Source organism: Mobula hypostoma, chromosome 10 (genome assembly GCF_963921235.1).
Source record: "Mobula hypostoma chromosome 10, sMobHyp1.1, whole genome shotgun sequence".
Classification (NCBI taxonomy): Eukaryota; Metazoa; Chordata; class Chondrichthyes; order Myliobatiformes; family Myliobatidae; genus Mobula; species Mobula hypostoma.
The window spans coordinates 32698485-32842663 of NC_086106.1; the positions used below are offsets into that span (position 1 = coordinate 32698485).

At 43.3% G+C, this 144179-nt stretch overlaps 1 protein-coding gene and 1 pseudogene across 1 annotated transcript; one reads left to right on the forward strand and one right to left on the reverse strand.

The window, feature by feature from the left end:
• Positions 1 to 39684: 39684 nt before the first annotated feature.
• On the reverse strand, positions 39685 to 114297 carry LOC134352491 (probable G-protein coupled receptor 139). Its single transcript, XM_063059763.1, has 3 exons — positions 114228 to 114297; positions 109898 to 109936; positions 39685 to 40541 (listed from the first exon to the last, which is right to left on the reverse strand). The coding sequence occupies exons 1-3, from the start codon at positions 114295 to 114297 to the stop codon at positions 39685 to 39687; spliced, it is 966 nt and encodes a 321-aa protein (XP_062915833.1).
• Positions 71921 to 76318, forward strand: LOC134353264 (probable G-protein coupled receptor 139; annotated as a pseudogene).
• Positions 114298 to 144179: the final 29882 nt, after the last annotated feature.

The following is a 144179-nucleotide window of genomic DNA, read 5'->3' on the forward strand; positions in this document are numbered from 1 at the left end:
GATTGTGTTGGGTCGGGGGAAGTGGCGGACCGCGTCTACCTTGGCGGGCAGAGGGGTTGCCCCGTCTTTAGTAATCCTGTGGCCCAGGAAGTCGATGGTGTCGAGTCCGAACTGGCATTTGGCTGGGTTGATTGTAAGGCCGAGTTCACTCAGGTGGGAGTCGAGCTGGCGGAGGTGGGACAGATGCTCCTGACGACTACTGCTGGCTATGAGGATGTCGTCCAAATAGATGAATGCAAAGTGCAGTCGCGTCCCACCGCGTCCATTAGCCGCTGGAAAGTCTGTGCGGCATTCTTTAGACCAAACGGCATTCGGAGGAATTCGAAAAGTCCAAACGGCGTGATGAGTGCTGTTTTGGGGATGTCGTCCGGATGTACCGGGATTTGATGGTATCCCCGGACGAGGTCTACCTTGGAAAAAGCCTTGCGCCGTGTAGGTTTGCTGCAAAGTCTTGAATGTGCGGCACAGGGTAGCGGTCTGGCGTTGTAGCCTCGTTCAGTCTGCGGTAGTTACCGCATGGTCTCCAGCCCTCCGTTGCCTTGGGCACCATGTGCAGGGGGGAGGCCCATGGGCTGTCGGACCGTCGTATGATCCCCAATTCCTCCATCTTCTTGAACTCCTCCTTCGCCAGTCGGAGCTTGTCCGGGGGAAGCCTTCGAGCACGGGCGTGGAGGGGTGGTCCCTGGGTCGGGATGTGGTGCTGTACTCCGTGTCTGGGCATGGCTGCCGTGAACTGCGGTGTCAGTACTGATGGGAAATCCGCCAGGACCCTGGTGAATTCATCGTCGGACAGCGTGATGGAGTCCAGGTGTGGGGCTGGCAACTGTGCTTCACCCAGGGAGAACGTTTGAAAAGTCTTGGCGTGGACTAATCGCTTCCCTTGCAGGTCGACCAGCAGGCTGTGGGCTCGTAGAAAATCTGCCCCCAGCAGTGGTTGGGCCACGGCGGCCAGTGTGAAGTCCCACGTGAACCGGCTGGAGCTGAACTGTAGCCGCACCGTGCGGGTGCCGTAGGTTCGTATTGTGCTGCCATTTGCGGCCCTCAGGGTGGGTCCCGGTTCTCTGTTGCGGGTGTCGTAACTCGTTGGAGGTAAGACGCTGATCTCCGCTCCGGTGTCGACCAAAAAGCGGCGTCCCGACTGCTTGTCCCAGACGTACAGGAGGCTGTCCTGATGGCCAGCCGCCGTAGCCATCGGCGGCGGCTGGGCCTTGGCGTTTCCCGGGAATTTGCAGGGCGGTCTGCAGCGGCGGGCCCCCGTGCCCCACCGCTGGTGGTAGAAACACCATTGTTCGTTGGGCTCCTCACTCCCGTCGCCGGGTTTTGTAGGCTCTGCTGCCGGGCCCGGTCTGGTCTGTCGTTGGGCACGCAGCTTGGTGATCTGTGCGACGGATGCCCCTCTCTCCTTCCTGGCATTCCACAGCACATCTGCCCAGGCCGCCACCTTCCGGGGGTTGCTGAAATCTGTGTCGGAAAGCAGCAGGCGTATATCCTCGGGCAGTTGCTCTAGGAACGCCTGCTCAAACATGAGGCAGGGTTTGTGTCCTTCAGCCAGGGCCAGCATTTCTTTCATTAATGCCGGGACGGCGGCCAGTCTCCCAAACCATCCAGGTGCATTAAGCGGCGTGCTCGTTCGCGCCGTGAGAGTCCAAAAGTCCTTATGAGCAGGGCTTTGAATGCTGTGTATTTGCCGTTCTCCGGGGGCGACTGTATAAACGCCTCAACTTGCGCAGCTGTCTCTGGGTCGAGGGAGCTCAGCACGTAGTAGTAGCGAGTGGACTCCGAGGTTATCTGCCGAATGTGGAATTGGGCTTCTGCCTGTTCCAACCACAGACGGAGTCTCAGCTGCCAAAAGCCTGGTAGTTGTAACGAAACTGCGTGAACAGATGCGGCGTCGGTCATCTCTGACCCAAATATCGTTTGAACCGTCGGGGTCACCAAATGTAGCGGTGTGCTACACACAGCGCTAGAATAACCACACGGAGTCGGTGAGTTGGAGTTGCGATAAGAGATTTATTCAAACTTCGCGGCCTGCTTTAAAGCCTTCCCGTTCCCGCCCTCCCTGGGGCGGGACAGCTGTGGGGAATTTCCCCCTGCTGGTGAAGATGGCCTGGCGCCCTTTTTGGGGCCGACCCTCTGCCTGCGCGCGCTGTTGTGAGCCGGTTCGTAGGTGCTGGAAAGTGGGTCGCCACAGAATGATGTTAATCTCTCCCTCTCTCTTTCTCTCTCTCCTTCTCGCTCTCTGTCTTTGCCTCTCTCCCTCTCCCTTCCCATTACTATTTCTGTATTTCTGTTATGCATTTAGATTTCTGCCAGTGGAGAGAATTGACAGTTTGTAAATGCTTGTCCGAACTTCATATCGATGTTTTAAAGGCAAAGCAGAAGCATCACGGCTAAGTGACGTGGGTGCTAAACCGAATGGTGGATGAAAGGGAAAGGTAAAGAAAAAGGTTATTTGAGCAACTGGAGAGATTTATAAACTAATCCTTAGCTTCGTAGGTGTTCATCCGGTATCAGAACAGACTGTACATTGCGAAGGGCAACAGATAGAAAGTAATGGACAACAAGAGATGAAAGGAAAGACCTACAAATATGTGCTGTATATATCTAATATTACGGTGAATATTTGTAGGAGAACTCAATATGGTAAATGCTTCTCCTTACAATTTGGTCAAGGCTGCCAAACTGAATAACCCAGAATTCTTGTACGGGTTTTCATGATCCGGTAACATTTGGAGTCATAAACCACGATAGCAAACCGCGCTGTCAGACAGCAGGAGTGTTATTGCGGCCTTAATGCAATGTCATTGTTGAGGGGAAACAGTTAGCTTTCCAGTAGTTGGAGACTAGTATTGCTTTGTACTTAGATGCTGAGAGTATTATACGTCACTTGTCCAGCAAAGCACTTGAATTCTTACTGCAAACATAGAATCATCGTCGTTCTGAGGAGCTGCGAATGCATGGAATATTGGATAACTGTCAATCAACATTACCCGATAATGATAATGTGGCAACTTTGGAGAACTGACAGAAAATAAGAAGGATGGGAACTCCGTCTGCCGCCTAATGGAGTGACACTCATTTTGTGGCTCCCTTTCCCCCAGTTTAAACTCTGAATTTTTAACTTTTATTTGTCGGATCTTAAAAGGGAATAGTTATTATGTCACAATCTTTAAGAAGTGGAAAGAAACTTCGAAAGAAAAATCAGAAGATATGCCTGTTTGGGCTGAGAGTTTAGAACATGCGTTGATGGCTGTCGACAAGAAAATAGATAACAACACTTCTGAGATGAAGTCGTTTCAACAGAGCTTTTTATTTTGTAGAGAAAAGTATTATTTCCTTGAATTCTGAACTTAAAGAGTCGAAGCGTCAGATAGCGGATATTTCAGCCCGCTTGGAACAGTCTCAACGCAAGATTATCGATCCGGAAGTAAGATCTCGTCGGAATATTATTCGAATTGCTGGGCTGAAGGAAGGATCTGAGAGTGGGAATTTATTGGACTATTCTGTTAATTTGTTTCAATCTTTCTGTTTCCGGATATTTTACCTCAGCCTCCCGATATTGAAAGAGCGCATGGAATTTTCACTTCGAAATCTCAAGATCCGAATAAACCAAGGTCAGTTTTGGACTGCTTTCTTCGTTTCAAAGTTAAAGACCAAATCATGAAATATGCAAAGAAACACAGAGTTTTTAAAACTCAAGGGTTCCGAGATTCGTTTTTATGAAGATTATTCACGAGAAGTTATGGAACAGCGGTTCAAATTCGTTCCAGCTATGAAGATAGCCTATGAAAAAGGATTATTCCCATCACTTGGCTATCCAGCCCGATTAAAATTGTTTCCTAAAGATTCGACTCCACGTGGTTTTTCTGGATCCCGAAGCGGCATTGGACTATGTTAATTCTATTTTCGAGGTGGCCGAGGTTTGAATGGTATTAGGTCTGCTGAATAACTGTAATTTTCTGAATGAAAACAAGCTTTGAAGATTTCTGACATGTTGAAGATGTCCTTTGATCGATGGAACATTTAAGGAAGACGTGAACTTCTTGATCTGACTGATGAATGACTTTTCCGAAATCTGTTTGGTATACTTAGTGATTTAACACAGAGAACAGATTGTTAACCGGTTTGATTATTTATTTCTATCCTTCTTTTTTCATTAATTAAGTTATAGTTTTCATAGTTTATAAGGACTTTTTCACACACACACACACACACACACACACACACACACACACACACATAAATGAAACGGGAGTGCTTAGTAGATAGATAACTAGTCTCAGCTTTTCTTCTAAAAACAACTTTTTTATTGGGCGTGTAAGTCAAATGGATAACGGCGCCGATTTTTCTTCGTTAGAGATTACATAGACATCTTTCTCTTTGTTTAATTTTATTGCTTTGACGTCTTTGGAGATTGTGTTTGCATTCTCAAGTTTATTTTTAATGATTAAGTAAAAACATTTTTTTTCCCCTCTGCAGGGCGCTCTTATTTTAGAGCCTTTTTTTTTAAAATAGTGGGGGGGGGGAGGGAAATTGAGGAAAACTTTTAAAATCACTATTATAAAATAGGCAGCTCGCGGAGTTCTGTTTCTTTTTTCTATTACTATGGGGATGCATTCCGGGTTTTTCTTTTCCCGGATTTTTGGCTTTTGGGGTGGTGGGAGGATTGGGGTTAGCTTTGAGCTATAGAATTCATTGTAGGATCAATCTTAGTTTTTTTCAATTGTATTTTTTTCCCATTATGGCGTTCCGGAGCATGCGTGTTTTGGATATGGTTATACTCATCCCCGCCAATTTTGATTAGCCTGCGCTGGTATGCGTGTATTTATGTGTTAAAAAAATATATTTTTTAATGGTAGCTAAACAGATAAACGTTATTAGTTGGAACGTACGTGGCTGGAACTATCCTATTAAGCGAAAGAAGACTTTTAAAATTATTAACCGATTCCAACCCGATATAATTTTCACTCAAGAAACGCATATCAGAACGGGCGATCAAAATAGATTTCTTAAAATGTGGAAGGGCCTTCAATTTCGTGCCACTTGTCAAAATAAAACAAAGGGAATATCTATTTTTATTAAATTTAATATTCTATTTATTCAAGAAGACATTGTGTCAGATACTAATAGTAGATATTTAATTGTCAAAGGAACAATCTGTAATAGAAAAACTGTCCTGGTTAATCTATATGGACCTAATGTAGATGATCCTTCTTTTTTAAAAAATGTATTTGCTTTATTGCCGCGTGCGGCCTTTCCGGTGAATGATAGGAATTTGTAAGTAGGATGCCGTGCACAATTCTGATTTGATGGCGACTGACGTGAGAAACACGGAGGAACATCTGGAGAAAGTTTTGAAATGCCCGGTTCGACCTGTTACATATTATTTTTAAAATGAACCCTTTAGTGAAAGGTTTTATTGAGAAAATTTATAATCTACTGTTGCAACATTACAATTACCCTTCTCTTAAGATTAAACAAGATTGGGAAAGAGAGTTTAACATGACCTTGATAACAGAGGATTGGTTGCGAATTTTGAAGTTGGTTAACTCTTCTTCGATCTGTGCCAGTGACTCTTTAATTCAATTTGAAATTGTATATCCTTACTATTTAACAAATGAGAGAGTGTCTAAAATGTTTCCGAATGTTTATAGTCAGTGTGATAATGTAAAACCGAGACAGCTATATTGACGCAAATGTTTTTTTGTCGTGTTCTGTATTGAAACATTTTTGGAAATCTATTTTCTCTACAATATTTAAAGCTTTAAAAATTAATTTACAACCTAATAAATTGACAGTTTTGTTCGGTTTAATCCCTTAATATATTCCTGGTATTTTTATATCAGGCCAACATGTAATTGCATTTGTTACATTATTGGCCAGAAGGGTTATTTTATTGAAATGGAAAGATGCCTCTGCTCCCACTTTGATACAATGGTTCTCTCAGGTGATGTTATGTTTTCGTTTGGAGAAAATCAGAAGTCGAACTTTTGATCCTCGATTTGACTTGGAGAAAAAGTGGGGCTCATTTGCCCGCTACTATCATCTGATTTGAGTTAATTAAGATGGTTTCCTTCTGGTTCTTGTTTAAATAGATTTGAGTTGGCGGATTGATGTTTTTCTTTTATGGAAGCTTGTGTGGCTTATAGCTCCGGGGTTGTGCTCCCAATGGGTTTTATTTTCGGCTTTTTTTTTGTTAGCAGGTTCTTTTGTTTTAGTTAGTAGGGGTTCTTTTATTTTCCTTAAAATATTCTTAACTCTTTATTTTTGCGTATAATTATTGATATATTGTTTAGCCTTGTTAATCAGTTATTTGGTAATTTAATTCTTCATTGTACATATTGGCATGTTGACTTGATTACCTTAATGCATTTTTTGTTGATCTTTAATAATAATTAATAAAAACAATTTTAAAAAATGAAATGAGAAGGATGTTATGTACTGCATATACAGTCCAATATGTGCATACACAATGAAAGACACGGAAGGGGAGCAATGAGCGATAATATTGATCGAGTTAACGATAACACCCTGAGATAGATAGATAGATATATAGAGATAGATAGATAGATAGATAGAGAGAGAGAGAGAGAGAGAGAGAGAGAGAGAGAGAGAGAGAGAGAGAGAGAGAGAGAGAGACCGAGCCACTGCTGTCTAAGATAAAACTGGTTTGAATTGAGGAATTAAGGCCTCTTCACATCCAATCATGCTGCGGCAGCGTGTTTGTGTCCTTGAGCAAGGCACTTAACCACACATTGCTCTAGTGTCAGTGCGAAGAGTGGCGCCCCGCACAGACTTCCAATTTGTGCCTTGTAAGGCATGAAAATGTTCGATACAGGCCTATCATGGTCTGAGTCGACGTTCCCTCCCACATCCAATCTGACCAAGCCTTTCAACAGTAGGTTTCAATGAGATCTCCCCTCATTCTTCAGAATTTCAGCGAGTGCAGGCCTAGAGTCTTCAATTGCTTCTCATATGATAGCCCTTTCATTCCAGGGATAATTGTCGTGAGCATCTTCTGAATCCTCTCCAGTATCAGAACATCCTTTCTTAAATACAGGGCCCAGAAGTGCTTACAATACTCCACGTGAGGCCTGATCCGTGACTTATTCAGCCTCAACACTACATCCTTGCTTTTATATTCTAGTCGTCTGGAAATGAATGCGACCATTGCATTCACTTTCCTCACCAGTGATTCTACCTGCAAATTAACCTTCAGGGAATCCGGCACGGGCAGTCCCAAATCCTTTGCACCTGAGAGTTTTAAATTTTCTTCCCATTTAGAAAATAGTCTATCCGTTTATTTTTTCTACCAAAGTGCACGACTACACACTTTCCGACACTATATTTCATCAGGTACCTCTTTGCCTATTCTCTTAATCTGTCTAAATCCTTCTGCCACTTCTTTGCTTCCTCATTACTACCTGCTCATCCACCTATCTTCATATCTTCTGCAAACATCTTTATAGTGCCATCAATTTCATAATCCAAATCGTTGTGTGTCAACCTACAACATAAAAACAAGTTGTCCCAACACAGAGCCCTGTGGAACAACAGTGGTCACTAGCAGCCAACCCGAAAAGGATCCCTTTATTACCACTCTTTGCCTCATGCTAATCAGCCAATGCTCTATCCAAGCTAGCAGCTTTTCTGGAATACCCTGGGCTCTCACTTCTTTAGCATCCTCATGTATGGTACCTCGTTAAAGGCCTTCTGAAAATTCAAGTACAGAGTGTCCACCGATTCTCCTTTATTTATCCTGTTTGTTATTTCTTCAAAGAATTCCAACAGGTTTGCCAGACAATAATTTCCCTTAACGTAACCACACTGGCTTTACCCTACTTTGTTATGTATCTCCAAGTACCTCGAAACCTCATCCTTAAAAATCCGTTGAAATATCTTCCCACCTACGAAGGCCAGGCCAAATGGCCTAAAATTTTCTGTTTTCTATCTGCCTCCCTTTTTGAACAGTGGAGTGACATTTGCAATTTTCCAGTTCCCTGGAACCATGACAGAACCTAGTGATTCCTGAAATAGTATTACTAATGCCTGGTCAATTTCTTCAGCTAACTCTTTCAGAACCTTGGTGTGTAGATCATCTGATCCAGGTGACTTATCTGCCTTCAGGCATTTGAGGTTCCCAAGCATCTTTTCGCTAGTAATAGCAATTGCTCTCACTTCTGCCCTTTGATTCTCTCTAACGTCTGCATAGTGCTAGTGGTTTTCTTCGTGAAGACTGATGTAAAATATTTCTTCAGATCATCTGCCATTTCCTTGTGCTCTGTAACTTCCTCTCCAGTGTCATTTTCCAGCTGTCCGATATCCACACTAGTCTCTTTTTTACTCTTTATATATCTGAAAGAAAGACTTCTGGTATCCCGTGTAATGTTATTGGCGAGCTTACCTTCATATTTCATGCCCCACCTACCCCGCCCACCTTAGAGCGTTTTTTAAGTTGCCTTCTGTTGGTTTTTAAGCAATTCCTAATGCTACAACTTGTCACTATCTTTTTGTTCTTTTATATGCCCTCTCTTTTCCTTTTATGTTGGCTTTGACTTCCCTTGTCAGCCACGGTTGCATCATCCCGCCTTTAGAATACTTCCTCTTTGGGATGTATCCATCCTGTGCCTTCCGAATTGCTGCAAACAACTCCAGCTATACTCTTTGCCGTCGTCCCTGATAGTGTCTGCTTCCAATCAAAATTGGCCAGCTCCACCTCATGTCACTGTAATTCCCTTTACTCCACTGTAATACTGTTACATCTGCCTTTAGCTTCCCTCTCTTAAATTGCAGGGTGAATTCTATTATGTTCGGATTGCCTCCTCCTAAGACACCTTGGAGTCATTCCATAAATTCTCTCTTTTGAGATCTAGCAGCAAATAGTTTTTCCCAATCTATCTGCATATCTAAATTCCCCACAACTAACGTAACATTGCGTTTTTGACATGTCTTTTTCTATCCCCCGTTGTAATTAATCGGTCACATCCTGGCTGCTGTTCCGAGGCCTGTGAATAAGGCCCATCAGGATCTTCTTACCCTTGCAGTTTCTTAACTCTACACACAAGGATCCTACATTTTCTGATCCCACGTAAACTCTTTCTAAAGATTTTATTTCAGTTTCTTTTACCTGTAGGGCCACTCCTGCTCTGACTACCCACCCCTCCTTTCGATAGATTGTGTATCATTGAATATTAAGCTCCCAACTACAATGAACATTGCAGAAATGTCCAATAGCAATAAGGAACTAAAACAGAGAACTTTCTAACTTCTTGTCTTTGAATGGAATGTTAATACTAAGAACAAGGAAGTTAAGATTGTTTGAAGTGTAACTGACGAGAAGGTACAGCAGCTGCATGGGTTATAGTCAATTGAGCGACAATTTATCATGATGAATGTTTTTGATGGAACTTATCTTTGAGTACTTGGCGTCATATTTTGGTAGGAAGGATGACACGGTTCTTAGGTATATTGACATAACTCATTGGATATGTCAGAGCAGGTTGAGAAGGCAATTCCAAAAGCAGCGAAGATATCAAAGATTATAAAGCAAGAACTGGTGTACACACGCAAGGAAGGCTTGACGAACATTGATAAAGACATTAGTTAGGACAGAGCTATTGCCGGCTCGTGTTATATAGTGACGATCTGGGCTTAAAAGGGAGTATGGTTAAGAAGTTTGCATGTCCGAATCAAAGTCCTATTTAATGTCACTGACGTATGCGACAAAATTTATGGTTTACATGAAACCAAGAAAGAAAAGAAAGGCAGCACGATCAGCAATCCTCAGGTCACAACGCTCGGCACAAAAACCGAACAAAAACGAACAGACATAGAAACTCCAACATCCCTCCTCCTACACAAAAAAGAACCTTCAAAAACGGAACAGACTTATCAATCCCCAAATCCCCCTCCCCACACAAAACAACGAGAAAGATCGGGCGAAAAACACAAAATAAAAAAAAAAAGACTGGAAAAAGGCCTACAGTCAAAATCGACATGCAAAACGCAGAAATCTGGGCAACATTCTCCGGGCACAGCGGGAGGCCTCTCTGGTATACAGCGATCAAAAGAGGGGCAGACGACTCTCACCCTCTGTACTCGCCTCGATGCTTCAATTTCTCTCGTTACTTTAATCGGCGCGCAGTGGAAGTTTTAATCGGCGAAATGGAATCAAACATCAGCTTGCGCCCTGTTCCGCGACCTACCCCCCACACGCTGCCTCTGTCTCCCGAAATCCTCTCGGAGACTGCGGAGTGCCGAAGCACCCAAACGATCCCCAAACTTCCGCATTCGCCTCGATGTTTCAACCTCCTAGTCGCTGTTAATGCCGAACAATGGAAGCTTTATCGGTAACATGGAGTGGAACATCGGCTCGCACGCCGTGCCGCAGCCTGCCCGCCATGATGTTCGCTTACTCTGCCTCTGCCTCCCGGAATCCTCCTGGAGCCTGCAGAGAGGTGAAACACCCAAACGACCTCCAAACCGCAAGCCACATGCTTCAACAGTTCCAGAATCACCTCCAAGACGAAAAGTAAAGCTAAAGGACATAAAAGAAGTGAAATGTGCGGTTTCATGATCCGTCCAGAAAATGTTGACCCCAGAAGAAGAGTGTATAATCGTCAAGATAATCTACGCTGCTCAGGATTTAGTCATAAATCACACCTCCTAACTAAGAATATTAGAAGACTGCAACCTTCCATTTCCGATCCACCTCACCACACCTTTACCGCCACCGCAATCTCACTTGACCACTCCACTAACAATTCTCCTTGCAAACTCCGATCCACTTCCACACCGGTCATCCCGTCCAAATCCACCACTGCCCCCTCATCACGCCACAACCACTCGCCCGGTTTTAAAATTAATTTACAGTCAATAATCTGTCGCTATGAACTGAATGCAATTAACGTTCATAGCAAATCGTGCTGTTAAATCATGAACTGTTACGTTTATCTCTGCTTCGCTGCCGGTAACAGAAGTAGGAGAAGGAAAGCAGGACCTCGAAGATCAATATGGAAACTGGAGGATTGCTGATGATTCTGTCATTGGAAATACGCTGACAGGGTAGCTTTCTTCCTGTCTGGCGCCATTGTGAAAGTATATTTTGAAATCTTGAACGATTCTTTCCGCGGTATCGCGGCCAGAAGGCTAAGCTATAACCCCAGGTGAGCCGAAGAAGAATATTACACAGGTTCAATACATTGTACCTGCTCTTCTACACTGGAATTCTGGCTATGAATTATAGGAATGACAGTGTCACTTCTCACTTTTCATAAACAATGAATTGCAGAGTGTTAGTGCATTCTTCGTTCGGCAGTCACTCTCGCCATGGAATCGTCTTGATGAAACTTTTCTTCATCCCTTCTATGGCAACATATTCTACAATCTGGACTGGAGCATGTCGGACCAGGGACATGAAAAGGGAAACTGCTGGGAGTAGTAAGTCCATCAGCCAATCCCTATGGCAAGGCAAGGAGGCACCCTCCAGCAGCTCAGTTCAACAGGAAAAGGATGGCGTAGCCCGGAGAACAGGGAAATATGACGATATCAAATAGATTTCATAAACAAAACCTGTCAGACATCTACCGTACATTATGTTATCTGCCGGTACCTGTTGGGAGATATCTAATTGCTGAAGTTGTGTAATAAGCCGCTGATGACGTTCGGGTGTACTGGGACATGATCAGCAGGCCAACTATACACGAACATGAGTATTTTTAAACGACTTGTAGGATAATTGGTTGTCATATAGTCAAGAAGGGAAAGAACGTTTTATAATATTAGGAAATCAGACATAATGTCCGGCAGACTGGAAGGCGCCAGTTAGATGATAAGGATTTTATTTCGAACTTGCGTGTGGTCACGTTATGCCACCTGTCATAGCTATCAGAGAAATTTCAGATTAGCTCAAATTTACCAGGTTAGGGAGAACTGGATTGGTGATGACCCCACCCCCACCGAAATACTACGTATAACACAGGTTGTAAACATGTTGCTGAGGTGAGAACAGCGACCTTCCTAAACGCATGTATAGAAGTTTCCTTTCGCTTCTCTACAATCAGGCAAACATTATGACCATCAGGTCCGTGGTTCTTATCTTCGGATTTATTGCGTCATGTGACCGGCAACAATGAATATAGAAATGAGTCAGGTTTTATAAACAAATAAACATTTATTAAACTCTGCTCAAAATTAGTAAAAAGAAACCAGTGGCGGCTCCGGAGATGTTTTCTTGCTGGGGCTACGGAGGGGCAAAATGATTCAGTGACGGTGCTGAGGGATGCACTGTATGGTAATATGTATTTGCAAGGCCAGACGCCTGGCGTTAAAAAGTCAGTTTCAAGCATTATGTGCCGACTACAAATGCCTCTGTTGATTCACAAGCAACAGCAATTGATAGATCTAATATCTTTTGTGTTTGTGTTCCCACGATAGGGAGGCGACCATGAAGGCGAAGCAACTATACTTCAGTGATGTGAAACACAGGAGGCGAAGGTTCAGCACGGATTATGCTGTATTAGCTCGGTGTAAATCCGTTTGCGCAGTACGATACATTCACACATAATACAGGGTTTTCTTTCAATGCACAGTGACCTAAAAATAATAAATCAGTTATAGCTTTGCAATACGGAAAATTATCTCCCGCATGGAGCAGTGGACATGGTTTTAAAACGTGATCTCGCGAGTAAAGCGTTCTCGAAAAACAGCAAATGTAACAAGAGGCGGTCTAAACAATCGTAACCCCTATCTCCATGGATTGTAAACAGTACTCACATAACACATGCTGTATTTATTAAGTGCAATAAGTTCTGTCACATCAGTGAATAGTCACAAAATTTAGGCAGAACTTTTGAAGTAATAAGAAGCTGGAATACCTCTCAAAGGTGCCAGGTGGATTCAGAATTGGCTTGCCTGCAGAAGACAGAGGGTCATGGTGGAGGGAGTACATTCAGATTGGAGGATTGTGACTAGTGGTGTCCCACAAGGATCGGTTCTGGGACCTCTACTTTTCGTGATTTTTATTAACGAGCTGGATGTGGGGGTAGAAGGATGGGTTGGCAAGTTTGCAGACAACACGAAGATTGGTGGTGTTGTGGATAGTGTAGAGGATTGCCGAAGTTTGTAGAGAGACATTGACAGGATGCAGAAGTGGGCTGAGAAGTAGCAGATGGAGTTCAACCCGGAGAAGTATGAGGTGGTACACTTTGGAAGGACAAACTCCAAGGCAGAGTACAAAGTAAATGGTAGGATACTTGGTAGTGTGGAGGAGCAGAGGGATCTGGGGGTACATGTCCACAGATCCCCGAAAGTTGCCCCACAGGTCGATAGGGTAGTTAAGAAAGGTAATGGGGTGTTAGCCTTCAGAAGTCGAGGGATAGAGGTTAAGAGTCGTGATGTAATGACGCAGCTCTATAAAACTGGTTAGGCCGCACATGGAGTACTGTATCTAATTCTGGTCGCCTCACTATAGGAAGGATGTGGATTGGAAAGGGTACAGACGAGACTTACCAGGATGCTGCCTGGTTTATATAGTATGGATTATGATCAGAGATTAAGGGAGCTAGGGCTTTACTCTTTGGAGAGAAAGAGGATGAGAGGAGACATGATAGAGGTATACAAGATATTAAGAGGAATAGATAGAATGGACAGCCAGCGCCTCCTCCTCAGGGCACCACTGCTCAATACAAGAGGACATGGCTTTAAGGTAAGAGATGGGAAGTTCAAGGGGGATATCAGAGGAAGGTTTTTCACTCAGAGAGTGGTTGGTGCGTGGAATGCACTGCCTGAGTCAGATACACTAGTGAAATTTAAGAGACTACTAGACAGGTATATGGAGGAATTTAAGGTCGGGGGGGGGGGTTATATGGGAGGCAGGGTTTAAGGGTCGGCACAACATTGTGGGCCGAACGGCCTGAAGTGCTGTACTATTCTATGTTCTATGAGATGTGCGTGGAATTAAATAGCGATAGGCACGGCCGCTAAAGGCAAAGTGGTTACTTTCGATAACTAACTGGCGTTTTTCAAAACGATGCATTTGACGTATGAGGCTCGTCGTAGTTTAAAATCGTGACTCTTCTAATTTTTTGTAATTTCCCCATTGATTTGAAAATAGATTACTCCAGTGTCCTCCCAGTTCCACTTTCTATTAATGCTACAAGCAGTGACTTTCTGATAATGCCTATTCTCTGAATGCAAATTTTGTTTTATTTCCGCACGTTTCTTTTTTGCCTGTAGTTATAAAACTCTTCCATCTGAACCTTCTAGAACCTCAATCGGTTAAACATTCTTGTATCAAATGCATCAGTTGACCATATTCCAGGTCAGATAATCACAGCTTCTTCAAATCGTCATAGTTCATTTTTTCCCACTCTGTATCGATTGTGATAATATCCTTTGAAATCCCACTGATATGCTTTTACAATTGTTTCCGCAGAGATGCACATTCTATGCTTTCAGTGTACATAAGAAAAATATTGCACAATTTTGGCACAATGAACCTGATTTTCCAAACTACAATTCTTTTTTGAACCTTAGGAATGAAAACTACTCTTCCGTTTTGCCCGTAACAATGAAGTTTAGAGGTTTCGTCTATAAAAACTCTCCCCCTCGCAATCCCTCCAACCCTGGAACCCTGTCGGTAAATCTTTGCTCCAACACTCCTATGGCAACATACTCCACAACAGATTTGGATTGTCCATATCGGATAATAGAAATAAACAAAAGATGATTTATTTTTGAACTTAAGTTGGGTCACGTTATCCCTTCTGTCATAGGTATTCGATCTGTCAGCGAATTTTCAGATAACTCAAGGTCTCCAGTTCAAGGTGAACTAGATTGATGATGCCCCAACTTCTATCCCAATGTTGTGCATTTCAAACATAGTGGCCATATTACTTAAATGAGAACAATTGTCTTCTGAAAGCTTGTAAAGGTTTTACTTCTCACTGGATCCAGACAACAATCACTTCCGCTAGTTCAGGTCCGTACGTTGGTACATTTCCGTAGAAGTGATTAACATCTGTACTGGCTCGTACTACTTCTTGTAGAGAACTAATTCCATTATCTCGACTTCCTACCTCTCCGTGGCATTTACGCAGATGCTGAGACCTTGCAAGTGGGTGATTTCCACACGATTTGCTTCTTCCTTAACAGGGATTTCTTTACGTCCTGGTGGTCTGTAAGAAAAGAGATAAACTTGATTCCTCTTTGGTATATGCTGAAATGAGATGAAAGTTTGTCAGGCAAAATTTTGTTAGCTTGAAGGGGGATTGTTTTGAGAAAGTACAAGAGAACTAGTGCACTGCAATGCTTTGAAAAAGTTAAGGGAATACAAGTCTACAGACATAGCTGTGGATAATGGTGAAAAACATTTGTCTGAGGAAGGTGAGATCATTGCGCAAGTACAGGTAACAAATACATGAGAATGCTTGGGAAAGCACTAATATAAGGGGTTTTGAATGGTACAGAAAGGGGGTAATTCCTGAGAGAAAAAGAAAGGAGAATCCTCTCAGGACTGGTGTCAGTGCGTGAGTTGAAAAGGGGTCAGGTATATCGAGAAGCTCAGAGTATGTTGAAAGAGAGCAGAAAAATGTCTGCATGAATGTTTCTCAGCATTCTGCAGATCAGCTCGTTAAACGGTGATGGGTATTAGATTTTTCCTGTGTCATTTAACACCTTAGATGCTGTATGCGACGCCCTTTTCGATTTTGTCTCCCTGCTACCCTGCAACCCATCCCAATGACTGTAATTTTGCACTATCATCTGTCCGTCCTTCCTGACAGTCTCACTACACATTGCTTCTGCTTGTATATCAACTGTCCCATCCTCTGCCCTATCACTTAATTTCCCATCCCCCTGAAAATTGGTTTAAAATCTCACCAACAGTTCTAGCAACCCTCCCGCAAAGTTATTTACTTATTCACTTGATTCAGTTGTAATCCGTCCCTTTAACACAAGTCATACCTTCCCCTGAAGAGAATCCAATGATCCAGAAATCTTTAACCGCGCCCTCCTGCGCCAAAGCCGCGTATTCATCTAACAACTCACCCGGTTACCCTCACTAACGCGTGACACACGGAGTAATCCAGAGATAACTATCCCGGAGGTCCTGCTTTTCAGCTTTCTGCCTAACTCCCTTAAGCTCTCTGCTCAGGAGAACTACTCCCTTTTCTAACCATTTCATTGGTGACGATATGTACTAACACATTCTAAAGGTTTGCCTCCTCCGTTAGAACGGCGTGGACCCGATCCGAGATGTCCCTGACACTGACACCTGGGAGGCCACAAACCATCCGGTGACTCGTGTCCGCAGAATCTCGTGTCGTATCCTCTAACTATGGAACCTCCTATCATTACCAGTAGATACGGCACCGCCCCCGCCCCCCCGCGACAGCATCACTATTGAAAGACAATTGAAGTATTTGTTATTGATGGGAACGGATACTGTAGTAGATTGTACCGCCTGCCTATTTCCTTGCTCTCTCCTGGAAGTCACCCAGCTACCCGCCCCCTGAAACTTAGGGGTGACTATCTCCCAGCCGCTTCCTAGTTTCCCGCATGAGCCGAAGGACATCAAACCTCCGGTCTTTAACACTTCCTCTGAGGAGCTGCAGCTCAGTGCACCTGTTGCAGATGTGGTTATCCGGGAAGCTGGAGGGAATTCCTGCATCTCACACAAGGAAAGCAGCACAGCCCGTAGCTCCATCCTCTCTGTTTTAACTATGTACCAACAGACAAGTAACTTATCAGATAGGTATCTCGACCAAGCCTGTTCTCGCTGAAGCCTGAAGAGCCAAAGCGTCACCACTCCAATACTGGTCCACTCACACAATAGCCACTCCGCTTGCCCCTGCATACTTTTATTTTCGCTTTCTAATGAATGGCTATTTGATGCCATATCTACTGGCCGCCGGGAAATGCCAAGAGCCCGCAAACTCTCTTTTTTTAAATCTTACAGACGGATCTGTGAGTTGCCTCTTCTCTCGGGACCGAGCCGTTTCAGGAGACAGTATATGGCCGATAGGCCGGCAAACACTCCTTTTGAAACCTCACTCACGGACTTGAAAGTTTTCTCTTCCGTCGGTCCGTTCAATCGGGCCGCCGGAAAAAGAAGATTATGTATTGTGTTCGGTCAGACATGTATGATATCTCAATATCTTTTTATCTGTTAGTGTGTATTCCAGTGTCAGCAATGACGCCTCATGTTTCAAATATACGTCAAACAGGAGGATGATTTGTACATTGGGACATTTACTTATACTGAGTTACGACCCATCATATGAAGGGGCAAGTTGTATATTTCGGGGGCACGAAGTCGTTTTACTGCAATTCCCATTGAATTCCGGCGCACGTGATGTGTTTCTGACGCTGATAATTCAGAGCCACCTGATCAATTATGATGGGGGGGGGCGGGGGCGAGAGATGAACTAGTTTGTGCAGAACAGGGAATAACTGGCGGAGTGAGTTGAATCTCTGTAGATTTCTAACATCGTTAAAAGAGCAAATCTTTGAAGACTGGAATCAAAGAACATCAGGTCGACTACCATAGGATAGAGCGTCGTTTCTCATACAAAATGCACGGCCGAATAAGTGGTCCCGTTTATGCTATTTACTACCCTGTTCTCGCAGCTATAGGAGTTCCAGGTGAGTCGGTGGACTGATCCATTCGTTACAAAATTGAATTACTTTGGTCGTTGATGATATATTGCTAAGTTTATGTTTTATTGACGATTTGTTATGAGTTTATTTTCCAGGACACTCACTATAAGTAAAGATATTTTCAGGGATTTACACACCAAGCGCACAGCTGCAAAGTTTGTGAACTTTCTTTTCCCAACAGTGGAGCTGATCTTAAGATTAAGCGTTCGATTAAAATGTGTACACAGCGGTGTATCAGCGCTCCTGGATATTATTTTCATTGCGTGCAAGGAAGTGTTGATCATTTACTATCGCCCATTCATGAGCCAATACTATCATGGTCAGCCCACTCGAAATACGGCAAAGGTCACGAAATTGTCAACAAATTAACAACAGGTTTCCCACTCAATTTGGCATTGATTCCTCAAGAGAAAAAATTAATTAGGAAAAAACAGAAAAACAACACAACAGGGAACCGCTTGCCCGTGCAAAACGTAGTATTATTTCAGTGATTCCATAACTTGACATTCTTTGTGGGCATCTAGTAGAACTGCTGCCTCGTATTTCCGGATTTATTGCCGATTTCAAGTGCTATACGCATGGAGTCTGCACGCTTGCTCTCTGACTGGGTGCCCGAAGGGTGCTACGATTTCCACACACGTTAGTCCTGACGAAGGGTCTCGGCCTGAAACGTCGACTGCGCCTCTTCCTATAGATGCTGCCTGGCCTGCTGCGTTCACCAGCAACTTTGATGTATGTCACATTCCAAAGATGTGGGGTTTGCCAACGTAATTCAGCATTGTAAATTGCCTCTAGTGAAGCTGGGTATGTGCGTTGATGCGAATGTGCGGAATGTGGTTTATTGGGACAACCAGTAGATTCTGCTATGTCTCTGTGTGACGGTATCGAGCCAATGGGCCATGCAGCTGCATTCTAGTTCGCAGGAAATGTGGCTAATATTTCTTTATTGAACCAGTCACAATATTCTAATACTGTCTTTGTGAAACACTTATTACAATTATTCTGAATCATCCGACAATTGACAACCAAATATCGCAACTTCTGAGACATGTGTGACAGGAGAGCTCTTTAATATGTGTCAGAGAAATATGTGTCCGATTAGACTGAAAGAAAGATACAGACGCCGGTATTTGGTTTAATTACTTTATTATGTGACCGCGGAGAGCCCACAAAGAATCTTTGCTAAAACAAGCATAAGTATGTCCTTTTGCGCCTTAAAATATATGCAGTTCAGCAGTTGTCAAGTGTCAAGAGTTCCTGCTTAGACCTTATCGACAAGGTTCAGGAAACTTCCATACCTTCCATAAAATTAGATCGGATCCCCACATACACAAGCAGTTCCCCATTAATTCGAAGAAACGAGGCCGTTAGTCATGAAGTCTTGAAGGCCTATGGTTCCGCCCCCCCCCCCATTGATTATAAAAACCAAGTGATCAGTTATATAGCCTTGAGGTCTGTGTGTTCCTCCTTACACACGATATCCGTGCTTATCCGTCCTTCATTAACAAGACTTACTACATCTGTGTGTTATCAATTCTTCATTTCTAACAGGACTTATTCCAAGTTAGTATGAGTAGACAGACAGACCACATTTGCTCTTTACCCTGCTATCCTCGTGGTTTTTGTTAACCCTTAATTCTCAGGATTAATTTCTTTCCACAATATGCAAACGTCACCGCGGGTTATTTGAAATATGGATTTTGTTTTTAGAAACTCGAATAATATTCCCGTTTTATAATTTTGCGTACCTTCTCCGCAGTTAATGTATTGGCGATTGTGGTCCTGTGCCGAGGAAAGTGCGGTCTCTCCAGATGCATCACGCGGTACCTGGTACTGATGGCGGTGGCGGACCTGCTGGTCGTTATCTCCGCTGTCATATTTAATCGGATTGTTGGCATTTATTTTCCATTTAGTTTTATGTCCTTGACTCCGGCTTGTACTCTGAGCACGGTGATAATTTATGCAGTGACCGAGAGTTCGGTCTGGTTAACGGTCACTTTCACCTTTGACCGATTCGTGGCCATTTGTTGCCCGAAGCTGAAAACGAACTATTGCACAGAGAGAACGGCGGCCGTGGTTGTCGGGACAATCGGCGTGTTGAGCTGTTTGAAGAGTGTTCCCTGGTACTTTATCTATGAACCGCTGTATACAATTAACAGTGTACGGTGGTTCTGTAACATAGTATTCAGCTACTACACATCAGTAGCATGGACAATATATGATTGGTTTGCGCGCATTTTAAATCCGGTGCTCCCGTTTGTCTTTATTTTCCTGCTGAATGGTCTGACCGTCAGACACATTCTAGTTGCCAATAAGGCCCGCGGGAGGCTTCGGGCGAGCTCCAGTGGCAAGAATGAAAGCGACCCAGAGACTGAGAGCCGGAGGAAGTCAATTATTTTACTCTTTGCTATCTCCGGCAGTTTTATCCTCTTGTGGATGACGTATGTAGTGAATTTTCTTTATTTGGAAATTTCAAATGAACCATATTTCAGTGGTTCCAATTTTAACGACCCAAGGTTCATTCGCCAAGAAAGTGGAAACATGCTTCAGCTGCTGAGCTGCTGCACCAACACCTGCATTTATGTGGCGACCCAAAGGAAGTTCAGAGAGGAATTAAAGACTGCGGCAAAGTACATTGGCAATCAAATTGCAGCATTGGTAAAATAAAGTGCCAACACATTTCGCAACACACATAGAAGTTGCTGGTGAACGCAGCAGGCCAGGCAGCATCTCTAGGAAGAGGTGCAGTCGACGTTTCAGGCCGAGACCCTTCGTCAGGACTAACTGAAGGAAGAGTGAGTAAGAGATTTGAAAGTTGGAGGGGGAGGGGGAGATCCAAAATGATAGGAGAAGACAGGAGGGGGAGGGATGGAGCCGAGAGCTGGACAGGTGATTGGCAAAAAGGATACGAGAGGATCATGGGACAGGAGGTCCGGGAAGAAAGACAAGGGGGGGGGGACCCAGAGGATGGGCAAGGGGTATATTCAGAGGGACAGAGGGAGAAAAAGGAAAGTGAGAGAAAGAATGTGTGTATAAAAATAAGTAACAGATGGGGTACGAGGGGCAGGTGGGGCATTAGCGGAAGTTAGAGAAGTCGATGTTCATGCCATCAGGTTGGAGGTTACCCAGACGGAATATAAGGAATATGGGGGATGGAAGTATAGAGGGACTGGACATCCATGGCGAAAATAAAGCGGTGGGGGCCAGGGAACTTAAAATCATCGAAAAGTTTCAGCGCGTGAGAAATGTCACGAACTTAGGTAGGAAGGGGTTGAACAAGGGGGGATAAAACCGTGTCGAGGTATGCAGAAATGAGTTCGGTGGGGCAGGAGCAAGCTGAGACAATGGGTCTACCTGGACAGGCAGGTTTGTGGATCTTGGGTAGGAGGTAGAAACGGGAAGCGCGGGGTGTGGGAACTATGAGGTTGGTAGCAGTGGATGGGAGATCCCCTGTGCGGATATAGTTGGTGATGGTGTGGGAGACAATGGCCTAGTGCTCCTTGGTGGGATCATGATCATGATCGAGGGGTAAATAAGAGGAGGTATCCGCGAGTTGTCGCTGTGCCTCGGCAAGGTAGATGCCAGCGCGCCAGACTACAACAGCATCCCCTTTATCGGCGGGTTTTGCAGTAAGGTTAGGATTAGTGAGGACGGAGTGGAGAGCAGAGCGTTCGGAAGGAATGAGGTTGGAATGGGAACAAGGTGCGGTGAAGTCGAGACGATTGATGTCCCGTCGGCAGTTAACAATAAAGGGATCCAGAGCCAGCGGAAGACCAGAGCGGGGTGTCATGAAGAGGAGGAGGGTTGAAGACGGGAGAAGGGGTCATCGGTTGGGGAGGGAGAGTCCTTGCCGAAGAAGTAGGCTCTAAGACTGTGTTGGCGGAAGAAGAGTTCCGCATCACGGCGAACTTCAACTGTGCTCTCAAACACATCTTTCCTATTTCACGCACATCTGCTCTCCCTCCATCCTCTCGCCACCCCACTAGGAATAGGGTTCCCCTTGCCCTCACCTACGACTCCAACAGCCTCCGGGGCCAACATATAATTCTCCGTAACTGCCGCCATCTCCAGCGGGATCCCACCACTAAGCACATCTCTCCCTCCCCCGTCTCTCTGCTTTCCGCAGGGATCGCATCTACGCAACTCCCTTCTCCATTCGTCCCGCCCATCCCTCTCCACCGATCTCCCTCCCAGCACTTATTCTTGCAAGCGGAACAACTGCTACACATGCCCTTACACTTCCTCCTTCACTATCATTCAGGGCCCCAGACAGTCCTTCCATGTGAGGCGATACTTCACCTGTGAGTCGGTTGGGGTGATATACTGCGTCCCGTGCTCCCGATGTGGCCTTCTATATATTGGCGAGACCCGACGCAGACTGGGAGACCGCTTTGCTGAACACCTACGCTCTGTCCGCCAGAGAAAGCAGGATCTCCCAGTGGCCACACATTTTAATTCCACGTCCCATTTCCATTCTGACATGTCTGTCCACGGCCTCCTCTACTGTAAGGATGAAGCTACACTCAGGTTGGAGGAAGAACACCTTATATTTCGTCTGGGTAGCCTCCAACCTGATAGCATGAACATTGACTTCTCTAACTTCCGCTAATGACCCACCGCCCCCTCGTACCCATCCGTTATTTATTTCTTTATACACACACATTCTTTTTCTCTCTTTCCTTTTTCTACTGTCCCTCTCACTATACCCCTTGCTCATCCTCTGGGCTTCCCCTCCCCCTTTTCTTCTCCCTAGGCCTCCTGTCCCATGATCCTCTCATATTCCTTTTGCCAATCTCCTGTCCAACTCTTGGCTCCATCCCTCCCCCTCCTGTCTTCTCCTATCATTTCGGATCTCCCCCTCCCCCTCCTACTTTCAAATCTCTTACTAGCTCTTCTTTCAGTTAGTCCTGACGAAGGGTCTCGGCCCGAAACCACGACTGTACCTCTTCCTAGAGTCGCTGCCTGGCCTGCTGCGTTCACCAGCAACTTTCATGTGTGTTGATCCTAAATGGGAACATCTTTTCTCTGGCAAGTCCGCATCAGACTTTTGAAGTGTTCAAACATCAATTGCACAGAGTACAGAAAAGATTTAGCCCTGTTAGAGGGAAGGAAGGGGATATAAAGATAAGAGAATCTTCAAAGTCCAGAGAGGTGATGAATTTGTTCAACAAAAAAAGGTAAGGTATGTAAAGATTCAGAAGTTAAGATCAAACGAAGCACCCGAGGGGTATTAAAACGACAGGAAAGAACTAAGAAACGGAATTAAGAAGCCAGTAGGTGCCACGAATCCTCCTTGTTAAGTAAGATTAAATGATTCCCTGCTGACGATGCAAACATTGTTGGTAGAATCTCAGGTGGTGATGAGAGGGCATACAGGAGTGAGATATGCCAACTAGTGAAGTGGTGCCACAGCAACAACCTGGCACTCAACATCAGTAAGACAAAAGAGCTGATTGTCGACTTCAGGAAGGGTAAGACGAAGGAACACATACCAATCCTCATAGGGGGATCAGAAGTGGAGAGAGTGAGCAGTTTCAGATTCCTGGGTGTCAAGATCTCTGAGGATCTAACCTGGTCCCAACATATTGATGTAGTCATTAAGAAGGCAAGAGAGTGGCTATACTTCGTTAGGAGTTTGAAGAGATTCGGCATGTCAACAAATACACTCAAAAACTTCTATAGTGGTACCGCGGAGAGCATCCTGACAGAATACACCACTCTCTGTTATGGTGTGGGGCTGGGGTTCTATTGCACAGGACCGAAAGAGGCTGCAGAGGGTTGCAAATCTAGTCAGCTCCATCTTGGAGCCTACAAAGAACCCAGGACATCTTCAGGAAACGGTGCCTCAGAAAGGCAGCGTCCATTATTTTATTAAAGACCCAGGGCATGCCCTTTTCTCACTGTTACCATCTGGTCTGAGGTACAGAAGCCTGAAGGCACACACTCAGCGATTCATGACGAGAACAAGGATAAGTAGGGAGCGGGTGGGACCACTGAGCTCTAAAGGAGGCATCATTTGCTCAGATGTGAGTGAGATAATTATTGAAGTCTTTGCTCCAGTATTTACCAATGAAAAGGACACGGAGGACCAGGAGATGAGTACTGATCCTATAAATGCGATAGGGCGGTTGGAGGTCAAGGGGGAGGAAGTGTTGGGCCTCCTAAGGACTGTTAAGACGGATAAGTCCCCAGGCCCCAGGTTACTGAAAGTGGCAAGAGATGAAATTGCCGGGCTCTTGACCAGTACCTAAAAGCCCAAGAATCAGACTCGATCTCTGGGGAAAAGTTATGATAGCTCCCTAAATCTGCCTACACCGGAATGCTTTCACGGGAGTCCCAAGTCATGCTACGGGCTTATAGCCCACTATTCTTTGGTGTTCAAACAAATCCGCACAAGTTTCCTACCGGATGAAATACAGTGGCTTTCATTATTTCCCTCCAGTCCGTTAAAGCCCTGAAATAGGCAACAGCTCCATTACTGACCCATTTATCGGCACCTTAAAAAGTGTGTTTAGTCACCCCATCGGTGGGCAGTAGGCGGCTGCGAGACTTCTTGGCATAAGACAGGGGCCAAAGAGCGTGGGGGACTATTCAATAGAGTTCAGAACTTTGACTCTAAAGGGTGGATGGAACGGCGAAGCTCTGGTGGCCATATTCTACAAGGGGCTCAAGGACAATCTTAAAGATGAACTGACAGCTCGCAATCCTGTACGGACATCAACGGGCTAATTGATTTAGACATTCACCTAGGCATAGGTCTGTCAGAAGGACGGCGTAAGCGGCGCCAGCAGTTACCCTGCTTCTATCCTACCTATCTTCGCCCTCCATCAACCTTACTATTTCTTCCCACAAAACCTTTACCGATCTACCCGCGACAGAAGTTTTAAAGAGAGACGTTATTTGTACTGTGGGGGACTGGAGCATTTTCAGTGCATTTGCTCCAAGAGGTCGGTAAACTCCAGGGGGCCGTCCAGTGAGGGGAAATCTGTGACAGTCCGTGGGATTTCTCCTGTAATAGCTTCCTCGTGGAAACATATCCCCACTTGCTTGATGTAGAATCAACAGGGGTTTCCCATTCGCCCAGTTTTTGACTCGGAGTCAGCAGGTAACTTGAGATTTAGGGGTGACACGATAAATGGGATCCCTATTTCTCAGCTGAATTATCCTTGTTCCGTCATTGCCCTGGGTGGTAGGCCTGGAGCCGATAAGATCTGTTATTTTTCTGGTCTGTTAGGCTCTCAGATAGGGAATGCTAAGAGACATTAATGTTCCACTCAATTTATTCTGTAGAGATCCCTCTTATTCTTGGGTATCCATGGTTACTTCAGCATGCCCCTGTGATTGACTAGTCCGGGAGAGGTAGCACTAGTTGGTCCTCTAACTGGGAGAATGTGCGTTTTTAATCGGTTTCCCAGAATTGCGAGTATGTGTCCTGAGCGCCCGAGGGCAAAATTAAAATCCCTAAATCTGTGGCCGAGAGTTTTGCATTAGAAATTATTAATGCGTTTTGCGGAGTCCCTCCTGAATTCTCAGATATCCCAGGAGTTTTATTTTAGCAAGAAAAAGGCTACCTCGTTGCCACCCCATCGTCATTAATGTTGCTCCACTGAGTCACTGCTGGGTCAGCCTTTAACGACCTTAAGAATCGTCTTGCCACTGAGCCCATTTAACCCTGATCTGCACACTTGTTGTTGAAGAAGACGCTTCCGACACCGGAGTATGGGCAGTCGTGTCCCAGCGTCCCACCAGCGATAAAATGTCGTATCCCTGCACTGTACTTTCTTCTCGAAACGGCTGTCATCAGCCGAATCCAATAATGATAGAGGTAACCGGAAGTTGCTGGCTGTTAAACTGACCATAGTAGAGCGGCGTCACTGGTTGGACGGGTTGGAGCATCCGGTTCTAGTTTGGACGGATCATAAGAATTTAGCTTATATCCAGAATACCAGAAGAGTTTATACACGACAAGGTTTTTGTTCTTCAACCGTTTGAATTTTGTCAATACTTCTCGGTCGGGCTCCAACCCTAAGCCTGACGCTCTATCTAGGCAATTAGATCTTTCAGATTCGATAGATAGGCCGGAGTCGATTCTTTTGGATAATAAACGTTTTGGCTCCTGTCTCTTGGGATATTAATTCCCCAGTCAGACAGCACTCGAGGGGAGTAATCTACTTTCCAGTAAGTTCCCCCCGTCGCTTTTTTTATGCTACCCGAACAGGCCGAAGGTCCTCATGTGGGGGCATGCAAACAGCAAGTAAACAGCAGGCTCAGGGATTTCACATGCCCGAGAATTCCCAAAAAGACGTTATTGGTGGCCTGGTATTAATAGGACTGTCCCCTAATTTGTCCAAGCTTGCGAGGTTTGCGTCCGTTTCAAGGATTCCAGTTGTTTTAATCAAGGTCTCTTCCGTCCTATCCCCATCGCTCTATCCCGCCCTTGCTCTCGCTGGATTTTATCACTGGTTTTCCTCCTTCACACTCCTTTCCTGTTATTTTAGTCGTGGGTGATTGATGTTCCAAAGAAAAAATATTTCCCCTCACTGCGTTGCCCAAATCCCCTAAAAAGAGGGAATTGCAATTGCAGCAGGTGTTTAGGATACATCGATTTCATTCTTATATTGTCTCTGATTGGGGCTCACATTTAGGTCCATGTTTTAGCATTTTAGAGCTACTTCTAGCCTTTCTTCCGGTTTTCACACCCACAAGGGAACGGTCAGGTCGAGAGGACTAAACAAAATTTGGAAGGCGCTCTCCGTTATCTTGTTTCTGGTAATCAATCCTCTTGGAGTGACCATTTAATTTGGACAGAGATAGCTCATTGCACTGTTATAAGAATCACCCCTTATAATACTAATCGGGGAGGCACAGACAGAATGTGTAATTACCGATAAGTACCTTTATTGTCTCAAATGAAGAACGTGTGAACTTACACAAACAAATACTTGCGTGCACAGCTACTGTTTTCCTGAACTTTCATGAATAGTCAAAGAACAGAAAATATAATACCAGTTAAAAATAAGTTTCTGCTGCTGACCACCTGTTTCTCGTACTCCCGTTTCGAAACACCATGTATCCGTGGGGCGCCTCATATCCACGACATCTGGTCTTCTATAGAGTTACCAGAGCGGTAACTTTTCACAATTGAAGTGTCTGCTTCTTACAAATTCTCACATTGCATTCCAGTGTCATTGGCTGTATGTTATGGGACGGACCTTTAACACCTTTTTAATAGCTCTCCTCCATTTATTGCCCTATTAGCAAGTGGCAATGGATAATTTATGCTTCTTCGTTCTCATTCAACAACCAGTTTGCGTGACGCTGAACAGATTCAGACCCCAACAATCAAAGTCAAAGATGTATGTTATATCCACCCAAAGAGCACCTCATAAATAACCTCTTATTATTAGTTCAGCAGCTTATTTCAGGCATCATTTTGTAGACTTTAAAAAACTGATCCAGCTAAGCGATTCACTCACAAAATGGACTACCCAGTCTTTTCATAAAATGACAGCCTCCATCTCCTACCTCATGCCAAGAACAAAGACAATCGAAGTGCCACTGGAGTCGGTGCAGGGACGCAACTGTTCATGATAAACAATAACGATTTGGAAGAGAACATTAACGTTTTGGAAGCAGTGGAGGTTCACCTGGTTGGTTCTGAGATGAGGTGCTCTTAAATTCTTTCTTCTGCCTCTCTCTCTTGAAGGGTGGAGTGAAATTTGCAACTTTCCATTCCCCTAAACCTTTTCAGAATTCATTGATTCTTGAAAGATCGTTATTAACTTCTCCACAATCTCTTCAGCTGCCACTTGCAGAACACTGGGATGTATAGAACCAAGTCGAGGTGACCGATCTACCTTCAGTTCTTTCAGTTTCCCAAGAACCTCCTCCCCAGTATTGGCAACTTCACGCATTTCGCACTTCTGCCCCCTGACACATTCGAACTTCCGACATCCTGCCAGTGTCTTCCACGGTGAAGACTGATGGAACACACTTATTCAGTTCGTCCATTTCCTTGTCCCCGTAACGACCTCTTCTGCATTATTTTGTCGCCATCCGATATCTGCCCTGACCTCTCTTTTACACTTTATAAATCTGAATAAACTGTTGGTATCCTACTTAACATGATTGATTCCTTTACCTTCTTGTTTCATCTTTTCTTCTTCATGACTTTTTAAGTGGTCTTCTGCTGTTTTTGATTTTTTAAAATTTTCCCAGTCCTGTAACGTCTCGAATTGATGCTTTATTATTTGCCTTCTCTGGCTTTTATGTTGGTTTTGACTTCTCTTGTCAGCCCGCTTTTAGAATACTTCTTCTTTGGACTGTATATATCCTGCACTTTCCGAATGGTTGGTATAAATATCAGCCATTGCTACTCTGCCCTTATTCCTGCTAGTGTTCCTCTCCAATCAATTGTGGCCTGGCCCTCTCTCATGCCCCTGTAATTCCCTTTATTCCACTGTAATTCCGATGCATCTGACTTCAGCTTCTCCATCTCAAATCGCAGGGTGAATTCTATCATATATGATCACTGCTTCCCAGGAGTTTCTTTACCTTAAGCTCCCTAATCGATTCCGGTACGTTGCACTGCACACAATCCCGAATAGCTGATCAATTCCAGTGGGCTCAACCACGAACGTCTCTAGAAAGCAACCTCCTAGGCATTCTATAAATTCTCTCTGTTGGGATCCAGCACAAACCGAATTTTCCCAATCAACCTGCATCTGTCTAATTGTCCTTCCTTTACAAAGTTGCACCCTTGGACGTTAAGCTACCAGGTATAATATTATTTTAGCCACGATTCAGTGATACCCACAACTTCAGACGTGCCAATCTGTAACTGTGACACAAGTTCATCACCCTCATACCGTATATTACGTGCATTCAAATATAACACCCTCATTCCGTATATTGCGTGCATTCAAATATAACACTTTCAGTCCTGTGTTCACCGTTTTCGATTTTCTGCGCCTTTTGCAACACATTCTGTTGGCTGTGATTTTGCCCTTTCATCACCCTCTCCTTTCTCGCAGCCTCACTGCAGACTGCCTGTATCTGTAAAACAACAAATCCATTCTCAGTCCTATCACTCTGGTTCACAACACCCCGCCAAATTAGTTTGAATCCTCCCGCAAACAAGAGAAGACCTGCAGATGCTTCAAATCCAAACAACACGCACTGAATATTGAAGGAATTTCAGCAGAATCGATGGAGACGATTCCAGTTGCCGTTTCGGGCCGAGACTCTTCATCGGGATAGTGATGAAAGGTCGCGGCCCGAAATGTTCATTGTACTCTTTTACCTGCTGAATTCCTCTAGCATTGTGCGGGTGCCTTGCTTGAATCCTCCTGAACAGCTCTGTCAAACATGTACGCAAGGATATTGGTCCCCCCTCGGGTTCAGGTGTAAACCGTTCCTCTTGTACAGGTCTTGCCTACCCCAGAAGAGATCTAAATGAACCATAAATCTGATATCCTGCCTCTGGCACCAGTTCCTCAAACACGCATTTACCTGCCAAATCATCTCAGACTTGCCCTCCCTGACGCACGGTACAGACAGAAAACCCTACTCCCTCACAGGTCCCGTTTTGCAGCTTTCTATGTGGCTCACTCAAATCTCTCTTCAGAACCTCCTCATCTTTCCTATATATGTCATTGATTCCAATATGTACCAGTATTCTGGCTGCTCAGCGCTTCCCTTCAGAATGCCGTGGACCCGATTCGAGACATCCCTAACACCTGGAAGGAGACGTACCGTCCGGGTGTCTCTATGGCGCCCAGAGAATCTCGTCTATGTTCTTCTGACTATGGTATCTCCTATCATCACGGCAGTCCTTTTTACCATTGCTCTCTACTAAGCCACAGCGGCATTTCCCTCTCTGAAAGTACTGTCTTATCTCTGAGATCTTTTTAGATCGCCTTTCAGTTTCAGTTTTCAGGAACAGCCCTTTAATGTCCCCTTTCCCTTTTCCCCATGGTCCACTCTCCTCTGCTATCTAATTCCATATTCTCCACCCCTTTACGTTTCCAATCGACCATCTCCAAGCGTCTTACTTCACACCCCTCCCACCTACCTGAAGTTACCAATCACTTTCTAGCTGGTACTCCCTCCCCTCCCCGCCCTTTCCTGCTTTCCTGTTCCGGCATTCTCCCCTTTATTTCCAGTCCTGATAACCAGTCTCGACCCAACGCCATTTGTCAATTCATTTCCATAGCTGCTGCCTGACCTTCTGCTTTCCTCCAGCATATTCTGTGTGTTGCTGCAGATTTCCTTTATCTGCAGGGCGGGAGACCGCTTCACCGAGCACTTTCTGCCAGAAAAAGCCGGATCTTCCACTGGCCACCTGTTTTAATTCCAATTCCCACTCCCATTTCGACACGACAGTGCACAGCCACTTCTACTGTCGCTATGAGGTGACACTCAGTTTGGAGGAGCAACATCTTATATTCCGTCTGAATAGTCCTCAGGCTGATGGTGTGAACATCGATTTCTCGAACTTCCGGTAATGCCAATGCCCCTCCCCCACTCTTTCACCATTCCCCATTCTCATTTCCCTCTCTCACCTTATCATCTCCTTCTAGTGCGCCTCCATCTTTTCTTTCTTCCATGACCCTCTGTCCTCTCCTGTTAGGTTTCCCCTTCTCCAGCGCTGTACCTGCCTCACCAATCAACTTCCCAGCTCTTTACGTCATTCCCACCTGCCGGTTTCAGCTAAAACCTGGTGGTTAATCCTCCCCCCCCCCCCCCCCCCCCAGTTTCTTACTCTGACTCTTCTTCTTTTTCCCGTCCTGATGAAGCGTCTCGGACAGAAACGTCGACTGTCTCCTTTTTCATGGATGCTGCCTGGCCTCCCGAGTTCCTCCGGCATTTTAGGTGTGTGCTTGGAGTTCCAGCATCTGCAGATTTTCTCCTGATTCTGCAGAATCTCTGTATTTATGGTTCTCAGCTCCTCTGCGAAGTCTCTTCGAGTTATGCCGACCCTGGAGAAGTTTAAATCTTCTCTTCGACGGGAATTCGGAGAGTCGATCTTTCACTGCTTTCCTTCTGTAATTTCTGCTGCCTCCGATTTTTCGATCATGTTTCTACCTCCCACCGAAGGTCCAAAAACCTGATTGTCCAGGTAGGCGCATTGTTTCCGCACCTCCTGCCTGACTGAATTCATGTCCACATTTCTCGAATCCAATTTATCCACCTTGATTCAGTCCCAGTGCACCTACATCAGTGACATTTCACATGCTCTTCATCTCCTCAAAAACCTTCAACTCCTTGGCCCTGATTCTTCACTTTCACCTTGCGCACTTACAAAAAGGCCTAAAGTCTCTCCGCACTGTTCTCAACAACAGACCCGAATATCTCCGCCAATGTCACTCACCCCTCGTCTCGCGAAACTTTTCCTCACCCTGAACAATTTCGTTTTCGGTTCTTCCCACTTTCTCCAAGCTCAAGGTGTAGCCATTGGCTCTCACATGGGCCCCAGATGTGCCGGCCTTTCCGTTGGCTACGTGGATGACTCCCCTGGTAATGCTCCCTATTTCTGCGCTGCAATGAGGCATGTATTGGTGATGCTTGATGCCCTTCCTCCACCATCAACCGCATCTCCTCCAATCCCAGGAAATCCGCATTCACCACATTTTACATCTGCCTTAACAAGGATCGAGTTAATCTTGTCCTCACCTATCACCCCATGAGCCTCTGCATGCAGCACATCATTCTTCACAACTTCTGCCACCTTCGACAGGACCCTGCATCAAACACATTTCCTCGCCACCCCATTTCCGCAGGCATTTCACCCTTCGTAATTTCCCTGTCTATGTGTCCCTACCCACTAATCTCCCTCCTGGCACTTATCGCGGCAAGTGGACGAAATGCTGCACCTGCCTACACATCTCCTCTCTCACCTCCATTCAGGGACCCAAACAGTCCTTCCAGTTGAGGTAACATTTCACATGTGAATCGGTTGTGGCTGTTTCCTCTATCCGGTGCTCCTCATTGGTGAGACCGACGTAGGCTGGGGGCATCTTCGTCGAGCACCTTCGATTACCCAGTGGCTGACAACTTCTAGTCCAATCCCTATGCCCATTCTAACATGTTGGTCCATGAGTCTACCCTCAGGTGGAAGAGCTGCACCTTATATTCCGTCTAGTTCAGGGGACCCCAACCCTCTTTGCACTGCGGACCGGTTTAATATTGACAATATTCTTGCGGACCTGCCGACCCGGGGCGGGGGTTGGGGGGGGAGTGTGGGTGGGTAGTGTTACCAACGGACAGGAGTAGCAGTCAAATACGTTGTTTACCCATAGTTAGACTACAACGATCATGAAGCCTTGCGCGGGCACCAGTACGCATGCGTGTACCCCCCGGTTATTTTTCTGCAAAGCGTTTTTGGCCATTCTATTCGGGGGGAGGGGTTAATCACGACCGGAATATATGTGATAAGTGGCTAATACACTCAATTTCGTTTCTAAAATGATTTATCTAACGAATTTAATATTAAACACACAGCGCATATTTTCCTCGCATGAATATAGCGGTAAGTCAATTATCAGGGGAGGACAGGGGAGCTTGAAGTAAGTATTGAACGAACTTCCAGTAGAAGTGGTAAAGGCAAGTTCAATATTATCATTTAAAGAAAAACTGGATACGTATATGGACAGGAAAGGAATGGAGGGTTATGGGCTGAGTGCAGGTCGGTGGGACTAGGTGAGAGTAGAGTTCGGCAGGAACTAGAAGGTCAGAGATCGCCTGTTTCCGTGCTGTAATTGTTATGTGGTTATATAAGTAAGTCAGTAGCATCATAACATTTTAAATAACGTTTGGATATTAAACACACAGCACATATTTTCCCCATATGAACATATAAAATCATTTCAACACACCAATATCGCTGAATCAGTGGGAGCCCTGGGCTTGTTTTCCTGCAACAAGACGGTCCTATCGAGGGGTGATGGGAGACAGCGATACTCGAAAGGGGTTCCTTATGTCCAGTCTGTTCCACAGTTTAGTTTTCGTTGCATTCATTGCAGAAAACTCGACTTTCCAGAAAAATGTTGGAAATGAAAGCAGCGTTTTCAGTGCTTTCGTGTCTATCTCAGGATATTTAGCCTTGACTTTGATCCAGAATTCCCTCAGAGATGTTATATCAAACATACCTTTCAGCCCGCCGTCATTTGCAAGCTAGAGGAGTTGATCTCCTTCCCGCGCTGACATGGATGACACGTGCGTAATGACCTCGCGTAAGTTCAAGCTCAACAGTGGGCGTGATAGGGAATGAGGAAAGGTGCAGCTGACTCCTATTGCCAAGTCACATCGTTACCTTGCGCATGCTTTGCGGCCCGGTACCGGTCCGCGGCCTGGTGGTTGGGGACCGCTGGTCTAGATAGCTCCAACCCGATGGCATCAACACCAGTTTCTGCAACTCCGGTAAGAATTTTTTTCGCCTTCCCTCTGCCCTCTTCTTCATGTTCCCACTCTGTCGCACCGTCTCCTAATTTTTCTCCAAATCCCCTTTTGCTTCACTTTTCTTATGGTCTATTCTCCTCTCTTATTGGATTCCTTCTTCTTCAGCCCGTTAATTTTTCCACCGAGCAACTCCCAGCTTCTTAATTCACCACCCCGCCGTCCACCACCCACATTAGCTTTACGTATCAGCAGCTAGCTTGTACACCTACACCTTCTTATTCTGCCATCTTACCCCTTCGTCTACAGTTCTGAAAAAGCGTCTCATACAGAAACGTCGACGATTTATCCATTTTCATAGATGTTATCAGACCTGCTGATTTCCATTAACATCACGATGTCCCTCCTTCTCTCTTTCTCTCCCTCTCCCTCTGTCGTGTTCTTAGTAATTTATTAACCAAGCAACAGTGCAAACTTTGAAATTGTCAACATAGCTCCAGCCTTATTTAAACGCAAACAACAGGAATTCTGCAGATGCTGGAAATTCAAGCAACACACATCAAAGTTGCTGGTGAACGCAGCAGGCCAGGCAGCATCTGTAGGAAGAGGTGCAGTCGACGTTTTAGGCCGAGACCCTTCGTCCTGAAACTTTGATGTGTGTTGCTCCAGCCTTATTTTCCGGGTTCTCCCGGAAGAAGTTTTCTACCTTCGTTAGCCAATGTTAAGGCCCGATAAACTGGAAGAAGGCTAACGCTGAGCCTTTATGTATGAACGACGGCATGGGTAACCTGAGAAACTGCAAGTCGTTTAACCTTACATCGGTGGTGTCATAGTTATTGGAAATGAATCCGAGAAGCAGAATTAATTTGCATTTCGAAAGGCAAAAAATGATTATGGACAGACAATATTTTTGATTTTTGCGTGTGGGAAATCACGTCTCACGTTTTTGATTTAGTATTTTTTTAAGTGGAGGATTGTAGAGGTTGACTATATGGACTTCAGCAAAATCTTTGATAAGTTCCTGCATGGTAGGCCTGTCAAGATAAACATATGAGATCCCGGGCGAGTTGGCCAATTGGGTGCAAAGGTGACTTTGTAATTGGAGTCAGAAGCTTTTATAGATATGTAAAAAGGAAAAGACTGGTAAAGACAAATGTAGATCCCTTACAGACAGAAACAAGTGAATTGATTATGGGGAGCAAGGACATGGCAGACCAATTGAATAATTACTTTGGTTCTGTCTTCACTAAGGAGGACATAAATAATCTTCCAGAAATAGTAGGGGACAGAGGGTCCAGTGAGATGGAGGAACTGAGCGAAATACATGTTAGTAGGGAAGTGGTGTTAGGTAAATTGAAGGGATTAAAGGCAGATAAATATCCAGGGCCAGATGGTCTGCATCCCAGAGTGCTTAAGGAAGTAGCCCAAGAAATAGTGGATGCATTAGTGATAATTTTTCAAAAATCGTTAGATTCTGGACTAGTTCCTGAGGATTGGAGGGCTAATGTAACCCCACTTTTTAAAAAAGGAGGGAGAGAGAAACCGGGGAATTATAGACCGGTTAGCCTAACGTCGGTGGTGGGGAAACTGTTGGAGTCAGTTATCAAAGATGTGATAACAGCACATTTGGAAAGCGGTGAAATCATCGGACAAAGTCAGCATGGATTAATGAAAGGAAAATCATGTCTGACGAATCTCATAGATTTTTTTGAGGATGCAACTAGTAGAGTGGATAGGGGAGAACCAGTGGATGTGGTATATTTGGATTTTCAAAAGGCTTTTGACAAGGTCCCACACAGGAGATTAGTGTGCAAACTTAAAGCACACGGTATTGTGGGTAAGGTATTGATGTGGATAGAGAATTGGTTAGCAGACAGGAAGCAAAGAGTGGGAATAAACGGGACCTTTTCAGAATGGCAGGCAGTGACTAGTGGGGTACCGCACGGCTCAGTGCTGGGACCCCAGTTGTTTACAATATATATTAATGACTTGGATGAGGGAATTAAATGCAGCATCTCCAAGTTTGCGGATGACACGAAGCTGGGCGGCAGTGTTAGCTGTGAGGAGGATGCTAAGAGGATGCAGGGTGACTTAGATAGGTTGGGTGAGTGGTCAAATTCATGGCAGATGCAATTTAATGTGGATAAATGTGAAGTTATCCACTTTGGTGGCAAAAATAGGGAAACAGATTATTATCTGAATGGTGGCCGATTAGGAAAAGGGGAGGTGCAACGAGTCCTGGGTGTCATTATACACCAGTCATTGAAAGTGGGCATGCAGGTACAGCAGGCGGTGAAAAAGGCAAATGGTATGCTGGCATTTATAACGAGAGGATTCGAGTACAGGAGCAGGGAGGTACTACTGCAGTTGTACAAGGCCTTGGTGAGACCACACCTGGAGTATTGTGTGCAGTTTTGGTCCCCTAATCTGTGGAAAGACATCCTTTCCATAGAGGGAGTACAAAGAAGGTTCACCAGATTGATTCCTGGGATGGCAGGACTTTCATATGAAGAAAGACTGCATGAACTAGGCTTGTACTCGTTGGAATTTAGAAGATTGAGGGGGGATCTGATTGAAACGTATAAAATCCTAAAGGGATTGGACAGGCTAGATGCGGGAAGATTGTTCCCGATGTTGGGGAAGTCCAGAACGAGGGGTCACAGTTTGAGGATAAAGGGGAAGCCTTTTAGGACTGAGATTAGGAAAAACTTCTTCACACAGAGAGTGGTGAATCTGTGGAATTCTCTGCCACAGGAAACAGTTGAGGTCAGTTCATTGGCTATATTTAAGAGGGAGTTAGATATGGCCCTTGTGGCTACGGGGATCAGGGGGTATGGAGGGAAGGCTGGTGCAGGGTTCTGAGTTGGATGATCAGCCATGATCATAATAAATGGCGGTGCAGGCTTGAAGGGCCGAATGGCCTACTCCTGCACCTATTTTCTATGTTTCTATGTTAAGTTGTTAGGGTAAGTTTGCTTTTCAGATTGGAGACCTGTGCCCTGTGGTGCGCCATAGGTCGGTGTTGGGTCCTCCCCCGTTTACAAGTACATTGATGATTTGGACGAGTTCGTAAGTAGCATGGTTAGTCAGTTTGCCGATAATACCAAAATTTATGATACAGTGGAAAATGAAGAAGGATATGCGAGGTTACAGTAAGGCATAGGTAATGGGTAAGGGAATAGCGGAATGGAATTTAACACAGACAAGGGTGAAGTGTCGCATGTGGGGAATTAAATCACGGCAGAGCACTGGGAAGTGTTCAATACGGATAAGTTGAGACTTGCACTAAGGTATTGATAAAATTATATTTAGAAGTTACCTCCACGGCCAGCTTTTTCTTTCTCACCCTACCTCTGATATTCCCTTGTTGTTTATCTTCCTCTACTACATTTTCTGCAACTGAAGACTAACATGATTTCTCCCTTTCGATTTCTGATGGTGGATCTTAGATCTGAAGCGTTATCTGCTCAAGAAGAAAAAATCTGATAAGAGAGGAGAGTGCATCATGGGAGATAGGGAAGACGGACGGGCACCAGAGGGAGGTGATGGACAGGTGAGTTGCAGAGGAGGGTTACGAGAGTAACCTTAATGGGGAATGGAAAAAGAAGAGAGAAGAGTTTGGGGAGATATTATCGGAAGTTGGAGAAATCCATGTTTAACCCATCAGTTTGGAATCTACCTGTGATGTTGCTCCTCCAGTCTGAGAGTGTTAAGTCATTGGCAGACACGCCGGAATAGGGATGGACAGTGGAAATAAGATGTCTGGCTAGCTGTCTGTTTAGGACAGAGCGAAGGTGCTCCACAAAGCGATCTGCCAAATTGCGTCAGGTGTTACCACTGTAGATGAGGCGGCATCGGGAGCACCGGATACGGTAGACTCCAGAAGTCTCGAAGGCGAATTGTCGCCTCACCTGGTAGGACTGTTTGGGGCCGAATAGTGCTGAAGGAGGATGTGAAAATGCAGATGCAGTACTCGTGCCGCTTGGACCCATAGGTGCCGCGAGAGAGATGAATAGCGAAGTACGAGTGGACAAAGGGGTCACGGTAAGTCATCCCTGCGAAAGGTCGGGGGGCGGTGTATGAAAAGATGTGTTTAGTGGTAAGGGTCCCTTTAAAGATGGGGGACGTTGCGTAGGGTGATGTGCTGCATGCCGAGGCTCGTGGAATGAGGAACTTTATCGTTGTTATTACGGCAGGAAGATAGCGAGAGGGCTGGTGTCCGGGAAATTGAGGAGACGCGGGTGAGAGCTGTAAAACATAGAGAGAGAGAGAAACCCGGTTGTCTCAACAAAGAGGTCATCTCCGATGTTCATCGTGCAAACAGATCCGGTGGAGACGGAGGAACTGAGTAAAGCAGATGGTATTTTTACAAGGGCATGCCCTTTTCTCATTGTTACCATCAGGTAGGAGGTACAGAAGCCTGAAGGCACACACTCAGCGATTCAGGAACAGCTTCTTCCCCTCTGCCATCCGATTCCTAAATGGACATTGAATCTTTGGACACTACCTCACTTTTTTAAAAATATACAGACTGTCTGTTTTTGCACTTTTTAAAAAATCTATTCAATATACGTATACAGTAATTGATTTACTTATTTATTAGTATTATTTATTTTGTTTTATCTATTATTATTATTATTATTATTATTATTATTTTTCCCTGCTAGATTATGTATTGCATTAAACTGCTGTTACTCAGTTAACAAGTTTCACGTCACATGCCGGTGATTATAAACCTGATTCTGATTCTCATTCTGAAGTGGTAGCTTGGGAAGAGATAGAGTTAAGATAATGTAAGAGGCCGTAATTTTAGAAAAGAAATCGGTGGACTATCTGTCTCCGGAGAAGGAGACGGAGAGATCTGGAAAGGGGAGAGATGTGTCAGAAATGGGCCAAGTGATTTTAAGGATAGGAAGGAATTTGATCGCAAAGATTATGTTGGCGAGCTCAGCATGGTGCATGAAGGGACTGAACCTACGGGTATAAAGTAGAGTACAGGTGTGTGCATATGAGTTCAGTGGAGCAGGAATAAGCAGAAACAATGGCTCCGCCCGGAGAGTAAGGTTGTAGAATTTGGGGAGGACATTGAAGATCATAGCACGGGGCAGGGGAAGGATAGAATGAGGCTTGTGGCTGTGGATGGGAGATGTTCAGAGTCAATGAGGTTGGTGATGATGCTGGTCTGCTACTCCAGACTGCGGTCATTTAGAAGGTATGGAGGAAAAGACTATGAGTTGAAGGGTTTGATAGACAAAGTGTTGATATTGACTTTTAGAGTATGGAGCCCAGGTTGCAGCTTAGTTTGTTTAGATACGATCTTGGCTTTTAGCAGGGACGATTCTTAGAATAAATACATGCTGTTGCTTATCTTGTAAGAAGTAGACTCAAGGATATCAGACAAATTACTTGTTAATACAAAGTTGTAAACAGGACTGAAATTTTATTTTATTTTTTGGCTTTCAAAATGGATAAGGTCACATTTACCCAAATTGTTCTCCATCTGTCAACTCACTTGCTGTCTCATTGAATGCAGCCTGTCCCTCTGCTGTACCTTCTGGTTATCCAATCAACTTACTCCCCCAAGTAAAGTTATTTTCATATTCTGTAGGTCAGTGAAAACGGGCATTGATCCCTCTAGTTTCATACCGGTCACTACTGTTCAATCCTTCGACGAGCCTTTTATCTGACAGGCTTTTCATGCCTCTCTGTACTCCCAGCTCCATGTGCACGTATCATATATAGCATCCCATGATGACTAACTTCACTCAATTCTCTTCAGAGTACAAATACCCAACCCGACCGATTCTCCTTACTTTATCCTTTTGTAACATCCTCAAGGAGACGTGATTAATGCTAAAGGATTCGCTACCGGCTGCTCATCTCACAGATTACACAAAACAATTTGCCTGGCTGTCTTCTGTGATGTACAAAGATATGCTAAGCATCACAGCAGAAAGAAGCAATTCGATCAACACTTGGCTAGCATGAATTTGAGAACATCGTTGCAACAGCTTGACAACCCCTGTGAAGGATCCTACTGTCTTGGAGAGGAATAGAAAACGATAACGATGATTACCAAATGGACAGTTTGCGAAACGGATGCTTTGGTAATTGTATAAAAGACTCCTGAATCAGAAAAACTCTGGAATGAGAAGGGAATGGCTTCTCTAGGGAGCTTATGGGTTGTCCTGTGGAAGTAGGATGTCCCATAAGCATTATTGAATATAAGAGCTCATTTTAAATCTCAGTTCGATACTGTAACTAATAAAACAAATAATAATAGATGACTAGATTCTACCCGTGTTTTATACCTGTGATTGAAAAGGGGATATCAGACAGTTCATGCTTTTATTTTAATTGACGAGCACAACAGTCATCACCAGCTAATTGCGAGGTAACATCACCGACAAAAGAGGTCAACGCTCGATTAGTTTAGATATGTGTCCTAACAAAAATTATTAATGTTGTTACAATAATAAAGGGACATTTAATGTTACCCTTACGAATAAGCAGTGACAGAAAATATCAGGAATACGAAACTATTAATTGAATACAGCTCTCGTTATCTTCATGGGATTCGATAGATTCAACTGATCTTCAAATTTAGTCTACCACGGGTAAACCGCCACTTCATATTTTATGAAATATTCTAAATGGATATTTGAGCGCTTTCTTGAACTCTTCTCTGAATTTTCTCTGTATCGCTGCATAAATAAATGTGTTAGTACAGGAACTCAGAAGTTGAAGCATATTCCCTGCTTCCTGGAGAATAAACTTGGGGTCGTTGAAACTTTTGAAATTGTAATTATTTGTAATGCGAACGTATAAGAATTGTACAACATACGTCATCCACAAGAGGGTGAAACTTCCTGAAATTGTGAAGAGAAAAATGATAGATTTCCTTCGACTTTGCATTTCCGGGTCATTCTGCTTTTCTCCGTTACTCTGAGCCATAAGCCTCCTACGAGCTCTGCTGGCCGCCAGAATATGTCTGACGGTCAGTACATTGAGCAGGAAAATCAACACGAACGGGAGACACGGGGTCGAAATTCTGTCGAACCAGTCTATTGCTGCCCACATGGGAGAAGTGTAACGGATATCTTTCAGTGTGCAATACCACGGCACGTTGTTGATTATGTAGATTGGTTCGTGTATAAAATACCAAGGGATATTGGTTAAACATGCCGCCACACACACTGTGCCTATAACCGCAGTAGCTGTTTTCTCGGTGCAATACTTTGTTTTCAGTTTTTGACAGGAAATAGCTACAAATCGGTCAAAGGTGAAAGTGACCGTTAACCAGACAGAACTGACTCTGGCTGCAAATGTCAAGGCAATCGTGAAACTACAGACAGGCGTGATGGACAGGAAGGTACCGGGAAAATAAATCCCGCTGATCCGGTTAATTATTACAGCGGTGATAATGACCAGGAGATCCATCACTGACATGGACAGCAGGTAGCGAGACACACACCTGGAAAGACCGCCTTTGTCTTGCGACAGGATCACGATTGCCACCAAATTCGCTGCAGAACAGAGCGGGGGAGGGTGCAGTAGACATGGAATGAGAAAAAATGGAGTTACAGGTTACACTTCCGCGTAAATACCGCGTGTAAACTTGAAAGTGTGAGGAGAGATACGCACATCCGAACTGGAGTTGAGACTTGCAGTTACTCAGTGTGATGAAACATATTCCAATATCATTAGCAGTTCAGAGAGTGGCAGTTTAGGCACTTGTTATATCTGCTTTATCTGTCATGATTAAGTTGTCATAATATTAATATAAAACAGTAGTTCTGAAGTGGATGTTATTTTATAAATTAACCATGTAATTATCGAAGCTTACGCATTCATTGTCTTGGAGTGATGTTCCCGTTGATAACACGTCAACATGTCAAATATTTAACTTGCTGTTCAATTTGGAGAAACATGAATTCAAAGAACATAGTATTTCCATTCAGTTGCATAATCTTCTCCAAAGTCTTTGTCAGTATTGGACACATGCCCTGAAATTCATTAGCAAAATTTATTACACCATTAGTTCAATGACCTTGAACAAGATTCGCTGGTTAACGGAGTTCGATCAGATGGACTAAGAATAAGGAAGTAAGATTGATATTATTCTATTTACTATTGTCTGGAGAGCTGCTGTTAAAAATATTCCAAATAAACCTGTTTTCTTGAATCCGGCGCTCCATTCACCTGACAAGTCCTAGTTCTTATCCAATTTTTTTTGCATCAATAACATCCTTAAACAACAGAAGTCTGTCAAGCAAGGCTTCGAAATACTGAATTAACTCAAATGAACGATTTTTTTGAATGAGAATCCAAGCTCTAAGAATAAATTCCCCATATCCATCCAACAAAACGCTTGTTCGAGTTTTCTGTATGTACCCCTTGTTCTCGAGTCTCGCGTCTGAGGAGATTTCTTCTGCCCATTAATTTAAGGCATCCGTTAGTCTTGCGAGACCATGAATCTGCGCCTGGAAAGTCTTCACTTCTTCCCATTACACCCTTTAATAAATCTGAACATGCCAATATGTTTATCACTCGATTATTGAAACTCAAGAAGATGCAAGTCAAATTTGTATAGTTCTTCCTCATCATTTACTCTTTGGAACCTTAGCAAATTTCCTCCGTCTAAATGCAGTAGCAGTACTGATTACCGAACAAATAATTCCAGATGAGATCGAACCAAAACATTCTACGGATGTAACATATCGGTACGTTTTGCCATAGAAAACCCGGCAGGCAAGACGATCTACAATAACGAGTATCATACTGCAGTACTTTACCTGGAACAGCGATAGCGGCAAGTGCAGTATAATAGATGGCATAGGGTAAACCTGTGGGCGGGGCGTGCATCTTCTCTGAGCGAGAGGAAGCCTTTCTCAATCATCCACACGCAGACTTCACCTTTCATTGTCTGTGGGATCCCTTATTATACCTGTTGCCGATCTGGTAGATAGAGACAAAGCAATTAGAATTGGCGTTAGTTTCGGTCACTGAACAAACAAGGCAGATAACATCATCATTGATGCAGGTGATGTTTTTGCAGCAAACTCAATATTTATTGCATAAGCACAGATTACAAAATTGTGCATCAGCAGTCTCTGTCGTTTGGAAATGTCATATCATTATTAACAATTACCACTTCTATACCCCATCTACTTTGTTAGCTAAAGACTACTTTAAACATACTGTCTATGCGTCAGTGTAGATCAACTCAGGTGCTTGAATGGCAATCGGATGTGGATTAAGCAAATGTATGCTATTCAGATCTAAATTCAGATCATCGTGTCCTGAAGACTATCTAAATATTGATCCCTGTATCATGAGTGCTGCCTCGATTCAACACACCCCAAAACAAGCACAGATTTTGACTGACTTTGCTGGTTAACTAAAGAAGAATTGAAGTCCTACAAATTCATCGTTGTTGATATTTGGTTGCGGGCAGGGAACAATGCTCGAGGATTCAGTCCGTCATAAACCGGTCACCGTGTCATCTCACTGCCAAAGAAAAGCTGCTATAACATACCACTTACTTCCATCTAACAGTCAATAAGACCACAGGTTGTTACAGACTAATTTGGGGCAGTATTATGGGAGCAAACTAACGGCAGATTAAGTTTGTACCTACAACTTTAGTGTGACCCTGCTGATAACCGTGTCATGATCTGAAGTGCACATGTGCGGATCTATGGTTACAGAAAAAATCCGAGAAACGTCAGTTGACCAACGACTTCATGTGGCTGCTTACGTCAAAATAACATCTATAGGAATGACAAATGTGTATTTGTTCTGGAGACTATCTTCCGTCAGTCCTTTCCGTCGCATCCTTTGGCGTAGTTGCATTGAAGAAGGTATTATAGGCATAACATTGAGGTGGTCAATTCCGGACAACTTGCAGCTTTGTAATGCGGAGAAACAGGCTCATCATACAATAAGAGTGACAGTTAAACCCGGTTCAATTGTCATCGTGCTCCTGAATCAAGAGGGTCGAATGAGCGAAAATGTGTTTGAACAGGGGAATCAACGACTTTGAACCACTCAATCCTTCAATGTCTTTTCTCATTTATCCAGGTCTGACGCTTTGCTAAATTAGCCCTTTTACTTACCTAATTTGGACGTCGCCACTTTCATTATAGGAGAGAGGCCATTGACAAACATCCGCTGGACGCCTTTAACTCACATCGCTTAGCACGCATGATTTCTACCTGCCCTGCTTCATGTCAGAACTAAATTCCATTCTCTCCATTCTTCCAACTCATTCATATTTACTCCGACGATGAGGCTTTACAAAACGGTGCCTCTAAGAAGATGAAGTTTAATTGTCATTTAGCTATAAACATGAATATAACCAAAGGGAACGGCATTTTTCGGGGCCAAAGTACAAAACACAGTAACAATAATCACGCAGCACATAGCACATATTGCACATGTAGTTATGGTAACAGAAAAACATAGTCAAAACGAAATAATACAGCCCAAGTCCATGATTGGCATTGCACGTAGGGTTTTGGTGCTCTAGCCACGCTTCTGCCAGAACACGCATGCGGCAGTTCCCCATCATCCGCTGTTGCAGACACGGACGAAAGCAATTTCGCTTGTGCTCCACCAAGCGAGCACTGGAGACCAGCAGCGACGGGAGGGGTCAGCCTCAACGAAGCACGGATTGGTGCGTTCTCAGAGGCCTCTGCTCTCTCCCACAGCACCTCGGCGGCGTCTGCTAACCTAGGCCGCGGCAACAGACGACGCTGCGGCTTGAGGGCCTTGCTCGCAATAGAACTCCTCCGCTGTCTGTCTCGGCATCGAACCAGTGAACCGGAGTTGTAGTATTCTACACTTCCAATGTCTATCACAGTCTTGCGATCACCAGAAAAAAAAACTTTATCAGACAATCATTTACGCCGTTCATTGGATCGCGCACCGCCTCCGCACAACAACAGGATGCAACATTTCCAGCCGACAGCACAGTGCGAAGCAAGTCCGGGTCCATTGCTATCCAGCTACTCACTAGTCTTCTTCTTCTTCTGGCTATCCACCCCATAGGATGATGATGGTTCCTTTCAGTCAGTTAGGTCAGTTAGTGGAGTTTAGACCCCACTCCTCAGAAAGGAACAGCGTGTGCGTGAATGGATTTTAGGTGAGTAGGGGTTTTCAGATGGTCAGGTCGCTCATCTGAGTGCTACTGGTACCATGTAACCCAGTACTACCTGTCGCATGGTCGGGTGGTCGGCGACTAAACCGGCTCCCCCACCAGACTTGCCCGGTGAGAAGGGTGGCTAGACCCCCTGCAGGACAGAAAAACAAGACCTGTCAAAGGGCGGGTGAACCCTCTCGTAGGGTCAACAGCCATCTAGCAAACACCTGCCGTGAAGCGCAGAAAGGGCATCCCTTGCATCGAAGCATAGTCTGGCCATTCACTGTAACAGGACTTCCCCAGCCGTTTTGGACCCCACCATGCCGCTGGTTCCTGAAGGGGATGTCGAGAGGGCTGGGTCTGGACCTGTGCAACCCCCTACTCACTAGTGGGGTAAAGCTGTAGTACTTGATGTTGGGAATAACCAGCTATGTCTTGCAATCGTAAAAGAAAGACCTAAAGGACGAATAATTACACCTTTGATTGGAGCCAGAGAGGCCGCTGCGACTGCGTGCCACAATGTTACCGGATCTGTTAATCCCAATCTTTCTTTCTTCCTTCCTTCCTTCCTTCCTTCCTTCCTTCCTTCCTTCCTTCCTTCCTTCCTTTCTTTCTTTCTTTCTTTCTTTCTTTCTTTCTTCCTTTCTTTCCTTCCTTCCTTCTTTATTATTTATCTCTTTGTCAGCTTAGAGATACAGCGCGGCAACGGCACTTTCGGCCATTTGAGCCACGATACTCAGCAACCCAGCAATTTTTACCCCCACCCTTTTCATAGGATGATTTACAAAAGACCAATTCACCTACTGACCAGTATGTTTTTGGCCTACGGGAGAAACTCAGAGCACCCAGAAGAAACTTTCGCGCACGCGGGAAGGAACGTACACATTTGCTTCGAGAGGAGGGTTGAACTGAGCTCCGAACTCCGATGCCCTGAGCTAAAATAATGTCGCGCTAACTGCTACGATACGGATTCGTTCTTCCCAATTTTATCGGATTAGTTACTAAACAGACTGCCCCCGAATTCCTTAATTGGGATTCACTTTCAGCTCTTTCTACTGCAAGAATATCTGTTCTCAATAACTCTTCCTCTGTGTCAGGTCTCAAGTCACAGCATTAGTTTTGCCACTCATCCCACCTTTCAACATTTCGAAGTATTATTTCTCTCTTCGCGACTCTCCTGTTCATTCGTTTGTCTCCAACAGTCGAAAACTTCATTCGACACTTACCGTGTCTGTCGCCTTTCATAGCTATGTACAACTTAAATTTGAGGAACAACGCCTCATCTTCCACCTTGGCAAGCTGCTGGAGCTTGGGGGTTGCAGAACCCAATGCTGAATTGTAGAAATTTCAAGTAACGCCAATCATTTCACAGTTCAACAATTGTACATTATCCACTGCGACATTGGCTTATTTTTCCCTCTATCAGTTGATTCTGCTTTTCGCAACTTTCATGTCTTTTTGTCTGAACTGCAGCCCTGGAGACATAGAGTAACACAGCATGGAAACAGGCCAAAGAGCCACTCAGACCATGCCTACCTAAATGCTCAGCTAAGCTCGCTGCAATCCAGGTCCATCGCTATCCAGCAACTCACTAGTGGGCTAAAACCGTAATACATGACGTTCGGAACATCCAGCAACGTCTTGCAAATGTAAAAGAAAGACGTAAAGGACGAACAATTACACCTTTGATTGGACCCGGAGAGGCTGATGCGACTGTGTGCCGCAATCTGACCTGATTTGTTAATCCCAATCTTTCTTTCATTCATAGTTTAACCGATTGCACGGTATCCACTGTGGTACTGGCTCAATTTTTCTCTATCCGTTGATCTTGATATTCTCAACTTTTCATGTCTATTTGTCTGAACTGCAGCCCTGGAGACATAGAGTAACACAGCATGGAAACAGGCCAAAGAGCCACTTCGACCCTGTCTACCTTAACGCTCAGCTAAGCTCGCTGCATTCTCACTCTCCAGCTATCCCTTTCTTAAACATTTTACTAGCGCGTTCTAACTAAATTAACGTTTTTCTGATATGCCTACATTCTGTACAGCGCCAAGGCAAGTTTTCGAAGATGCTCTGCTCACAGTTAAGCAAGGTGAATCTGGTGCAAACAGGCAAATCGTCGCCTAGTTATATTTTCCACCAATTTAACAACGTCTATTATTTAACATCACATCGAAGGAGAGCATCGTGAGAGCATTGAAATACAAGAGTGCATTCTCACTTTGCATACAGTTACTAATTTCAAATATCTATCGAATTCCGAATTATTTGGTAAATAACCTGATTGCAACAAATATTTCAACATGTCGTAGGTGCGATTAAACAGCGTGTTTAACTCTCTCATTTGTCTCTCCATTGTTCCCCATCCATCTATCTATACGTCTATCAGAATCTCTCTCGTCGATATAAGCACAATACATAAAATATATTCAATTTGTTCGTCAAGGCGTCAGACGACTGTCATCCGAAATATACGGTTCAGACAACCCCACTCAGAGCGCTCCCGCAAGAAAGGAACATCCATTGTCGAGGACTCCTACTATCCATACCATGCTGTTTTCCACTATTACGATCGGACAGGGGGTCCAGGAAACTTACGTTCCACACCACCATGTTCAGGAACAGTTATTGGAGTGTAACTATCAGATTACTGAACCAGCGTTTATAACTTCACTGACCTCTCCACTGAACTGACAGAACTTTCAAGACCTCTGCAGCTCATATTTTCTGTACTGTCGATTTACCTTCATATTATAAACACTATTTGTCTCGTTTTGCACATTGATGGTTTGTCAGTCTTTGTTTAGATACAGTTCTTATTTCAAAAATTGAGTTGTATTTCCTTATTTTTCAGTAAATATTTGCAAAAAAATGGATGTCAAAGTAGCAAATCGTGACATGTACCTATTTAGAAAGTACATTTACTTTGACTTTGACTCCCACTCTTTCTCTGAAAACTAACGTGTTTTCTCTCTTTCTCAGTTCTGATGAGGGACCCTCGACCTGAAATGCCAACAGAGAATTACAAAGCCAGCGCACTGGCCCCTGTGATGACGCTAGTATTGTTGGAACCCTTTTCAGCCATTTGCAAATATTTAGAATTATTAAAGGCTTTTAGAAAAGTTGAATGATAGTAAGATATTAACAGTTCAAATGAAATGGTAAATCCCTTAATCGGAAACACGCTTATGAAATTAATTCAAATGAACTAAATCACTGAGTTTCATTTACCTTTGATGTGCACGTCAATCAAGGAAATGGAATCAAATTACAAATGTAAAAGTTAGAAAAAGAGAGAGGGAAAGAGAGAGAGATATACAGGGGGGGGGGGAGAGAGAAGAAAGAGAATGAATTGGCGGGGGCTTTGGAGAAAGTAGGAAGGATTTGGGGGCGGGGTTGCTCGTACTTAACGTTTCTTCGACTTCATAAAATGCTGCTTATCATGAATTAACCCACAGATAGACAAGAGGCTAAAATGAAGCAAGGGCCGCTGCTCTTACAAGCGTTAATGGAAATAATAGAGACATGGAAGGACGAGAGTGAGACGTAGATTCCCTAACTGGAGGACCACATAAGCAGAGAAATCCAGGAATAGTTGATGAAATGCTATGGACCTGAATTAAGATTCAGCAGCAGAATTTGGGAAGACGGAGGTCGTTCAAATCAGAAAGGGGCGGGGCAGTGAGTTTGAAGTGGTCAGGTCTAGAAATCGGATCCTAATAAATAATAATATGAGGAGGATTGGGGCGATATTGCTGATGTAACAATGACAGATCTTACTGTAGGCTCAGATACCTTGTCCTTAGCCCTGCATGGTCAAATATAACACTGAAGCTCGATATTAGGCCAAGGAAGAGAATGCGACCTGTGGTTGTGATAATGACTCAGTCACTAGCGTGTGGCGATGCATTTCAAGCCATGCTATTGTTCGTATGTAATCATCAACTCAATGGGATGGGTTCAGAAATGTAGACAAACAAATAAGGATAGGCTGAAATTCAGAGATACATAAAAATAGAAAAACAGACATCTAAAGAGGGACCTACATGCAAAGCAAGTTTGAAAACTTTTTAGTGAAATTATGCATGTTGACTGAGACTCAACCCGCGTCCTGAAGCATACAGGGTATGGAAATGGGCTCTTCGTCCCATCTCGCTGACCGACGCTGTTGCCTCATCTCAACTTTCCTTGATTTATAGATGAAGCAAGTCTGAAGCTCATTTTGAAGTTCGTACGTGTTGGATGGAAGAACAATATGCGAACTGAAATGGAGACATACATACAGAGAAAGGCAATCGGAGATACGCACTGAATATATTTATTCTTCTAACATAAGTGCATAGACGATACAACATCCAGTTACACTTTCACAATGACGACAAACAGGTGAACATCAAAATCAGCCCGACTGACCGCTTCTCCGCCCATCCCTGATTTGTTTCGTTATTCACGTAATATGAAGCACGTAACTGAAAACAAAATCAAACATGTAAAGCAACACACACACAATGCTGGTGAACGCAGCAGGCCAGACAGCATCCATAGGAACAAGCACAGTCGACGTTTTGGGCCGAGACCCTTCGTCAGGACTAACTGAAAGAAGAGATAGTAAGAGATTTGAAAGTGGGAGGGGAAGGGGGAGATCTGAAATGATGGGAGAAGACAGGAGGGGGAGGGATGGAGCTAAGAGCTGGAAAGTTGACTGTCTAAAGGGACGGGAGGTCTAGGGAGAAAGAAAGGGGAGGGGAGTGCCAGAGGAAGATGGAGAGCAGGCAAGGAGTAACTGTGAGAGGGACAGAGAGAGAAAAAAGAGAGAGAGAGAAACAAGGGAAACAATAATAATGATAATAATCATCATCATCATCATCACCATTATTATCATCATCATCATCATCATCATCATCATCATAAATAGATAGATACATAGTCACTCAGTCAGTGGGTGCCGCCCCAAATCCGGGGTTGGCGGCTATGCACCTCCATCTTTTTCGATCTTGCGACAGCACCGAGTACAGCCTCTCCTGCAGCTCTTTCTCGCTGGCCACCTTAGCACCGCCCTCCGCCGCCCCCGCCGAACTCGAGCCCAAGACCGTGTCGGCCTCCAGCCGCGGACGCTTCTTCGAGCTCGGCCCTTCCTTAGGCGGAGGCCTTGGGCAGGTCCAGGCACAAGGCGCAGCGCCCAAGTTCATCATGTCTCTGCTAACTAGCTGCATAGCATACGATTTGCAAATACGTGGTGAACCTTTAATCTCTTCTACGGAAGATGGCCTTTGGCTCACAAGAAGCTCATCCGCCCTTTGTTAGGTCTTGTTTGCTTCTAGTCCTGCTGGGTATCCTCAAACCCTCCTCACCAGACGAAGTCCGGTGGGGGAGCAGGCCAAGTCGCCGACCACTCGACCAGGGTCCCCGGCCGAGCGCCGGGCTCCAGCCCACCACCGAATCTCTCCGAGCGACCGGCGACCGACAGAAAACCATGGTCGAGCGGCCGGCGACCAAACCGGAAGATAGATAGATAAATAAATAAATAAATAATGGATGGGGTAAGAACGGGAGGAGGGGCATTAACGGAAGTTAGAGAAGTCAATGTTCATGCCATCAGATTGGAGGCTACCCAGACAGAATATAAGGTGTTGTTCCTCCAACCTGAGTGTGGCTTCATCTTTGCAGTAGAGGAGGCAGTGGATAGACATGTCAGAATGGGAATGGGATGTGGAATTAAAATGTGTGGCCACTGGGAGATCCTGCTTTCTCTGGCGGACAGAGCGCAGGTGTTCAGCAAAGCGGTCTCCCAGTCTGCGTCGGGTCTCACCAATATATAGAAGGCCGCACTATTTTCGAGCCTCTCAGTTTGGATCTTCAGAGGATCCCAGGTACTCACATTTAATTGACTCTGCCTCCCGTTGTTTCTCCCGTCGAGCTCTGAGGGCAACACTCTCCGCCATAAGCGGCAGCAAGCAACAATCCCCCTCCCCGCTACCGGCAAAAATAGAGCGCACCCGCTACCAGCACTCAAACGTGAGCAAAGCAATAACAAAGACAGAGACTAGCAGTTACCCCAAAGACTACATTGTTCACCAGATAATTCGACATGCTGCAGGATCTCTCTCTCATACTAAGGGAGAAAGAGGTGACTCCATTTTCCAACGAGCGAGGAGACATAACAAACAACTCGCTGGTTTACGATGTTAAAAGTCCATTACGTCGCTTTTTTCGAGCTCTGTGCCTGAAGATCGCAAAGATGCCGGGTCCCCAGGCACACAGCAGATGTTCCGACACCCCCAACGACGCACGGGTCTTCTGTGGCGACAGCGGCGCTTGATCCGCCCGTCTCTAGTTCCTCGAGATCCCAGGCTTCTGAATACGTACCGAAATTTTAGGCGTGCCGAATAGCGGCCGATTGTGGAACCCCGAGAGCGGGTCCCATTCCCGCAAAGAACCGTAGTCAAGGTGTAACTACAGGTCAGAATCTTCAAAGGAACCTTGAAAGGGAAAAAAAACAGGTATTGAAGGTGGAAATAGAACTGTTTTCGAAGATGCAAACAAAGGAGTCGCCGTTGGGCGCCATAACTACTTAGCCCCACCCCTTCTCCAATTCTCACAAGGCATGCTCCCCATCCAGGCAACATCGTGGTAAATCTCCTCTGCCCCATTTCTATGATTTCCATATCCTTCCCGTAATGAGGCGACAAGAACCGACCGCAGTACCCCATGTGGAGTCCGACCAGGGGCTGTATAGTTGTAACATTAGCTCTCGGCTCCTAAACTCAATCCCACGGCTGATAAAGGCCAATGCACTGCATGACTTCTTAACCACAGAGTCAACCTGCGTAGCAGCTTTGAGTGCCCTATATACACCCGCCTCATGATCCCTGTGATCCTCCACACTGCCAAGAGTCTTACCATTAATACTATATTCTGTCATCATATTTGACCTACCACAATGAACCATCTCACACTTATATGGGTTGAACTCCATCTGCCACTTTTCAGCCCAGTTTTGCATCCTATCGATGTCCCACTGTAACCTCTGACAGCCATCCACACTGTCCACAACACCCCCAACCTTTGTGTATCAGCATCCCTCCACTTTCTCATCCAAGTCATTTATAAAAATCACGAAGGGTAAGGATCCCAGAACAGATCCCTGAGGCACACCACTGGTCACCGACCTCCGTGCAGAATATGACCTGTCTACAACCACGCTTTACCTTCTGTGGGCAAGTCAATTCTGGATCCAAAAAGCAATGTCCCGATGGATCCCATGCCTCCTTACTTTCTCAATAAGCCTTGCATGGGGTACCTTATAAAGTGCCTTGCTGAAATCCATATACACCACATCTACTGCTCTCCCCTCATCATTGTGTTTTGTCACATCCTCAAAAAAGTCAATCAGGCTCGTAAGGCACGACCTACCCTTGACAAAGCCATGCTGACTATACCTAATCGTATTATGCCACTCCAAATATTCATAAATTTTGCCTCTCAAGATCATTTCCATGAAATTACCAACCACTGAAGAAGACTCACTGGTCTACAATTTCCTGGGGTATCTCTACTCCTTTTCTCAAATAAAGGAACGAAATCTGCAACTCTCCAATCTCCCGGAACTTCTCCTGTCCCCAGTGATAATGCAAAGATCATCGCCAGAGGCTCAGCAATCTCCTCCCTCGCCTCCCACAGTAGCCTGGGGTACATCTCATCCGGTCCTGGATACCTATCCAACTTGATTCTTTCCAAAAGTTCCAGCACATTCTCTTTCTTGATGTCTATACGCTCCAGCTTTTCAATCCGCTGTAAGTCATCCCTACATTCGCTAAGATCCTTTCCCGCAGTGAATACTGAAGTAAAGTATTCATTAAGTATCTCTGCTATCTCCTCCGGTTCCATACACATTTTTCCACTGTCGTACTTGATTGGTCCTATTCTCTGACGTCTTATCCTCTTGGTCTTCACATACTTGTAAAATGCTTCACGGCTTTCCTTAATCCTGTTCGCCAAAGCCTTCTCACAGCCCCTTCTGACTCTCCTGATTTCATTCTTAAATCAGGAGATGGAGGATATTCTTACCGTCGCTGCCACGTTGTACAGGCAGAAATCCAATGTTTACAGCCCTGGAGGTCCTAATTTTCAGCTTTCTACCTAATTCCTTAAATTTTCACTCCAGTTCCTCCTTCGTGTTCCTACTTATGCCATTCTGTCAATATGTACCAAAACGTCTGCCTCCTTTCTTTCCCCGTTTCGATCTCCGTGGACCCATTCCGACATGTTTCTAACCCTGGTACCTGTGAGGCAGCACCCCATGCGGATGTCTCTATCATATCCAAGGAATTTGAAGTGTATTCCTCTAACTATGGAATCCCCCATCACTACTGCAGTCCTCACTTCCCCCTTCCCGTCCGAGCCACTGGCTGTCCGTTTCCATTCCCTCTCCTGACAGTCACCCAGTTACCTGCCTCCTGCAACTTAGCGGTGACGACCTCCCTATAGCTCCTATCTATCACCTCCTCATTTTCCTGTATGAGTCACTGAGCTGCAGCTCCATTTCCTTGATACGTTCTCTGAGGAGCTGCAGCTCGGTGTATCTGGTGCAGTTGTGGTCAACCCGGAGGCTGGATGTCTCCCAGAATTCCTACATCCCACACACAGAAACAAAACGATTCCTAGAACCATCCTCGCTGCTCTAACTATGTACTGGCAGACGCAGAATAAAGAATGAAATAGAAGAAACTTGCCAGATATCTACCTCGTCGAAACTTGTTCTTGCCGAAGCCTGATGAGCCAAAGTCTCCCCACTCTAACACTGGTCGAGACGCACATTGGCTGCTCCGCATGTCCCCAGTTACGTCTACTTGCTCTTGCTAAGGAATCGCTATTTGACTGGGCCGCCGGAAAGTGGCGAAAGCCGGCGCACACCCCATTTTGAATATGACCCACAGATCCGCGAGTTGCTTCCTCTCTCGCTCCTGATTCGATTGGATTACCGGAGAAAAAGTGTTTGTGTTGTGTTTGGTCAGACATGTGCGTTGTCTGAATACCTTTCCATCTGTACTGTCAAATTGGAGGCTCATTTGTGTTTTGGAAGATTAATTAGTGCTCAGTGATGACCAATCCTATAGAGGGGTAGTCCTGAAGAAGGGTCGCGGTCTGAAATATCCTGCTTATTCATTTCCATAGATACTGGCTGACTTACTTAGTTACTCCAGCATTCTGTGTGTGTTTCTTTGGATTTCTAACATCTGAAGATTTTCTCTTGTTTACAAATTGCATATTTCGCGGACATGGTGTCCTGTGAGTGCAATTTCCATTGGATTCAGGCTGATAGAACGTGTTTCTGACGCTGTTGATTTGTGAAAAACCTGCTAAATCGTGATGTAAGAGGCAGGTCCTGAACTTGTTTGTGCAGGAAACGGAATAATTAGCGGAGTCAGTCGAATGTCTGAGGATTTCCAACATCTTTCAACGAGCGGCTTCTTGAAAGTTGGAAGCAGAGACTACCCGATCGGCTACCGTTGGATAGATCGTTGCTTCTCATGCAAAATGCACGGCCGTTTATGCTATTTACTACCCTGTGCTCACAGCTGTTGGAGTTTCAGGTGAGCCAGTTCACTAATCCATTCATTATCCAAATCTATTTGGAAAATTGAGTTACTATGGTCGGTGATGATTAACGAAGTGCCTCCCGCGGATTTCTACTGATGGTTTGTTGACGACTTGTCACGAATTTATTTTCGATGACACTCACTATTAATCGATCATTAAAATGTTTTAGACATCTACACACCATACCTATGAATGCAAGATTCATGAACATTTGCCAACAGTGAAACTGCTCAGCACACCTTAAGATTACGCGATGGTATAAAACGCATGATAGATGCCGCAGTATATCACTGCTCCTGGCCACCTGCTTGAAAATATGCAAGGGTAATAACTTTGCCAACAAATTAACAGTTTCCAGCTCAATATGACATTAAGTCCTCAAAGGGTCAAAGCAAAACAGACAAAAGGCGTTTCTCGCGCATTCCAGAGACATGGATTTTGACAACGTAATTCAGACTTGTAAATTGCCTTTAGCAGAACCTGGAGATGGGTGTTGATGTAACTGTGGGGAATATGGTTTACTGGGACATTTAATGGATTCCAGGATGTCTCTGCTGGTACCGATGCAATGGACAATACAGCTTCCTTAAGTTCGTTCGAAATATGGCGAATATTTCTCATACGAACCAGTCACAATATTCGAACACTGTCTTTGTAAAATATGTATTACTAATATTATGGAGCATTTGACAATTGACAACAAAATATCACAATTAATGAGACATGTGGGACAAAGGATTTTATTGATACAAAGTTATCCGCGCAAGTTATTTCAAATATCGAATCTGTTTTTAGAAAATCCGATTCTATTCCTGTTTTACAAGTTAGTGTATCTTTTCTGCAGTTAATTTGTTGGCGATTGGCTGTGATCCTATGCCGAGAAAGGCGCGGTCTCTCCCGATGCATTGTGCCCATGGCGGCGACGGATCTGTTGATCTTTATCTCCGCTGTCCTATTCAATCGGATTATTGCCTTTATTTTCCAATTAGGTTAATGTCCTGGACTCCGCTTGTGCTCTGAACAGGGTGATATTTTATGCAGCGACCGAGAGTTCGGTCTGGTTAACGGTCGCTTTCACCTTTGACCAATTCGTGGCCATTTGTTGCCCGAAGCTGAAAACGAACTATTGCACCGAGAGAATGGCGGCCGTGGTTGTCGGGACAATCGGTGTGTTGAGCTGTTTGAAGAGTGTTGCCTGGCACTTTATCTAAGAACCGCTATTTACAATTAACAACGTGCCGTGGTTTTGTAACATAGTATCAAGCTTCTACATATTAGTGGCATGGGCAATATATGAATGGTTTGCACATATTTAAAAATCAGGGCTCCCGTTTGTTTTTATTTTCCTGCTCAATGCTCTGACCATCAGACACATTCTAGTGGCTAATAAGTCTGGCGGGAGACTTCGGGCTAATTCCAAGGGAAAGTTTGTCAGCGACCCAGAGATTTAGAGCCGAAAGAAGTCTATTATTTTACTCTTTACTATCTCCGGTAGTTTTATCCTCTTGTGGATGACGTATGTAGTGAATTTTCTTTATGTACATATTTCAGTGGTTCCAATTTGAATGACCCAAAGTTCATTCGCTAAGGAAGTGGAAACATGCTTCAGCTGTTGAGCTGCTGAACCAACACCTGGATTTATGTGGCGACCCAAAGGAAGTTCAGAGAGGAATTAAAGACTATAGCAAAATACATTTGGTATTAATTTGTAGCATTGGAAAACTAAAGTGTAAAAGTCTGGTCATGCTGTAGATATCTGATTTTAGCAATTCTGTAAGAGCAGTCTTATTGCTTTTAACTTGTTTGGATTTAAGCTAAAGATAAGGGGCTGTGTTATTCAACTTGTGAATGTTATGTCAGCCAGTCTGGATGGTGGAAATAGGAGGGAGGTTATAGAGAATGTTAGCCGAGAGGTTTAGTTGACGGACATTGCTATGGGTCGATGTCTTTACCGCGTGAGCTGGGAGAAGACTTGACGCAAGATGGCTGAGGATGGTGTTCCTGTTGCATAAGGTGCTTTGTGCAGATTAATGGTTTCACAGAGGAAAGACCAATACGCCCGTGGGGGGAGCCCGTTTGTTCGAGATGGATTTCGAGCGACATTCGGAAGGTGGCGTGTGGTTTCACGTGGTCCATGGGTTCAGTGCGTGAGTTAAAGACAACTTCATGATGAGCTCCAACTTATGTGCGCATTTTGACTGGGTTAATTGTAACTGAACCTTTTTACTTTCTTCTCTCTTTCTAACTGTTCGATAAAACTGCGATTTGTATGTTATGTTCTTTATAATTGAATGTAGAGCACGATTTCTTATTCTTGCTGACTGGGGTGCGGGTGGTCGAAACATCCCGGCTCTCCCGCTCTGGTAGGACCCAAGTCATATCGACCCCAGACGTACGGAGTTCGAGGACCGTGGTTTTCTGGCCACTGAGTCCACTGACTTGTTGGCCAGGGCCTAACGAGCCATCGTTCCAGAGACGCCCGGTACAAAGAGTGTTCAAAAACGTCTGTGCAGTGCGGCTTCCTTGGGTTATATATCTTTGCCTGTATCTTTTGTTATCTGAAACTGCCGCTTCACAAATCCTCATTTCAATGTACCATCCACTCTCCGCACTTGCAATTAATGCGGCCTGAGCAATCAACTTGTCATAACCTTTTGTACAAGCAGCCCTATAGAATCAAGAGACAACCGTGAGGAAACGGGCCCTTTGACCCACTGTCTTCTAAATTCCAGCAGCTGATGTCTGACCAGGTGTCCTATCAGATACCAGTTGAGGCACGAATTAAAGCGTTTAAAAACCACGATGCTTACTGAATTAACATTGAAATGGCCGTTATCGCTGTATTCTGCAATGGGAAAATTGTATTTATCAAGGCTGTACTGTTTCATAGCCGAGGTACTATATTTCTATTAAGTACTTTTACCCATCAGAATTTCTTCAAAGAATTCCAACAGATTTGTCAAACAAGATTTTCCCTAAAAGAAACCATGATGACTTTTTGCTATGTGCTTCCACCCCGAAAACCCATCCTTAAAAATCTAGTCCGACATCTTCCCAACTACGGAGGTCAGGCTAAATGGCCTATAATTTCCTTTTTCTGCCTTTCTCCCTCCTTGAAGATGGAGTGACATTTGCAATTCTCCAGGACTCTGGAACCATGACAAAATCTAATGATTCTTGAAAGGTCATTACCAATGCTTCCTCAATTTCTTCAGCTACCTCTTTCAGAACCCTGCTGTGTCCAGGTGACTTATCAGCGTTCAGATATTCCAGCTTCCAAAGCACCTTTTCGCTAGTACTGTAATAGCAATTGCTCTGACGTCTACCCCTTGATTCTCCCTAACGTCCGGCATAGTGCTAGTGTTTTTCTTAGTGAAGACTGATGTAAAATACTTCAGATCCTCTGCCATTTCCTTGTCCTCTGTTACTAACTCTCCAAGGTCATTTTCCAGCGTCCCGATATCTACTTTTGTCTCTCTTTTCCTCTTTATTATCTGAAAGAAAAACTTTTGGTATCCACTTTGATATTATTGGCTTCATATTTCATGTCCCCCAACCCCACCCATCTTAGGGCATTTTTTAAGTTGGCTTCTGTTGGTTTTTAAAAAATTCCTAATGCTACAACTTTTCACTGTCTTTTTGCTTTATTATATGCCCTCTCTTTTCCTTTTATGTGGGTTTTGACTTCCCTTGTCAGCCACGGTTGCGTCATCCTGCCTTTAGAATACTTCATCTTTGGGATGTATCCATCCTGTGCCTTCCTAATTGCTCCAAACAACTCCAGCTATACTGCTCTGCTGTTGTCCCTGATAGAGTCTCCTTCCAATCAACATTGGCCAGCTCCACATCATGCCGCTGTAACTCCCTTTACTCCACTGTAATACTGTTACATGTGCCTTTAGCTTCTCCATCTTAAATTGCAGGGTGAATTCTATTCAGTTATGATCGCTGCCTCCTCAGCCACCTCGGAGTCATTTCACAAATCCTCTCTTTTGAGATCTAGCAACAACTTGATTTTTCCAATCTATCTACATATTTAAATTCCCCACGACTAACGTAATATTGCGTTTTTGACATGCTTTTTCATCCCCCGCTGTAATTTATGGATTACATCCTGGCTACTGTTCCGAGGCCTGTAAATAATGCCCATCAGAATCTTCTTACCCCTGAAGTTTCTTAACTCTACACACAAGGATTCTACATTTTCTGATCCTATGTCAACTCTTTCTAAAGATTTTACGTCAGTTCTTTTTTTTTTTACCTGCAGAGCCACTTCTACTCTTCGACATACCCGTCCTTTCGATAGTTTGTGTATTATTGAATATTTATAGCTCCCGACCTCAAGCTTCTTTCAGACATAACCTGGTGATACCCACAACGTCATACCCGTCAATCTCAAACTGCACTGCAAGATCCTCTTTCGTATATTGTGTGCAATCAAATATAACACCTTCCGTCCTACATTTGTCCTTTTTAAAAATTGTGTCTCCCTTTTACACTGCAACCCATTCAGCTGACTGCACTTTTACCCAATCAGCTGCCTGCCCTTCATAACATTTGAACATCGTTGGACATCGATGGATGCCGAGGAAATAAATCGAGTAATTTTTAAAGAAAATTGCAGACATGTCCAATAGCAATTTGGAAATAAAACAGAGATCTTTCTAACTTCTTAATTTTGAATAGAATATTAATATTAAGAACAAGAAAGGGAAGATTGCATGAAGTGTAAATCATGAGGAGATACAACAGCTGCATGGTTTATATTCAATTGAGCAACAATTCATCTTGATGAATATTTTTGACAGAATTTATATGTGCGTACTTGGTGCATATTTTGGTAGGAAGGATGACACGGTTCTTAGGTGTATTGGCATAACTCATTGGATATGTAAGAGCAGGTTGAGAAGGCAATTATAAAAGCGGCGAAGATATCAAACATTAAAAGGCAGGGACTGATGTACACGAGCAAGGAAGGCTTGACGAACAAAGATAAAAAAAATTAGCTAGGACAGAACTATTGCCAGATCGTGTAATATAGTGATGATTTGGGCTTCAAAGCGAGTGTGGTTAAGAAGTTTGCATGTCCTAATCAAAATCATATTTAATATCACTAACATATGTGACAAAAGTTTTTGCTTAGGCATGAAACCAAGAAAGAAAAAAAAGGCAACACGATCATCACCCTCAGGCCCCACATCCTCGCACGAAGAAAACGACCGAAAACGGAACAGACTCATAAACTCAACATCCCTCCTCCTATACAGAAAAGCGAACAAACGGACCAGGCGCGTCATCCCATATCCCTCCTCTCGCAAAACAAAAACGAAATTAGAACAGGCATATCAGAGCCCCAAATCCCTCCTCTGGTACAAAAGCATACGAGCCAAAACGGAACACGCATATCAGCATCCTAAATGCCTCCTTCCCGCACAGAAAAGATACGGACGAAAACGGAGCAGGCACATCAACCCCCAAATTACTCCTTCCGCAGAAAACAAAAACGAAAAATCGGAACAAGCAAGATTACCACATCCCTCCTACATTAAAAAAAACAAACAAAATCGGAACAGGTACATCACGCCCCAAATCCCCCTTCCGCACAGAAAAAAATTGAACGAAAACGGAACAGGCACATCAACCCCCAAATCCCTCCTCCAGCACAAAAATACGAACAAAACGCCTCCGCAGATACTCTGACATCTTTTTACGTTTCTGAAACCTTTTCTTCGCTGTTTGTTCAAAATTTCCCTCACAAATCATAAACGCATTAATCCTAAATACTCGGAATCCTCGACGACTGGAGAATCCCTCATTACTGACGTCACCAGACTTTAATAAATATCAGTTTTCCGCAATAGAAGCTAAATGCAGGAATAGGATTGAAGAGAAGAGGAAAACTTCAAATGGTCTTAGCCTCTGCCATTCTAATCAAGAAAGTCCCTCTTCTGGTGAAATATGATGTAACGTGTTTATAGTTAATTCATAGTAGTACGATATACTCAGCGGTCAGTCAGCATCCGTGGAGAGGAAAACAACTTCTTTATTTGAGGTCGATGATATTTCACCGAAATCTCTTCCAAACTGACTGACGATCTCCCTACTGCAAGGAATGCCCACCAAATCAAAGGAATTTCTCTGCTTCTAGATTACTTTTGACTCTGATCGGGTGCTGAGCAGAGTGTCATAAAACATGGAACAAAGAATAGTAACTGGCACTTCAGCCCACGATATCTGTGCCAAACGAAACAAAGCCCATTTGCCAGCACGTGCTCCATACCCTAGCGATCCCGCTCTGTTGACAGTCAGAACCGTTTAATATCCCTTGCATATGTTGTGAAATATGTTGTTTTGCGGCTGCAGTAGACTGCAGGAAAGAAAAATTACTTTAAGTTACGAAATAAGAAAATCGTGCAGAACGCGAAAAACGTAGTGTTCGTGGGTTCATGGACTGCTTCGAAATCTGATGGCAGAGGGGAAGAAGTTGCTCTTAATCCGTTGAGTCTGCGTCCACAGGCCCCTGTACCTCCTCCGGATTATAGTAACGAAAGGAGAGCATGTCCCCGATAGCGAGGCGTTTCAATAATGGGGGCTACCTTCTTGAGGTACAGCCTTTTGAAGATGTCCTCGTTTGCAGGGAGGGTTGCGCCCGGATGGAATTAGCTTATTCTACAGCCCGCCGCAGCCAATTGCGATGTTGTGCATTGGAAGCGCTATGCCAGGTTGCAATGTAACCAGTCAGAATGCTCTCCTTCGAGCATCGAAATTTGCAAGCGCCTGCAGTGGCATACCAAAATCTCAAACTCGTAATGAGGTATAACCTCTGGCGTGCTTTCTTTACAATTGTCTTGATAGGTAGCACCTGGATAGGTACTGTGAGATGTTGATTTTCAGGGACTTGAAGCTGCCAGCCTTTCCAAACCTGATTCCTCAATGAGTCCTGATTTAGCCTTCCTGAGATTCACAGTCAATGAAGTTCACTTGGGCTTGCTGGCCTGTATATGATTGTCTTCGTGCCAATGAAACATTGCTTTCGTATCTGCTTCCACTTCCTCCCTGGCAGAGACTTCCAGGAACCTACCACACTGAACAAACTGTAGTTGCCTGGTAAATTTCCTTTCAACTTTTCCTTTCTCGCCTTAAACCTGTGCTTTCTGATATTTGGCCTTTCAATCCTGGGGGAAAAAATGACAATTCTCGTCTTTCCATACTCCTTCTAATTTTATAGACTTCGATCAGCTCTCACCTCAGCCTCTGACGCTCGAGGGAGACCAACCCAAACTTAACCCACCTAACCTGATAGCGAATCCTATCTAACTTAGACAAGATCACCATGAACCTCTTCTGCACTCGGTCCAAATTGTTCACATATGCAATGCGGCAGTCACAACTGGCCACAATACTCCAAATGCGGCCCAACCATCGTTTCCTACAAGTACAATATGGCTTTCCTACGCTTATACTCAATTCCCCCACAGACGAAGTCAAACGTGCCTTTTACCATCTTGCCATGTTACCCATTTGTGTTTTCGCTATCAGAGAGCTATGAACTCGCATCCCAAGGTCTATTTGTTTCTTATTCCTCTGCGATTTATTGTAAAAATTTGTGTACTCCGAAAATGCAGGACCTTGAACTTGTGGGAATTAAACACCAACTGTCATTTTTCCGCCTGTATTTCCAGCTGGTCATCGTTCTGTTGTATCCATTAGCATTCTTCCCCATTATCAAGAATTCCCCCAAATGTTCTACCCTTTGCAAGATTACCAACTCACCTACCAACATTTTCGTCGAAATCATTTATGTACCGTACCTCACAAAGAGCAGAAGTCTCAGCCCTGATCACAGAGGAACACAACTGGAGGAGCCCTTTAGTCAGAATAACGTCCCTTCATCACTGCCCCCTGTGTTGTTCCTACGAAGCCAGTTTCAATCTAATCTACTAAGTACATCCTTGGCGCCATAATTTGGTTCAACCGACTAAGAGGGATGCTTCTCGTACAATATTCAAAGTAAATTTATTATCAAAGTTTTCTCACAAGCATCATCAGTAATTCCAAGAAACACAGAAGAATCAATAACTGCACCCAGCAGGATGGAAACAAATGCACAAGATACTATAACGAAAACTATTCTCATTGTTATTATTGTTATTACAATAACCCCAACTACGGGCATAGCCAAACACACTAATTTCTAAATTCCTAGAAAATTTCGGGCTATTCTAGTGCTGTTTGGTAATGTGGATTTCTGAACGTTTATATAGATAATACCGTGTAGCTCGAACTACCTGATGCTGTTGGGTAGTTTCCAGGGATGATACCAGTTGTAGATCTTACTGTCGGGACAATGTATACATCGTTCATGTTCCAAAGTTTCTCAATTTCCTCTTTTAATTCAGCATATTTCTAGTGTTTTTCATTTATAGATTTCTGTTATTCTTTGTGTATTTTGAATAGCTGTATGTATTAAGTATTTTTTTCTTGCTTGTTTATCCCGTATTAATATATCCGGATGTTTATTATGGATTATCCTAATGAATTTATTTATTTTGTAGGACTCTGACTCTAAAATTGCATCAGGCTTGGATTTATAGTAAGGTACTGTTTCTTTTATGAGTTTGTATTAACGTCTAGGAGTCGGAGCCCCAGGTGAGTAAGGACAATATCGTACCAGAAGGTAGACGTCAGGGTAAGTATTGAAAGGCAAAGTCGAAATATCAAGTATGATGCGTCGGATAGTTTGAAGTTTGTATATTTGAAAGCTAGAAATATTATGGATAAAGGTGACGAACTTAGAGCATGGACCAGTACATGGAATTATTCTGTTATAACTATTACTGAAACTTGGCTGAGAGAAGGGCAGGAATGGATGGACAATATACAGGTTTTCTAAGTTTTATAAAAAGGTAGAGGAGGAGGTAAAAGTGGGGAGGGTGGGAGGAATTAGCACAAATAATCAGAGACACAGTCACAGCTACAATCAGAGGAGGCATAATAGAGGGGTCAGACACCGAGTTCATTTGGGTAAAACTTAGGAATAGGAAGGGTGTAATCACACCAGTGGGATTGTACTACAGACGCTCAAATAACCACCAGGACATTGATGATCTTAAGGGAGAGGAGGTGTTGGAGTTGTTAAAATACATTAGGACAGGTAAGTCCCCGGGGCCTGACGGAATATTCCCCAGGCTGCTCCACGAGGTGAGAGAAGAGATTGCTGAGCCTCTGGCTAGGATCTTTATGTCCTCGTTGTCCGCGGGAATGTTACCGGAGGACTGGAGGGAGGCGAATGTTGTTCCCTTGTTCAAAAAAGGTAGTAGGGATAGTCCGAGTAATTATCGACCAGTGAGCCTTACGTCTGTGGTGGGAAAGCTGTTGGAAAAAGATTCTTAGAGATAGGATCTATAGGCATTTAGAGAATCATGGTCTGATCAGGGACAGTCAGCATGGCTTTATGAAGGGCAGATCGTGTCTAACAAGCCTGAGAGAGTTCGTTGAGGAGGTGACCAGGCATATAGATGAGGGTAGTAGTGCAGTGGATGTGATCTATATGGATTTTAGTAAGGCATTTGACAAGGTTCCACACGGTAGGCTTATTCAGAAAGTTAGAAGGCATGGGATCCAGGGAAGTTTGGCCAGGTAGATTCAGAATTGGCTTGCCTGCAGAAGGCAGAGGGTGGTGGTGGAGGGAGTACATTCAGATTGGAGGATTGTGACTAGTGGTGTCCCACAAGGATCTGTTCTGGGACCTCTACTTTTCGTGATTTTTATTAACGACCTGGATGTGGGCTAGAAGGGTGGGTTGGCAAGTTTGCAGACGACACAAAGGTTGGTGGTGTTGTAGATAGTGTAGAGGATTGTCAAAGATTGCAGAGAGACATTTATAGGATGCAGGAGTGGGCTGAGAAGTGGCAGATGGATTTCAACCCGGAGAAGTGCGAGGTGGTACACTTTGGAAGGACAAACTCCAAGGCAGAGTACAAAGTAAATGGCAGGATACTTGGTAGTGTGGAGGAGCAGAGGGATCTGGGGGTACATGTCCACATATCCCTGAAAGTTGCCTCACAGGTGGATAGGGTAGTTAAGAAAGCTGATGGGGTGTTAGCTTTCATAAGTCGAGGGATAGAGTTTAAGAGTCGCGATGTAATGATGCAGCTCTATAAAACTCTGATTAGGCCTCACTTGGAGTATTGTGTCCAGTTCTGGTCACCTCACTATAGGAAGGATGTGGAAGCATTGGAAAGGGTACAGAGGAAATTTACCAGGATGCAGCCTGGTTTAGAAAGTATGCATTATGATCAGAGATTAAGGGAGCTAGGGCTTTACTCTTTGGAGAGAAGGAGGATGAGAGGAGACATGATAGAGGTGTACAAGATAAGAAGAGGAATAGATAGAGTGGATAGCCAGCGCCTCTTCCCCGGGGCACCACTGTTCAATACAAGAGGACATGGCTTTAAGGTAAGGGGTGGGAAGATCAAGGGGGATATTAGAGGAAGGTTTTTTGCTCAGAGAGTGGTTGGTGCGTGGAATGCACTACCTGAGTCAGTAGTGGAGGCAGATACACTAGTGAAGTTTAAGAGACTACTAGACAGGTATATGGAGGAATCTAAGGTGGGGGCTTATATGGGAGGCAGGGTTTGAGGGTCGGCACAACATTGTGGGCCGAAGGGCCTGTACTGTGCTGTAGTGTTCTATGTTCTATGTTCTATGAACAGATTAGGAAATGTGTGAAAATAATAGGGTTGTTCTCATTGGGGATTTAAAGTTCCCTAATATAAACAAGGGACTTTTTAGTGCAAGGGTTTAGATGGGGCAGAATTTGTTAAGTGTAACCAGGAAGATTTCTTAAATCAATATGTGGACAGCGCAACGAGAGGAAGTGCCTTACTAGACCTGGTGTTGTGTTAAGAGCCTGCCCAGCTAACTGATCGCTCAGTGGACGAACAGTTAGGGAACCGTGACCACAACTCCTCAACTTTCAGTATACCTATAGATAAGGATGGGTATGGTCCTTGTTGGATAATTTAAAATTGGAGTAGCACATTGGGTGCTTGTTGGTTTTGTAAAATGTGTTCTTTTGGGTATCTTGGTTTGTGGCTGCCTGTAAGGAGAAGACTCTCAAGGTTGTATAATATAGACATACTTTGATAATAAATGTACTTTGAACTTAGAACTTCGTTGTCCAGTGTTCTTGATAATCAGGGATGAACACAAATATAACGCAGACTACTTGTATTAAGTTGGAATTTGGAGAAACAAGAAATTAGCTTACATTAAATATAGTACGTTCAATTGGACAACAGTGCTGATGCTTTGCAATCGTTCAACTAAGCTAAAATTGATTCGTTGAATCCTTTTTTTTTACATTATGAGGATACGCAGTCCTCTTTTATTGTCATTTAGTAATCGATGCATGAAGAGATGATATAACTTTTCCCTCCAGGATGATATCACAGAAACACAAGACAAACCAAGACTAAAAAAAACTGATAAAACCACATAATTATGACATATAGTTACAACAATGGAAGCAATACCGTAATTTAATAGAAGAACAGGCCATGGGCACGGTAAAAAGTCTCAAAGTCTCTCGAAAGTCCCATCATCTCACGCAGACGGTTGAAGGAAGAAAACTCTCCCTGCCATGAACCTCCAGCGCCGCAAACTTGCCAATGCAGCACCCTGGACCCGACCACGGTCCGACTCCGAGTCCGTCCGAAAACTTCGAGCCTCCGACCAGCTCTCCGACACCGAGCACCGAGCACCATCTCTGCCGAACGCTTCGACCCCGGCCCCAGCAACAGGCAATATGCAAACCGAGGATTTGGGGCTTTCCCCTCCGGAGATTCTCGATCGCACAGTAACAGCGGCAGCGAAGCAGGCATTTCAGAAGTTTCTCCAGCTGTTCCTTTGTGCTTCTCACGGCTGTCTCCGTCAAATCAGGATTGTGCACGGCATCCTAGTTCCGTTTGTACTCAGTGTCCGAGGCTTCTCGCTTAAGTGTCCAACAATAATCAGACAGCATTGATAGATTCTAGTTGCCCTGACACCATTTCTCCATGACCGCCATGCCCTGGTGAAATCTTTCACCATGCTCGCATTAACAGTGCTAAAGTTTGCAGGGAAGAAGTCTAAATGGGAATGTAGAAAATGAATCTTTAGTAACACGTGCGCTTCCCGGTTTTGTATGCTTGAACGAGCTGTCAATTAACTGCACGTAGGTTGGTTCTCTGTAGTTACCAGTAATATTTACAACAATTTCCCTGCGTGCTTTCCATGCGACTTTCTCCAGTCCCACTGGAAGTTCGTAGAATAGCCTGTGATTGATGACCTCTTTGATTTGTGGATCAAAAACTGCCTTCCCTATTTAGGCATCAGTTATTCTGGGAAACATCTGTCTCAAATATCGAAATCCTCCACGGAAACCTTTGTGCTTGGTGCAGTAGATTCCATTCCGCAGTTTTGAATTCAATAATTCTGCTTTTGCCTTTGACAAACCCAGATCTCTTACCTGGTCATTTAACTCATATTGATTTATCATATGAGGCTCACTCGACATAAAGAGTTCAAAATGCGCATCAGAATCGGTGTCGTTTTCCATTCCTGGCTCGTGGATCGTCGCATCTCCCTCTGCCTGCTCTAGCCTTCAGGCCTCCAGTACAGGAAGATTATCATCATGAAGTGCAGGTCTCATTCTGAAGGGAGATTGGATTTCTTGCCTTTAGTGAAGAAACCAGACACGCTGGTCAGACAAAACACTCGCCACATCATCGAGACAACGAACGGCATTGACTTTCGAGTAACTCTGAGCCAAGCTCTAAGGTCGACAGCTCATGTTGCACAGCAAGAATGAGGAGCTTCGGCTTTGACTTCGTCGCCAATGATACGCCCAGAGTAGAGCTCCGAGGCTTTCTTAATGAGATTAGTCACGCTCCGTCTTTGACACTTAAGCAGAAACACGCCACAAATATAACAGAAAGTATCGCGGCTGTTGCAACATTGGCGAGACATTTTGTTATCATAAATATTCCTGAAAATACAATTACTTTATTATAATGAGTCCGCAACATGTGCTATGCAAATAGAACATGAGTATCAATATGATCTTAAACGGATATACATATCTACACAATACATAGAACGGCTTGTGCCTGATATCTTTCTAGCCTTTCTAAAACCCGTCCTACCATGCAGCATCCACACTGCCTAAGCATAGCCAGGCGTGTCTGGACAAGATAGAAAACTTCTCAGCTCACATTGTAACCAACATTTTAATTGAATTAAGAATTGAAATAACAACTATAGGCGATTTCAATACAATAGTGCGTGATAGGGAAATTGCATGAATATTTTCTTGACCAGCAGCCCAAAATCCATAACAGACTCCCAAAAGTATTCAGGGAGCACCATCTCGGTTTAAAATGGTGCTACTTAGAACGAACGACAATTTTCTGGCGGTTGTCAATGCAGGAAATACAACTGTTCGTCACTTCTTCGGAAATGTACCAACTAACCGACCTTTGAGGATTTGTCGCCTGAAGGGGAATCAAATATTCTGTTTCTTTCCAGCCCACCATGACAGACCGAAATCCCTGGTAAACTAAGAAAAAAGAACAACTTCTGGGAAGCATCACCAAAAACAGGTAGGAAGTAGGGGTAATTGAATTAATTCCCTCCAGGAAGCAGTAGGAGCTAGTACTGAAAAGAAGAGAAAATCTGAAGAGGTTGGACATCCAAGCAACACATACAAAATGCTGGAAGAAATCAGCAGGCCAGGCAGCATCTACGGAAAAGAGTATAGTCGAGGTTTCGGGCCGAGACCCTTCATCAGGACTAGAGAAAAAGAAAAGATGAGGAGTAAGAGTAAGAAAATGAGGTTTGGGGAGGAAGAACCAAAAGATGAAAGGTGAAATCGTGTGAGGTGGAGGAATGAAGTTAAAAACCGGGAAGTTGATTGGTGAAAGAAATTCAAAGCTGGAGAAGGGGGATTCTGATAGGAGGGGACAGAAGGCCGTAAGATAAAGAAAAGAGGGAGGAGCACTAGAGGGAGGAGATAAGGTGAGCGACGCAAATGGGAATGGAGAATAGTGAAAGAGGGGTGGGCGTGCATTACCGCAAGTTCGAGAAATCAACGTTCATGCCAGACGGAATATAAGATGTTGATTCTCCAACCTGAGTGTGGCCTCTTCGCGACAGAGGAGGAGTTCTGGCGAACGGAGCATAGATGCTCACCTACTCTCCGTCCACTAGAACAAGCGGGATTTCCCAGTGGCCACCCATTTTAATTCCACTTCCCATTCCCATTCCGACATCTCAGTCCACAGCCTCCTCTACTGTCCCGATAGACCATTCGCAGGTTTGAAGGGCAACACTTTATATTCTATCTGTGTAGCCTGTATCCTGATGGCAAGAACATCGATTTCCCGAACTTCTGGCAATGCCATCCTCCTGTTCTTCAGCTTTCCCTATTCCCAGTTCCCTCCCGCACCTTGTCACCTCTGTCTGGAGCCCCCCCCCCCCCATTTTCTTTGTTCAGCGGCATTCTGCCTTCTTCTATCAGATTTCGCCTTCTCCAGCCTCGTATCTATTTCATCACTCAACTTCCTTGCTCTTTATTTCACCCCTCTCACCACTCCGGCTTTACATCACATTGTGACTTTTCGCCCCACCCCCATTTTTTTTTACTCTGATTCATCCTTTTTTTCCTCCAGTACTGATACAGGGTCACGGCCTAAAACATCGACTATACTCTTTTCCGTAGATGCTGCCTGACCTGGTGAGTTCTTTCAGCATTTTGTGTATGTAACCAGTACTGATGTTCGTCACTTCTTCGGAAATGTACAAACTTACCGACCTGAACGAGAGGATTTGTCGCCATAACCCTTGTCCGAATCCAGAGCGGAATAAAACCAATACATGCTTTCAGGAAAACAATTATTCTCACTTAAATAACATGGCAACAGCCCTTGTTATACTTAACACTGGGATGGGGAAGGGCGTTATCAATCTAATTCTTCGTAACCGGGCGACTAGGAGCTTATCTGAAAATACTCCAATGAGGTGAATGCCTGTGGCAGATAGGCTAGCGTGATCCAACAAATTCCTCATCTTCTGTCTGGGTACCTTTAAGCGTTCGAGACGTTATACTTAATTCCGTAATTTTGGATTACATTCTTCCTTTACTGGATGATATCGTAATTAATTCCTCTGCCATTCGTATTTCAAAATAATCATCTCTAGGTATAGCTGTCCTGTTGAATATGTCCCTGTGCAACAGAACGTCATCAGCAACATATTACACAACCATCGTCAGCAGGTATTCACTTCATTAATGAAATTCATGTCGTTTCGTACGCAATCTCTGTTGCCCTACTGATCAGGGCTGATGAAGGGTGCTTCATATAACATTTTAACTCTTCCTTTCCATAGATGTTACTTTTCCCTTTACTTTGTTTACGTCCATTATCCTACATGTACAAAGCAAACCTGATGTGGAATATAATGCTATAGGAGCGTTAGAGCAAAAACTTTTTAACTGCGTTACATGGTTGAGGAGTTGCCAGGTGAAAAGAGCTTTAATATATTGAAGCTCTATACTTTATTATTTAGGGAAAACATTGGAGTCGTTTTCATTCCCAAGATTCATAAACAGAATTGTAGTTTAGACAAGTAGCTACATTGTGCTTAAATTGTGCAATGTCCTTCTTAAGCACACTGAAGGCAAAGAATGCGTTTCTGGCGGAAACAGTTCAAAGCAGGATTTCAAAAGATCACAATGGACAGAGAGGAAGAATTTGAGCTATGACGAGCTGAAGAGGCTGTAATTATCTGACATGAAGCATAGCCGACTCATACATTATATGCAAGAATATTTAACGGGGTTAGTTGCTAGAAGGTTCAGGTGGAAGAATTTTCTAGCTACCGGCAAAACAGAAATGTATGGAAAAAGAACAACCTCCGTTTTCACAGAATAATCATTGTCTATAACTCACTGCTTGTAACATTAATAGAAAGTGGAATTAGGTGGTCAATGACGAAAAGTATTTTCAAAAGTATGGGGAAATCACAGGAAAGTAGAATGGCGTGATTCCAAACTATGATGAGCTTCATGCGTCAAGTACGAGTTGAGAAACGCCAGTTACTTATCTACGGATAAGTAAGCACTTTACATCTGGCGAACAAACCTATTTAACCCTAAAATTCTGGATCCTTAACAATCACAAACAAGAGAAAATCTGCAGATGCTGGAAATCCAAGCAACGCACAAAAAATACTGTAGAAACTCAACAAGCCAGGCCGTGTCTATGGAAAAGAGAACCGTCAACGTTTCGGGCAGCGACACTTCAACAGGTCTGGAGAGAAAAGAAGATAAGAGGTAGAGTTAAAAGGAGGAAGCGGGGAGGGAGAAACACAAGGTGAGATGTGAAACAGGAGTGTGACGGTGAAGTAAGTAGATTGGTGAAAAAGATACAGGGCTGGAGAACGGAGAGTCTGATATGAGAGTACAGAAGGTCGGGGAAGAAAGAAAAGGGGAAGAAGTACCAGAGGGAAGGGGTAGGCAGACAAGGAGATAAGGTGAGAGAGAGAAAAGCGAATATGGATTGGTAAATACACTGGAAGTTCGGGAAATCGATGTCCATGCCATCAAGTTGGAGGCAACGAAGACGGAATATAACGTGTCATTCCTCCATGTTGGTTCCTCATAACATATCAGCATTGGAATGGGAAGTGGGATTAAAATGGGTGGCCGCTGGGAGATTCGCTTTTTCTAGCAGACGGAGCGTAGGTACTTAGCAAAGTGGTCTCCCATTTACGTTGTGTCTCACCGATATGCAGGAGGCCACTCCAGGAGCACCGTACACAGTATATGGCCCCAGCAGACTCACAGATGAAATGTCGCCTCACCTGGAAGGTTTGGGGCCCAGAGTGATTGTCACGGAGGAGGTATAGGGGTAGTTGTAGGACTTGTTCCTTTTTCAAGGGTAAGTGCCAGAGGGAGATCAGTGGGGAGGGACGAATGGAAAAGGGAGTCACGTAGGGAGCGATACCTGCGGGTAGCAGCAAGTGGGGGTAGGGAAGGTGGGGTTGCTGGTGGGATATCCTTGGAGATGGCGGATGTTGCAGAGCATTATGTGCTGGACGTGGTGGCTGGTGGGGTGGCATGTGGGTTCAAGAGGAACTCTATCCTTAGTAGGGTGGTGGGAGAATGGGGTGAGAACAGCAGTGCGTGATGTGGCAGAGATGCGGTTTAGGGCAGCGTTGATGCTGGAGGAAGGGAAGCCTTTTTCCTTGAAAAAGCAGGACATCTCCTTCTTTTGGAATGAAAGGAAAGCCTCATCCTGAGAGCAGATGCGGCGGAGAGGGAGGAATTGGGAGAAGGGATGGCCTTTTGAAGGAGAAATTGAGAAGGTTTAGGGTTAGGACTTCTCAATATCTTTCTCATCTCTGAGGATGATCCCGATCATGTGTTACATTTACGTGCCCGTGACGCTTTGCAGCTTTGAGAGGTATTCAGCTTTTTTATTACCTCAAAAGTTGTGCCATTCACTGATGTGACAGATGTACACCATGGATTGTGTGAATGCTGTTTACGATGCATGGAGATAACATGGACTAGGATTATTTAGACTGTTTCTTGTAGCACTTGCTGTTCTCAGATTTCGCTATAACAGCATTAGTACATTTTAAAACATTGTGCACTGCTTCTGTGGCGGGGATATTCTTACGATTTGCAAAGATGTAACTTTTTTTGTGAATTCCCTGCGCATTGAAGAAATATTTTGTATTATGTCTGAACAGTTCGTACTACTCGGATGGGATTTACAATGTGATAATACAGGACATTCATATTAAACCATCCGACTCTGTTAATTAACGCCTCCTGCATTCCAAATCACTGAAGTGTATTTGTTTAATTTTCCGAGTCACCTCCCTATTGTAGGACAGACAATGAGCTAAGGGAACAAATGCCAAATCTCTTTTTTCAAATATCGAATGGCCGTTGACAGTAATTGTCTCTCTGTGGATTACCGCAGCATATAAATGAAAGACTGATTGATCTGTGGAGAAGAATCTTCGTGGCAGACTATCTCCGGGCGAAACTAACTCTTATCATGAAAAATGCATGACAGAATAAGTGGCCAAGTTTACGCCATTTACTACCCAATTCTTGCAGCCTTCGGGGTTCCGGGTAAGCATTTCTACTAAACCAATTAGTGCATAAATCGTTGTTTATTATACGACTGCTTTCACTGGCAATTAACAGTGTGGCACATCCGTCTCCTTGTGTTTGTTACCTCTCTAACCAACTTATCGATCGTTCAATTGCAGACTTTTCCAGTAATACTTAAGATAAGCGTTTTAGTAACTTCCTAAAACGTCCATCGGTTTGACTAGAATCCTGCTGAAGACGGTCTGGAACCAAGATACAGTTGCACAGATTTTGACCTAATGCGTTGCTGCAAAATGTAAACTGGAGACTATAAAAATCAAGCTGATTTTCCCACTTGAACCAGATAAAGTTTGTTCATAGTCTGACCTTGGGAGCAACTCAATAGAATATACGTGCATGAAGGTTATAGAGGAGATGATCTTTTGATCTGTTATGAAGGTGTTCTCTGCGCTGTGACTGAAGAGATACAAGATGCCAATAGATTTTACAGATACTACATCAATTTAATTAGAGCTGGGGGAGGGATTTCTAATTCTCGACGGCTATCGGTTTTCGTGATGCTTCAATAACATTCTTGAAGCGTTGCTTCTCTATTCTGATAACCAGTAGATGGGCTTTGGCCTGTCCGATATAATGGATGCGAACAATGTGACATGTTCAACAGATTGGAAAGCCGCTCGCTTTGCTTATTTGTTTGTTTATTTATTTATTTATCTATCGATTAATTAATTAATTAATCAAAGATGCGATGTGAAATTGGCCCTTCCGACCCTTCGAACAGGGCCGTCCAGCAAGTCCCGACAACCCCGATTTAATTCTACACTGATCACGAGACAATTTACAATGTCCAATTAACCTACCCAGTGCGTCTTTGGACTGTACGAGAAAACCGGAGCACCCGGAGAAAACACACGCATTCCACGGCGAGGACGTACAGAGACTCCTTACTTAGGACTCCGGGGTTGAACTCTCAGCTCCGACGTCCCGAGATGTAATAGCGACCTTCTAACTCAGGTGTGGTCAAACTTTTACTTTCCATGCGTCAATTATTTTCACTCACGAGTTCAGATGCGCCATACAGCCCTTGTACCCCCATTCAATTCTTGCAAAAATATGTTAATATAGAGGTCGTGCTTGAAAAAATCGCATCTGAACTCGTGCGTGAAAAAAAAATGACGCATGGAATGTAAAAGATTGTACACCCCTGTTCTAACTTCTTTGCTACCATGGAGCGCTTGTCGCGAGTGAACAAGCTGACTGTGGACAGATTCAATATTGAATTTTGAAGATTTTTTAAATGACATTTCTGATTATTATAACCGAAATGCATAGTGTGCTGCAGCGACAAGTTAGTGTTTTACGGATATTTGCGGTAAGGCCCTTAAACGCTTTAAAAACATCAAAGGCAACAGAGACAGCGTTTAACCTCGGAGTGTGCACACACAAGAGTCACCTGTAATCTGCATCTTCCAATCTCAGGTTAGAGTGACTTTGCTTCTGTCAGCTGGAAGAGTTCCCAGCTGTCTTGTATTTCAACAGCACTCTTACGCTGTAATTGTTGTGTTGAGGCTCAATACTCGTAGCGACACATTGTGAAGAGTATGTTAACATTTCCACTGTTGGGAAAACTGTAGATTTGATTGATAGCGGTTTTAACATGCGAGCTAAGTGTCCTTTCCACACTTCTAATAAACAGCGACATTCTACTGACAGTTTAACACATCAAGCAGGAGTCATAAGCGGCAGAACAGGAGCGACTGTGTTTCCGTATTCACCGACTTTATGTACCTCCCTAACACTTCTACTTGATGTAGGATTTTGTAAATGAATAAAAGCGAATATCCCGCGAGCTTTCTGATTCATTACCCTCATGACGCCAAAGAACAACAAGTACCATGTTCTGCATACAAGTCTTTCGTCCCTCTTGTTACTTGTGGCACGCTTTGCTTCCCCTTTCGCTGTTAGCACTAAGTACAATTCACCTATTAAAATTGCGCCTGGTGATTTACTCTGCCTTCCGATCTCACAGTCTGTCGTATTAGAGTCACAGAGCCATAGAACACTACAATCCTGAATTCACCAAATGGATTCAACAATATCTTAAGTTGAATGAACCTCCCGTTTTCAGAGTTTCGACATAAGGAGTACAAGTTGTGACGGGGTCCTGAATTACCCCTATGAACTGTGCTTTTGAAGAGAGAGAGAGAGAGAGAGAGAGAGAGAGAGAGAGAGAGAGAGAGAGAGAGAGAGAGAGAGAGAGAGAGGGGTATTTAACACCGACATGTTGTTTTGAAAAGAGAGAGAAAGTCGAAGACTAACTTTTGGACTGTCACTTTAAGGCACGAGAAACTTTTCGAGATCTGCTGAGTTGGAGAGAGTGAACCAAGCAGCTCGTAAGTCGCTATGGTGACCGAAGGCGGCATTATTTGATGGACAATCGATGTTATAGTTTCTCTGGAGTATGTTTATGCTTTCTCCAAGGACACGTGCCTTCTTGTACATTTCGTACACAGACAAAGGAAGGAGGAGTTACTTGAGAGACAGTTGGTACCCAGTACAGTGAGATAAATAGGAGGTCAGATGATAGGCCTCAGGCACATGTTTTTGGACACTGAATGAACTTTGTTGTGCCCACAGAAAAAGCGGTTTTTGGAGGATCGATCAGCAGATCAATCAGTGGCTCTTGCAGTGAGAAAAGGGATTGACCGGTGGGGAGTTGTTCATGTGCCCAACCTTTGCCTGGGTTGATCGCTCCACCACAGAAAACCGGTCCCCTTTGTTGAAGTCACAGTCGGTGACTTTTAAAGGATTTCGGAGGACAACGAGAAGATCGACGGGGTCAGCTCAACTGAAGACTCAAATCTCTCCCTCTCTCTCTCTCTCTCCATCACTACTCAACTCAACACCACGAACTGAACTGAACTTTACTCATCATCGTAAGACTGTATCTAGTTACCCCTAGACTTGAAGAAGCTTGATTTTCATATATTTCCACACTTACTTATATATAATCATTGCTAACCTGTTTGCTTTATCTGCATTTATATTACTGTATTGCGTAGTTACTAATAAATATTATGAGTTAATAGCAATACCGTACTCCAAAGTGTTTTCCATCTCTGCTGGTACTTTAACCCATCACGGGGTACGTGACAAAGTAAATAAAGATAAGTCATGAGGTACCATTGAATTTTAAAGCTGATATTCACATGGACAACCTCCACTCCATACATGCTCTTACATTTTAGAGTTAACACCTAAATATAGCATGAACTCGTGTCAGGAAACGACAGCGGAAATCACCTTTTATCTTTTGACACCATATTTTAATAATTATCCTCTAATTTGCAAAATGTATCATAGATTAAGTTTGCACTTGTTTAATTTTTTTGAATTTTCCTATCAGGTTTATTAACTTCAAATATGTCCCTCTTTCAGTTAATTTAGTGGCGATTGTGATCCTGTCCCAAGGAAGATGCGGTCTCTCCAGATGTATCACGCGGTACTTGGTGTCTATGGCGGTGGCGGATCTGCTGGTTGTTATCTCCGCTGTCATATTCAATCGGATTGTTAGCATTTATTTTCCATTTAGTTTTATGTCCTTGACTCCGGCTTGTACTCTGAGCACGGTGATAATTTATGCAGTGACCGAGAGTTCGGTCTGGTTGACAGTCGCTTTTACTTTTGATCGATTTGTAGCCATTTGATGCCAGAAGTTGAAAACAAAATATTGCACCGAGAGAACGGCGGCATTTGTCATTGGGGTACTCTGTGTGTTGAGCTGTTTGAAAAGCGTCCCATGGTACTTCATCTACGAACCGCTGTACATAATTGACAGTAAGCCCTGGTTTTGTACCAGAAAATTAATCTATAACACATCACACGTGTGGACAGTGTATGATTGGGGTGCACGAATTTTAAACCCCGGGCTGCCGTTTGTCTTAATTATACTCTGCAATGTGCTAACAGTGAGGCACATACTTGTGGCTAGCAGAGCCCGCAGAAACTTCAGGTCCCGAAATAATGGAGATAAAAAGAGCGATCCACAGATGGAGAGTCGGAGAAAGTCTACCATTTTACTCTTCCTGATCTCCGGCAGTTTCATCCTTCTGTGGATGACCTATGTTGTAGATTTCCTCTATATCGAAATTTCAGGTGAACCATATTTCAGTGGTTCCAATTTCAATGACCCCAGGTTCATTCGCCAGGAAAGTGGAAACATGCTTCGGCTGCTGAGCTCTTGCACTAACACCTGTATTTATGTGCTGACGCAGAATAAATTCAGAGAGGAGTTGAAGGCTGCAGTACTATATCTTTGGAATCGAATTGCTTCGTTAATAAAATGAAGACGTATCAAATTTCAGCTACAGTTAATAGTTCGTTTTAAGCTTGTTAACTTTCCATCTGGTATTCTATAATAGATTGGTCTTTGGCGATAGATGGACGGAATTAATTGGCACTTTTCAACCCTGTAATTCCCTTTTCACTGATGTCAAAATATGTCTATTGGATATATATATATACATACATATACACATTTATTTATGCAAATTTATTTATTTGCAGACACAGCACGGAACCGGCCCTTCTAGCGCAACAAACTGCATCGCCTGGTCACGCAGCTGCTGAACCCCAGCCAAATTAGTTGGACTATGCCCTATTAATGAACCCATGCTGACGATATAGTTTTTTAATCCTGCATCACCAAGTAGAAGTTAATCCCCTAATCTTTCCAATAATTCCCCTATCACTGATGATTGACTTGCATGCAGTAATTATCTGTATCTTGTATTTCCCCCATTGTCTTTCGTTTATGAAATATAGGCCAGAGTGGATTTGGAAATTTCTGTCAAATTCCCAGGAATCTCTACCCACTCCTTCCTTTGTAGCCTAGAATTCACCTCATCAGGCCTCTGAGAGTTCGGCCAGAGGATGGAGAAGCATAACTTGACTATTTGTCACACTGAATCTGCTCCACCATTCTATAAAGGCTGATTTATTATGCCACTCAGTCTCGTTCTTCTGCGTTCTTCATGTAATCGTTGGCATAATAATAATGAAAAGCCTGCCATCCTTCGCTTTAACTATACCCAATGATTCAGCCTCCGTAAGCACCCGTGATAATGAATTCCACAGATTCACCACTCTCTGGCTAAAGAAATTCCTTCTCATCTCAGTTCTAAAAGCACGTCCTTATATTTTGAAGCTGTGCCTTCTGATGCTAGACTCCTGCAGTACAGGAAACGCCCTCTCCACGTCTGCTCTATCAGGGCCTTTCAGTATTCGATAGATTTCAGTGGGATTTCCCTTCATTCTTCTAAACTCCAGCGAAGAACATAATATTTATAATTTCAAAACCATTAAGCCAAATAAGGATATCCTCCCGCTCAGTCACAGTGAGGTTATTTTTATCCCCCAGTTCTTTGATTTTTTTTTCTCGATTTATTCCTCCTCAGCATTTAATCGGTCCTTTTGGTTCTTTTTTCACCTCACTTACTATTGTAAGCTCCATGATCAGGTTAGCAATGTGTCTCGCGTCCTCTTGGCAGAGGTATTTCAACGGAGTAGTCTTCGGCCTCGACTTTTCCTCAATCGCATTTAACATGGAAAACCTTACAAGTCTAATCACCAGAGGATTCACAAAAACAAGACCAGTGCTTTTCTGGGGCTTCGCTCTAACCTTGAATTTTGCACCATTTCACATTTGTTTTGGGTCTGACATTTCCTTCTATATCTGACACACGAAGTTTAATCAAGTTTGCAATCATGTAATTTCTACTGTTCTGTGATTTCCCCATTGTCTTTGAAATAATTTTCTCCGGTGCCCACCCAATTCCACTTTCCAGAATGCCAGAAGTAGTGAGTTCCTGATAATGGTTATTCTCTGAGGAGGAATTTGTCTCCCCCCCCCCTCACATTTCAGTCTTATCTGTAATCATAAAACTCTGCCTCGCGAACCTTGTAGCATCACACCCTGTCAAACATTGTTGCCTCAAATATATCAATCGGTAATATTCCATGTCATATAATTATAGCTTCTTCGGTTGGTCAAGTTTAAATTCTTCCTCTCTGGAGCCATTCTGAAAGTATATTTAGAAATTGACGCATTTTTTTCCCGAAGTATTGCGCCAGAAAGTTATGTTATAACCCAGGTGAGCGGAAGACGGATAGTACACGGGTTCAGCACAATGTACCTGCTTTTCTACATTCTAATTATGTTTATGAATTATGAAAATGACAGTGTCTCTTCTCATTTTTCGAAGCAATGATATTCAGAGTCTGAGTGTATTCTCTATTCAGGAGTCATTATTGCCACGGAACCGTAGTAAATCTTTGCTGCATCTCTTCTATGGCAACATATTGTACCATCTGGACTGGAGTATGTCGGATCAGGGGCATAAAAATGGAAACTGATGGGGATTGTAAATACATCAGCCAATACCTATGGAAAGGAAAAGGGGTAAAATTGCGCGAGGCACCCTTCATCAGCTCAGTTCAACACACAAAAGAATGACGTAGCCTGGATAACAGGGAAATATGATGAAACGATATAGATTTAATGAATAAAACTTGTTAGACACCACTGTACATTATGGTATCTGGCAATAAGTGTTGGAAGATGGCATAATATATTGAGGTTGTGTAATATGTCGTTGATGACGTTCTGGCGTACTGGGACGTGATCAGCAGGCCAACTATGCACGGAGACGGGTGTTGCGAAACAAGTTGTAGAATAATTAGTTGTCATATAGTCAAGGAGGGAAAGAAAGTTTTCTAATGTTGGGGTTCAGACTTAATGTACAGAAGACTTGAAGTAGCCAATGAGATGATAAGTATTTTCTTCGAGCTTGCGCTGGGTCATGTTATGCCATCTACCATGGCTATCAGAGAAATTTCAGATTAGCTCAAGATGACTAGGTTAGGAAGAGTTAAGTTGGTGATATCCCCACCACCAACACCACCGAAGTACTACGCATAACAAACGCTGTGACCATATTACTGAGATGAGAACAGCGGTCTTCCTCAACATGTGTTTCGAGGTTTCCTGCAGTTCAGGTCCGTGGGTCGTCATCTTCGGATTAAATGCGACGGAGTTTTAGGAAGTAGTTTCATGGAGTTATTTCTTTCCAGTGTTGATGTTGGTCACTTCTTTGGAAATGTACCAATGTAAGGACCTGAACTAGAGAAATTGTTGCTATGATCGTTGTTTGACTCCAGAGTGAAATAAAACTTATACTTGCTTTTTGGAAGACAATTGTTCTCACTTAAGTAACATAGCCAAAATTTTTGCCACGCACAACACTGGTATATGGGTGTGGGCATCATTCATACAGTTCTTCGTAACTTGGCAACCTTGAGCTTATCTGAAATTTCACTGATAGAGTGAATACCTTTGACAGATGGGATGCCCCTCATCTTCTGATTGGACACGTTTAAGCGTATTGGACGTTAAAGTTCAAAATTCAAAGTAAACTGTATTATCAGATGACATAAATGTCACTACATACAACCCTGGGATTCTTTTTCTGTGAGCTTACTTAGCAAATCTATAGAACAGTAACTGTAAATTGTAAACATCATGATCTGTAAACCGTAAACAAACTTTGCAAACGCAGATAGTAATAAATAGCAACAAGTTACGAGCATGAAATAACAACTTAACAGAGTCCTTCAATGAATGTACCTATCCCCTTTTGTTCAAGAGCCTGATGATTGAGGGGTAGTAGCTGTTCTTGAACCTGCTGGTGCGAGTCCTGAGGCACCTCTACCTTCTACCTGATGGCAGCAGGGAGAAAAGAGCATGGAGTGGGTGGTGAGGACCTTTGATAATGGATGCTACTTTTCTACAGCAACGTTTCATGTAGATGCAGATAGTCTGGACGGTCTTCCCCTTGATGTGCTCAATGGGGAGAGTTTTACCTGTGATGTACTGGGGCGAAATCATTACCTTTTATAGGACTTTTTGCTCAAAGATACCGGTGTTTCCATAACAGGCTGTAAGGCAGCAGTCAGCACACTATCCACCACATATCTGTCAAAGATTGCCAAGGTTTTCAATGACATGCGGAATCTCCGCATACTGCTGAGGAAGTAGAGGCGCTGTCGTGCTTTATTCGCAATAATATTTATCTGATGGGTCCAGGACAGGTCCTCTGAGACACCCAGAAATATAAAGTTTCTCTCTTTCTCCACTTCTGATCCTCCGATGATTATAGGCTCATGGACCTCTGGTTTCCCTCGCCTGAAGTCTACAATCAATTCCTTGGTCTTATTGACACTGAGTGAGAAGTTGTTGTTATTTCACCACTCAGTCAAGCTTTAAATCTGTCTCCTGCATGCTGCTTCATCACCCCTTTGATACAACTCACAACAGTGGTGTCGTCATTAGCCTCTTATATGGTGTTCGAGCTGTACTTAGCCACTCAGTCCTAGGTGTAAAGCAAATAGAGCAGGGGGCAAAGTACACATCTCTGCAGTGTAGCTGTGCTGATGGAGATTGTGGAAAAGATGTTTTACCAACCCGAAGTGACTGGGGAGTGAGGAAATCCAGGATCCAATTGCACAAGAGGGTATTGAGGCCTAGATTATTTTTTTAAGGATGATGATGTTAAATGCCGAGTTATAATCAACATAGAGCATCCTGTTATATGCCTCTTTGCTGTCTAGATGTTCCAAGGTTGTGCGAAGCGCCAACGAGATAGCATTTGCTGTAGGTCTGTTGCTTCAAAAGGCAAATTGGAACAGATCCAAGTCGCCACTGAGACAGGAGTATTCTTCAAGATCTTCCTCTTTAACACTTCATCAGTATGGATGGAAGAGCCGCGAGGCGATACCCACTTAAACAGGTTGCCACGCTCTTCCTGGCCATCGGTACGACTGAAGCCTGCTTGAAGCAGGTGGATACCACACACTGCCGGAGCGAGAGGTTGCACATATCCGTGAATACATCAGCCAGTTGGGCGGCACAGGTCTGCAATACTCGGCCAGTTACTGCGTCCGGACCGGAAACGTCCCTTGCATTCACCGTCTTGAGGACAATTCACACGTCATCTTCATACACTGAGACCAAAAGATCGTCAGGATATATGGGGGGTGGAGGGGTGGGGGGTTGTGTGTGCTATAGTTCTTCCCTGTTCTGATGATCAAAGCGAACACAGAGGGCATTGAGCTCATCTGGAAGCGAAGCTCTACTGTCCCCTTTGTTGCAAGGTTTATCTTTGTAGGATGTTAAAGCATTCAAACCCTCCCACAGTTTTCGAGCATCCCTCCTTGATTCCAGTATAGTATGGAATCTGCATTTCCCCGAGAGACGTCTTTCCGGAGATCATACCTGCACTTCTTATAGCGTTCTTGTCCTCCAGACTTGAAAAACTCTAATCTGGTTTTCAGCAGGTTCTGGGTTTCAATGTTCATCCAGGGCTTCTGATTGGGGAAAACTCTGAACGATTTCAGATGAGTTCTTGAACGTGGCCCAGTACAGTGACTCAAGGCAATCTTGTACAGTTCCCGCGACCACCCTCTGTCACAATAGGGCGTTGGGAACAGACCCAAATGCAAGACACAGACATTGAAGTACAAGGAACAGGACTGGACTAGAGCTGGGACGTGACAGGATTCAGACCAGGAGCAGGGACAAGAACGCAGATTGGGCTAGGGAAAGCGGGACCAGGGCTAGAAACCATGGACTAGGAGACAAGGCTTCGACTCCGAGCCCGAGACTGGACAAGGACCCAGAACCTGGGTCTTGCCTCGGGATCGGACCCCAGAACCAGGGAAGGACATGACATGGCTTCAGGACAGGACGTGGCTGGGGTCTGGAGACCTGAGCTTGGAGACAGGCTGGGGTCTTTGCTCTTGAGGCTTGAGGTTGGGGTCTTGGGTCTTCAGCTTGGCTGCAGGCCGGGGCCTTGGATCGTGAGCTTGGAGGCTGGGGATTTCAGGCTTGTGTACTTGGAGCTTGGCTTGGGATCCTCGAGGTTTGGGTTCCTGGAGCTTGGCTGCGGGATCGTCGAGGCTTGGGTTCTTGGAGCTTGGCTGCGGGATCTTCGTCTTGAAATGCGGAGGCTGATAACTCGGAGGCTGGAGCTGAGAGACCGACTGGGAACTGAACATCAACATAGAGCCGGGACTTGTCCTTCGAAAAGCCGGGACTCATCGTTAACACGACACCAATATGAGACAGGACAGTACATAGACATAGAACCGGGACTTTTACTTAGACAAGCCTGGAGTCAACCTCTCCACACTAAGGTGGGACAGGTCCACCTGTTGGATAACGGCATAACGGCCGGACGTACCCAACAGAGGCAAAGACAAGACATGTCCCCCCAGCAGGACAACGGCAAAACGGCCCGACTTACCCCACGGAGGCGAGGACAAGAAGAGAAAAACACCAAAGAACGACAGACAGTTCCATCTCTGCTTCGGGGCTGCTCCGAGTCGCAGTTACAGTCAACAACCTCCGCTGGCTATGGAAACAGCCGGATCCCTACCTAGCTCGGAGTGGCTGGCAGCCACTCAGCTGGCCCGGGAAACAGCCGAATCCACACCGCAAAGACTACTCCAACGAGTGGCAACAAGGCTCCATGAAGCGGTGGTCCTCCAACCAGGCCTAGAGATCATAAATAGTTTCACTAGCGTTCCATCAGCAGGTTGCTCCAAGGGGGACTGACAAGACAAACCAGCAGCCCACACTCAATCCCAAGGCTACTTATATTCCAAGCCCAAAGATGGGAATAAGGTGCCTATGATTACCTCAACCAAACGATTGACAGCTGGAAGACCCGGAGTCCTGAGTCTACGGACCGGACTGTGACCCGGAATGCGGACTTCACGGACCGGACCATAACACCCTTTGGTTGTCTTGATCTCTGGAGCCTTGCTCTTTAGTCTCCGTCTGTATGCAGGTAGCAAGAGTGCAGCCAAACGATTCCACTTGCCAAATTGCAGTCTCGGGAAAGAACGATACGCATTCTTTATCGTACTGCACTGCCGCAGTCGTCTGGTGTGTTGGGACCTCTGGTGCAACAGTTTACGACCCAGTGACAATTGTATGGGATTTTCTTCAAACAGTACCGGTTAAAGTCACCGACTATAAATTGAAATGAATCGGTGTGGGCCTTTTCTTGTTCAGAGTCAGCATTGTGCAGTTTCACGAGTACTTGCCACTGGTGTTATGTAAACTGCGGTCTGGATCACGAACGAGAACGCCTAAGGCAAATATAATGGTCTGGGTTTAATCGTCAGTTGTTCTAGGTCAGGTGAACAAGAAGTTGACATAATCCCAACGTCCGTGCATCATTGAGAATTGACTAAAAAGCACAGCCCGCCGCTTTTCTGCTCACCGGCATTCGGGTTATAGCTAACGCTCCAGGCTTAGACTTTAGAATACGTTCTTTCTTTTCTGTACTCTATAAGAGCAAATTCCTCTGCCATTTGTCTGTCAAAATAATCTTCTATGTGTATAGTTGTTCTGCTGAACATATCAGCGACCTATTACACAGCTGCCGTACATTATGCCACCTGCCCAACTGTCCGCAGGTACTCACTTCACTATGGGAACTCACAATCTCTGCTGACCAGGCGAAGTCATTCTTGTCCTGTTGATCAGGGCTGACGAAGGGTGCATCATATAAATTTGAAATCTCTCTTTCCATGCATGCTACTTTCTCCTTTATTTGGTTTACTTGGATTATCCGACATGTACAAGACAAACCTGACGTAGAATATAATCCATAGAGCGTTGGAGCGAAGATTCACCAACAGGATTCCATGGCTGGAGGAGTTGCCAGATGGGGAGAGTTTTAGCAGAAAAAAGTTCTATTCCTCATTGCTCAGAAGAAAAAATGAAGTGCACTTTAATTCTTAAGATTCGTAAACATAATTGTAGTTTAGAAAAGCAGGTACGTTGTGTTGAATTTGAGCAATATACTTCTTAGGCACGCTGAAGGGATAGAATGCGCTTTTTGCCCCAAAAAAACTTCAAAAACATTTGAGCAAGACTTCAAAATATATTATCATAGAGGATGAATTTGAATTATGACGAACTGAAGAAACTGTAATTATCTTTCTTTTTCAATCTTTTTATTAATTTCGAAGTATAGAAACAAAACATAGCAATAATACAAATAGTAGGAGAAATATTGTTACACTTAGGAAAAGTAATTGTAAAATCAAATAGTGTAAATTAACAAAGCTCCCAATCATGTAGAACTGACAACGGATAATACAAATAAAAAAGAACTGAAAAAAAAATCATGAAAAAGAAAAAAAAAACCAAAAAAAAACAAACCCCATCCCCAAAGAAAAACAGAATTAATCAACTAAGCTAAAGACTTGGGCAAAATTAACAACTTAAAAATGGAAAAGAAGAAAACCTTAGTGTCGACGACTCCAATCCCCTCCAACAACAGTACAGAGAGATAAATAAAAGTTTAGAAATGATCAAATTACATCAAGTGAAAATGCTGAATGAATGGCCTCCAAGTGTTTTCAAATTTAATGGAAGGGTCATAAACTGCACTTCTAATTTTCTTCAAATTCAAACACACCATAGTTTGTGAAAACCAATGAAATACCTTAGGAGGGTTAATCTCTTTCCAATTCAACAAAATGGACCTTCTAGCCATTAAAGTAAGAAATGCAATCATCTTTCGTGATGAAGAGGTTAAATTATTTAAGTCTATCATTGGTAGTCCAAAGATAGCAGTAATTGGATGAGGTTGTAAGTCTATGTTTAGGACCGTTGAAATAATATCAAAAATATCTTTCCAATATTTCTCCAGCAGGGGACATGACCAAAACATGTGGGTTAAAGAAGCTATCTCGAAATGACACCTGTCACATATTGGGTTAATATAAGAGTAATAACGAGATAGTTTATCTTTGGACATGTGAGCCCTGTGCACTGCTTTAAACTGGATCAACCTATGCTTAGCACACACAGAGGATGAATTCACCAACTGAAGAATTTTTTCCCATTTTTCAGTCGGTATAGTAATCTCAAGTTCTCTTTCCCAGTCAGCTTTAATTTTATTAGAAGCATCAGGACATAAATTCATAATTATATTATATATAATTGCTACTACACTTTTCTGAAAGAGATTTAAATCTAAAATTTTTTCCAAAATATCCATTGGATATGGGTGTGGAAAATTAGGGGAAACAGTAATTAGAAAGTTTCTAATCTGTAAATATCTAAAAAAGTGAGATCTGGGTAAATTATATTTATTAGAGAGTTGATCAAAAGACATAAAACAATTATCCAAAAATAAATCGCGAAAAGATATTATACCTTTGGTTTTCCAATCAAAGTAAGCTTGATCCATAGTGGAAGGTTGAAAAAGAAAATTTGATATAATGGGACTTGCTAGAATAAATTGATTAAACCCAAAAAATCTTCGGAATTGAAACCATATACGTAAAGTATATTAATATTATTATATATATTAAATATATTAAAGTATATAAAGTATATAAAGTATATTGGGTTATTCATTTGTTTATATAATTTAAAAGAGGAAGTGAAGTTCCTAAAACTGAACCCAAGGAAAACCCTTGTAATGAATTAGATTCAAGATTTACCCAATGAGGGTTTAAAGATACGTCCAAATCTCGTAACAAAAAAATTTAAATATCGAATATTAATTGCCCAGTAATAAAATCTAAAATTCGGGAGGGCGAGCCCCCCCTCCATCCTTTTTAGATTTCTGTAGATACATTTTACCTAACCTAGGATTTTTATTCTGCCAAATATATGAGGAAATGTTTGAATCTACGTTATCAAAAGAAGATTTTGGGATGAAAATTAGAACCGATTGGAATATATACAAAAATTTGGGCAAAATGATCATCTTAATAGCATTAATCTGACCAGTCAAAGAGAAAGAGATTGGCGACCATTTGGTAAATAAAAGTTTAATCTGATCAATTAAAGGTAAAAAAAAATTAGCTTTAAATAAATCTTTATATTTTTTCGTAATTGTTATCCCTAAATATATAAATGAATCAGTAATCAATTTAAATGGTAAACGTCCATAAGTAGGTACATGCTTATTTAAAGGGAATAATTCACTCTTATTAAGATTCAATTTGTAACCAGAGAAGTTACTAAATTGAGCTAACAGATCTAAGATAGCAGGAATTGACCTCCGGGTTAGAGATGTATAACAACAAATCATCTGCATATAATGATAATTTATGTATTTCGTTTCCACGGGTAATACCAAAAATATTTGACGAGTCACGAATAGCAATTGCTAAAGGTTCAAGAGCAATATTGAATAGTAAAGGACTAAGAGGGCAACCTTGCCTAGTGCCACGAAAAAGACGAAAAAAAGATCTATAATTATTTGTACAAACCGAGGCTACCGGGAGTAATATAACAATTTAATCCAAGATATAAATGTCAAATTAAAATTAAATTTCTAAAGAACATTAAATAAATAAGGCCATTCAACTCTATCAAAGGCTTTCTCAGCATCTAATGAGATAATACATTCCGGGGTAGTAAGTGAGGGGGTATAAACAATATTCATTAACCTCCTAATATTAAAGGATGAATAGCGATTTTGAATAAATCCGGTTTGATCCATAGAAATAATTTGAGGTAACACCTACCCCAATATAGTTGCTAGAATTTTTGAAAAAAATTTAGAGTCTACATTCAGAAGAGATATCGGTCTGTATGATGCACAATCGGTAGGATCTTTATTCTTTTTAAGAATTAAGGAAATAGAGGCTTCGTAAAACGATTGTGATAATTTACCTAAACTGATTGCTTCCTTGAATATTCTAGACAACTTAGAAGAAAGAATGGAGGAATTTTTTTTTAAAAATTCCACTGTAAACCCATCCGGACCGGGTGCTTTACCGGAATTCAATGATGAGATTGCAGTTATTATTTCTTCCTCTGAAATGGAAGTTTCTAATGATAGGGACTCTTCGGTTGATGATTTCGGAAAACTCAATTTACCTAAAAAATCATGCATGAAATTAGAATCATGAGGAAAATCAGGGTGATATAAAGAGGTATAAAATTCTTGAAAGGTTTGGTTTAACTCAATATGATCAACTGTGAAAGTATCATCCTGTTTGCGAATCTTAGTAATTTGACGTTTAACCGAATCAAATTTCAATTGGTTGGCCAGTAATTTACCCGATTTATCGCTATGAATATAAAAATCACTTCTAGTTCTCATTAATTGATTTTTGATCAAGGATGTTAATAATAAGCTAGGTTCCAATTGGAGTTCAACTCTGTGTTTGTATAGCTCCTTACTGGGAGAAATAGCATATTTTTTATCGACTTCTTTAATTTTATCAACCAACAAAAGTATTTCATTGTTAACACGTCTTTTCAAACCGGCCGAATAGGATATAATCTGACCACGGATATAAGCTTTAAAGGCATCCCAAACAGTTCCACTGGAAACTTCTTCCGTAGTATTAGTTGAAAAGAAGAAATCAATCTGTTCCTTTATAAATTTGACAAAGTCCTGATCTTGAAGCAAAATAGGGTTAAATCGCCATTGTCTGCTAGTACAAGAGGTGTCCATTAACTTGATGGAAAGTTTCATTGGAGCATGATCTGAAATAGCAATAATGTCATAATTACAATCAACTACATATGGAATCAAACGAGAGTCAATCAAGAAATAACCAATTCGAGAAAAAGAACGATGAACATGTGAAAAAAAGGAGAATTCCTTATCATAGAAATCTCCAAATTTCTGAAATCCCAGAATCCAACATAAAAGAGTTAATAATAGTAGCCGACTTATTCAGTAAATCCGGACTAGCTATGGATCTGTCCAACATGGGATTCAAACATAAATTAAAATCACCGCCCATTATCAACATATACTCGTTTAAGTTAGGAAAAAAGTGAATAAGTGTTTAAAAAATTCAGGATAATCCACATTCGGAGCGTAAACATTAACCATTAACGTCTATAACTAATTATACGTATTGACTAAGTTTTTTTTATTTCATATATTTTAGTAATTTTTACTATGTAGACTAATTACTATACTGTTTTTTTTACATATATTAGTCTCTGGGAGGTCACCTATTTAACATATATTTTTGGAGTTGCCCCCTGCAGAAATGGGGTTAGATCAAGGAGATCATAGGTTAAAAAAAAGGATAACGGGAATGGAGCGAAGCCAAAGAGACGACCTCACTCCATGAGCGCTCCCTGCAGAATCGAAACTGTAATTATTTGACCTCGAATATGGCAGACTCTACCTTTGATGCAAGAATGTTTGACTGGGTAGAAGGGTTGTATAACTGCAGGCAAAATAGTAATGCATGAAGGGAAAGAAAACAAAATTCGCTGACAGAAAATACTCATTATCAGGAGTTCACTGCTCGTGGTATTAATAAAAGGTGGAATTGCGTGGGCGCTGGAGAAAATTTTCAGGGATATGGGAAAGTCAGAAGAACGTAGAAATTGCGCGATTGGAACTATGATGAGTTTAGTTTAGATTAGATTACGAGGACACTCAGTCCTCGCTTATTGCCATTTAGAAATGCATGCATTAAAAGTGATACAATGTTCCTCCAGAATGATATTACAAAAATAAAACAGGACAAACCAAGACCAAACTGACAAAACCACATATTTATAACATATAGTTACAACAGTGCAAAGCAATACCATAATTTGATAAACAGCAGACCATGGGCATGGTAAAAAAAAAAGTCTCAAAGTGCCGATCGACTCATCATCTCACGCAGGCAGCAGAAGGGAGAAACTCTCCCTGCCATGAACCTCCAAGTGCCGACAACTTGCCGATGCATTGGAAGCACCCGACCGCAGCTGGCTCTGAGTCTGTCCAAAAACTTCGAGCCTCTGACCAGCCCCTCCGATACAGCCTTTCCGAGCGCCATCCTCTGCCGAGTGCTTCGACCGCGTCCCGGCCGCCAAGCAACCAGCAAAGCCGAGGGCTCGGGGCTTCTCCTCCGGAGATTCGGGAGCACACAGTAGCAGCAGCAGCGAAGCAGGCATTTCAGCAGTTTCTCCAGATGTTCCTCCGTGCTGTCACGTCCGTCTCCATCAAATCAGGATTGTGCACGGCACCCTACTTGACAAATAACAGACATCACCAACGGAGTGGCCGCTGCGAGCTGCGTCGCGCCGCCATCTTCTCCTCCTGTATTGCGTCATCTGAATCACCGCAGTTGAAAAACGCCAGTTTGTTATTTATCACACATTTTTCGCCAAGGACAAAGTTATTATAGATCACCATATCGATGGATCCCAAGTCATAAACGGCGATAAAAAAATGATGAAATTTGAAACGCCTTCACCTTACTAACTTCGCAATTCGGGTTCAAAGGTATAATGCCGCATTTTTGAATTACTCTATGGGTCACCACATGAGTATATATACTAGTCTAAGACCACTGCAGCTGAAGCATGTTTTCACTTACATGACGAATGAAACTTGGCTGACTGAACTTGGAACCACTGAAATCTGGTTCTCGATGAAATTCTCAATACGGGAAATTTACACAATATGTCACCCACGGAAGGATGAAACTGCCCGAGATGTGGAAGAGTAAAATGATAGACTTTCTTCGACTCTCCATATCCACATGGCCCTGGCTGCTTCCCGTTCCCAGGATCTGAGTTTTCCCGGGCTCTACTAGCCACTTGAATGCGCCTGACTTTTACTGCAGTAAAGAGTAAAATTTGGATGAACTGGAGCCCTGGGGTTGAAATCCATGCCAACGATTCATACAAGTTCCAGGCGAATAAGGTACTGTATTCTTTTGTCTGAAACTATTCTGATTGTCAATTATGTTGTTTTGTGTAACCACTTGACGACATTTACGTAAATTTGTTGAAATTAGTCCAATAGTTCAATAGGCAGATAGAGAAATAAACAACATCTGTTTGAGACTTTGGTCATTCAGTTCTTTTTCTAATATTTCAAATACATGCAAATTGACGGAATTGATAAAAAAATCGAAATTTATATCTCGCCATTAAAATGACAATTCGTTTTATTCTGTTGGACAGGTTAGATTGCTTGCATATCATGCATCGAATAGACCGAAATCCAACTGTTATCAAAACCGAAGAAACACTTTAAGAATACCATCACGAGAACTTCTAGCGCACTGAATAATAGAAACAAAATGATGTAAAATCCGATGGAACTGTTGGATCCCTTTATCTCTATCAACGAAGCACAGCAAAATACCTCATAAACGGCCAGTAGACTATGAACCTCCAGTACATTCTGCTCACCCCTGATCTCCAGCAAACACAATTTGTCTACTGAATAGGCCTGTAGTTAGGAACATTTAAATACCTTATCTGATTCGAACCGGCAAGTTATGACTTAGAACACTGTGCTGGCCGCGGAAAATCTATGATAATGAATGTACAACTGAATTTACACATTTCGAAATTGCAACCCAATTAAACTGAATACATCAATATTCTAGAGAGGTATCTCTAATTCTTCAGTGGCAATTACTGATTTTGCACCATCATACAAGGTCAATACAATGAAACTTTATCTTGGTTTCAAACCGTTCACCAGCTGGATTCAGTGTTGGATTCAGATTTTAGGAGGTTAATAAAATTTTTATTTTGAATATTACTGGCAAATTCCGAAAATGATGGAAATTAAACTTGCCTAGATGGGTAACAAACACAGTAATACAGCAAACAATGATATATGCACTCGGTGGTCTAGTACAACTAGTGAACCGGTACACCGACGGCTACAAGAATGCGGTAGTAAATGGCATAAACACCGTCACTTATTCTAGCATACATTTTTCACATGAACCGCTAGTTTCTTCCAAAGATAGTCCGCCACGAAGTCTCTCGGCCAAAGTCCCATCAGCTTTTCTTTTATATAATGTGGCAATTCGTTTCAAGGATTATTCGATTTCTGGAATAAAGAAAATTGGCAAACAGGAGAATATCCGCATATGCGGAAATCCAAGCAACAGACACAAAATTCTGAAGGAACTCAGCACACCAAGCTACAAGGTACGAAGTACAAAGTACAAAGTAAAAATGTATTATCACAGTACATGCATGTCACCACATAGAACCCTGAGGTTCTTTTTTCTGCGGGCATAATTCGTAAATCTACAAAAATGTAACTGCAATCTGTAAACATCAGGAACGGTCAACTGTAAACAAACAGTGCAAATACAGATATAAACAAATAGCAATAAATAATGAGCATGAAATAACAATATAACAGAGTTCTTAAATGAGTGTAGCTATCTCCTTTCGTTCAAGAGCCTGATGGTTGAGGGATAGTAACTGGTCCTGAACGTGTACCTGTTATCTGACGGCAGCAGCGAGAAAAGAGAATAGCTCGAGTGGGGTGATCTTTGATGAAGGTTTCCCCCTTGAAGTACTGGTCGGAATCCATTGGCTTTTATAGGAATTTACGCTCACAGGCATTGGTGTTCCAGGCAGCATCCATGGACAGGAATAAGCAGCTGACGTTTCGGGCCGAGACCCTTCATCAGCACTGGCTAAAATGATTAGAAATCAGAGTAAGGAAGTAGGAGGAGGGGAGGAAAAGGTACAACGTAGTCGGTGATAGGTGAAACCGGGAGGGGAGGGGGAGGTGGGTGAAGTGGAGTTGTTCGGTGAAAAGGATAAAGGGCTGGAGAAGGGTGTATCTGTTAGGCGAGGGTAGACGAACATGGAATAATGGGAAGGGGAGGAGCACAAGAAGGAGGCGAGGGGCAGGTAAGGTGAGAGAGGCAAACGGGAATAGGAAATGGTGAATGTGGGGGGTAATTACTAAAAGTTTGAGAAATCGATATTCATGCCACCAGGTTGGAGGCTACTTGGACGGAATATAAGGTGTTGTTCCTTCACACTGAGTGTGGGGTTATCGCGACAGTAGAGAAGGCCATTGTTTGACATATCGGAATAGGAATGGGAAGAAGAATGCAAAACAACCACCGTTCAGTGATATGGAATTCAGGCGGCGATTAGAGCAGAGTGGGCCATTTCGGATTGCTGTGTTATCGCACTGTAAATCGCATTTGCACATTGCGCATAAAGCAGATCATTCATTCATTGCACAGTAAATTTTACAAAATTTTATTTGCATCTTTACAATGCGAAAGACTACCCTCACCGTGCAGGCAGTGCACAGGATTTAGAAATGCACTCACACTCTTAAAGCGTATTTACCGAACGGCTAAAGCAACAAGAGGCTGTCTAAGTAACCGTGCTCCATTTTATCTCCATGTATTGTCAACTGTCCTCGCACAATACAAGGTATTCGGACAGCAGTCAGAATGTTCTGTCACATCAATCAATGGTCGCAAAATTCAGACACAACTTTTGAAGTAATAAGAGGACTGAACACCCTTAAAGATGCGTTGAGATGTCCGACAAAGACATACAAAGCGGATGCTGTAGATTATCGGGAACATCCTCGAGGATGAGGAACCCTGAATAATAGGGTAAATAGCAATATGTTTGGCTGCCAAGGCGAAGTGGTAAATTGCACTGATGAGCAGGACGCCCAAATGGCAGGAGCGTCGAAATCGTTACAGATGCTCCATTGTCTCTTGATCAATTCTCTTCCTACAGGCCTCTCCATAAAATATGTATTTCGTCCAATATATTTGGTAATTTGAAAGGACCATGCCTTCCATCATCCCAAGCCGATGTAAGACGATAAGACCATAAGACATTGGAGCAGAATTAAACCATTCGCCCATCGATTCTGCTACACCATTTAATCATGGCTGATCTATTTCCTTCTCTGTCCCATTCTCCTGCATTCTCCATGTAGCCTTTCACGTCATGACTTATCAAGAATCTATCAATCTCCTCTCTAAATGCACTAGGTGACCTGGCCTCCACTGCCGCCTGTGGCAATGATTTCCACAGCCCCACCACTCTCTGGCGAAAGAAAATCCTCTTCATATCCATTCTAAATGGGTTTTCATCTAGTCTGAGGCTCTGTCCGCTGGTTTTAGACTCCTCCTCCATTGGAAACATTGTCAGCACATCCACTCAATTTAGGCCTTTCAACATTCTATAGGCTTCAATGAAATCACCTCCCTCCCCCGCTCATTCTTCGAAATCCCAGCGAATGCAGTCCTCGAACCATTAAGAACGCTCCTTATAAGATAATCTTGGAATGACTTTCGTGAACCTCCTTTGAGCGCTCTCTCATGTCAGCAGATCCTTTTTTAAAATAAGGGGTCCAAAGCGTCTCACAATTCTCTAAGTGAGGTCTCACAAAATCCTTAGCAATACATAGTTGATTTTATATTCTAGTTCTCTCAAAATGAACGTTAACGTTGAATTTACCTTCCTCAACGCCGACTCTACCTGCATGTTAACCTTTAGGGTATCTTGCACGAGGTCTTCCAAGTCCTGTTTCTCCACAGATTTTAGAATTTTCTTCCCGTTTAGAAACGCTTTTATTCCTCTAACAAAGTGCATGACCATACACTTCCTGACACTTTGTTCCATCTTCCACCTCTTTGCCCATTCTCCTGAGTAGCTAAGCCACACGTGAAGACTAGGTGCTGTATTTAGTTGTCAGAGGCTACTGGATCTCACTCCACTGGGAACATGACACACTGGAACATCTGACAATAATGCTAGTGCCTTCTACAGTGGGTACCGATGAAAAATACTTACCCAGTTCGTCTTTCATTTCCTTTCTCCCCATTACTACCTTTGAAGCGTCATACTCCAGCGATCCAATATCTACTCTCGCCTCTCTTTTACTCTTTATATATCTGGAAAAAACGTTTTGTATCCTGTTACGTACCCCGTGACGGGTTAAAGAACCAGCAGAGATGGTAAACACTTTGGAGTCCGGTACTGCTATTAACTAATGATATTTATTCGTAACTACGCAATACAATAATGCAAATGTAGATAAATCAAACAGGTTAGCAATGATTATATATATAAATAAATCAGTAAGTGTGGAAATATATGTGAAAAACCAAGCTTCTTCAAGTCTAGGGGTAAAAAGATACAGTCTTACGATGATGAGTAAAGGTCAGTTCAGTTCGTGGTATTGAGTTGAGTAATAATGGAGAGAGGGAGAGGGAGAAATTTGAGTCTTCAGTTGAGCTGGCCACGTCGATCTTCTCGTTGCCCTCCGAAATCCTTTAAAAGTCACCGACCGTGACTTCAACAAAGGGGACCGGTTTTCTGTGGTGGAGCTATCAACCCAGGCAAGGGTGGATATATGGACAGCTCCCCACCGGTAAATCCCTTTTCTCACTGCAACAGCCACTGATCGATCTGCTTGATCGATCCTCCAAAAGCCCACTTTTTCTGCGGGCACAACGAAGCTCATTCAGTGTCCAAAACATGTGCCTGAGGTCTATATCATCTGACCTCCTATTTATCTCACCATACTGAGTACCAACTGTCATTCAAATAACTCCTCCTTCCTTTGCCTGTGTAAGAAATGTACAAGCAGGCAAATGTCCTTGGAAGTATAAACACGCTGCCGAAAATCATAAAATCGATTGTCCATCAAATAACGCCGCCCTCGGTCACCACAGCGACTTACGAGCTCCGAACTCAGCAGAAATCTAAAAGATCCTCCTCGTGCCTTAAAGTGACAATCCAAAAGTTAGTCTTCGTCTCTCTCTCTCTTTCTTCCTTTCTCTCTCTCTTTTCAAAACAACATGTCGGTTTTAAATAACTCCCTCTCTCTTTTCAAAAGCACAGTTCATAGGGGTAATTCAGGACGCTGTCACAGTCCTCTTTGATATTATTGACTAGCTTACCCTCATCTTTCACCACGTTTTCTCTCCCTGTTGATTTTTAGTTGCCTTCTGATTGGTTTTAAAAGCTTCCCAATTCTCTCACTTCTTAATATTTTTCCTAATATGCCCTCTTTTTGCTTTCATGTTGGCTTTGAATTGCCTTGTCAGCCCCGGTTGTGTCATCCTGCTTATGGAATTCCTCTTCTTCTACTCTGCGTTTCCGAATTGCTCCCAGAAACACCGACATTGCTGCGCTGCCATCGTCTCTGCTAGTATCCCCCTTCAATTAACTTTGGGCACTTCTTCTGTCATGCCTCTCTAATATCTTTTACTCCAGTATAATACTGACATATCTGACTTTATCTTCTCCCTCTGAAACTGCAGGGTAAATTCTATCATATTTTCAGCACTGCCCCGCAAGGGTTCCTTTACTTTCTCCCTAATCTAATCCGGTTCAATGCACAACAAAGAATCCTGAATAGCTGATCCCCTAGTGGGCTCAATTGCAAGCTGCGCTAAGATTCCATCTCGTTGGCATTCTACAAATTTTGTCTCCTGGGATACAAATTCAGCACCAATCTAATCTACCTGGATCTACCTAGATATTGAAATAACCAATTATTATCTTACCTTTGCCCTTTTGACACGTATTTTCTATCTCCCGTTGTAATTTGTAGACCTTATCCTGGATACCATCCAAAGGCCTGCATATAACTCCAATCAGTATCTTTTTGTACTTGTAGTTCCTTAACTCTCCTTACATTGATTCTATATCTTCTGATCCTATGTTACCTCTTTCTGAGGATTTAATTTCATTTATACTATCAGTGCCACGTTATCCGCCTGCCCACCTGCCCGTCTTTTCCAAAGCTATGTTTATCTTTGTGTGTTAAGCTCCCAACTATAATTTTCTTTCAGCCACGACTCACTGATACCCATAACCTCACACCTTCAAATATCTAACTGCACTACAAGGTCATGTACATTATTTCCTATACTGCGTGCCTTCAAGTATAACACTTTCATTCCTGTATTCATCCTCGTTATGCTGCAACTCATTTCACTGACTGCAACTTTGACTATTATCTGCCAGTCCTTCCTGAGAGTCTCTCTTTACACTGTCTTTGCTGGTATACCAAATGCCCCATTCTCAGCCCTATCACGCAGTTTCCCACCCCCCTGAAAAATTAGTTTAGACTTTCCTCAACAACTCTGACAAACCAGCCCGCAGGGATATTGGTTCCACTCGAGTTCAGGTGTGACTCATCCCTTTTGTACAAGTTATACATTCCCCAGAAGAGGTCCCAATGGTCCAGAACTCTAAAACCTTACCCCCTACACCAGTTCCTCGGCCATACATTCGTCTGCCAAATCATTCTATTTTTATCCTCGCTGGCGCATGACACAGGCACCTGTCCAGAGATTATTACCCTGGAGGTCCTGTTTTTCAGTTTTCTACCTAGCTTCCTAAATTCGGTCTTCAAGACCTCCTCTCTTTTCCTACCGATGTTATTGCTGATAATATGTACGGAGACTTCTGATTGCAAACCCTCCTCCCCGTAGAATGCTGGGGACTCGGTCCGATCCAGATAGCTCCTATCGATCAGTATCCCGTATGAGCCGAAGTTCATCAAGCTGCAGCTCCAGTTCCTTAACTAGTTCTATGAAGAGCTGCAGCTCGGCGAACCTGGCGCAGATCCTAGAAGCTGGAGGTCTCCAAGAATTCCCACATCTCAAACAAAGAATACAAACTCCTGGAGCCATTATCACCTCTCTAACTATGTGCTAACAGAGAAAGAATGAAGAAGAAGAAAAAACTTAGCAGATACTTACCTCGCCTGATGAGCCAAAACCTCTCCCCTCCAACAATGGCCGCTCTGCTTGTCCATGCCTTCATTTTATTTGCGCTTGCCAATGAATCGTTATTTGATTCGGCCGCGGGGAATCGCCAGAAGCCCGCAAACGCACTTGTTTTAAATTTCACTCAGGGACCGGTGTGCAGCCTCCTCTCTCATTCCCGATTCGAATGGACCGCCAGAAGATCATACAAAATCGATGCCCTAATAATTGCCCTTGGTTCAGAGTTGTTCATTTGTTCACAACTCAGATCTTGTTCATTTTATCTACATATCAGTACAAGACTACCGAATTGCCCATTTCTACGTCAAGATTGTTAACTGAGGTATACTCCTCCTTTCTGTCTTTGATTAATCTCTTCTCTTGCAAACGATCGTTCTTTCCAAAAAGTAATTTTATTTATGAGTGATTTGGGCTATTCCAGTGTTTTGACTTTACCGACAGAAAAAGATACCTTGGCACAATGAATTGATTACACGAACATTATTATTTTTTAAAGTTTTTGTTAACTCTGATTTCGGGTGGTTCTGCCGCTCTGACGATTGATGGCGTTCACAGTGTACCGACATGATTTTGCTTCCAGAGGAACAGCGTGGTGAGCACTTTTAGCACTGCCATCACAAACAAACACATATGTCGCAGGTGTTTTCTTGATCCCGTATGTATCTCTCCCACGAATCTGGGAATTGTTCCAGCAGGAAGTAGCCCTCACTTCCGACAGTCTAGGAGTACCTATAATTCCATCAGCTCCTCATGCTAAATAGCATATTTCTTTCAAAAATCAATTGTATTTCTTCGTAAGAGACATTCGTGGAAACATGCGATGTTCGCGAGAAGCACAATAGTTCTTACGGAAATGAACATTGCCCAAACCAACCTACCTTCGGGATTCATTCGCATTTCTGGGGTGATGATATTAGAACATATAGCTCACCCATGATACCTAACACATAATATCTCTTGATGAAGACACTCTGTCTAGGAGTTTCTTGCCGAGAGATTCTATATACCACTCTTTTTTTCTCCTGTAAATTACATAATCATGCAAATTCACCAGCTATGTTTACTCTCTAAATGCAGGACCTTCCTTCAAAATTCTATTGACGAATTACCTCTGGAAAGACTATAGACCATTAGACCATAAGACACAGGAGTATGATTAAACCATTCGCTCCATCGAGTCCGATCCGCCATTCCATCATGGCTGATTTATTGTCCTTCGCTAACCCATTCTCCTTCCTTTCCCCCATAACCTTTGAGGCTCTTACGAAACAACAACCTTTCAAACTCCGCCTTAAATATTCCCAATGAATTGGTCTCCACAACCATCCGTGGCAACGAATTTCACAGATTCACTACCCTCTGGCTAAAGAAAATCATTCTCATCGATGTTCTAAAGCGATGTGTTTAACTCTAAGATAGCGTCCTCTGGTTCTAGACTTCCCTACGAGAGGAAAAAGTCCTCTCCACATCAGCTCTATCTACGCCTTTCAATATTCGATAGATTTCAATGAGATCCGTCCTCGTGTTTCTAAACTCCAGGGAATAGAGGGCCAGGGCCATCAAACATTTCTCAGAGCTTAAAAATTTCCTTTGCGGGATCATTATGCTGAACTTCCTCTGAACCATCTCCAATGCCAGCTCATACATTCTTAGATAAGGAGCCCGAAACGTGCTCACAATACTCCATAACGATTGTCTGATAATCCAAACCACATTATAAGGGCTACTTCTGCTGGAAGGAAGCCTTCAAGAACAGTGTCCACTGTGCCATGTAAATAGCCAGATCCAGGGAATGATGCATACAGGAATACTGGCAGTGGGTCTCCGTCGGTAAATTCACAACACCGAGATAGCTTAAATCACTCAAAATTATAACTGTTGTGTCGGAAAGCACGAACGACTTGTACGAGAAGGGACGAATACAAGGCAAAGCAGAAAGGAATAGAATTAAGTTAATAGTGTTGACAGAGATATGGATAATGTGACCAGTGTAGGGATTGCTGTGGTCCAGTGTACTCAATACTTTGAAACAGTAGATCAGATAAAGAAATTTTGTGCCATGATCTCGATGCAGGAGAATCTCAACTGAACCATCTCACCTTGTTGATCCAATCGTCTATTGAATTCCACATCACTGAACTGTGGTTGGTTCGCCTTCATGGTCACATGCCTATTATAGGAACACAATATGATCACCGGGAGTAAATGCCAAATCGTTTTGTTCAAGAAATCGAATCAGCATTGAAACTAATTGCCTCTCCGTGGATTACCACAACATATAAATGAAAGGCTGATTGGTCTCTGGCGGAGAAACTCCGTGGCAAACAATTTTCAGGGGAAGCTAGCGCTTCCTTTGAAAAAGTGCACGGCAGGATAAGTGGCCTGGTATACGCCATATACTACGCAATTCTTGCGGTTTTCGGCGTGCCAGGTAAGCCGTTCTACTGCATCAGCAAATGCATAAATCGTTGTTTACTGTATTACTTCTTTTATTGGCAATTAACAGTGCAGCATATCTCTCTCCTTGTGTTTGTTGCCTCTTTAAGTTAACAATCGTTCATTTTCAGAATTTGTCAGTAATATTCAAGATAAGAGTTTAAACGTCTACAGATTTGACTAGAATCTTTCTTGCGGTTGTCTGAAACCAAGATACAGTTAAACAGAGTTTTATTAAATGTGTTGGTGCAAAATGAGCAATAACAAAGACAGAGTCCTCTAAGAGTGCATAATGCACTACGGCATATTATTCCCGCTTGAACTAGCTGAAGTGTGTTAATAGTCCGAACTAGAAAACGATTCAATAGGCAATACGTGCTTGGGTGAACGGGTTCTAGGGGAGATGATTTTTCGGTGTATTATGAGCGTTCTCTCTGCGTCCCGATGGAAGCAATACGAGATATCCGTAGATTTTGCAGCCACCACATCAGTTTGGTTGGACCTGGGCAAGAGATTCCTATTACTCGGCGGACTATGGGATTTCGGGATGTTTTAAAATCATTCTTGAAGCGTTGTTTCTCTATTCTACTAACCATTAGGCGTGATGTGCTTAGGTCTGTCTGATATATGAGTACAAACAATGTGATACGACCAAAAGATTGTAATGAGCATCTACCCCTCGCTATCTTTATGTATTTATCATGCATTCCACGGAGAGGACGCACAGCGACTCCTTACAGTGGACGCCGGGATTGAACACCAAATTTCGACGCCCCGAGCTGTAATAGAGTCTCGTTAAACACTACGTCACCGTGGCGCCTTTGTCGCGAGAGAGTCAAGCTGACAGGGGTCCGTTTATATAACGAATATTGAAGATTTATAACCGTCGGGAAGATTTGGAAGGTTTATACGATATCCATCTATTGGTTATCTTATCACGGTGTGTTGCAGTGACCATTTGGTATAGGTTGTCTATTTTATGAATGTTTGCGCTAAGGCCTTTAAGTTATTTAGAAATATCAAAGTCAACGGAGGCACCATTTAATTTTGAAGTTAGTATACACAATAAGCGTCATCTGTAATCTGCATCTTCTGGGCGCAGGTTGTAGTGACTTTGCTTCTGGGTCGCCCTATTTTTAACAACACGATAACATTGTACTAGTTGTGTACTGGCTCAATATTCCGGGCAAACATTGTGAAGAACGGGCCATCATTCCACTATTGGGAAACCTGCAGATTTGATTGACAGCGGTTTTACAAACAAATTAAATGTTCTTTCCAGTGTCTTTTAAAAAAAAAACGAAATTTTACCGACGCTTTAACATATCAAGCATGCGTCATAAGTGGCTGAATCACTGGAGTTATTGTGTTCCGTATTTGTCGACTTTACGTACTTCCATAACACTTAACCGTGATGTAAGATTTTGCAAATGACTAAAACTCAAATCTCCTGCGAGATTTCTGATACATCAACCTTATTTTTCCAAACAGAATTTAGTACCACGATCTTTCTTTTGCATGCATCGAAGTCGTTCAGTCCCCGTGTTATTTGTGGCACGCCAAGCATTCCTGCCCTTTTAGTCGTTCGCAGAATGTACAGTTCACCTATTAACACTGAGCCAGCAGATTTACTCTGCCTTCCAGTGGCACAGCCTGTAGAGTCATAGGGCACTACAATGGTGAATCCATTACATGAATTCTACAATACGTCTTGTGCACCTCCCGCTTTCTGAGTTTGGTGATGAGGAGTACGAGTGAAGCATGCAGTTAAAATTTGAAGCTGATATTCACATGACCAGCCTCCTTTCCACACACACTCCTACAATTTAGAGTTAACACCTAAATATGTCATGAACTCTTGTGAGGAAACGACGCTGGGAAGCTACCATTTATTTTTTGACACTCTATCTATAAATGTTTATCCTGGAAGATTACAAAATGCTTCACGGAATGAGGTCATACTGAATATGTATGTTTCTGGAATTTCATTACAAGCATATTAACTTCAAAATATCCCGCCCCCGCCCCCAGTTAATTTGTTGGCGATTGTGATACTGTCCCGAGGAAGATGCGGTCTCTCCAGATGTATCACGCGGTACTTGGTGTCCATGGCGGTGACGGATCTGTTGGTTGTTATCTCCACTGTCATATTCAATCGGATTACTGCCCTTTATTCTCAATTTAGTTTTATGTCCTTGACTCCGTCTTGTACTTTGAAAACGGTGATAATCTATGCAGTCATCGAGAGTTCGGTCTGGTTGACAGTCGCTTTTACCTTTGATCGATTCGTGGCCATTTGTTGCCAGAAGTTGAAAACAAAATATTGCACCGAGAGAACGGCGGCATTTGTCATTGGGACAATCTGTGTGTTGAGCTGTTTGAAAAGCGTCCCATGGTACTTCATCTACGAGCCGCTGTACATAATTGACAATAAGCCCTGGTTTTGTACCAGAAAATTAATCTACAGCACATTACTGGCGTGGACATTGTATGATTGGTTTGCACGGATTTTCAACCCAGGGCTGCCGTTTGTCTTAATTATACTCTGCAATGTGATAACGGTGAGGCACATTCTTGTGGCTAGCAGAGCCCGCAGGAACATCAGGTCCCAGATTAATAGAGATAAAAACAGCGATCCAGAGATGGAGAGTCGGAGAAAGTCTATCATTTTACTCTTCCTGATCTCCGGCAGTTTTATCCTTTTGCGGATGACCTATGTTGTAGATTTCCTCAGCATCGAAATTTCACATGAACCATATTTCAGTGGTTCCAATTTCAGTGACCCCAGGTTCATTCGCCAGGAAGTTGGAAATATGCTTCAGCTGCTGAGCTCTTGCACTAACACCCGTATTTATGTGGTGACTCAGAATAAATTTAGAGAGGAGTTGAAAAATGCAGCACTATATTTCTGGGATCGAATTGCTACGTTAGGAAGATGAAGGTGCAGCAAGCTGCGGGTACAGTTACTCGCTAGTTACTCGCTAGTTACTCGCTAGTTTAAAACCTGTCATCGTTCGACCTGCTGTTCTGTAATAAATTGGTCTCTGCCGATAAATGGACGATAAATAATTGGCGCTCTTCAACTCGCATGATTATCTTTTCACTGATGTTAGAAATATGTCCATTGAACATTTGAATCATGAAGCTCACCCTAGTCTACAATCATATCTTTTCTACTGTTTTGCGATTTCCCAATTGGCTTTTAATTACTTGACTCCGGTGTCCACCCAATTCCACTTTCCAATAACGCCAGAAGTATAAGGTTCCTGATTATAGTTACTCTCCGAGGGCGAATTTTGTTTTAACCATACATTTCAGTTTTGGCTGTCGTTATAAAACTCTTACACCTGAGTTTTGTAGCATTAAACCCAGTCAACTGTTGTTGCATTAACCGAATCAGTCGGTCATATTCCAGGCCAGTTATCTACAGCTTTTTCAGTTAGTCATAGTTAAAATCCTTCCTCTCTGGTGCTATTGTAATAATGCATTTTGAAATCCTACCTATATGGTTTCTGTATTGTCGTGGGCAGTAAGTTATGCTATACCCCAGGTAAGCCTAAGAAGTATATTACAAAGGTTCAGGACAATGTACCCGCTTTGCTACAGTCTAATGCGGTGCATGAAATATTGTAATAACAGTGTGACTTCCGATATTTCGAAGTAATGAAGTGCAGAGTCTTAGACCATTTACCATTCGGCAATCACTCCTCCCATGGAGCCGTCTTGGCGAATCTTTCCTGCATCACATCTCTGGCAGTAGATTCCTCGGCAATCTTGTTTCGTGCATGTTAGACAAGGGACATAAAAATGGAAACTGCTCGGAACGCAAGTACATCAGACTATAACTATGGAAAAGGAAAAAGATGAAATATCTCATGAACCACCTTTTATCAGCTCTGATCAACAGGAAAACAATGACGTAGTCCCGGCAACAGGGAAATGCGCACGAAACGAAATAAGAGTTCATGAATAAAACATATGACACAACCACCGTATATTATGCTATCTGTCAATACCTGTTGGGAGATGGCATAATTTACGACGCTTGTGTAAAATGTCACTGATGATGTCGTTGTGTTGGCATGATTATCAGACCAATAGTACTTTTAAACGAATTGTAGAAGATTTATTTCTTCGATAGTCAAGAAAAGAAAGAACGTACGCTAATTTTAGGGAATTAGACATAACGTCCGAAAGACTGTCCTGAGGATGGACAATCAGAAGACGAATTGGATCACGTTGTCCCGCCTACCATATGTATACATTCTGTCAGAGAGGATTCAGATTAGTTCAGATTCGCCAGGTTGCCAAGAATTAGACTGATGATGCCCCCAACCCACCCGGAGTGTTGAGCATGACAACTATTGTGGCCATTATACTAAAGTGAAAAAACAACGGTCTTCCTGAAAGCGTGTTGTTGTGTCTCTGCACAACTACATACCGATTAAATAAAAACACGTACGCCGGGGGTGGCTTTAACTGGGGTATTCACACTGCAACAAGAGAGAACAATGCGTATGGCGTAGACAACAACGCAAACTCAAACAAAATTTATATCCGTAATGTTAAGTGGGGGGGGGGGGGGTCATTGCTCTAAAAGAAATAGATCCATACATTACACTTCATCGGCCTTCAGATTAATGCAAAATAAAACTGTACATGTACAAAACATTCAATTTCCCTTCATAACCCACAGTCCAAATAAACATGCTTTCACAATGACAGTCCATAAGTGACATCACAGTTCCAAAGATTCGGACTTTGAGTAGTGCTCTGTTTCTTTCATAATGGTGCCTCTGGACCTGTGGAGTGGCATCAGGTTTGGCAGGAGCCTTGTCTGAGACAACGTTCTCGGTTTCCAGCGTCACGGTGCTGACGGTGACATCATCACAGGCTGCCTCCTGCCAGAGGCCTCATTTGAGTGCTTTGACTAAGCATGCCACATACAAGCCTGTCCCTCAGTCCATCTCTAAAGGCACACACTGGGAAAGTTTGCGCAGTTCAGCAATGTATTCAGAAAAGCTTTCATCTTTTGACTGGTTCCTTCAGTCAAATCTAAATCTCTCAGCTATTGCTAGAGGTTCAGAACTCAAGTGATTTTGTAAAATTGTAACAATTTCATCGAACGTCTTCCTTGCGGGCTTGTCAGCGGTTACTAGGGCTTTCCTTTGCTCCTTCACGTTGTTCGTGTTGCAATACAGTTCAACCTTCTCGATATACGACTCCCAGGCTCTGCAGCGTGTTGTGTCCTTGAGCAAGCTGCATCGGCCCTTGCCCTTCCCTTGGAAAATATCGGTGGCATGGAGATGGGAGACTTGCAGCATGGGCAACTGCCGGTCTTCCATTCCTGGGAGGTTATCAACGCGGGGTCTAGGATAGTATATAAAAAGACACGGCATTTAACTTCCCGAATTCAATGCATGCCCTTAGCATGCCATCCTTCTTGGGGCCGAGAACCATATGAATGCTCTGACTATTTGAAAGCTTCATGGCTCCCAGCTCCAGAATGGTCCGAATCTCCTCCTTCAGGGCTCTTCAGGTCGCTCTGGCACTCTGTAATAGTGTTGGCGTACTGAACCCTGGTCAGCCTACAGCCTACAGAGAAGAAGTCATCACCCTGACACAGTCGTGTCAAGAAAAGAACCTCTCCCTGTATGTGGCAAAACAAAAGAGCTGGTTGTGGACTGCAGGAGGGCCGGAGGCAGGCTAACCCCTATTGACACCAATGCATCTGGGCTTGAGAGGGTGAATAACTTCAGTTTACTCGGTATTCACATCACCGAGGCCCTCATCTGGTCTGTAGATACCGGCTGTGCGATGAAAAATAAAGCACAACAGGACTTTATCACCTCAGGCGGTTGAAGAAGTTCGGCATGAGTCCCCAGATCCTAAGGACTTTCTACAGGGGCACAATTGAGAGAATCCTGATTGGTTGTATCACTGCCTGGTATGGGAACGGTACCTCCCTTCATCGCAGGTCTCTTCAGACAGTTGTACGGACAGCCCAACCGCATCTGTGGATGTGAACTTCCCACTACACAGGACGTTTACAGTGTCGCGTGCGTTAAAAGGACCCAAAGGATCATTGGGGACCCAATTCAGATATGTCCATACATGGCCTCCTCTACCGCCATGATGAAGCTAAACTCAGGTTGGAGGAGCAACACCTCATATACCGTCTAGGTAGTCTCCAGCCCCTTGGTATGAACATAGAATTCTCCAACTTCCAGTAATTCCCTCCCCCTCCTTTCCCCTACCCCTATGTCACTCTGCCCCCTCCCCCAGCTGCCTATCACCTCCCTCATGGTTCCGCCTCATTCTACTACCCATTGTGTTTTCCCCTATTCTTCCTTCACCCTTCCTGCCAATCACCTCCCTGCCTCCCCTCCCCCACCCCTTTATCTTTCCCCTTACTAGCTTTTCACCTGGAACCTACCAGCCTTCTCCTTCCCACCCTCCCCCTACCTTTTTTTATAGGGCCTCTGCCCCTTCCCCCTACAGTCCTGATGAAGGGTTCCGGCCCGAAACGTCGACCGATCTTTTCCACGGATGCTGCCCGACCTGTTGAGTTCCTCCAGCGTGTTGTGAGTATTGGGGACCTAAGGCACCCCCAACCAGAATTTGTTCCAGCTGCTACCATCCGGGAAACAGTACCACAACATGAAAGCCAGAAGTAACAAGCTCCGGGCCACCTTGTTCCAGTGATTAATTCAGACTGATTAATTCACGCTGACACAATTGTATTTTTAAGCTATATTGACTGTTCCTGGTAGCTTTATATCGCAAGATGCTAGAAGTAAAGTAGAAATAAAAAGAGGAACCGAAATTGTCAAAACCAACTTTCGAAAAATGAAACTAATTTTTACCAATAGACACATTTCTATGACAACAAGACTTAGGCTACTGAAATGTTACATCTGGTCAATCTTGTTATATGCTTCCGAAACATGGACTATAACACCAGAACTCCAAAGAAACTTAGAAGCAACAGAAATGCAGATTCTTAGAAGAATGCCGAAAATATCATATAGAGATAGGGTAACTAATGAGACAGTACTCCAAAGTGCCCATACAAAAAGATGTTTAATGAGTACATTACATGAGAGGAAACTTGAATTCCTGTGCTATGTCATCAGAAATAGAGAAATAGAATGCCTTACGTTACATGGCTGTATGCCCGGGAAACGCAGAAGAGGAAGGCAAAGAAGAAAATATATGGACACTGTGAAAGAACTAACAGGTATAAGTGTGCGAGATATTGACGCTGCATGGGATCGTTCTATGTGGAAAGCCATGATCGCCCAAGTGTGCAACGCACAAGACACCTGAAGAAGAAGAAGAAGACTGACTGTTCTGTTGTATATCTTACTGTATATACTATTTATTACAAATTACTATAATTTGCCAATTACACATCAGACAGAGACGTAACTCCTCACGTATGTGAAAAATGTAAGAAATAAAGTCAATTCAATTCAATTCATATCATTTCAATTCAATTCAGGTCTGATCCTGATGGAATCTTTGAGGACATTTGTCAGTCTTGGTCTCTGGTGAAACAGCTGTTAAAAGTCAGATAACTCCATTTGCAGCTCAGTTAGGTGCTAGCCAGCGATATTGCAGAGGTCAACCTTCCCAAGCCTCTTAATATCATTATTAATAGGAACTTCATCTGTACAAGTCTCAACAGAAGGAGGAGAGCGGGCGTATTTCTCAAGGTTCTATTGCGGGCATGACCTTCTAGGCCCTTTGGGTCCTCCCGTGCACAAACTAGCTTCCAAGTCAGGAAAAGGTTGTAACTCAGCCATTGCTTAGTTTTTAACACGAGTCACGACAAACTAAGAAACAGCACTCTCTACCCCTGGATTAACAAATGGATGTCATCGGCTATTTCCTTTCTTCAGTAACTTTGTAACACAGGCAAATCTACACCCCCCCCCCACCCCCAGAATCATGACAGCTGGTAGTCTCTCCAGCACCATGAAATTCATCAAATACTTATGGCTATCCAGCTCAGTGGTGAGTTCTGCCATAAAACCATATGACATAAGAGAAGAATTAGGCAATTTGGCCCATCGAGCCTGTTCCACTATTTCATCGTGGCTGCTCTTACCTTCTCTCCATATTCCTTTATGTCCTAATCAAGAATCTGGTATTCTCGGCATTAAATATACGTAAAGTCTTTGCCAGCGCAGCAGCCAGTGGCAACAAATTCCACGCATTCATTACTTCCTGGCTGAAGAAATTCCTCCTCATCTCCGTTGTAAAGGGTGCCCCTCTATTCTGAGGCTGTGTCCTCTGGTCCTAGACTCTCCACCATAGGAAACATCCTCTCCACTCTATCGAGATCTTTCATCATGTGATACTTTACAATTCCAGTGAATACAGGTTCAAAGCCATTGAACGCTCTTCATATGGTAATCTATTCAATGCTGGAATCAAGTTCATGAAATTGCTTTGAAGCTTTTCCAGTGTCCGCACATCCTTTCTAAGAAAAAGGGCCCAACACTGCTCACAATACTCCAAGTGAGGCCTCACCAGTGCTTTATAAAGCCTCAACATTACATCTTAGCTTTTATATCCTAGTCCTCTTGAATTGAGTGTTATCACTACATTTGCCTTCGTCACTACCGATTCAACCTGCAAATTAACCTTCAGGAAATCCTCCACAAATAATTCCAATTCTTTCGAGGGAGAAGGAGGAGAAGATGGCGGCGCGACGCAGAGCGCGCGGCTGTTCCGAATCATAAATATCGTATCTGTGAAGTAGGATGCCGTGCGCAATCCTGATTTGATACAGACGGACGTAAAGAAGCACGGAGGAACATCTGGAGAAACTTCTGAACTGGCTGCTTCGCTGTCGTGGCTACTGTGCGATCGAGAATCACCAGAGGTAAAGGCCCCAAATCCTCGGCCTTGCCTATTGCCTGTTGCCGGGGCCGGGGTCGAAGCGCTCGGCAGAGATGGTGCTCGGTGTCGGAGAGCTGGTCGGAGGCTCGGAGTTTTCGGACGGACTCGGATTCGGACTGTGGTCAGATGCTTCCGGGATGCTGCATCGGCAAGTTTGCGGCGCTGGAGGTTCACCGTCTCCGTGAGATAATGGGACTTCCGAGAGACCTTGAGATTTTACCGTGCCTATGGTCTGTTCTTATTAAATTACGATATTGCTTGCACTGTTGAAACTATATGTTACAATTATGTGGTTTTTGTCAGTTTTTCAGTCTTGGTTTGTCATGTGTTTTCTGCGATATCATTCTGGAAAAACATTGTATCATTTCTTAATGCATGCATTACTAAATGACAATAAAAGAGGACTGCGTGTCCTCATAATCTAATCTAATCTAAAGTCCCTTTGCGCCTCATATATTTGACTTTTCTTTCCATTTATAACATTGTCAACTCTTCTATTTCTTCTGTCAAAGTGCATGACCATGCACTTCCTGACACTATATTCCATCTAACACTTCCTTGATCGTTCTTTTTCTATATTCTCTATTCTTCCTCAGAACTATCTGTCCCTCCACCTATCTTTGTATTGTCCGCATGCGTTAGAACAATGCCAGCAGCAATTCCGTCGTACAAGTTATTGACATATAACAAACAAAGAAGCGGTCAGAACACAGTCCGCTGTTGAACACCACTAGTCACAGGTAACCAATTAAAAAAAGGTTCCTTTTATTCTCACACTTTGCACTTTGCCTACTGCCAATCAGCCACTGCTTTATCCATGCTAGTATCTTTCCTGTAATACCATGGTCTCTGAACTTGATAAGCACCCTCATGTGTGGCACCTTGTCAAATGCCTTCGGAAATTAGAAGTACACAATATCATGCGATTGTCCTTTGTCTATCCTGCTTGCTTTTCATCAAAGAATTACAACAGATTTGTCATTTAAGATTTTCCTTTGAGGAAACCATGCTGACTGCGGCCTATTTTATTATGTGTCTCCAAGTACCCCGAAACCATATACTTAACAATCGAATTCTACATCTTCCCAACCACTGAGGTCAAACTAACTGGCTTATAATTATCTGTCTTCTGCCTCTTTCCCTTGTTGAATAGTGGAGTAATGTTTGCTATTTTCCAGTCTCCCGTAAACATTTAAGAATCTAATGACGCAATCTAATGATTAATCTAATGATTAATGACACAATCTCATCAGCTTCTCCATCAGAACCCTGGCTTATACACCGTCTGGTCCAGGTGACATATCTACTTTAAGATATTTAAGTTTCCCAAGATCCTTCTTCTTAGTAATGGCAACTTCAGACACTTCTAACCCATTGACACTCTCGAACTTACAGCATACTGCTAGTGTCTTCCATAGTGAAGCTTCTTATTGTGCTGCCGGAACTAGTTGGAAAAGGATTCCTGCTTCATTTACTCAAAAGCCCTTCGCTTATACTCTTCAAAGATGACAAATTCAACGACAAGTTGGTTTTCAATTTGGAAGCAGGCATGCAAGTTAACGTCATCGGTATCCTGCATCTTATTTACTTAAACTGGAGTACCTTTATTTCCATCTGTGTGTGGCTTCCCTATTAATCTCTCTTTTATGAGAACTCCAGCCTTGTGTTTAACGTGTTGAGTCTCAATATAGCGGAGAGAAGAGCGCGTTTCACAGAATTAGTTTATTAGATTGACGTTGGCTTTAATAGTGATCGGAATTTTCTTTCCAGTGTTCGTAGTAAAGAAGGATATTCTCTCGGACATCTAACATATAAGTCAGTTATATCACAATGGCTAAAACATTAGAATAATTTTCCTTACAGTACATATTTTCTTAATTTTAAGTACTTCTATAACATTATCTGTTAGTGTAAGTTTCTGCAAATGAACACGTTTTCTCTGACTTCATTTGATACTTTCGAGAGGCTGCACTTTCCTTGCAATAGGATCACAATCGTAACAAAGTTAGCTGTAAGAGAGGTGGAGAAACCGGATGATAATTGGTAGCCAGTCTTCTGACAAGTTTATCAGTAAAAGGGCGGATATGAAACTCACATATTTGACAGCTGATTCGGCGATTAAAATAGATCGATTATCTACTTTTGCATTAAAATAATTATTCCAAACGCACATAAAATATCGAATGTAACATATGATACAAACGTTGGTTCCAAACATAGGAAGACTTTCGTGTTTCAGGAGACTGAATTCATCGTTTAAAAATCAAACCGACCAACAATTTTAAACAACATACATCAAAGTTGCTGGTGAACGCAGCAGGCCAAGCAGCATCTATAGGAAGAGGTGCAGTCGACGTTTCAGGCCGAGACCCTTCGTCAGGACTAACTGAAGGAAGAGTGAGTCAGGGATTTGAAAGTTGGAGGGGGAGGGGGAGATGCAAAATGATAGGAGAAGACAGGAGGGGGAGGGATGGAGCCAAGAGCTGGACAGGTGATAGGCAAAAGGGGATACGAGAGGATCATGGGACAGGAGGTCCGGGAAGAAAGACGGGGGGGGCGGTGACCCAGAGGATGGGCAAGAGGTATATTCAGAGGGACAGAGGGAGAAAAAGGAGAGTGAGAGAAAGAATGTGTGCATAAAAATGAGTAACAGATGGGGTACGAGGGGGAGGTGGGGCCTTAGCGGAAGTTAGAGAAGTCGATGTTCATGCCATCAGGTTGGAGGCTACCCAGACGGAATATAAGGTGTTGTTCCTCCAACCTGAGTGTGGCTTCATCTCCACAGTAGAGGAGGCCGTGGACAGACATGTCAGAATGGGAATGGGATGTGGAATTAAAATGTGTGGCAACAATTTTAAACACGTGAGAGTTCTAATAAGTTACAGCGTAGTACGTGAAATATACAAAGCTGTACAGAGCAGTAATTTTATTAAAAAGTCAAACAGAACTATGAAGGGACTGGAATCAGATTATAGAGAGCGAGAAATCATGAAGACTCAAAAAATAACTTCAGTAACTGTCGTTCAAACATTGACTCTTCTTCAAGAATAGAAACATGTCAAGGCGAAATCCAGTGCTCATTTCGACTTTGACCAATAGCATCAGTGAGGTGTTGCAACAGAAGATGATATCTGATTGTTCATTTCTTATTTTTTTTTCATTGTTTTGGTGGAATTTTGGTTTTGGCACAAGAATGCATTACATTTCACAACCCATTTTATCGTTTGGAAAGGTCGACATATCGATTGTCAGGTCTGAATTCGCTTCTATCAACGAATGGAGGGTAGAAACTGTGACTTGTCTTGACAATAATTCGTTTCGAAAATTCAACGAAGAGCTTATTTGCTATGTAACGAATAATAGAATTATACTTAATATAAATAGATGTAAATAACAAGGCAGGAGGCACCTTTACAGGGAAGCTCATAATAAATACTCCATCCACACGAGTGCTGTTAGTTTAACAGCGCCAATCACGGCGTTGTAGTGAATTATTACATTAAATTATTATTTAAATGAAACCAGTATCAGCTAATTCGTTGATAATAAGCAGCCGATACTGAAAGAGCAAGTTAAAGTTTAGGTTTATTGTACATTTATCACAAGCACCATATTAAATACTATTTCCACAATAACATTAACAGATAAAGAGTATTATATATGAACCCCCCTCCCCCTGTTACTGGGCGTCTCCGGAAATCCGGCTCGTTAGCCTCTCGTTAAGAGCCACTAGGTTCCGCGGCGATAAACTCACCTTTTTCAGGCTTCATACGATTCTCGGGTGTCTACCAATTTAGTCCCGCCCACCCAAACTCCGGTTTGCGTGAATGCTGTGTGATTTACTGCCCCGGCCATCGCCCGACGTCAAGAAATAACAGATCGTATACTGCATACAGTTAATAAGGAGCATATTTAAGCATGTTAACTTAAGATAACAATTATTAAAAGGAAACAGAAAAAAACGAAAAGGACCCATTATACTTAAACAGTCACATGTGCACGGTGGAGCTCAAATCTTACCTTGTCTGTGACTCGCACGCTGAACTCGTAGTCTGCGTGAAAGCACTTCATGTCGCTCGAAATGCATCTTGAACGTACAGGCTCTCCCACGGGAGTATTGCTCCTTCCTCCTGGAAGCCATTCATCTGCACAAAGCAACTTGTGCAACAGGGACGCCATCCTCCACGATCTTCACTCCTGTCTTAGTAGTAGTAGTAGTAGTCATACTTTATTGATCCCGGGGGGAATTGGTTTTCGTGACAGTTGCACCACAAATAATAAATAAATAATAAATAGTAATAGAACCATAATAGTTAAATAGTAATATTATATTATGCCAGTAAATTATGAAATAAGTCCAGGACCAGCCTATTGGTTCAAGGTGTCTGACCCTCTAAGGGAGGAGTTGTAAAGTTTGATGGCCACAGGCAGGAATCACTTCCTATGACGCTCTGTGTTGCATCTCGGTGGAATGAGTCTCTGGCTGAATGTACTCCTGTGCCCACCCAGTACATTATGTAGTGCATGGGAGACATTGACCAAGATGGCATGCAACTTGGACAGCATCCTCTTTTCAGACACCACCGTCAGAGAGTCCAGTTCCATCCCCACAACATCACTGGCCTTACGAATGAGTTTGTTGATTCTGTTGGTGTCTGTAACCCTCAGCCTGCTGCCCCAGCACACAACAGCAAACATAATAGCACTGGCCACCACAGACTCGTAGAACATCTCAGCATCGTCCGGCAGATGTTAAAGGACCTCAGTCTCCTCAGGAAATAGAGACGGCTCTGACCCTTCTTGTAGACAGCCTCAGTGTTATTTGACCAGTCCAGTTTATTGTCAATTTGTATCCCCAGGTATTTATAATCCTCCACCGCGTCCACACTGACCCCCTGGATGGAAACAGGGGTCACCGGTACCTTAGCTCTCTTCAGGTCTACCACCAGCTCCTTAGTCTTTTTCACATTAAGCTGCAGATAATTCTGCTCACACCATGTGACAAAGTTTCCTACCGTAGCCCTGTACTCAGCCTCATCTCCCTTGCTGATGCATCCAACTATGGCAGAGTCATCAGAAAACTTCTGAAGATGACAAGACTCTGTGCAGTAGTTGAAGTCCGAGGTGTAAATGGTGAAGAGAAAGGGAGACAAGACAGTCCCCTGTGGAGCCCCAGTGCTGCTGATCACTCTGTGAGACACACAGTGTTGCAAGCACACATACTGTGGTCTGCCAGTCAGGTATTCAAGAATCCATGATACCAGAGAAGCATCCACCTGCATCGCTGTCAGCTTCTCCCCCAGCAGAGCAGGGCGGATGGTGTTGAATGCAATGGAGAAGTCAAAAAACTTCTTCTCCCAGCTCCCGGCAACAACGACCTCTCCCCCGACGTTCTATAGAAAATTCTCCCACTTCAACCATTCTAATTGGCTGACACCACATTCCGAAGGTGAACAACAAAGCCCCTTCTCTCAGCTGACCACCAAACAAGCTACAAGCAGAACAGACTGGTCTTACAAAACTGTAAATGAAATGCCTACAGCATAGAATTAAAAACAAATTAACCAGGGAGTTACATATGGACGTGCGAGTTGACATAAAGCGCAGTTACTACATATAGTTAAATGTACAACAGACTTATTACTACTGGCGCTGTCAGAAGTAATGTATACTGGGTGGTAACAGGGTATTTAGAATTCTCACGGCTGGGTGCGAGAAGCTGTTACCCAACTTTGTAGTAGTGTGGTACCTTCTGCCTGACGGTAGGAGGTCTAAGAGATTACGGGACGGATTGTGCAGGTCAGACAGATAGAAAACGGAAGCTGATACAGAAAATAATGACAGGTGATCATTTTAACGATCAGTTACATAAGTCGATGCCGTGACAGAATTATTGCCATTATCCAGTTTGAAGTAGAGCATTTTTGCATTGCCGTGTAGATCTACAATCGGAACAAATAGAGCGTAAACCGAGATGAAGTCAAGCCGAACGGGAAAAGGGTCAATAGAATGTTAGCACTGATTTCAGAGCAATACAAGGCATTCATGATCATGACCCGTGAAAGAATAAGACAATGCTGTAAAATAAATTATTTTTGTAATAATCCAATGAGAATAATTATAGGAAGAGATTCCCTTTGTCAAGAGACGTTATTACGTTCGTATTTCATTAAGAAAAGACAACGAATAATCAGTGGATAATCAGAGCCCCCACACGGAGACTGAATAGTTATAATCAACGGGACATTTAGCTATGACATGGTCAAAAATTAAATAATATCTTATTCATATAAACTTTACAGACAACCCCGAAAGCGGCGAGAACAGAATAATAAATCGCAAAGACTGGTCCATTTCCAGGCGCATGCATTTCCCGTGACGATGTGGAGGTAAGCCGTAGTCACTGAAAACAAAGTATTTGACGCGTCTATTTATATCTGATGTCAACTACCAGAGAGACCATTCGGTTGAATCGTCACAATTGTTCATTACAATTTTCTGAGCAAATTAAAGCAGTCGTGTTCAGGCGTATGCTAATCAATCCAGCCGAAAACATTAAAATTTAAGACCAATTGATAAAGCTAAATAAACCAATTGATTCAGCTAAAAACAGAATCCTTGTATCTGATGAGATAAAGGTAAGCTGGAAATAGATTAGAAAGACTGTGGATTAGTACCGGACACGCAGTAAAGTAAAATTGAATGTGAAGTGGTAATATGACATGAAATTGACTGAAACGCAGTGCGAAGCGATAGGAAAGATTGATTTTAGGTTATTGGGAATTTCACCCTTGTGACCGATAGATCCGTTCAAATATATTGAATGACCCGATTCATTAACCAATCTACACGTTTAGGATTTGTAACATGTATCATAAACTGCGATCATAAACCTCTTGTATTGAGCAGTGGTGCCCTGGGGAAGAGGCGCTGGCTGTCCTCTTAATATATTGTATACCTCTATCATGTCTCCTGTCATCCTGCTTCTCTCCAAAGAGTAAAGCCCTAACTCTCTTAATCTCTGATCAAAATCCATACTCTCTAAACCAGGCCCCATCCTGTTAAGCCTCCTCTGTAACCTTTCCAATGCTTCCACATCCTTCCTAAAGTGAGGCGACCAGAACTGGACACAGTACTCTAAGTGTGACCTAACCCGAGTTTTATAGAGCTGCATCATTACCTCGCGACTCTTAAACTCTTAAACTCTATCCCTCGACTTATGAAAGCTAACACCCCATAAGCTTTCTTAACTACCCTATCTACCTGTGAGGCAACTTTCAGGGATCTGTGGACATGTGGACATCTGTGTACATCGGAAGTTTATTATCAAAGTACATATACGTCACAGTTTCAATGATGGGGCGAATGAATTTGAGTGAGGTTATCCCCAATATCCGTGCTGGGTTCGAGCTGGTGATCTCTTTGGAAACTCACCCGGCAGAAGCATGGCAAACCACTGCTGCAACTTGCCTGGTACGCGGTTCCCCACTATGTCAGAGAGGTGTGGAGGGAGATCGTCCACGAACCGGAGAAACTCCGGATGCGACGTACCTTTCCTTTCCATCCCCACTAGTTCAATAGTCTGATGGCTGAAGGCTCATAATTGTCCCTAATCCCGCGTTGTGAGTTCTGAGGGTCCAGTATCTTTTTGGTGATGGCAGCAGCGAGAGGAAAGCATGGTTTGTATGGCGGGGGTTCTTGATGATGGATGATGCGGCAGCCCTCCGTGCAGATATGCTCAACGACGGGGAGGGCTTTACCCGTGGTGGGCTGAGCTGTATCGACTACATTTTGTAGGAATTCATTTCAAGAGCTTTGGTGTTTTTATACCAGGCCCTGATGCAGCCAGTCAAGATAAACTCTATTACTTATCTACAGACGTTTGTCAAAGGTTTGATATCCTGTCGGACATTCGCAACCTGCTGAGGAAATAGAGACGCTGCAGTGTTTTCTTCATGATCGCACTCGCGTGCTGGTCTCAGGACAGATCCTCTGGAATTATAAAACTAAAGAATTTAAAGTTGCTCATCCCCTCCACCCATGATCCCCCGGTGAGGACTGAGCACGGGCCTCCGGTTTCCTCCTCCTAAGGTTCCTTCGTCTTGCTGCCATTGAGTGAGACGTTGATGTTGTAGCACTACTCAGCCAGATATCCACTTTCCCTCCCTTGTGCTGATTCATCACCACCTTTGATCGGCCAACAATAGTGGTGTCGTCTACAAGCTTATACATGGCATTGGAGCTGTGAGAAATATAAAGCGGGTAAAGCAGGGCGATAGGAATACAGACTTGTGGTGCACCTGTACTGATGGAGAAAATGGGGGTGATGTTGTTGTCAAATTGACCTGGGGTCTGCAAGTGAGGAAATCCAGTATCCAATTGCACAAGCCAAGGTCTTGAATTGTCTTGATTAATTTTGAGCGGATGATGGTATTGGATAACGAGCTGCTGACGATGAAGAGAGTCTTGATGTATGCATTTTTGTTGTACAGACTTTTAAGGATTGAGTGATGAGCCAATGAAACAACATTTCAAAGGTTCAAAAGTTCGAAGGTTCAAAGGTCAAATTTAATGTCAGGTAGATGTACACAGTATACATCCTGAAATGCTTTTTCTTCGCAAACAGTTAAACGTGAGAACGCCAAAGTACCCCCTCCCTCCACCAGCAGAAAAAGCGCGCATGTGTTCCATCACCAAGCCCAAGCGTGTGCTAAACAATAGCAAAGGCATAGCCCAGAGTTACCCTAAAAGCTTCGCATTTCACCGGAAATTCGACAAACCTCCCTGACCTGGGAAAGGGCAGTTTCCCCCATTTTCACAGCGAGCGGGAGACATAACAACAACACGCTGGTTTACGATGTTAAAAGTCCGTTCCCTCGCTTTTTTCAAGCTCTGTGTTGAAAGATCGCAAAGACCTCAGGTCTTCTGGCCCACAGCGAAAGACTTTCCGGGCTCCCCGACGACACACGAGTCTCCTGCCGTGACACCGACTCTCGATCCGCCCTTCTCCAGAGCCCTGAGATCTTAGGCTTCCGAAAACGATCGTGATTCCCAGGCCAAACCCTTGGCATGTGGAATAACGGCCAGTCGTGGAAACCCGAGAACGGGTCCATTCCTGCAAAGAACCAGGTCAGGGTCTGCAAGGGAAAACTACAATATTAAAGGTAGAAATAGAGCTGTTTCCGAAGATGCAAGCGGAAGGAGTCTCCGCTAGGCGCCATCGTCCCTCCTAAGCTCCTAAGCATTTGCTGTGGATCTGCTGTGTCAGTGGGTAAAATGGAGCGGATTGCGGTCGCTTCTCAGACATGAGTTGATGTTTGTCATCACCAACCTTTCAAAGCACTCATCACAGTGGATCTCAATTCTACTGGACGATAGTCATTCAGGCAGGTTACAACGTTCTTCTTAGCCATCGGTATAACTGAAGCATGCTTGAAGCAGGTTGATACCTCAGACTGCCGAAGCGAAAGGTGAAAGATATCACTGAACGTACCAGACTGTTGATCAGCACTGGTCTTTGGTATTCGACTAGGTACCCCAGCTGGGCTAAATGTCTTCCGTTGGGTCTTCCGCTAAATTCTGGTCTTACGTCGTCCTAGAGAGTGAAATCACATGGTTGATGGGGCTGTGGGAGGTCGTGAAGTTTCCTCCATGTGTTGACGGGCAAAAGGAGCAGAGAAGACATTAAGCTCATCTGGGAGCGAAGCCTTGCTGCCACCTACGTCGCTTGGATACAGGTTTTAATAGAGCTCAAACCATGCCACAGCTTCTGGGATTCACGTTTGGTCCGGAATTATCACTTCTCCCTTGAGATGGCTTTTCGGAGATCGTACCCGCACCTCTTATATCTCACATGGTTGCCAGACTTCAATGCCGCTGATCTGGCCCTCTGTAGTTTGATTTTCTCATGGTTTATCCCGGGCTTCTAGTTGTGGAAGACACGGAATGATTTTTAGGGACACACACTCCTACCGGTTGCATTACTTTAAGCCCCCTAATCAAATCCGGTTCATGACACAACACCCAATCCAGAATAGCTGATGCCCTATCAGGCTCAACCATAAGCTGCTATAAAAAGCTATCTTGTAGGCATTCTACAAATGTTCTCTCTTAGGATCTAGCACCAACCTCAGTTTCCCAACCTACCTGTATATTGACACCCCACCCCCGCTTGACTATCGTAGCACTGACCTTTGGACATGACATTTCTATTCTCTTTGACATTTATATCCCACATCCTGACCACTGTTTGGAGCTCTGTATATAACACCTATCAGAGCCTTTTTACCCTTGCAGTTTCTTCACTCTACCCACAAGTATTCTACATCTTCCGATGCCGCCTATTTCTCAGGATTAGATTGTCGGATTGACCGTCGATGTTGTGTCATAGCTGTCCTACGCAAGCCAGAACAGTACCATACAGGGAGCGAACTGTTGCCCATGCAGTCCGCCCCACTCTCCACGCAGCTGATGAATTCAACGGAACGACAGAGAGGTTTGGCACCAGCGGCATCACAGGAATTGCCGGTCAACGATGAAGGTCAGAATCAGAATCAGATTGAATATCACTGGCATATGTCATGTTTGTTTTGATTTCAGGCAGCAGGATATTTCAATGCATAATAATAATAACTGTAAATTATAACACGAATATATATAAAATAAATTAACTGAGTAGTTCAAAAATCAAGGGAAAAATAGTGGGGTAGTGTTTATGGATCTACTCTCCATTCAGAAATCGAATGTCAGGGTGAAAAAAGTTGTTCCTGAAACCTTGGGCGCGTGTCTTCAGGCTCTTATACCTGCTCCTATATGGTAGCAATGAGAAAAGGGTATGTCCTGGGTGAGGGGGAGGGGGGTCCTTAATGATGGATGCCGCATTTTTGAGGTATCGCCTTTTGGAGCTGTCCACGATGCTGGGGGCGATAGTGCCCCTGATGGAGGTGGCTGCGTTTACAACTTTCTGCAGCATTTTCCGATTCTGCAGTGGTCCCTTCATACCACACCCTGATGCAATCGGTTAGAAAGCTCTCCACGGTACATATGTAGAAAATTCCGAGTGTCTTTGGTGACATACGAAGCTCCACAAACACTTAATGAAATATAGCCGTGGTCGTGGCTTCTTTTTAATTGCATCAATATATTGAACACAGAAAAGGTCTTCAGAGATTTTGACACCCAGTAACTTGATACTGCTCACCCTTTCTTCGATTGATCCTCGATGAGCATTGGAGTGTGTCCCTCCACTTCCCTTTCCTGAAGTCTTACTGACGGTGAGTGCGAGGTTGTTTTTTCCGACACCACTCAACCAAGTGATGAGTTTTCCTTCTGCTAAATGAAAACTTCCAACCACGTCGGACGAGCTCCATCTGCCCGCAGTGACTGGTGTTAAGGCGCCAGGAACCCGCCTTTGTCCCTTCTCCTGTCAGTAGAAACACAGACAAGAGACAGGATAAGGAACAAAAATAATAAGGGCTGCCAATAAACAAGAAATAAATATCACCACTGCCAAATTTGTCAAATCAAAAGCGTTCACTCGCCCTTTTTTCTAATATACAATGGTTCAGATTAATCATCTGGCCATCCCATACATTCCATTGTATACATTCCAGGCATAATTTACTTATTACTATTTAATTATTTATGGTTTTATATTGCTATATTTATACTCTATTCTTGGTTGGTGCAACTGTAACGAAACCCAATTTCCCTCGGGATCAATAAAGTATGTCTGTCTGTCTGTCTACCTATCTATCGATCTACCTAATTATCTATCTATCTATCTATCTATCATGATATCGCCTCTTTCTTTTATTTTTCCATCCTTCATAGCTTCCAGGCCAGGTTTAATTAACCTTTCACGCAAAACTGACAATTCGCGTCATCTGATTGATTAAGTTCGACTGGAACAGGTATAACTACGACTCCAAAGTCAAATAGACCTGATGCAACATACAGATTGTACTTCGAAGCTCGTCAATAGCCTACTGCAATCTACCGTTATGCGCTTTGCAGATCACAATACTGCCAGGCCACGTTATTGACAAATTAAGCAGCTGGAACATATACACCCATCTATTGTCATTAATAACAGAATAAACGAGCAACGGCCCAAACAAGTCATTCTTCATCGCCTTCATTTAAGATGTCCTAAAACGGTTTGATGACATCTTTGACTATTTCACCTGGATGAAAACATGTTGTTCTGGAGTCATATGGTTTTATAGTCTCATATCTACCACCAAAGAAACATCTGATTGTCTCCGAATGCCCATCGCATTGATTATTCAAAATCCACGTGGCCAAATCCTCATCTGTGACACAACCTAAATGAATTGTCACCCGTTTCACTTATTGTTTTCTTCAGCTTTTCATCTGCGATCTTCTCTTTTCAACGTAAGAAACTAATGAATATCGAGGGGGAGGTAAATATCCCTCCACTGATTCACAAGACAGTGGAAGACAACACACAAGCACAGAAAATAATTAGTGACAGTAGCTACATCGATTCACCTTTATTAGAAAAGGACTGCAGTAGAAAGAGAAGGAAGCCTTGTTGAGATTGTGGGGAGGGTCTTCTTGGCTCCCAGGTTTTGTAATATTTGAAACTTTACTTTCCTTTCCAAATGAGCGTGCATTGGATTCGGAAGAATACGCAAAGCATGGTGATTGAGAAAACAGCGTTGGCCCAAAGAAATGTTGTCTCGCCTCCGTAGGCGAGAATATAAGATAACACATGATTCGCTGTGGTATCTAATGGCGAAACATACACGAGGGACAGAATGGCCTTATATGGTTCCAATTCACATGTTCCTGCAGTGCAACGAGTATGACACTGTGTTTTAGTATTTATATTTGGATTATTTAACGATACAAATCGTAACCAATTCAATTACTGTCCACCCACATTCACATCCAGTGTTAATATTCGATTTTCAAACACATCAGCATAACAGTGTCCAAAATTGAACTGTCGCGGGCGTTGTTTTTGTGGAAACTGGAAAATCTGCTCCGTATCATGGTTAATATTTTCTGCACCTTGAATGTGACTTAGCTGCCAGGTCTAAGTGCTTCAGCCTCTTCCACTCATAGGCAGTTTCCACTCCTTCCTCCCATGGGATTGTAAACTCAATGAGGAGGACTGTCCTGGCGGCCATAGACTACAATACTCTGTCTGGGCAGAGAGATGTGGTGATAATTTCCGTGGGGAACTGTAGCTGGCTGCAGTGATCTGCCCTCGTGTTCCACTCCTTGCCTGTGGATAGAAGTCCTGAAAGAGCTCTTGGGCGGCTGCGTTCGGTGCTCCTCCCAGCCTTAACAAATAGGATGACTTGTCGCCCTGCTGGGGAAAGGCTGCTTCCGGCCTGCAGGTCTCCAAGGTCACTGCAGCTTCTTCAAGACCTGGTCATGCCGCCATCTGTAGTGCCTTTTGGACAGCACAGTCTTGCATCCTACCAGGATGTGTTGGAGGTTAGCACTGGTGGTATCACACAGGGGGCAGCTATCCTCATTGCCTAACCACTAGTGAAGATATCGAGGGTTGGGCAAGGTTGTCCTGAGGAGAAAGCTGAGTCTGGCTTTTGCGACCTTCCACAGATCAGACCAGCGGAATGACCTGTTGACTGTGCCCTCCCATATAGTCCATCTTCCCTGGTGGCCCTCATAGAGTTAGTCTTCCCTCTTCATTCTGTGTCCTGATGCAAGGTCTCGACCTGAAAATTCGACTTTTCCTTCCACAGATGCTGCTCGACTCCTGTGCTCGACCAGCAGATTATTTGCTGTTTAAAGTAAATTACATCTCCAATCGCCAGTGCACGAAAGAGTTGAGCCAATTATAGATCTAGCCTGGCATAATTTGTCTACACGGAATCATCGTCGAGTGTTGAAAAATTCTTGTGTCCCGCAAGATCCGGGCTAATTCCAACAAGGTCTTCATATATTGTAGGGCGCTTTAATAGACCGCCTATAACGTAAGGATGAACCCACTTCTTGCCCTCTTTTGTCTACAGGCACTGCACTTACTTTCCCCGTAACTTTAACGCTATAGTCTGCATTTTTTCTATTTTTGTTGTTTTACCAAAATGTACTTATGTATTTGATGATCCTCCTGGATGTCTTGCAAACAAAAGCTTTTCACCATATCTCGGTATTTGTAGCATTCAGGATGTATATAGTATACATTTCTCCGGTATTAAATGTACCTTTGAAACCTTTGAATAAACTAATTACCAATTATTAAACGGTACTTAAGGTGACGGTGAAGACTTCTCATACACGGCTAACATGTCTGGTAGAGATATAAAATGAGATGCATGAGGATAGAATGACGGAACAGGGATGCTGTAACTGGAGAAAAACACACAGAAGTCAGAAATCGAAAACAAAAGAGAAAACGCTCGAAACACTCAGCAGGGCAGTCAGCGGGGGAAGCAGAATATCGTACCTGAGAAGCTTTCATTAGAAAATGAAAGTGTGATGCAAACTGGAAAGGCAAAGTCTTTAAGTGAAAGACGAAGTTGCAAGAAACGCGATATTGATGTTAAGGATGCTATCAGACCGAGCTATTAAAGCGCAAACAGATTTGTTTGTTTGTTTTATCGACGTTACAAAAGCATTTGATAAAGTGAAGCACAATAATTTATTTGAAATATTACAGGAAACTCTGGATCTTCTAGGTTCGAAAGACCTCCGCTTAATCAGAAATCTGTACGGTGAACAAACTGCCGTTGTAAGAATAGATGGGGAAGTGAGTCAGTATACGAAAATCAAGAAAGGCGTCAGACAAGGGTGTGTTTTCTCCCCTGATTTGTTTAATGTGTACAGTGAAACAATATTACAGAAAATAAGAGACATCTTGGGAATCAAAGCTGGCGATGAAAACATCAATAACTTCAGATATGTGGATGACATTGTGTTAATTGTAAGTACGGAGGAAGAACTACAAAACTTAATTGATATAATTGTTGAAGAAAGTGAAAAAATGGGTTTATCTATCAATTGCAAAAAGACAGAATGTATGGTGATATCCAAAAAGAAGGACAATCCTATCTGCAGGCTGAGAATAAATGGGGAAGACATAAAACAAGTACAAAACTTTTGCTACTTAGGAAGCTGGGTGAGATCAGATGGCAGGTGCGACATGGACATCAAAAGAAGAATCAGGATGGTAAAATACACCTTTACGAGAATGAAGAGTATACTGACCCACACTAAGCTAGGCATGATAACCCGCCTCAGAGTACTGAAATGTTACGTTTATCCTGTTATGTTATGTGGTTCAGAATGTTGGACAATATCTAGTAACTTGAGGAAAGAAATTGAAGCAGAGATGTGGTTTTTGAGGAGGATGCAAAGAATATCATGGATGAAACGAATATCTAACGAGGGTGTCATGAACAGAGCAAGCACAATAAGGGAAATAATGTATGAGATCATGAAAAGGCAACGTAACTTCATTGGACATGTGAGTAGGAAAGAGGAGTTAGAATGCACGGTAATTACGGGAAAGATCTGAAGGGAAGAAAGCAAGAGGAAGACAAAGACAAACGATGATGGAGACAGCAGCTAGAGAACTGGAAATGAATTCCAATGAATTGATCCACTTGACCCGAAACAGGAACGTGTGGGCCATGGCAGTCAAAGCTCAAAATGGGCATGGTACCTGATGATGATGAGTAGTAAACTTTCGCGGGGCCCAACAAAAAGAAGAAAATTTGGACTGAAAATGGCTTCATGATAGAAAGTAAGAGCAAATAATCAACCAGTTTTAGAGCGGGAGGACTGTTTGCAATGAGGTTCTGCAAATTGTAGGACTAGATCTCCTTATATTCATGATATATAAGTGTGGAGGCCATGAAAAACAAAGTTGCAAATGCTAATAAACTTAGCATTGTGTTCGGTAGTGAGGAAGAAACTTCCACATTGACGGGAGCTATCTGTGGACTACTTTATTGGTACAGAAATGGCAAGTGGAATTTAATCCAACGATTTGTGAATTACCACAGCTAGCGAAAGCAACAGGAAAAGGGAATCTATGAAAATAAAATAAATGCAGTGAAACTCAGAAGTACAGAGAACAGAGGACTATTGCTGTGGACGTTCACATTTAACTTGAAGGTAACGGGAAGAAATGCTATACCTGTCCATTCACTACTACTTAGAGCAGCAAACAGTCCTTCCAGTTGAGGCAACAGTTCACCTGCAAGTCTGCCGGGGTTATTTATTGTACCTGATATTCTTGGTGCGAGACCCGACATTGATTGGGGGACTGCTTTGTCGAGCACTTCCTTTCTGTTCGTAGCAGGCATGAGTTCCCGGCCAACCATTTAAACTCCACTCCCCTTTGTGATATGTCGGTCTATGGCATTCCTCTCCTATCACAATGAGGCCACTCTCAGATTGGAGCAGCAACGCTTCATATTCCGTTGCATAACCTCCAACTTGACCGCATGAACAGCGATTTCTCCAAATTCTGATTTTTTTTTCTCTCCCCCTTCTCTTTTTATCCGTTTCCTCATTTTGGCTCCCCTCTTATCCCTTGTCTTCTCCTCACATGTCTACCACGTCCCCCCGTGCCTCACCATCCACCATTTCTCCAATGCTCGGTCTCCTCTCCGATCAGATTCCTTCTTCTTCAGACCTTTATCTTTTCCAGCTATCGCCTCCCAGTTTCCCACTTTATAACCCCTCCCCCGCCCATCCACTTAACCTCTCATTTGGTTTCACTTGTCATCTGCCATCTTGTATTCCTTCCTCTATTTCACCGACTTTCAAATTCTGTTTTCTTCCCCTTCCTTTCCATTCCTGACGAAGGGTCTCGGCCCGAAACATTTACCTTGAAGGTAACTTATTCTTCTCCATAGATATTGCCTGACTTGCTGAGTTCCAGCAACACGTTTTGTGTTTTACTCTGGATTTCCAGCATATGCAGGATATCTCGTGTTTATGTAAAGGAGCTGGTTAAGAAGGGACATGACCCCTTTACTTTAATGAACAAAGAACAGAATATAAATGTAATGCAGCGAGTTCAAGCTGCAAAATGAGTAAAACACTCTTGGATCACAGCGTACATCTTTGGTCACCGCACAACAGCAGGATGTACCTACTTCCGACCAGCTGGAGGATGACGAAGAGACAATGGCTAGATGGCGCTATCTTCCATGCAATAAGGGACAGTGGGAGGAGATAGCGCATTAAACAGGAATGACAATTTGGTTAATAGCCAGGACGCATAGGTCTATGCTTAGGGGTCCACAGTCGATAGGTGGATTTTGGAGAGGGAGGGCTAGGGATAGCGACAAGAAGCGGCGGGAGGGGATGATGATTAATGGATTCATTCAAGGACTGCAGACTGTGGAATGCGATCAGGAAGGAAGGTGATGTGTAGAACCAGAGAAGGGAGGGTGCTGACAACAAGAAGGAGAAAAGAGACTATGTGGGTATCGGGCAGATGGAAACGGGCCAGCTGGCGAAATAAACTGGGTAACAGGGCGACTGTGGTGGAGTGAAAGGTGCTTGCAAGAGAGATTGGTAGATCAGAAGGAGGGGGGAAACAGAGGAGTAAGGGTTACCTGACATCGGAGATTTCAGTGTTCATGCTCTCTCTCTCTCTCTCTCTTTCCCCTGAAAAAATTATTTTGTGGCGATTGAGATCCTATCTCGAGGGAAATGCGGCCTCTCCTAATGTATCTCAACTGACCTGGTATCCATAGCAGTAACGGATCAGGTGGTCGTATTCGCCCAGGTCATCATCAACCTGCTCAGGGGGATGCATCTTCCGGGTAGTTTCCTGTCAGTCACTGCTGTGTGCGGTGTCACCAACTTGCTAACATTTGCAGCCAGTGTCAGTTCAGTCTGGTTAACGGACAGCTTTACTTTTGATTGATTGTTAGTTATTTGCTGCCAGAAACTTAAAACAAAATATTGCACCGATCGGATGACGGCAGTCGTTGTAGGGACGATCCATTCGCTGAGCTCTTTAACCGGCATTCCTTTTTAACGTCATACATGACCCGATTTATGGAGATTATAATGTACCGTGATGTTGCAGAATGAAGGAAATCCGCTATACTTCACCCGTGGGAATGGTATCTGAGTGGTTGGACAGCATCACGTTCCCCTGTCTCCCGTTCCTTTTGATTTTGCTGGTCAATGCGCTGACGTTCAGGCAGATTCTGGCCACGAAGCAAGTCCGCCAGAGGTTCCAGGTTCAGAGCAGTTGAAGAACTCAGAGTGATCCGGAGATGGAAACCCAGAAAAAGTTAATCATTTTCCTGCTTTCCTTCTCGGGAAGTTTCATCCTGTTATTGATGACGTATATTATGCTGTTTCTGCGGGTGCCCGTTCTCAAAGACTACAACTTTCAATGACCCAATGACTCTCGGTTCATTCTGCGGGAAATCGGATACATGCTTCAGCTTCCGAGCTCCTGAACAAACCTACATTTATGCAGAGATCCGATCATTTCTAAATGGGTGAAACAAGGCGGCCAAGTATCAACTGAATCTCCTTTCTAACTTCTTTATTCCACGAAGGAGATAAAATGCAACATGAATTCTATTTCATTTAAATCGTAACTTCTTTAAAGATAGCAGTTGCGAAAGAATGGTCTTCTAATCTGAAGAGTTGCTAAATGAAAGCTTTCATTGGTTTGTGGTATCCTTAAGCCAATTACCATCTAAGGTTGGACTTCGGAGGTGTGGTATCCATCATATAGTACAGAAATCCTAAAATGCCAATGTCACAGTTTGCTGATAGGTAATCTGTCGGTATAATGCACAACCATCCATCTTACTGGAAGTTGACATTTCTGTATCAGTAAAGTGGAAATATCCTAGTTTACTGAGAGGTGACTTTCTGTTTCAGAAAGATACCTCTCACTTTTCCAACAGATGTCCTTCCTGTATCTTCTTACAACAGAAATAGAGCTCCCTGTTTATTGACATGGATCCTTACAGTAATGATAACCAAGGAAGATTGGGGAAACTATAGAAAGGGTGCAGAGTAGATTTACAAGGATGTTGCCTGGATTGGGGAGCATGCTTTATGAGAATAGGTTGAGTGAATCCGCCTTATCTCCTTGGAGCGGAGGAAGATGAGAAGTGACCTGATAGAGGTGTATAAGATTATGAGAGGCATTGATCGTGTGGATAGTCAGAGCCTTTTCCCTCTATGGCTAACATGAGGGGGCACAGTTTTAGGGTGCTTGGAAGTGGGTACAGTGGAGATGTCACAGAGGAGTTTTTTTACACAGAGAGTGGTGAGTGCGTGGAATGGGCTGCCAACGACGGTGGGGGACGTGGGTACAATAATAGGGTCTTTGAAGAGACTCCTGGATGAGTATAAAAATAGAGGGCTAGGGGTAACCTTAGTTAATTTCTAAGTAAGTACATGTTCGGCACAGCATTGTGGGCCGAAGGGCCTGTATTGTGCTGCACGTTTTCTATGTTTCTATCTAAGTCCACAATTAACCGCTATTTGCCTTCCTGGACAACGGCAGAACCAACCGCATGTGGCCGACAGGTGGCTTTCCAATGCCACACGCAACGATCGTTATGTGGTAAACCACACTGTTGTACTACTGACAAAAATGAACATCCTGTTGTGGCGTGATATCTACGTATCTACAAAAATGACAGGTGTTCCTTACTGGCACTGAAACTTGTCACCACTTTGTACGTTGAGACATTACCGGTCATTTCAGTTTGGTGATTTGAAACTGACAGATATACTGTAAAATGCATTTAAACAAGATCTATGTAGGACTTGTCTTAAAGTAGGTCCTGTTTTATGTTAGGTGCACATGCAGGGTAGCCTCTCGAACAACGTATGGTTGTTTATCTTATCTGGAATAATAATTTAAAAATCTTTTGTTGAACTTACTCTGGAATCGGATAGTCTGCTTGATGTCGTTTCATTGAAGCAGCAAGGCTCATAATTCAAGAATATTGCCTCTGAAATGATAGCCAGGCACCACGCAGACACATACTGTCCTGGTCCAAACCATTCTCAATGTTTATTGCTTGTTTGTTTGTTTATTTATTTACTTTTTTTTCCTCAATTCATGCTGACAAAACCTGAGGTACGGACACATTCATTTCTCAATTGCAGGAACTTTAGAACTATCCAAATGCTGTTTAGTACTGTGGCTTTCTGAACAATTACCTAAGTATTTCTGTGTAGACATAATTGTTTATTGTTATTGTGTCATGACTTTGGGATGATATCAGTTGTAGATATTACCATCGGGACAATGTATACTCTGTTCATGTTCCAAGTCTTTCAATTTCCTCTTTTAATTCAGCATATTTTTGGTGCTTTCCACTTCTTGATTTTTCTAAGTGTTTGGAATGGCTTTTAAGTTGCTCTTGCTTGTTTATCCTGTATTATTACACCATTTGTGGGATTCTTGCAATTATAGTAAGGAATGGTTTATTTTTTGAGTTTGCATTTTAAAGCAAGATTTTTGTAATGTTGGTTTATTTTATTATTATTTCTCTTTTATCTCTTTCCTTTTATATTTGCACAATTTGTTGTTTTGTCTTACATCGGTTGTTGTCCGTCTTGTTAAATGTGGTCGTTCATTGATGCTATTGTGTTTCTTGTATATAAGGTGATTGTCCACAAGAAAATGAATCTCAAGGTTCAATATAGTGATATATATGTAATGTGGTAATAAAATTACTTTGAAAGTCTGCCCCACCCTCTTTGACCTTCACCGTTTCGCCTGAAATATATAACATATATATTCATTGTTTTATTGTTAATTAAAATATAACAGAGACTGATTGAAATAAAGGGGTCATTTTAGTACACCTGTACAAAGACTGTTGACATTAATCTCTTAAAATAACATAAATTCTAAATCATATTGCTATTGCACCGCGTGTTTAAAATAATAAACATGAGAATTAAGTTATAAGATTTGGTGCAGAAAAGGCGAAGGAAAACAAACATTCGTTACCTCAATGAGACTTGCTGCTGCACTAACGATATTTTACATCTGACTTTTATTTGGTTGTTTTGAGAATTTTGCATGCAACACGCTTCATCAGTCAGTGCTCCCCTACAATTAAAGTCGATCAAGTTCATCACTGAATAGAATGACTCCAGTGAATATTCATGGTGTCGCTAAACTATATACAATAATTACCGTTTTTAATCTGTGAATATTCAGTGTCACTTACAAATTACAGATGGAAAAATATAAGCAGAGCGAAGCCAAATCTAACTGGCTCAACCATGTACTATTCAAATACAGATGTGTTCACCAGGTCTGCGAGGATATCAAAACACATCACCCAACGCCACGCGTTTCCCCAGCCATCTAGCTGGCGTCAAGCCGGGATGTGATGTTTCCTGTGAATTTACAACTTGGGTTGTAAAATTAACAGAAATTCGCTGCTTCATTTGTTAGTAAGCAGGTACAGGTATTTTGGAACTGTCTTCACTAGGGAAGACACAAACAATCTCCCAAATGTAATAGTGGCCAAAGGACCTAGGGTAATGGATGAATTGAAGGAAATTTATATTAGGCAGGAAATGGTGTTGGATAGGCTGTTGTGTCTGAAGGCTGATAAGTCCCCGGGACCTGATGGTCTGCATCCCAGGATACTTAAGGAGGTGGCTTTAGAAATCGTGGACGCATTGGTAATCATTTTCCAATGTTCTATAGATTCAGGATCAGTTCCTGTGGATTGGAAGGTGGCTAATGTTGTCCCTCTCTTCAAGAAGGGAGGAAGAGAGAAAACAGGGAATTATAGACCGGTTAGCCTGACGTCGGTTATGGGAAAGATGCTGGAGTCAATTATAAAAGATGAAATTACGACAAATCTGGATAGCAGTAACAGGATTGGTCCGAGTCAGCATGGAGTTACGAAGGGGAAATCATGCTTGACTAATCTTCTGGAATTTTTTGAGGATGTAACTATGAAAATGGACAAGGGAGAGCCAGTGGATATAGTGTACCTGGACTTTCAGAAAGCCATTGATAAAGTCCCACATAGGAGATTAGTGGGCAAAATTAGGGCACATGGTATTGGGGGCAGAGTACTGACATGGATTGAAAATTGGCTGGCTGACAGAAAACAAGGAGTAGCGATTAATGGGTCCCTTTTCGTTTGGCAGGCGGTGACCAGTGGGGTACAGCAGGTTTCAGTGCTGGGACCGCAGCTGTTTACAATACATATTAATGATTTAGATGAGGGAATTAAAAGTAACATTAGCAAATCTGCCGATGACACAAAGCTGGGTGGCAGTGTGAGATGTGAGGAGGATGTTATGAGAATGCAGGGTGACTTGGACAGGCTGGATAAGTGGGCAGATGCATGGCAGATGCAGCTTAATGTGGATAAATGTGAGGTTATCCACTTTGGTGGTAAGAACGGGAAGGCAGATTATTATCTAAATGGAGTCAAGTTAGGAAAAGGGGAAGCACAACGAGATCTAGGTGTTCTTGTACATCAGTCACTGAAAACAAGCATGCAATACAGCAGGCAGTGAAGAAAGCTAATGGCATGCTGGCCTTCATAACAAGGGGAATTGAGTATAAGAGCAAAGTGGTCCTTCTGCAGCCGTACAGGCCCCTGGTGAGACCACACCTGGAATACTGTGTGCAGTTTTGGTCTCCAAATTTGAGGAAGGACATTCTTGCTATTGAGGGAGTGCAGCGTAGGTTCACAAGATTAATTCCCGGGATGGCGAGACTGTCATTTGTCAATATAAGATTATTAAGGGATTGGACACGCTGGAGGCAGGAAGCATGTTCCCGCTGATGGGTGCGTCCAGAACCAGAGGCCACAGTTTAAGAATTAGGGGTAGGCCATTTAGAACGGAGTTGAGGAAAAACTTTTTCACCCAGAGAGTGGTGGATATATGGAATGCTCTGCCCCAGAAGCCTGTGGAGGCCAAGTCTCTGGATGCTTTCAAGAAAGAGATGGATAGAGATCTTAAAGATAGCGGAATCAAAGGTAATGGGGATAAGGCAGGAACTAGATACTGATTGGGGATGATCAGCCATGATCACAGTGAATGGCGGTGCTGGCTCGAAGGGCCGGATGGCCTACTCCTGCACCTATTGTCTATTGTCTATTGCTTATTGAGCACTTTTTCTATGATCTTAGTTACTTATCTTTCTTCCTCTGGTGTTACGGCAGCAATGAACGTCTTCCACTTCCGTCTGGCCGATGGATTATTTATCGTTGTTTTCGTAATAATTCTGCTTGACCAGGAAGGGTTGTTAGACCTTAGGTGGATCACCCTTAGTCTGGCTGCTACCCTTCGACCTGGTTTAGCATGGGTGAACCCCACCAAGAGACAAAACATAAAGCCCTGTCAAAAAAGCTCTCCGGGTCATTGAGGCACGACAGGATTATTGTCCTTTTGGAGGAACCTTTCTATTATGGTTTAAAGAATCGAGGGGCGGCACTGCATGCTGGGTGCCAACAAGATGTTTGTACCTGCCATTGTGGGCTCCCGTGCCATAGCTTTGCCATTCCTAATAATTCAAAGATCTTCAGTCCGTGGCCAATTAACCGAAATAAATCATGATGTATCTTAGATTCAGGTTGGTTCGCCTGTATGGTTCGCAGTTCCTAAAAATTAATCTAATAATTAAAAAAAAACGGTGCTACATTTCTATAAACTTGATGTGGTCTTTCTCCCATCGATACCTATCGGTTTTTATACTATTTTCTAACAGAATTCAACTCCTGATCATTTTAAGTATAGTAAGCCATGTTGTTCCCTGTCCACATGTTCGCTTCGTCTGTCGCTCATGGCAAATTCGTGCTATTTTAGTTTAAGTCCGTGTTTTAACAATTATATCGCTTATTAATATGCATAATGTTATATCTGACATCAAAGGCTCAACACTAATTCGATCGAGCCACGTTAAAAGCATATTTTACCTCTTAAAATCCACTGTTTTTAATGGGGAGGGAGATCATTTATTGATTGCTTTGCATCTTATTTTAAATTCTAGATTAATTCATCAAAAGTATTTTACTGTGTTACAGCCTTAAAATTTCAAGTGTGTCTTTCACCTTGTGGCTTAGGCTTCTTCGCATATTCAGATATAATTCCGTTTTCCAGTACTAGTCTGACCTGTTATTATTTACCAACACCTGCTAATGACCTACCAATACACAGTCATATCTGCTGCACGTAACTGAACACTGCCCTTTGTCAACGAATCACAGAATAATAGGCAGAGGGGCGAACGCTCCTTCTAATATATTGCTGCATTCCATAGCTAAATATAGAATCCGCACAGCAACAAATAAAGCATATTATATTGCAGTTCAATTCCCGCCGTGGCATTTCAAATGTACTCAAATACAGCATAAATATATGCCTTATGAGTACAAATGCTTTGGATTAGATTGTTATCTGAACTCGAGATCAATTCAAATAGCTAATACAGCACCTTAGGCTCGTTTCCGTACATTAAAACAAGTCAGAATCTATTTTGAGCACATCTTTTTGATTATTACATTATTCTCATATTGTTAGCAAAATATTACTCTCTAGAAAAAAAAGTCAGGTTTATATGTGAACGCATAGACATTAACTGACCCTCTAAACTACACAGACTAGCCTGATGAAATTTTGATGAAAAGGTGTGCCAAAATAACATCTGGTAATAAACCGTCATTGAATAAGTTTTATTCTGGTAAGTACGATCCCAAACATCTTTTGAAAGTTTGTCCATTAGTGGTATTTCAATTCTGTGAACTGTAACGCTTCAAACTGAGATTCAGTGACCTTACCTCGCCGTTGAGTTCGCTTGAAACCTTAACGTGGCTAAATGAGTAATGGTTGGTTTAAGAGCTGATAAAGCAACACAAAGAAAGCGGAAAAAACTTTCGGGCAACCTGTTTCCACAGAGCTCATTGTTGAGAGATATTAAAGGAGTGCAGCTTAAGGCTTGCGGAAATGGCTGTTAATCTTCTCTCTCACAGACGATAGTCTCCTCTGGTTTAATCTTTCTCGAAGGATACCTAGTATTTGTACAGACTCCGACGTCTCTTGCTTCTCTGTGTGTACTGCACAGAAGTAAGTTCCGGTGTCTGTCGGGCGTAAGGACGAGATGGTTAAAGAACTACGGCTCTCTGAACTCTGACGAGTAGCTGTAAATCGACCACTGTATTCTTCCTTCTCCGACGCCATTATCAGGAATTCCGGTGCTTCGTCTGGATGCTGCACAAACCAATACATCTCCGAGAATGGGATGGTCGCTTCACAATGCATCACCATGGTCTTCCCCTCGCTGGGAGCTTGCGATGGAGACGATTGCACCAGGTTTTCCTCACCTAGAACAACCAGCGTCATTAATGGGTGAAATACGACCAGATGTCTCCAAAATGTATTTAACGGATATGGGAACGTACAATACTAAGCACCAAGGGCCCCATAACCTTTGGAGTCCTGATGATAATAAACGGTCAAAATGTGTACGAATTATCAATTGAATCCCTGAATATAAATCGTTGCCTTTTGAAGAAGGGTTAACATCACCACGCCATATTTCAGGATTCTGACCGGTGGGGTAAATTTCCATTTCAAAGATTTAACCAGGGTTACCCATCTTGAAAATTTAAGCAAGCTGAGTTCTTTCCATCGATTTGAAAGGTGACCGTTGATGTGCCCCTTGATGGATACCTCTGAAAGCAGTGACATACAGAACGCACTCTGGATAGGACATGGTTAACTGAAAATTCAAGGTGAGAGATTGCTTTCCTTTAGAGCACGTTAGTGTCCGGGGGTGGGGGAGAGTGCTGATAGTTGTCTTGGGATACAAGAAAGTTGATAAACCGCAGGGTCAGTGGTTCCTGTAGCTGGACAAATCAGTGTTCATGTCAGTGGTGAGGACTTTTCAACATTAGGAATTAGTAAGGCATTTAATAACAGTGGTCTCATCTAGAGAGTTAGAACCTATGTAACTAGGGAAGGCTGGCACTCGACCGGAAATTTACTTAGGAATTGGAAGCAGAGGGTGGAAGTGCTGGGCTTTTTTTCCGATTGCAAACCCGTGGCCAATCGTGTCCGATAACAATTGTTGCCAGCCTTGTTGTGGTTAAAATATGCACTAACCAGTTAGGGGTCAATGTAGGAGGCATGATAAGCAAGGTTGAAGACAGTATGAATATTAGAAGTGTTCTAGATGGTAATGAAGGTTACAACTTGTGGTAGAGCAGTTAGAAAGTTGGGTGGAACAGTGGTACGTTGAAATTAACCTGACAAATGCAAGGTTATGCATTTCGGGAGGGCAGACAAGGGCAGGGCGTGCACAGTAAAGGGTAGGCCCAAGGGAGTATTGATGAACGGAGGAATCTTGTAGTTCAAATCCATTGGAATATTTTATTACATTGTCCGTGGCACAGACGATAAGAGTCTGGATGTTATGTTACGACCTCATAAAACATCGATTAGGCCGCACCGAGAGCACTGCGTGCAATTCTCGCCGATGTATTATAGGAAGGATGGGGTAGCGCTGAACAGGTTGGAGGAGACATTTACCTAGCTTGCAATATTTTAGCTATAAGAAGAGAATGAATTGTAAGGATAGGTTAGGTGCTTTTTTCCCGGTGCAAGGGAGGGCGAAGGGTGAGCTGACGGAGATATATAAAATTACGAAAAGGATATGTGAAACAGATAGTACATTTCCCTGTGATCAGTGAGCTCAAGCCAGGCGGCCATATATTTAAGGTGAAAGGTAGAAGGTTTAGCGAAATCAGGGTTTTATTTCACACACAACGTGATTGCAGTCCGCAATGCGCTGCCTGAAAATGTGACGGAGGCAGATAGTCACGCGACATCTTAGCAGGTACTTGAATCTTTAAGGCGCAGACGCCCACGCGTTTGATATAAGTAAATGGGATCAGTGTAGGGCAGCAAGGACATGGCCTGCCGGAGGTACATTTGTCTGCTGTTCGTCTGTGTGACTCTATGAAACTGAACTATATATATAGAACTATATATGTAAAATGGAGCAAAAGCTATGGCGAAGGTAAAAAGAAACTTCCTCTTCCAGCAGCCGTTTGGATGGAGAAGGTTGAGAGGGTTTCTAAGCCGTTTGACCTGCTTCTGTGTGCAGCTTTATGAACTAATAGCTTCACAGTTCCGAGGGGGAACATTCGAGATATATATTAAAGCTTTTGTAGCAAACATTGTCACTCATTTAAATTGTAATTTCAAATTTATATGTTCTTGCGTTTTATTCCGTGTATGTGGGAAATGATTCCTATCGAAATGCGTTTTAATGTTCCACAAATATCAATTGCCTCATCCCACATCCAGCTATTATTCTATGCCTTGGTGTGGTTCTACAGAATCTGTGCTATGGTTCCTAGGCAATATAATCAACACTCACAACAAGCTGGAGGAACTCACCAGGTCGGGCAGCATCCGTGGAAACGATCAGTCAACGTTTCGGGCCGGAACCCTTCGTCAGGACTGAAGAGGGAAGGGGCAGAGGCCCTATAAAGAAGGTGGGGGGAGGGTGGGAAGGAGAAGGCTGGTAGGTTCCAGGTGAAAAACCAGTAAGGGGAAAGATAAAGGGGTGGGGGAGGGGAGGCAGGGAGGGGATAGGCAGGAAAGGTGAAGAAGGAATAGGGGAAAACACAATGGGTAGTAGAAGGAGGCGGAACCAAGAGGGAGGTGATAGGCAGCTGGAAGAGGGGGCAGAGTGAAATAGGGATAGGGAAGGGAGGGGGAGGGAATTACCGGAAGTTGGAGAATTCTATGTTCATACCAAGGGGCTGGAAACTACCTAGACGGTATATGAGGTGTGGCGCCTCCAACCTGAGGTTAGCCTCATCATGGCAATAGAGGAGGCCATCTATGGACATATCTGAATGGGAATATGAAGCAGAGTTGAGGTGGGTGACAACCGGGAGATCCTATCTGTTGTGGCGGACGGAGCGGAGGTGCTCGACGAAGCGGTCCCCCAATCTGCGTCGGGTTTCACCGATGTAGAGGAGGCCACACCGGATGCAATAGATAACCCCAACAGACTCACAAGTGAAGTGTTGCCTCACCTGGAAGGACTGTTTGGTGCCCTGAATGGTGGCAAGAGAGGAGGTGTAGGGACAGGTGTAGCACTTACGCTTACACGGATAAGTGCCGGGTAGGAGATCCATGGGGAGGGATGTGTGGATCAGGGAGTCGTGGAGGGAACGATCCCTGCAGAAAGCGGAGAGGGGTGGAGAGAGAAAGATGTGCTTAGTGGGGTGGGGGGGGGGGTCCTGTTGAAGGTGGCGGAAGTTGCGGAGGATAATGTGCTGGATCCGGAGGCTGGTGTGGTGGTAGATGAGGACCAGGGGAACTCTGTCCCTGTTGCGGTGGCGGGAGGATGGGGTGAGGGCCGAAGTGCGGGAAATGGAGGAGATGCGGGACGGGGCATCATTGATGAAGGCAGAAGGGAAACCGCGATCCTCAAAGAAAGAGGACATTTGAGATGTCCTGGAACGGAAAGCCTCATCCTGGGAGCAGATGCGGCGGAGACGGAGGAACTGGAAATAGGGAATGGCATTTTTGCATGTGGCGGGGTGGGAAGAGGTATAGTCGAGGTAGTTATGAGAGTCAGTAGGCTTGTAGAAGATGTCACTGGACAGAATGTCTCCAGAGATGGAGACCAAGACATCGAGAAAGGGGAGAGAAGTGTCCGAGATAGAGCAAGTGAATTTGAGGGCTGGGTGGAAGTTAGAAGCAAAGTCGATGAAATTGACGAGCTCAGCATGGGTGCAGGAAGCAGCACCAATGTAGTCGTCAATGTAGCGAAGGAAAAGTTGGGGAGCAGTACCAGAATAGGTTTGGAGCACAGACTGTTCCAACGAAGAGGCAGGCATAGCTGGGACCCATGCGAGTGTCCATAGCTACACCCTTGCGCCACTCTCCTTGCCATGCGAAGATACCTACGGGCGCTGTCCCTCTTTCTACCGGTGCCACGCCCGTAGGCAATATAATCATCTTGATGTGCAGTGACCAGGTCTGTATGTTGTGCGCCAGATGGGGCCTTGCACAAAACACAAGGTTCGAAATAGAAACTGAAAATGCTGGAAATATTTAGACGGTCGGGCAGCGTCCGGTGAAGGAAAAACACATTTAAAATTTCAGGGCAACCATACTTCATCAGATTTGCTGTTCTGAGTCACAGGATACTACAGATTATAGAGCATAGAGAATATACAGCAACAAATGATCTTCCAATGGAATTAAACAGGTAGAGCAACATCTATGGAGGGGGTAGGAACTACCGAAGTTCTGGGTCTTAATCCTACATCAGATCGCAGTTTGATGAGAAACATTTTGTTCCTCTATCCGAGTCATTATTAAATTTAACAGTAACTAATCATATCTTAACATGACCGTCTTGTGTAAGCTTTCATATTTCAGTACTTACATCTCATAAAACTGATTCTAATAGCGAATACTAATCCGAAAATGTTCAGCATACTTCCTTTGCTCAGGTCCGACCAGTGTATTCGGGGATTCACTGCCAGAAACCCGCTCTTCTGAATTACCTGACCGATGAAATGTACGATGAATATCTTAAACTGGGTTTTGCATTGTCACATGCTACTTCCATCAGCATTTCCGTCATTGAGAAATTAGCGACATTGTTTCAGTTCTGACTAGGATTATCAAATGTAGCTGCAGATTAATGTGCAACATTGAATACATTCACATGATTGAATTATTTACCTCACCACAATAATGGTTAACCGAACCCCTGTCAACGCCAGAGTGCACTTTTGAAGCGCAGGACAAATAAATGAAGTGGACATGAGCTGACCTTAAGGGCAAATGAGCATATTACTAAGTTACAATCATTATCAATCTTATCAAAGTATCTGTGACCTGAAAAAGTTACCAGTTTTTCTTTACATTTGATGGTGCCTGGCTTGTTGAGTGTTTACAACGTGTTTTTTTTTTCATTTCCAACACCCGTCATTTCTTTTTCAGACTCGAAACGTTACTACCACCGTAATAACCTTATAACATTTGCAGATTAAAGTGAATTGTCGCTGAAATAACAAGCATTACGGATCGCTTTGCTTGATTTAATGTTTTTGCTTATGTAAAGAAATGTTGAAACTTTGAAATAATGCTCAGCCGCCCAGACGCAGCCACGTAAAGTCCAATCGGGAGAAGGAATTTATTTGCACGGAGAAGGAAGGCAGCTTTATGCCAGAAATCCAATAATCCACAGGATATGCTCTTTTTATGTGAATCTGCTTGATTCGTTGCCTTAAGTATATGCTTCTTCTAGAATAAGAATTAAAGTTTGCAAACCTTATCGTGGATAGATGTAGCTACATCTAATACAACAGATCATATTATCTTGACCAAAATAGGTTGTAAATATTAAAAGTTTCCTTTTTGCTGATTGGCCCATGTAAGGCAGCAAGAATTTCAGTCTCTAGAAAATGCTCATTCAAAATTAATTCAGTTAAATTGGCAGTGCGTCACCCGGGTGCGAGGGAGATTTCCGCTCTGCTGCTTATACATCAGATATTTTCCATGCACAGAACACAATGCCCACTTAGACACTAACAAATCGACGTTTATCTGAGTAAATAGAGGTCCAGCTCTTAATAGCTGTGGTTTAAGAAAAACCATACTGTGGGATGGAGGGACGTTTGCCGATACTTGGGTCCAAATTTTACCGTTCAAGATATGTATTCATGATGCAGGTGCAGTTCCGGTTTCAACGGTAGCTTTACATCTGAAATTATCTGAGAGAAGATTGCTGCTCGAAAGGGAATAGATAAATTCTGGAGTGAAGATGAAACTGAAAGTTGAAGACTGGCGAAGTCGCACTTGTTGAGTGCTTACAACATTGTCTTGGTTTTATTTTAAATTTTGTTGAAAGACTGGACTCCTGTGGCGACATTACTGCAAAGTATGTCAATAAAAGTTGCATTTTGCATGGGGTGCATTTCTGACCAGAAATTTACAGTGAGTTTCGGAAACACGGATCTCTTCATCTACCGCTCGGTTTAGGGGATTTAAAAAAAAATGTTAAATATACGATAGCTATTTTGTTTGGAGAACTAATAGAAATCGTTCAGACATTTGTGGAAAATTTGGATCACTATAAACTCATGGGAGTCAAATCCAATGACCAGGCGTGAAAGGTTAATATTAAAATTGCGGGGAAAATTTATGAAACTTAATATATGAATTAGATTGATTTGACAGTGATTGGCATTTCAGCGCGAGGTATTTGTATGCTTGCATGTTTGAGTACAGCTAGGAATGGGCGTTTTCCAGAGGAATGAATGGAATAATAATGAGGGTAAAATTCAGTAGGAAGTCACGTCTCACAAAGCGCCTTAATCGTTTGATAATGAATGATTGCTATACTTTATTGATTGGCTTCTGTAATTGGCCAAAAGCGTTACTCCTTGTATCAGAAAGTCTGACGCTAAAATACAAACAGGTATCAGTTCAGGTTATATCAATAGCAATCGGAACTGCTCCTTCTCCTTCTTTGCCTGACGCTCGGGATCGACGATGATTGGGTTCAATTCCGTTTTGTAGGTTCTGAGAACAATAATGAAAATAATGAGGCTAGTATAACGCGGTACATGCCATTCAGACCCCGATGTTGTGCCAACGTTTGACATACTCGAAGATCAATCTCACCGACATTTCCCCAATAGCCCTCCACTTTTCTTTCCTCGACGCGCCTCTCTAAGGATCTCTTAAATAATCCCTCGGTCTCTAGCACCACTACAACCAGCGCGGTCAACGCACCTACCACTCTGTGTGTAATATGGTACTGTAGCGATGTGCTACACACTGCGCTGGAATATGACCCGTAGTCGGTGAGTCGGGGTTGCGATAAAAGAGATTTATTCAGACTTCGCGGCCTCCTTTAAAGCCTTCCCGTTCCCGCGCGCGGGATTTCCCCCCTGCTGGTGAAGATAGCCTGGCGCCCTTTTGGGGGCCGACCTATCTGCCGGCGCGCGCCGGTTCGTGTCTGCTAGAAAGTGTGTCGCCACAGTACCTCTGATATTCCTCCTAAAATCTCTCCTCAAATCACCTAAGATTAATGCCCCTCATATGAAACATTTCTGCTGTGGGAACTAGCCTTTGGTTGTCCTCTCAATCTATGCCTTTTATCATCTTGTACGTCTCTATCAAATCACCTCATGCCCTCCGTTGCTCCAAAGGGAATAAGCCTGGCTCGCTCTCATAAGACATGCTCTCGAATTCAGACAGCAAGCTGGGAAATCTCCTCTGCACTCTCTCTAAAGCTTTCACATCCTTCCGATAATGAGGCGACCAGAACTGCAAAGATTTTGTCAAGTAGTACCTGGAGTACCGTGTACTGTTTTAGTTATCCTGTATAGAAACAACCTTGTTAAACTTGGAAAAATGCAAAAAAGGTTATGAAAATGCCTTATGGTTATGGAGAGTGTGGGTGGAACTGTTATTTCCCTACAACTATCAGGCTTCTGAACTACCGTGAATAACTTGCTCACCACGACTGGGAACTGATTCGACATCCTACAGAATCAATTCCAAGCACTCTACAACTCGTGTTCTCGGTTCTATTTTTTTGTTTACGCAATGTGTTTTGACATTGACATTGGTCGTCAACGTTTGTTTATGTATAGATTTTCAAAACTTTTATCATATTTATTTTCCTGTAAATCCCTGAGCAACATAAATCTCCAGGTACTATTTGGTAACATACACGCACACTTCCATATAAATTTACTTTCGCTTTGACTTTCTTCCTTGGAGTATGGTAGACTGAAGTGTGCCATTTTCAAGATGTGTAACATTAAGAAGGGAACAGATATGCTGAATGTAGAAGTCATATTCCTAGGAAAAGAATAAAAATTAGAAGCCATCGGATCATGCTGAGAAGGAAAAGAGTTAAAAAACAACACTGATAGACAGCTTCTTCAGACAACCGGCGGTGGTTATACAGAACGGGTTGCCAGAGGAATTGGTGCAATAAGGACGCTTAAAAAGGCATTTGGACAGGTATGTCGTTTAGAGGGATATTGTCCCAATGAAGATAAATGGGACTCGCTTCGACCGATATCTGGTCGCACTGAGAATCTGGCCGAAGGACCTGTTTCCGAGCTTTATGACTCTATGGTTTCCATGGGTGGTTTAGGACATGATTGAACGTGCGGGCCTCTGAGGAATTTGCGAGGTCGTGCCCATCTTACTGCAGTTATGCTGGGAATTTCATAGCGCCATAGTTATAGAGGGAAACAGCACGGAAGTAGGCCCATCCGCCGGAGTTCCCAGTGCCGACAAATTCACCGACCTCATCTAGTCCCTTTGCCTTTTTGGCATCTAACCTCATCCACAAGAGGATTAGATAGCCTGGTCGCTCAAGCAACAGCTACGTAAAGACCAATGAAAGGTTCAAAGCTTCATTTATTATCAAAGAATACAACTCATTAACAAAGGATACAAATCATGGAACAAATGTGTGAAAAAGAAAAGTTCAAGGATGAAAAGAATTAGAGTACATTTATTATCAAGTATGTATTAAGTATACAATCCTGTCTGTTCCTACAGACAACGACGAAACAAAGAAAACCATGGAACCCGTTCAAAGAAAAACATCAAACACCCCCCCCCCCACACACAAAAAAAAAGAACAAATCACGCAAACGGCAAAAGCGAACGAAAAACAGAGAACATAAAACATCAAGCCGCAAAGTCATTGAAACAGACTAGGGATGTTCAGTTTAGTTCACCTCAGTTGAACTGTGTCGTTTTTTGACTACAGGCTGCATGGGCAGTCCGCTTCGATCAAAACCACACAAAACAACAATGAAAAAGGGAGTAACCAGAAATCAGAAAAACATCATGACATGACCAACAGAGTCCAACCCACAAACCACGTGGATTAAACTTTTCCCTCAAGACCTCGGTACCATCCTCCTGCAGCATCGAGCGAGAGGGAGAGAGAGAGAGAGAGACCAATCGAATGCACGCACCTTCCTCTGAAAGAAGCGAGAGAGTGTGAGGGAGAGACCATGAATCATAATTTATTTTATAGTCTCTTAGATAAGCACAGGAATAATTTTAAAAAATGAGGACCATGCTGGATGAAAGGGTTAGATTGCTTTTCAGGTAGGTTAAAAGGTCGATACAACATCGTGGGCCGAAGAGCCTGTACTCTGCTTTAATATTATGTGTTCTATGTTCTAAATCCTTTAAATACATTTTCCTTCTCTGAATGTTAATGCACTGAATTGGCAACATGCCATTAAAAGATTGTAATAGTATCCGCCTCGACATCTTCCTTCGTCAGCACGTTCCATATTCCCGCCAAGTCCTTTTGAAATCTTACCTTTAACCCATTCCTTCTGGTTATAGACTCTGCTACGCTTCAGAGGAAAAATTCCTAGTCTATCCAATCTCTACTTACAACTCAAGCCCCAGACTAAGCAAATTTCCAGCGGAATGACATCCTTCCTATAATTGGACGATAAGAACTGCACACAGGGCCCCAAGCATAGTCTCACTGATATCTTCTACACTTGCGACATGTCGTCTCAATTCCTGTATTCTGTACCCTGAATGACGAAGGTAAGCGTGCCAATCACCACCTTACAAACCTATCTTCCTGTGTCTTCACAATCATGGAACCATATAAATGCAATTGTAAGTCCAGTTGCTATGTAGCATTTTCCTGGTAAATTTACATTTACTTTGTACGGTCTGCTCTAGAAAGTGAAATTCTCCAATTTGTCCGAGTTAAATTCCATCGGCCATCCTTTGGTCTACATCCACAGTTTACCTTCATCAACTCTTCCAAAAACTCTAATTAATCGGACGCGATTTTCCATGGACAACGCTATGCTGACTGTTCCTTATCACTCCTCGCCTTTCTCGAATCCTGGAATGAAATCGGTAACTTTTCCACTACCGGTTGTGGGCGCTGCGGCCTATTGTTTTCTGGCTTGAATGAAAGACAGCGTTAGCCACCCTTCAGTCTTCTGTTACCTCGCCCGTCGCTGCGGATGGTGCAAAGACAAGTTCTGGGGACTCTACAATTTCTTACCACAATATTCTAGGACACATTTAGTCCTGCCGCAGGTATTTGTCTACCTTATGATCACTATCATCACCTCCTTTTGGTGACATGAATAGAATTCAAGACCTCGCTTTTTATATTCCTCAATCCCCTAGTTTCCATGGCCTGCTCCGCGGTAAATACAAACGATGAATATTCATTTAGATTTCAGACACTTCCTTTCTCTCTGCATATAAACGACTTCTGTAGTAGGTGCGGCTGCCAGGCTGGGTTTGAACCGGAGTTGCTATGGTGAAGTTACGTATATTTAACCAGTAGACCTCAAGAAGAGACTTAGACCTGGTGGACTCAAGTGCAGAGGAGACCAGAGACGAGGATGGAGTTAACAAAGAATCTTCACTTGTGGACTGGTTTGCAGAGTGCAGAGGCTATGACACGAGTATCACTATACAGAGTGTAGGTAAATTCAAGACTGAACAATGGTGAACAAAACACAAGGAACTTAAATAGGAAAGCAAAACAGGTCACGTATGTACTGGTAACTAAAACAAGACACTGGTGAAGATAATCACCTTATACTTGGAAGGAGAATCGGAGCCTGGATGATTCTGGCGCCCCTAGTGATCGGGCCGAAGCATGACAGAACTCCCCTCCACGCCCTCCCCCCACCCCTGGGAGGGAATCCACGACCTTTCCTTTGGGCCATAATCCTCCCAATCGACCAAGTACTGGAGCCAGCCAGGAACCAGACACGAGTCCAGAAGCTGACGGCTGCCGGGTGAATGTCAATGATGCAAGGAGCCGGGTTCCGGGTCTGGCGCCAGCAGACTGCACAGAAGGGGCTTTAGATGGGAAACATGGAACGTGGGGCTAATATACATGACGTGTGCCAACTGAAACGGTAAGTGACTGCGTTGATCGGTGAACCTTCAACAATCCTACCTGGCTTGGTGCCAATTTCCGAGGCAGCCAGACCTTCTGACCAGGACGGCAAGAAGGGCCTAGCCTCCTTCGACGGTTGGCATGCCGCTGTTATTGCACAGAGGCCTTTAGCAGGGCTGCTCCAGCTTTTCCACACTTTTGCCAGCAACGACGGACGAACTGCTCAGCAGACAGTTTCCCACCATGGGCTTGCTCGGTAAACAGACGGAGTTGATCACCAAACTAACGCTCAAAGGGAGACATCCCCGTAGAAAAGCAAACTCTGCCCAGAGCAGGTGATCACTCCATGT

What these genes read in the sequence shown, in the direction of transcription:
- LOC134352491 (XM_063059763.1), bottom strand. Translation starts at nt 114,297, where the DNA reads ATGCATGCGCCTGGAAATGGACCAGTCTTTGCGATTTATTATTCTGTT. An exon ending in CGCCGCTTTCGGGGTTGTCT is followed by an intron (nt 109,937 to 114,227) that starts GTAAAGTTTATA and finishes CCTCTCTTACAG; the next exon opens with CTAACTTTGTTACGATTGTG. An exon ending in GATCCTATTGCAAGGAAAGT is followed by an intron (nt 40,542 to 109,897) that starts GCAGCCTCTCGA and finishes CGCAAGACAAAG; the next exon opens with GCGGTCTTTCCAGGTGTGTG.